Below are 108,314 nucleotides of genomic sequence, written 5' to 3'. Positions count from 1 at the left end.
TATTTTTGTAGAAAATTCACAGACGTTTGTAAAGAGATTTTTGTTATGTTTAGCATTGGATCAACGCAAGGGTACATTATCCTTAAAAATCTATTTAAAAGTATTTGAAGCTAACGTTTGCTTTGTTAATTGTGCATTTCAAAATTCCCCAAGGGTTACTAGGAAATAGAATTATGGTCAGGGTGCACTTGTTTCTAGTAAGCCGGTCATTCGCCGGTCATGTGAACGGCGTACGCCTATTCGTGCGAGAAACAAGTGGAACGGCTAATCATATACCGGCAAATCTAACATGGCTGCCCAAGGACCATAACTACCAACTATAATAGGTTATGGCCTATTCCAGCTGTTTCAGGACGATGAAGAAGGAAAATTGCAACTATATCTTTCACAGACTGAATTGTGATATTTTCATTAAACGTTCACAACAAAAACGTTCGCAAGAGCGAGAAAGCATTTATACGTTGAAAAATTATTAAAAATTAACAACAGGATAAATATGATAATAATAATAATAAACAATTTTTTTTATAAAGGGTGACTACAATTAGTTACGAAATACGAAATATTTTATTAAAGAAAGCTCAAATGCGCATCTGGTGCAAGGAAATTGGTACCGTTAATTTTATTATGAACAAATACTTATCTTCCCTGAAACCTCGGCAATTCTAGTACAGTATATAAATACAAATGTTAGTTTGTTTAGTTAGGTTTTTTAAAAGCCGTTTTTACCGCATTTTGGCTATTTCGCGATGATTTTCAATAGTTTTAAATGCACAAATTCGGTTCTTGCAACAGTCGGCCATGTTTTTCGCCGCTTAGCCGGTCAAATCAAACCGGCTCGAGCGGCGTAAGCCGGGCATGCGCAGTGCCGAATATTTTTACAAACAAGTGACATGCCGTTTTGCCGACGGTTAATGGCGTAAGCCGTTTGCTAGAAACAAGTCCCACCTTGGTCTTCTCCTGACCGGCAGTAAAACGCTTGCCGAAGTGGGGCGTCCGTTTGGCTGTGCGGGATGTATCAAGTTCGCAGTCGCGTCCGGTCAGAATGGGGACGTTAAATCCGATGTCTCGTGTAAAGAGAGTGCCAAGCTCTTTGCACGTTAATAACCCTTGCAGCAACTCTTTGAGGGGTCCGTAGGTGGCCTGCTGCTAGGCAAAAAATCCGATACATACTCATTTTCCAGTGGCAGTCCAAAATTCCACGACTATTGGCCTCTTTTATGACAAGACCTACCTTTTGTATTTATTGTGAACTTGTTCTCGTCCTGAATATGCATGAAATATTTGCCACTGGACGTTAAGCAACCAACAATCAATCAATCAATAGCTTCATACTTCCAATTGAGTTTAAACAAGAAATTCTTAGATTAAACACCTACATTTAACTTTAAAAGGTCATAACAGTTTAAAACAATACAAATCTACACACACACACAAACTGGCTTAATTTCAAATGGTTATCAACCTGAATCGCTATAAGATCACATATAAGCTCACCTGTGTCGAGGGGTCGTGTGAGGTTCATGTATTGTCTTGGCGTCCGCAATTACAAAAAGATCTTTTTTGAAATTACTTGACCAAATGTTACCAAATGATTTTACAAGAGTGAATCTAGGAAAAACAATATACATCAACAAACATGACCACTGTCTAATAAAATGTATTCGAGTTTTTAGTTACAGCCGATTCCATCGAGTATATAGGCAAACATAATATCTTTGGTTAGCTTGCTTGTAAGCTAAACCGTACTCTCCTTTCGAAGTAGCCTGGTCCTACAGACAGAAAGATGTGTCATTTGTCGGACTAGTATACTCTTAAAGTAGGGTAGTTTACATAACCTAACAATGACTTTTCTGTTCATCAAGCAATATAACCAAAGTTGTCTTCACACTCATTGAAATCGACTTTCATATTGCAAAAGTTCAAGCAATTAGGGCAAAACTTTCCGAGTAAAAAAAATCAAAATGTCTTTCCACCTTGCACATTTCAGAACATTCAGATCAGAAAACGAAACTGGGTCCAGCAACATTTATAAGCAATTTAAGATTTTGACCCCCAGTTTCCATTCACCTTCCATTCATGATCATTAAATTGAACTGTAAAACATTTCTTGGTACCTTCTTAATTCCTTTATAAGTCTTATGTAAACATAATTATGACAATAACTGTTGTGAGCAAAAGATTCACTGCACGCTTTGAAAGTTCTGCTTCATCAAACATTAAAATGTGAACTTAAGTTTTGAGAATTTTAATCGACACGATTGAGATTTTTGTATATGAGAACATGGTTTATCTATTAGTTGAAAATGCGGCTTTGAACTAGCTTTCAGTACCTTCGAGCATTCGTTGTTCAATAATGTGTGTCTTTGTGTAATTATTTAATGTGATAAATTGTTGTGTTGGTACACCAATGTAACAATGAAGGAGGAAATGAGGAGGGTTGGTTGGGTGGAAGTGTGGAGGGAGGGGTATGCGGAGCGCTGACAAACATGTCTATGCGGCATGGGCTTTGATCATTGTTGAGGCATCAATGTAAGTGGCATTTAATATCTTAATAAAACTATTCTTATTTTAGATACTATATATTGTTCTCTGATATTGGACGAAAGATGTTGCCCTTTTATGTAATTATGTTATACAAGTTACGATCATTTGAAAACACATATTAAACAGCCAAATGGATGCACAAGAGCTAAATAGGAGTAATAGATCCTATTGACAACAATTAGCTGCTCAATTTTATTGATTTTGTAACATTTGTTTCAAATATGACCAACTTCTAATCCAAAATCACCAGCACCGTATCAGGACCCACCAGCACAATGACAGGACCCACCAGCACAGTATCAGGACATGAGTAAATTGAGAAAATGGGTTTGTTTTTTCTAAAAAACTAGTAATTACGATGCGAAATATGTTCTAGTTACCCCCCTTTGGCCGATCATTTGATATTCTCGCATAACTGATTTTGAATTGTGTTCACTCCACCTTTAGTTTTAAAGTGAATTCCTTTTCCTAGTCATTACATTAGAATACGTTAGAGTAATCAGATCGAAAACAGTTTTGTCGTATGGATTGCGGTATAGAAAGCGGACTCTATGAGCATTTTTGTTTTATTTTTTCAGTTAGAGATTTTCTAAAAATGAGCATTTTTGTGATACGCTTACTGAAACAGTTTAGAGGGTCAACTTTTCAATGGTTTATATATGAACCCATAAGAAACAAAATTGAAAAATCTCAACTGTTTTCTTTCATTTTTTATTAGTGAAAACGTAAAAAATCATCATTTTCGTCTTTGTTTACATTTTTTCATTGATCACCAGCACCCGTAAGGACCGAATCACCAGCACAGTACGTTCTCTCGCAGGACAACCATACCCACCGTGATATTGTTTTAAGTACACTTATAGGTGATTATTGACTTTGATCATCGCTGACAAGGTCAAACATGTTTCTGTTCAGGATTGAGTTAGTGAGATTGGAGCTAATTGTTTCATAGTATAATTTTTTTTTTAAATGATGATTTGAGCAGGAACAAACAAACAAAATGAAAAAAAAATATAACACTTTTGTATATGTTACAGTAAATAGGTGAAATTAGGAATTGCACGTAGTTACTAATCAATTCAGTAAATACCTGTAATTACTAGCCAATTTAGTAATTACATGTATTTACTAGTTGATTTAGTGTTCTAAAATTAAAGATATAATTCAAGAAACTAAGTAAAAAAGTAAAAGGGTAGGGATTTTAGGGCTTACTTAATTAAGGATTAAGGAATATAATGCACATCATAGGTGCATACTCCTTAATGTTGTGAATTGATGCTGGAAAATCGTTGTTTATAAGTTTTGAAACTCCCAAAAATTCATTTTCAGCTGGCTCCAATGATATCAAAATTGAGAAAAAACACTTGTAAGACGTTTATAGGCAATTTCGTCAGCTCATTTTGATGATAGACATTAGATAATGCCAAATTTGGTTATATAATCTTGATAAGTCTTAAATCTCATAACTTTAAATTAAAATATACACCCAGACATATTTTGCATATAAACTTGGCCAATGATATAAGTTAAATTCCTTTTACGAAATAGACCACTTTTGTCAGACTGTAGCGATGAAGCTGACATTCTTCACCGGAAACCTATTTTATCATCGTTAAATTTTATAAAAATCATCTTTTTGTTTATTGGAGAAGTCGACTAAATGGTCCACGCATTTTTATTTTACTTTCAATGTTGTCTTTCTGTTTCTTTTTGTCAAGCCTGCGACTTTTGTCACAAAAGCAAGACATAGCAAACCATTCTGCCGTCAACAGCGTCCACAAATATTCACTCTGTGGTTAAAGGGTCTTTAAAAATTGATAACTTTCTTAAATTATTCTTGGTTTCTACCAAACTTGAACAGAAACTTGTTTATGATGGTAAATAAAATTGTTTCTCAGCTTTTTTGAGCAAAATATTACCTGATTGACTGCTAAAAGTGAATTATAATTTCACTTAATAATTTTCATGAATGATTTACCAACAAAATAATCATATTTAATTTTTCTACATCGCTTAGTTAATGCTCCGATAACAAAAAGGTACATTTTAGGCTGATAACTTTTTTTTAGAGTATTCATTGATCTTCTATAGTAAGTTTACCATAACTTTTAATCATATGACCAAATCGTTTTAACAGTCAGCAAATAGGTGTAAGGATTCATTTTAAAATTAGTAATTACTGGTAATAACTGGGCCGTTTCAGGAATTACTTGTATTTACTAAGTGCATCGGGGATTACATGTAATTCCTAAATTTTAGCAATAACATGTAAATCCTAATTTCACCTATTTACTGTAACATATACATAAATTGAAGAATCTATTTCTTTAGCTGCATACACAACTGTAGAATTGGAACACTGGTAAATTTTTCAATCTGCCATAGGTATATTGTCTGGTTTTTTTTTATGTTATATAAAACTTCAACATATTATAAACTGAAGTTTTATGTTGTTTTCAGCTGTGTGTTTGTTTTGATAAATAAATGCATGCATTTACTAAGGGATAGCGTACTGTCTTTTATTATGGTGACCATCTTGATTTGTAGCATTAAAATAAAATACATGCTGGTCCTTTTGTAGTATTTAAGAATGATATTTGTAAAACAAAAAGCGCAAAAAAAATGTTCAACTTTATTGCCTGATGGTACTGTATCAAATGTTCAATTGTTAACAGATGCAATTTAAAAATGCTTTGTCCTGATTTTTTGAAAGGAAATGTTGTAATATCTGGTTGAAGCACTTTGTTACTCGGACAAAATTATGATTGCACACTTTTTTCGTTCACAATTTTCTTTGGCTGTGCGCCATATCTTGTTAGTTTCTTCATTCATTATCCCCGACATGATCCGCGATGGTACTTAATCCCGAATTTGACAGGAAAATCGGAGATTTGCTGTGAGACTGTTACAAATTATTTCGTAAAATATCCTTACACAATAATTTCCTATGACTATCAAAACTTTGAAATTCTCTTCAATGACATTAACGGTATCAATATATTTATCATCATTGCATTATACTATCATTACCATTTCATTGGAACGCATGTTCTATTGTACTAATGTTGTTGAGTTTTGAATCTTAAACATATAGTTTATGTTTTTATGATGAACAATTGTATCAAGTTATGTAGAGGGTTTGGCGCATGCAAACAATATTTAATCCTCTAACATGTTGTATGTGCTTGCAATTACAGTGGTTGTCGTTTCTTTCTTACATAATTTTTTTTTCATTTAGTTTGGTGGTTGTTATTTTTTTTTTATAAATCAGTACGTTGTTGTCTTGTATGAATTATTTTACATTTTGTAAGTTGGGGTCATTTACAGCTTGAAATGCTGTAAGGACTTTGCGCATTGTTGAAGGCCATACGATCACTAATAGTTTCTAACATCTATGTGTACATCATTTTGTCTCTGGCGGATAGTTTTGTCATTATCTTTATCAAAATATTGAAAATGCCTGTTATAAGTGAGGATCATGAAAGTTGTTGTCCATCACTGTCCATGTGTTTGATGTGCTTTATCATTTGATTTTTCCATTTGATTAGGCTCTTTTCGTTTAAAATTTTCCTCAGAGTTTTTTTTGTGTTTTGACTTTTTATGTAATAATGAATTTTACACATTTGTAGCAACAATAATAGTCATTCATTTTTGTTTACTGATCCTGATTTGATAGCAGCTTTGTCCCGTGCTACGGCAGGACTTATTGGTGCACTTTCGGAAATTATTTTTTATAAAGAAAGCAAAAGTAAATAAGCAAACACCGACATGTGTAAACATTATTTACTGTTATTAAACTCAACGGTTACTTATTACTATACATGCAAGTAATTCGGCTTAAAATATGCCTCATATATGATAGCCATATTCAAATTCACGTTCTAAAACATGCAGCAATATTGTCAGATATTTTCTATAGATTTTTAAATGTTCATTTTTGGCATATAGTTTCGTGCATTTTATCATATTATACAATTGTAAATCATTTATACAGTTATAAAATCCATGGAAGAAAGGGGAATAATAAAATAACTCATAGGGCTGTATGTTGGCATTTTCTGTTTCGGGAAACGAATAAATTATCTTCAAAGTTCTTTTAACTAGCAATTCAAGTTCTATGACTAGAGATTTAAATTTGTTTTTATCGGGCGCTTGTAAGTCTGCAATAAATTTCAAAGTGGTATTAATGATATGCGATAACATTTTCATGGTAGGTGGTGAAATATAATTGCACTCTGGTATATATCGCATGGCATTTCTATTCAATTGCTCGTATGTTCTTATGTTGGATAATTCCTGAATCAAACTCCTAGTAAAGCACATTGCATGCGAATGCCTGCAATCATAGCAATTTTTATTTGCTTTGTTGGTTAATATCAATTCAGCATCACTTACTTCCGTTTGATTTTTTAGAATTCTATTAAGGTTTTCAACTTCATAATTCTTGTACATGACGTTGTTCAAATCATCTTTCAGTTCAGTATGTATTTCATAAGTTAACCAGCTCCTATGTAAATCATTTGCCATCTTTAATTTTCTAAGATGTTTGTATTGGTTACTTGATATTGAATCGAAAAGTGTTTTAACTGTTGAATCAGACACAGGATCAAAACGTGTTCCTCTTGCAGAAGTACGCAAAATGAATAGAAGATGAAATATATAACGTCTGTCGTTAGAACCAAATAAAAGAAGTGGTCTATATAAGTTATAAACTTGATTGTGTGTCTTTGTTGTCAGATGATATTGTAAAAGAAAACTATAGAAGTTTTCATTTTTTAACCACTCCCAATTATTTTTGCAAAAATCAGCTGACATTTTTGCGTACAGCATGTTGTATACAATATTTTTAGTCGGGTTTTGAAACATTATTGGTAAACGCACATCTGTACCTATGCATTTGAATATCTGATTTCGTATTAACGCTTTATACGCTTGTTTATAATTTATGAAACATCTTTTGTCATATAGCAAGTGTGTTTCATAGTTTTCCATTAAATTAAAAATTATCATAACTTCACTCGCTTTATCAGGGCGATAAAGAGCACAATTGCTTTTTTCAAGCCACCGTACAATGTTAGTTTGCCGATACATATCAGCAAGATACATTGGTGTAACACCATACTTATTACGACATTTCAAAATCTCATCACCGAAAAATTCCTTTGATGATTTCAAAAAAGACAACATTCCCTTCGCTGACGCAATATGAATCAACCCCAATTCGCCAATATGATATGAACAAATAACAATTTGAAGACTTTTGCGATTGAACTGTACATTTACTAAATGCGTTAGAAGTATCGAGGCTATATCATCAAAATTGACTGTTCCATTATGATCAAATAAAATGTCAGCAGTTTCCGTTTGGTAAACTAATCTATACGAAAGAAATCTAGAACTGTTTGTATAGTACGATGGAATTGATCCGTTCCTGGTATAAGGTGCCAACAAAATAGACAGAGTTAAAGCGCTTTGATTAGCTTTTGATTTCTGTAATACATTCATTCCTTTTTCTAGTAAATACTTTACCGCCGTTGGGTGTCCACCGATGACAGATCTGTGAAGTAAATTGTATCCGTCTTTGTCGTAACAGTTATCCAAATAAATACTAGAAAACTTGACAAATAAACGGTCTAGAAACGTATATGAAGAAAACGTCCATTGTCTGTTTCTTTCATTCTGTACTATTTTATGTAAAGGACTCTCACTTCCATTACAAAATAAGGAACTGTAAATATCCAACATGTGTTCAGCAAGATATGGTGTAGGCGATTCTGAAATCATACTTGAAAGAACAGGATTTGATACTGCGGTACGGAATTCGTCACTGGCATACACCTTTAAAGTTAGAATAGGATAAATCCTCGACTTTTTGATAGACGTAATTAATAAATTTGTTATATTGACACGAGAAAATTCGTTTTGAGAATGAAAATACTGTGCTAAATATAAAATAACGTATTCGTGTGGTGAAAGTATAATAGAAAGGTTTGTTTTACAAGAAGATGAAAACATTTCATTCAAACTGCAATTATTAGGCATTTTAAAAGGTTCGAACAAATTATGTTCAGGCATGGCTTCAAATGCATTTTCGAAAGAAGTTCTTTCATATATATCTTTTTGTTGCAGGAGGTCGTCAAATATCAGTCCAATAACTTTTGAATTTCTTGCTTGTACAAATGCAAAATAGTTTCCACTTGAGCTGGCGTAATGTAAAAAGTTTCTGCCATAAATATCCCTGTGTAGCACATTATGCTTTGAAAGTCCAAGCACATGTAACAGCGATGATGTAAACGCATCATGGCCTATATAATCTATTTTCACTAGGTCCTCCGCGTGTAACGGTTGTAAAAAAGCATATTGAAGAATCGAACGATTTTCGTTATCAATTACGTCTGGAATGAAGTTGTATTTATTGTTTTTGTTTGGATCAAAGAAGTAAAATAGTGCGATAGATTTACAAATAGCTGCAGAATGGAATGGCGTAGAGCCATTATTTGATCTTAAATTCGAAAGCGGAGATGGAAATCTATTTCCCAATACAATATAGTTCAAGAAGTTAATGCTATTGTGGCAGAAAGCATAGTGAATTGGTGTCAATCCGTCAATGTCTTCAGAAGACCAAGAATGGTATCCTTTCTCATGTATAAGATGCATAATAGCCAAATTATCATAAATAGCAACTAAATGATCAATACCTCCAAATGGAGGACAAGACTGCTTAAAAAATGTAATATTTATATCATAAAAAGTTTGGTCTGCCATTAAATAACGGTAAGTTAAACTAAAATTCTGCATGTTGTTACATCTTTGTAATTTATTTGCACCTGCTTCATACAATAATTTGAATATCTCTGTTTGGTTGTACATTACCGCTGTCATTAACGGGAAAGATCCATCAATTGAAGGACAATTCAATGTTTTATTGACATTTTTTAGTAGAAGTTTCACAATCTTAATGTGTCCATTTCTGATTGCTGCATTTAAAGCAGTTTCACACATAAACAAATTATCTTGATTTGCAATCCAACGATTCACAAAGTGATGTACCATTTGATACGTGATGCGACTTGTCTTTGATGTTACATTATATTGTAACAATGATCTATATGTATTTAACAGAATAGGATATACTGTACATGGCATGCAAACATCGTCAACATAACCTAACTGCAATTTCACAGCTTTATATTCTCCTTGAAGTGCTGATTGGTACAGGGAATAAAAGTCCACTAAGGAGTTGTTATATTGAAGAAACAATTTCATTATAGATATATGGCCATGTTCAGCAGCCAATTGAAAAGCATTTTGTCCCAAGGAGTTGTTTAGGTATAATAATGAAATCTGTTTTTCTAGCAGAGCTTCTGCAATTTTCAGGTATCCCTTTTGAGCTGTTAAATGTAAAAGACTATATTCACAAAAATATATGTACTTGCAAATATATGTTAAGTCACCAGTTCTTGGCCAAACTATTGGATCATGAATATAACTGATGTTAGCGCCTTTTTCCAAGCACGCTCTGAATGATTCTTTGTGTTCATTTGCTATTGCTATAAAGGCAGCAATCGACAGTACCTCTTCGTCGACATTTGAAGAATTAAGTTTTATCAGTTTTATCGTTAACTGTACCGTGTCATACGAATCATACTTTCTCACCACATTAAATAAAAGCTCTGAACGTATTACATGCTGTCCGTGATTTAATGGTTTTGCATGATTTATTAGCAACACTTCAAAATCAACATCTTTAGACAAAGCTACATGATGAACTACCTCCAATAAACTGTTGCTTTCTGTTAGATTTAAGGATTGTAACAAGAATTTAGCAAACAGTTTGTGGCCTCTCTTGATGTCAATATAAAAATTCAAATGTTTTCTGGAAGAATTTGTAAGAAAGTCAACTAGTGATTTGTGTTGAAACGAAAGCCTACCATCAGAAATTTTCAAAAAGTGCCCAAGCTCGTTGCCTACAATTTGACGAGCTCGCACCTTTGTGTTTGTTTTCATTCCTGATACTTCTAGCAATTTATCTTCATCAATGGGATGTTGTAATGAACATAACACTGCAAACATATCCATAAACTCCTCAAACAGTCCCTTTTCCCTAAACACTCTTTCAAAATTTAGCACATATATTCTCTCTAAAGTGTCTGGCATGTAATCGTAATTACAGGAACCTTTCTGTATGCAATAGTGCAAGAATAGTTTTACATGAAGAAAGTTTCCACCTGAAACTTTTGTCAGTTTTGAAACTTCTTTATCGGTAAGTTTTCGTGTTTTATCAATGTATGAACGTATATCTTTTAGGTTCTCCTGTGTATGGTTATCAAGACTGACTATGTCAAGATTTTTGAACTTGTTTGTTATTTGCTCAATATTTCGACTTGTTATAAAAAATTTGACGTTGTTAGGAAAACAATGCATTTTTTTGTACAATAGATCTTGGAGACTATGGCCTTCTGCTGTTTGGCATTCGTCAATCGCATCAATGATTATGATATAACTTCGTTCTTTCCAAGCATTTTTCAGTGGGTTTAGTAGAGAAAATTCTAGACAGCCAACAGGGTCTTCTCTGCATCTTGCGCTATAAAGAAAATCTAATGCTCGGTCATCTGATAAAATAGAATTTCCAAGCTCTGGTATTTTTTTTACAATTATGCCAACTAAATTTTTAATAAATATTTCAGGCTTTGAAGAACTTATAACATCATACCGGCACATATGATAAGCTAACACACGTTTCTTCAGTTTATGCCATACACTGTCGTGATTTGCACAAATAATATTAGATACAATCGAAGATTTTCCAAAACCCATGTCAGCTGTTAGAAAAATTCCAGTGTTTGGCTGGTTTAATTTTGACTCTAATATTGGCAGTAGCCACTGCCTCCCGACCATACTTTGATTTTTTAGCTCTTCAATATATAAATCGAAATCTAAATCACTTTTCCAGTGTTCTTCAAACCGCATACTTAAGCATTCTGGAAAAAACAATGACAGTTCTTTATTGGATTGCTATATTGATTATCAATACAGAAGCGTCACAAAGTTGCTTCTGGTTTAGTCTTGTCAAAGTAGAAAGTGCTGTTGGCTGTCATTGTCACAAGGATTTTTTCTGCCTTGTTTGTATTTAATCTACTACTTTTCTCAGGGAAATGCGTACAATTTGTCAAGTTTAATCCCAATTTGTGAGATTACCTTTGAGTTCGATATTTTGTTAATATGTTTTTGACAGAGAAGGAGGGTGAACAATCACTGTTCAAATAAAACACATTAAAAATCACGTCACCATTTAAAAAAGGTACTAAAAAAAAGACGAAAAGACAAAAAGTACACAAAACAATACACAGAAAAAAACAAAATGACGGAGTAGAACAAAACACACCAAAAACCGATAATGGAACTCAGGTTTTAGGGACTGACAGTTGCTGTTATGTTTCGTTGATTGGTATAGGCAGCCATTCGATTTTTCAGGTGTAATGGACTTCCTCGTGTATGAATTTACCTTTGAATTCGATATTTTGTTTATACGTTTTGTTAAAACAGAGGAACAGCGACTAAAATTAGTGACCAAATAATACACTTTAAAAAAACACTTTTTAAAAAAATAAAAAAAGACAAATAGTCTCTGATGGATGATTTTTTACTATTAATTGGTTTTGGCTTTTAACTAGCTGTCAGTAACTGCGAGTACTCTCAAATCGTATTTTCTTGTTAATTCGACCTGTTGATACTGTTTATAATGCTTTTTTGTTATTTTTTATTTATATGGATTTTGTCTGTACACCAGCTTTGATTATTTGTAATATCTTCAATTTTTCACTTATTCTTACAACATAACTTCAAGATTATAAAAAACCGTTTTTTTTTTCTAAAGTGAACATTGATTGGTTAAATATTTCTCAGTGATGTCCTGTGCTTGAATTTGTTTGTTAGCTTTTTGGTCATGAATGTTTGTCTCTAATATTTGATTAACTGTGCATTTGTATTCAGATATCGAATATCAAATTTATTCGTTCATTGTGTAGTCATACGTTTTTTGATTGAGTTAAGTCTGCCAATTGATATTTTATCGTATGTTTTTCTATATTGTGATGTTATGCTATTGTTTCAGAAAAAGGGAGAAGGTTTGGATCCATTAAAACGTTTAATCCCGCTGCAAATGTTTGCACCTGTCCTAAGTAAGGAATCTGATGTACAGTAGTTGTCGTTTGTTTATGTAATATATACGAGTTTCTGGTTTCTCGTTTTGTTTATATAGATTAGACTGTTAGTTTTCCCGTTTTAATGGTTTTTCACTAGTAATTTTGGGGCCCTTTATAGCTTGTTGTTCGGTGTGAGCCAAGGCTCCGTGTTGAAGGCCGTACTTTAACCTATAATGGTTTACTTTTTAAATTGTTATTTGGATGGAGAGTTGTCTCATTGGCACTCACACCACATCTTCCTATATCTAAATAGCCCACAAACGAGAACGCAGAATATAAAAGAAGTAAGTAAAATAATCAACTCCAAAAACTAATTAGTGAACTAAGGTTTTTGTATAGATATATTACATTCAATGTAATTTGGCGTTTCAGTTATACGAAACTTTTTTTTATAGGTTTAGTTAATCATTTGTAATTATGGAATATTGTATTTACATGTATTTTTTGGTCAAGAGACTTTGTGGTTTTTAATTTTATTTTTCAGAAGATGATGGTCAAGAAAGCTGAGCTAGACCATTACTTCTACATCTGGTTTACCTTTGAACCTACTATATTAGTCTGCAGGATTCAAGTAGTTGTTGTTTGTATTATCAGGTATGTTAATATTATAATGTAGTTTTTCTTTAACACTGAACACTTTATAGTGGCCGTTGGTTTGGTGCATTTATATATTTGGAAATTGATATTTATCAATAATATGGACTTTAAATGAGAAATTATTTATGACATATGTATAGTTGTAAATGTTTATTTATAAGGTTCCTATTACAATAGAAAACTCAGCTGTATTGCACCTATTGAAATACTATGAAAAATTATATCCAGTGTTCAATATGCTTAATAGAAAAAGCAAAATGGTAAAAAAATAGTGTTTTGCACATGAACTTATTTATTTTGTTAGGTCTTTCAACTACGTGAAGAAAGACCTTAATGTTTTTCTTTAAAAAAAAATCCAACATTGTTTTGACATATCCTATCCTCGTTTCAATTGGAGTTATCAGGACAAGAATTGGACCATCGATAGACCTCATCATGAAGTATTATAAGATGACTCAGAGTAGGAATTCATTATCCCCTTTATAAGTTATCTCCCTTTTTTCGACATGTTCCCCTTGTTGCATTTAAAGAGTTCATGATCTTATATGGTCAATAGGTAGATCTCATCATGAGGTATTACTACATACGTATGCGAATAAACTCATCATAGATACCAGGATAAAAAAAATATATTTACGTCAGACGCGCGTTTCGTCTACAAAAGACTAATCAGTGACGCTCAAATCAAAAAATGTTTAAAAGCCCAAATAGAGTACGAAGTTGAAGAGTTGATGACCAAAAATTCATAAAAATTTAGCCAAATACAGCTAAGGTAATCTTTTCCTGAGGTAGAAAAGCCTTAGTTTTTCAAAAATTCCAAGTTTTGTTAACAGTTAATTTATAATTATGAACATATCAATGATAACTCAAGTAAAGGTAATCTATTCCTGAGATAGAAAAGCCTTAGTTTTTCAAAATTCAAAGTTTTGTTAACAGTTAATTTATAATTATGAACATATCAATGATAACTCAAGTAAACACAGTAGTGCTGACTACTGTGCTGGTGATACCCTCGGGGAAACAAACGAATGATGTTCTTTAAAATTATTACTGAAAGAATAGGTTTGAAAATGGGAACATGTACAGTTGATAAACATAAAAAAAATTATCAACCCTAAAATGAATTATACAACATTTTTGAAAAATATTTATTTCGAGGAACTAGTAGTCGTGAAGACAAAACCCTTTAACACGGGTCTTTTGTTCGAGGGACCTTTAATTTAAACCTAAGGTCAAAGGTCACCGAGTACAAAAACAATATACGCTGCAACTTTAAGCTTACAAATCTAGAAAACAATAAGAGATTGCTGCATTAAATTTAGTGTATAAAATGTTCCTCTCGAGTATCTCTGCATTTCATACATACAACTCAAAACCGTCCGACAATCTGTTTAAAGGTTATGACTAGATAGTTCATAAAATTATAATATTTTGAGTATATCATTTCGATGGGTTTGTCATGTTTGTGTTGCTTAGTTTTTAGTGTTCTATGTTATGTCTTATGTACTGTCATTTGTCTATTTGTCTTTTTCCTTTTTAATCATGGCGTTGATAATTTGCTTATGTTATTACAAAACCGGTAAATAGTAATATTCGGTAGATCACATTCGAGAAAAGGGAACGGGTTGCAGTAACGACATAAGGAGCATATCCGATATCATTTGTGAAACGGATATTCCAAAAAACTCGTGATGACGTCCGTAAAATTTACGAAGGGATGATGTCAACTTCACAATTCGGAACTTTTGTAAGCAGAAACCGTCTATCAAGGAAATCATGATAGGAAGGACACGTTTGGGAATATCGTATAACATGGGAGATATGCAGATGCTGCTTGGATTTTGCTACATCGAAAGTTCACAATTGAGAAGCTGAAATTATATCTTTTGTCGTAAAGTTTTGTTTTCAACCAACCCTCATTGCCAGTTTCTAGATGTTAGTCAAGATTCGGGCAGACTTTACTGTATCTGTTGTATCCATTATCTCTTGTTCGATTTGATAGATGCGTTCAACAAAGTCACAAATTTTGAATTGTCTAGCGGAAAACATCATATATAAGCGGAAAGTAAAGTTAAAGACTATTGTAATAATCGTAATCGCTATAAAATCAAACACGGAATGGCATTATAGACACAACACATTAGTAAAAATAAACTAAAAAACTAAAGACAAGAATACAAGAACTTACCATGGCGTTATAACGCAATGACGGAATGTATAAGTACAGAGCCACGTCATCGTTAACAAAGGAAACACAAAAAGGCATATAGACAGAGCACTTTAGCAGAAATGAAAAACAAGAATACAAAAATTTACCATGGCACAATTACAAAATGACAGGATGTATGAGTACTGTTGGAAATCACGCACAGAAGAGAACGTTAACGTAACACGGCATTATTGTATATCCAACGTCGTTTTTTATGACGTTAACTTGTACTTCAGTCATCAATACAAATTCATACAGTTTAGACGTCTCAGTTGGAAAGCAAGACCTTGGAAACGTCCGTTGTCTTTAAGCTTTATCAGCAACAAAATCAGGGGTAATTAATTAGGTGGCGCTACAGTCATCCGTAGCGTCAAAAAGTCCGTCAAAAATCGGCTAAAAGATTGACTTTTTAAGTATTTTTTGCAACTTGTCATGCTTTTATTATAATTAAATTTTTAAATTTGTCGGTTTTGTGACCAATATTATTTCTTTGCGACATAGATACGTTACAAAAAATAGCTTGTTATTGATATTCCTTTATTCTGTCCGTTCTAGAAAAAATAGCCATCTTTATTGTACGCCAAAAAAAAATCGATGTTTCCTAATTTGACGTTTGCGTATCCAAATACAGAAAAGAACGGTTATAATCTTAAATGAAACCGGGAACCCTATTTCAAATTTCTACACTTTTTTGAAGCCATCATTTTTTAGTTTTATACATTAATTTTAGTGACCACCAGCCATGTCAATTTGTATCTGGTTTTAGCTGCGTTTCTACTTCAAAACAGTGAAATTTAGCTTCTTTTCATATTATCTGCTTCAAAGTGCTCAAAATACTGATTTTATAAAAGACATGAATGAAATTTTGATTAAAAGTTGTGGATTTTCACAATTCAATACGTTACCTGCATTTTAAAGTATCTAAAACCCCACTTGATCCCCTACACAAATTGACGGTGACTTTGTTTTCTTTTTTCAACATACGTCATGTCACGTTTATAACAAAATATGTGTCAGGGTCATGTACATGGTAAAAATTTACACATTGGAAAAGTGAAACAACAAACAAAGATCTTCTTTAATGCGTTTGAAACTAAACGTCTTGGAAAATTCTGACAGATCTGACAAATTATTGATAGCCTACTGTATGGATAGACATTAAAAGATAAAAAAAATAGCAATAGAAAATGCATTGCAAAGAAAATTCTGTGGGAAAAATAATATGAAAAAAGGAAATGAAGGTCAGTTAATATTATATTTATCTTTTATAAAATATAATTTTGCTTATATTATTATCTCTTTACTAAGTAGGCTACAGTAATAAGAGCATAAACTAGCTTATCAAGCCAAACAAGAAGTTAATTCATAGAGATGTTTTCTTACAAAATTGAATTTATTCTAATGGCAAATTCTTGTCAAATTTAATCATCATTTATCATTATTAAAGTAAAATGCACAAGATTTGTCCCACCAATTTCATTTCATTTCTGAGATTAATATCCAATTATTCAGGAAAATATACAATACTTTGTTTATAAATATGTAAAGCAGCTGCTCAAAGCCCCATTTTTCTCTCAAAAAGTTTACTTTCAACATAAATAAAATACACTGAGAAAGTGCTATTAGCTGTGCTAGCTTTCATAATAATTGAATTTTATTATAATAATTATGATTTTAAAATTCAAAATTATGTCACTTTCAATTAAAGTATTATTTCTGATAGATCTAGAAATTTCTGTCAAAATCTTTGGTAAACTTATCCCTTTTCTGTACTATTAGGATATTTTATAGGCATTACTGTAACTAAGAAACAAAGGATTGAGTTAAATGCTTTTTTACTTTGAAGAAACGTATTGTCTGACTCTTGGTCCCACTTTAGAATATAAAATATTAAAGATCAGTTTTATTTATTATTTTCATTTTCAGAAAGATAATTTAAATTGTAAATAAGATTGTTTATTGCATTATTAGAAGTGGTTTAAAAGAAATTCTACAAGAAGTGATCCCATATATAAACATTTATAAAAATTGCAAAGTAAATTTCATCAGCCAAAGCTTATTTAAAGCAAAAAAGCTTTAACAAAAATTATGAATATATGTTAAAATTTATAATTTTTGTCTTTTAATTTTTACATTTAATTCTTCTCTGAAAAGCAGGAAAGTACTTCTTCTTTATATCATAATAACAATGTTGTAAATCGAATTTCATTTATTTTCCCAGGTTTTTTTTGATAAAGTTAACACAACTTTATTCATTCTGCTGGGTTTTTATTTTTGACTTGTAATATCATGGGGAGGTAATTTCTTGCACAAATCGACAGAAAACCACCGCTAATTCGTGTCGAACATAACTTGACGTTTGCGTATCCATAATTCAATTGGCTAGATATTCATATTGAGTGTTTGTCTTAATGAGATGCTTTTTTAAATTTAAATTCAGCCCATCATTTTTAGATTCCTCGAAGATATCTAGATTTTTCTATCAGGAGACTTGACAATTTTCAAACAAACTTCAAGTTTGAAGATAAAATAAAGAATGAAGGACTTTGATTTGATGTGTATGTTTTGACGAGTTGAATTTATGAATATTCAAGATTATTTGGATCAATAAGTTTTTTATTACAACAGTGGTATTTAGTGAGTTACAATGAGGTTTGTCTCATCCGTAGTTTTACTAAATTTTCACGGTCAAGTGACTCTATTGTTGCTGATAAACTTGGGGTCAACCGTGACCTGCTTTCCGTCTGCTATCTTATTACATATGCAGTTTTAGTAAAACCACTTTACGACATTGGTACCGTGACCAGAAGAAGATAACTTCAAAGCTGACATCTATACGAGCGGGACACAGAAGCGCAGTTTCTAGGATTTTAAGAAGATTTGAGGAGAGAAGTGAAACAGAAGATAAACCGGAAGAGGACGAGTTAGAAACAATTTTGGATACATTACAGGAAAAGCAAGATATTCTGAAGGATTTGGATAAGAACATTTAAGTTAGTGTACAAGAGGAGGATATAGAGCAAGAGATACTTGACACAGATGAGCATAAATTTAATTTAGAGACGAAAATACGTAAAATTCGTAAATTTATTCACGTTCAAACATCTAATTTAAATGCAGACGCTACAAGTTTTTCGCCGCACAATGAGACACTGCAAAATGTTGGCCCCGTATATAGCATAAGAGATGACTCACAAAATACTGGCCTTAATATCACATCTTTACGTTCAAATTGAAGCGTCAATAGCAGCAACTTTCATAAACTACCGAAATTGAATTTACCTACATTTGATGGAAACGTACTTGTGGGATTCTTTTGATTCTGCAATTCACAACAACAACACACTAACCGAAGTTCAAAAGTTCAACTACCTAAAATCTTTACTAGAAGGAGACGCGTCATATACCATTGCCGGATTTGCTCTTACGCACACAAACTACAACAAAGCTATTGAACTCATACATGAAAGATTCGGACCAAGCATAAGATAATTCAATCGTACATGCAAGCACTACTAGACATACCCGTGCCAAAGAATACGCTTTCACAACTTAGAAGTTACTATGACAGAACAGAGACATACATAAGAGGTCTAGAATCTCTTGGACAAGCACAAGACTCGTACAGCTCGTTATTAGTACCAGTCATACTCAACAAAATGCCCAGTGAAATAATCAAAAACTTAACACGTGAGCACGGTTCAACAGATTGGTATCTTGGTGATCTTAGGAGATCTATTTTTTAGGACTAATTTTAGAGTCTGATAGAAGTACAGAAACATATGAAAATCCTACAGCTACCTTCTACACAAACACAAAATCTCGCGAAAACTGGCAAAAAACCAAATCACCACAGAAATCTTATCAAATTAGCTGCGCATACTGCAAGGGACCCCACTTTTCGTAAGAATGTACGAAATATACAGACCAGAATGACCGGATTTGCTCTTACGCACACAAACTACAACAAAGCTATTGAACTCATACATGAAAGATTCGGACCAAGCATAAGATAATTCAATCGTACATGCAAGCACTACTAGACATACCCGTGCCAAAGAATACGCTTTCACAACTTAGAAGTTACTATGACAGAACAGAGACATACATAAGAGGTCTAGAATCTCTTGGACAAGCACAAGACTCGTACAGCTCGTTATTAGTACCAGTCATACTCAACAAAATGCCCAGTGAAATAATCAAAAACTTAACACGTGAGCACGGTTCAACAGATTGGTATCTTGGTGATCTTAGGAGATCTATTTTTTAGGACTAATTTAAGAGTCTGATAGAAGTACAGAAACATATGAAAATACTACAGCTACCTTCTACACAAACACAAAATCTCGCGAAAACTGGCAAAAAACCAAATCACCACAGAAATCTTATCAAATTAGCTGCGCATACTGCAAGGGACCCCACTTTTCGTCAGAATGTACGAAATATACAGACCAGAATGACCTCATGAAAATTGTTAAAGAAGATAGATTGTGCTTTAATTGCTTAGAGCGACACCGGGTAGTAGATTGCAAATCTAAATCAAACTGCAAGAAATGTGAAAGACGTCATTACACAAGCCTATGCAACAACGACCATGATAAAGAAACAACAACACAACGCGGAGGAATCTGAGACTTCTATTTTATATTCATCTTTAAATTGTGATCGCCCAAATGTTTTATTAAAGACCGCAGTAGCACCACTAAGCTACAAAGAATGAACGATTGATGCAAAGATCCTTTTTGACGAAGGCGCCACAAGGTCATTTATTACAAGACATTTAGCAGAGAAATTGGAGTTAAAAACCACAGGAAGTGTAGCAATTACGCTATCTAGATTTGGAGACGATAATGAGAACAACTCTATTGAACAGCTAAACATAGCAAAAGTGAAGATTACAAACTATCTATGGCCAAGAAATACCAGTCGATGTTTTGATTGTACCTAAAATCGCCCTACCATTTAAGGGTAATATTGAAACTGCAACTGCCAAGAAATATGCCGTATTTGCAAAACTTAAGATTACCACACGCCGTAACTGAGGATACATCATTTGAAATTGGACTGCTTGTTGGAGCTGACCAATACTGGGATATTGTCGAGGATGATATCATTAGGGGGCGAGAGACCAACAGCAGTAAAGTTAAAACTAGGATACCTACTCTCAGGACCACTCAAAAGAACCAGTTCAATCAACGAAACACACTTTCGTACTACATATTTAAGAGAAACAGAAGAGACGCACACTACCGAGGATAAAACAGAGAGGAATACTATTAACATTGAACATATTTCTACAATTGTGGACACTTCAAGGACAAAACAAAGAACCACTGGTCCGTTGACAGAAAAGGAAACAGACAAATCAGCTTTAATGTGAACAAGAGACACAAACCAAGACAAACAGTTTTACGATGATTTACAAGGAATGGAAAAATCTAAATCTCAGTTCAAACAGCTTAAATTATATCAGGAATTGGATTACAGGGAGAAACTTACCAGAAAAAAAGAACGTGAAATAAATGTGACACCGTACTATAACAAACTGGTAACAGTTTTAATTTTATGGATGGACTTTAAAGTTAATTTTATTTTATATTTTCACTTTTTGTGGGCCGGAGAATGTTGAAAATCACACACAGAAGAGAACGTTAACGTAACGCGGCATTATTGTATATCCAACGTCGTTTACTTATGACTTTAACTTGTACTTCAGTCATCAATACAAATTCATACAGTTAGGCGTCTTTCTTATTACATATGCAGTTTTAGTAAAACCACTTTACGATAGGTACAGAGCCATCTCCAATTGAAATCACAAAAAACAGACTAGACAGTTAATGTAATATTAATACAGAAAATCAAAAAGAATACTATAACATGGTAGCTGAAGGACGCCTCCGGGTGCGGGAATCTTTCGCTACATTGAAGACCTGTTGGTGACCTTCTGCTGTTGTTTTTTTATTTGGTCGGGTTGTTGTCTCTTTGACACATTCCTCATTTCCATTTTCAATTTTATCAAGATTTAACCCAGAATATATACTTTCTAGACCATCGTGTATTGTTTATGAAGTTGATATGGAATATTTATCAACAAGGTCTTGGTATCTTTCGATGATTTTTTAAGCAAAAGGACGAGAGTATCTTTGACATACAACTGGTTAATCAACAATGTGGAAAGACCTTTTGTTTTTCTTCTGATAAGATCTTCCCACCTTTCCGTTGAAAGACATATTGCTTTTGTTCTGATTTTTTTTTTTTTACTTCCGCCAAATTTTGTTCCTTCGCCGTTTTTTGGTTTCGCAAGATGTCGCTTATTTATTTGAAATATGATATCGAACAGTTTATTTGCTTTTGAAACTGGCCCTTCTTAACCGAATACTTTCCCATATAAGAGTTATCTCCCCAAACACCGTTTTTCTTGTTATCGCTTAATCTTTGCAACTGTATAAGAAACCGACTTTTTTTACCAAATTGCTCGTTACATTCTCAGGATGAGTTAATTTATTTTGACCGAAGCAATCGGGAGACTCTATATAAGAGTAATCCCCCCTTTTGCATTTAATATAACTCATTTGCATTTCTAACTGGTAAACGATAAGTGATATAGGCCTAGGGTCTTTTGATTTGAGGTCCTTGGCCAAAAAGAAAGAAAATTATGTCAAGGTCAAAGGTCAAGGTCATATTCTAAATTCTACTTTCACTAATTTCATAATTCGTACAAGATACTGACAAAATATTTTTGAAAAATTGTCAATTGCGACATGTCATGACTTGTAAAATTTGGGTAACAGGGCTCGTAGACATAATATGGTAGTTTTTGCCCCTCCTATATTAAGAATCAAACGTAAAGTGATATAACTCATTCACTATACATATTACAGACCTAGGATATTTTGATTTGGGGTCCTTTGTTTATGACCTTATATGTCAAGGTCATCAGTAAATTTGACGTTCTAGATTTTGACCTTTGCTTAAAATTCATATTTATACATCATAAAGCCATAGGAACTGACATTTTCAACTTTGAATTTTAATATTTTCATATCAAAATAGGTCCTTATTGGTAGAAAGACCTTTTTAATTTGAAAAAAGTTCTTCTGCCGTCTGAGATGCTTTTTTGTCTTACAACATATCGAATGGATTTTTGTCCAATGATGTTCTACAGTAATAGGGGTTTCAAATTCACCCTGTGTGACCGAACACTTATTCTTATAGGAGTTAAATCCCCACGTCCCTTTTTCCTATTATCGCTTTATCTCTTAAACCGTAAAAGATGTCAACAAACTGTTTTAACTGGATTGGTCGTCTACTCTTAAGAATGATATGGTTAATTGTTTGGAGATATGAATTTTGTCTTCACGAAAATGAATTGAATTTTTTCATCACAAAATAGAAGTTCTCATAAAACAAGTCTGTATCACATAAATTTCAAAGACAAAAATGGTTTTGTTATGACAGAATTGAATTTTGTACAAATCCACAAGAGTCCCATTTGGCGCCTCGTAGTCCTTGCATCGAAAACAAACACATTTATTCAAAACCAGTAGTTGGCATGATATTAGCTATTTTATCTCATAAATTTAAGGATGGTATGATATTAAACGCCTATCGCTAGACATTGTGCTTGATTTTCGTATGATAAAGTGGAGATCCAAGGGTTCCGGGGGTATTTTTTTGTTTTGACGATCAATGCATTTGAATAGGGACATGTGGTTGGGACCCCCTTTTTTGACCTGGGTTAGGAACCTCCCCTTTTTAAAATGGCTGATTTCGCCACTGGAAGACATAATCTTTCAATCAGTTTAATTGAGGTATGAAACAGACATGTCAGTAACTGCTAGTAGTCCTTTGTTATATTGTCTTTTATTGTCGTTTTTTAAATTGAGTTTTACTGTGCGTATTGCTGTTTATTTATTTATTCTATATTGGCTAGAGGTAAAGGGGGATAGCACCAATCCAGTGGTCAACAGTTATGTGTCTAATTTATTATTTAACAGATAACGAAGTAAAATTGTACTAATGTTCCGTCAGCATGCCGGATATAAGATACACTCGAGTCCAAAACTTTTTTTGTCGGTATAGTTTAGACACAGTGCGGTTATATGAACACGAAATTCTGATATATATATATTTACAATACTTAGTATATAAAGGAGTTAATGCAGGAACTTTTATATTTTAGACTTATTTTAATTTGGATAAACGTTTAAGTATGCTATAAATCAGATATGAGAATTGGATTTAAATCGGTGAAAATGATTTTAAGAGTAAATGGCCCTTTTAATACAAAAAAATCGAAATCGAAAATACAGATCTGCATCCAAAAACAGGATATACAGACTACTCGAAGTTTGAACGAAAAAAGATTGAGAGAACCTATATACTGAAAATAAAACCAAACGGTATCAATCCGAAGTCTTTAGATACTAAAAATTGCAAAAATTGCACAATAGAATTAATTAGAACTAATCAAAATGAAGCTCTTCTATCATGAAAATTTGATGTGTCAGCATTAATTTACCTTCATCAAAAAGATCGTCATCAAAGGTTGGAAACTGTCCAGTAATCACAATGCTGATCAATTTTACAATACAACTTAGTAGTAAAATGTATATCACCAGTTTAAGATTCAACAGACTCCAGTTCCTACTTTTGATTCGCTTATCTAATATGCTGTTCTCTTTTTTATCATTCCTTAAGGACAATATATTTCCAAATCTCTGTTGAAAAAAAACTCCGGCAATTTCATGAGATGATCCCATTCGTTTCTGAATTGAGGTGACTACCTCTTCAGCTGAAGACTGCTGGAGTAATCGCTCAGGTATTCTTTGATTCAGTTTTAAATCTTCTAAATCAACTAGAGCCTTTTTAGAACTTTCAGTTCTTCTAATTTCGGGCACTTTGAGGAGAGTTATAAGGCTATTGATACTTTGTGTTTTTTCCACATCATGTAATGTAATAGAATAATTATGAGCAAAATTTTGATTTCTTGTTCTTTGTACGTTAGCAATGGTTTGATCATTAATCAAAATATTGAATGCTTTCATGTTCTTAAATAGTGACATTAAAGCTCCTAAATCCTGAAGGAGTCCATGTCTGATAGATTTGAAATCCTGAACAAAAACTTGTGCCATCACTTCAAAGGAAACTGGAAAGTCACCTGTATCGATCTCCTTCCAGTTAATTCTATCCCAATGATTCCTGAAGCGGTTTAGTTTATGAAGCTCATTTTTCCAAGTCAAACACACTACACACCATCTTCTAAACGCATGTCCAAACTTACGACTGCAGTCAATATTACAGTTTCCTAACGAACATTTCACATAAATGTCTCTATGCGTTGCCTTCAAAAAGTCAGTTACAAAATCTTGTAATCCTTCAACTGTTATTTTTAATCCAAAAGCTACAGACATAAAATTATCAAATTGTTGAATATCTGACATATTGTTCTTTGTTTACTCAACGAATGATAATTACAGTTTATGATATTGTCTAAAAACGTTCGAGTATTGACATTTTAACTTTCGTTTTTAATGACTTACTTCCAAAGATTAGATAGAGCATATATACATAGTTTATAACAACTGTATATACATATTGATTAATTGATGACATTCCAGTTGTGCTATGTAATTACGAAAGGGGCACATAACTGTGCATGAACATTTATAAAATGTATTCACTGTTAAATGTTTTACAAATATCATTCGATTAAAAAGTTCTTTTTATTACTTTTTCTTATAGAAATTATATATACACATTTACATTCAGACATGATCATCTATTTGGAAGTAAGATAACATTAAGTAAGACGACATGGTTCCTTTATCAGGCGACAGATTATAAGCTGGCTTCAAGCCAATTTGTGTTATACAACATCATCTAATATTTTAATGTGTAGCTGCGTCATCAGTAACTATATTTACTCAAGTAACTCAAGTAAATCGCGTAAGTAGGGTTCAATTAATCGTACAGAGTTTCTCTAAACCGTCACCAAATAAACATTTTGACCCGAGTTGATTTCTATCTACCTCGTGGGCAGAATAAGTCGAGTATAAGGGCAAGATGGTAAAACAAGTGAAGTAAGTTAAAACTAAAAAAAAAATCTTTAAATATAATCTAGCCTACTAACATTTTACACTGGATAGCAAATGACAAATAATATATTTATAAGACTAAGATATCAAAAAGAGACAGCTTAGTTATTGATTCAATACAAGATAAAATGTTTCCATCGATTTAGAACGATTTGATAAAGCAATGTCAATTTTTTCGCCGACGGCAAAGGAGTAGGTTCGGTAATGACCGATTTTGGCCTCAAATTTCAGGTTCATCTGACGAAAGATTTTGACCACTTTTTAAACACTTAATTTTCTATTTCATTTGATTCAATTAGTTAATGTGAAAGATTTTAACTGATTTAGTCATTCAAAACGATCCGATTCGAGCTCAAATATGAAAAATCTACCAAATATGCAGAAAAATATCACTTTTCAGATGGTTTTTGTCAAAATGAAAGTGGTCGCATCCGTGTTCATCCTCACCCTTTATATATGTTATGTAATGTCAAAAAGTACAACATGCGTTTCAATACTGAGGATGAACACGAATGCGGCCACTTCCGTTTTACACGAAAACTGTATAAAATTTAACTAAAATGCTAGAATTGTGAAGATTTCAGTACTTTAGCATGACTTAATGGTTCAAGTACCCGATATATGTGAATTGTTTTGTCAAAAAAATTCCATATTTATGGAGCAGAAGCATTCAATACTGTCAAATAAATAACCAAAAGTTTACATTTTAACAATTTTGTAAAACTGCTATATTTTGGGGCCAAAAAGGGGTCTTACGGGACCTACTCCTTAATATTATATATATAATATTTTGCCGGCTATGATTAAAATATCCTTGATAAAAGCCGGCAAAATAGCACTTATTTATAGAGCAATGACTAATTTAATTGCTTCCGTTATCGTGGATTTGTTATTTTGACGATGATATTTTATTGTTTTTTGGCGGTACTATTAAAAAATATAAACGGCGGCAAAAATATAAAAGTTAGCTTAAAAGTTAGTTTAAAAAACTTAATTAAATCCGGCAGAAATGACTTGGACTTCTCTTGAACTGAATTTTAATGTGCGTATTGTTATGCGTTTACTTTTCTACATTGGTTAGAGGTATAGGGGGAGGGTTGAGATCTCACAAACATGTTTAACCCCGCCGCATGTTTGCGCCTGTCCCAAGTCAGGAGCCTCTGGCCTTTGTTAGTCTTGTATTATTTTAATTTTAGTTTCTTGTGTACAATTTGGAAATTAGTATGGCGTTCATTATCACTGGTCTAGTATATATTTGTTTAGGGGCCAGCTGAAGGACGCCTCCGGGTGCGTGAATTTCTCGCTACATTGAAGACCTGTTGGTGACCTTCTGCTGTTGTTTTTTATTTGGTCGGGTGGTTGTCTCTTTGATACATTCCCCATTTCCATTCTCAATTTTATTCCATAGCAATGTCAATTTAACCGGCACTGGCAATATCGCGAATTTGTTTGTTTTTTTCTTTATAAGAAGGTAATCTTGATATTACTTTCAAAATGAACATTATCAAAACAAAAAAAATCAGGTCATTACTTTTATAGTTAAATAAGAAAAAACTGTGTGTTTAAGCTTTTGATTTTTGCCATTTGATTAGGGCCTTTCCGTTTTGAATTTTCCTCAGAGTTAAGTATTTCTGTGATTTTACTGTTTAGACATGTAATTTTACCTAAGTCGGAATTCAACATATGAAATCTAATTGTTCTACTTAAAATTGAAATTTAAGCTAGAAATTGGAAATATGACTTTTAAATCTTGAGACTTCCTTAAAACTGAAAATTTGAAATGTATTATATTCGACATTGTTAGTTCCATTAAAAAGGATTTTTTGCATAATAATCAACACTTTGCACTTCAACTTAAATTTCAATATTCTTATTCACAATGTATTGTTAGAAAATGACTTCAAAGTAAATTTTAAATAATGGGACCGTGGTGCTATAATTCATTCAGAAAGGACACAAATTATTTCGTGATAACTCTGTAATTCTCCTTAACAAATTAAACAAATCGTGAGGAATAAGGCGAAACCCTGTGCAATGCCTCCGATTGGCGGTTTTTGCTGCTGTCAGTGTTATTATTACCCTCGATTATGAAGAAGTGTATTTATAAGTTTTGTAAAAGTCAATTAAGATGTGACAAAGCTATAAAAGTTTTTTGCTCCTTAAACACAAACTGAGGTTTACTATAAGTAAGAAATGTACAAAATTATACACTTCGTGTAAATAATACTTTAATATGAGTTATATAAATACAAGTACATGTTATATACACATTCACAATTAGGATTCAGAAACAAGCAACAAGTACTCATATTAATCTGTCTCTATGAAAATATTCACGTAGACAAATTATAGGAGAGGATCCTAATTTAACTCTATATCATCTTACTAGTTGTCCAGCATTAAAAAAATGATACGGAGATATTTTTCAAGGAGATAAACTGTATTTGTCCTAATTTATACATTTTTCAAATGAGGCAAATTTTGTTTGGTTATTTACGAATCAAAATTTGTCTGTAGTTACATATTTAGGGAGCTATATTATTACATGTCTAGATGTTAGACGAAATGTTAATTAATGTATGTAATAACAATGATAATTATAATGATTTTATGGTTCTGATCCTGCCTGGAATTAAATGTATATGATTTTTATAGAATGAAGATAATAACATCTGTCTGAACTTTTTTTTAATGTTTATTATATAAAAATGTTTTTTTCTGTTACAAATCATGATGTATTGTTTTATGTGTACATCTTATGCTGCCCATCAATGGTCCTTGATTGCAATAATAAATTTTCTTATTCTTATTCTATTCTATATATTCTTATTCTATATTCTTATTTTGAAAAAGCATCTTGAGATTCCACGAAAGTGCGAAAGCGATTATCGGACATGATTTGCTGGAAAAAGAATACAGTACAAAAATGAAGAAAGAAATAAATGTGCCAAAAAATAAAGGAGAAATAATAATAATTATAATTTTCTTGCAAAAAAATGAAGAATGTAGAATAATGGGCTACTAAATAGAGCAAAAGAGAACCCTCGCCTCAGAATTTCAAGAATATAGAAATAAGGACCTCTGCCACCATCATCTTCACTCTTCTATATTTAATATATTTTCGGCAAAGAAATAACGAAAACGGGTTCAAATCGTTATTTAAGGGCAATTACTCCGATAGGATATCAATTGATAATTTTGGACTTGTAACTAATTTTTCTGCATAGTCATTTTTACAATATGTAGTTTAATTCTCTCTCTCTACTTTTAAAAGTTCTGTGAAATTTGCCAAAGAAATAGAAATTTATAGGGAATGACTCTGAATTAGGATATCGGATTTTTTTAATATTGCTAGGTATATATACATTACACTGCTCATTATTTTATCATGTCAGTTTTGCTGTTAAGCATTTGGATATAAGTGTAAACGTATATGACATTGTCCTTATATTCACACCATCAGCGGCTACGGTTGTTGATAAATCAAGCCCCTGGATTTTTTTTTTAAATAATGCCCCTGATGAAAAGTTACATTAAGTGTGATTTCAATCGTCTCATTATTTTCAGAGGAGAAGATTTGTTTTAGAGTTTCAAATCAGATGACGACAATGGGTGCTACTAGAATATTATAACAAAGACTCGTATGGTCTTTTAGATAGGGTGAGCTAAAAAGAAATTATATCTGCTCATATTTGGTAATGTTACTACTTCTACAGAATAGTTATTCTGTATGAATCTTTTGAATATGTTTTCGACCTCTCCGTAATATTTAAACAATTGTATAATCGTTATTCATTTACCAGTACGTTTTATTTACAAGGAAATGCAAAATTTGCAGGTGAAGGCAATTTTTGCTTACATGCGGAATCAAGACGTTGAAACATTTGGTTGAATAAAAAAGGAAAGATGTAGAAGAGTACAATTAGTATTTTGCCTTAGAAACAAAATACAGGATACAAAGGCCGCATATATTGGATTGCCTTCAGTTTTGTAAATTGTGTAATACTTTTTTAACGTACTAGTCCCCATTGAAGCTGTTATCAAATTCCAATGTAAAGTCGGTACTTTTCTTTAATTCATGTGTTTGTCAATTTGTGGTAAAAACAATAATATACAGAACCTTCAAAAGTAACACATATTGTCAGCAATACAGAATATATTTTGTGCCAAATGACACCGATTGCAATTACCTCACTATTTTGAATTCTTGATTTCATATGAATATTCATATCAAAATAACACATAAGAAGTAATAAATCGAAAAACAATTTGGGAAAACTGAAATACTTTTTTCGTTGCCAAATTATTTCAATGTATTTAATATGGATTGCTCAATTCAGATTTTCTATTTCAATGTTATCATAAACATTTCCATTGATATAGTCACTATCATAAAAGGGCCTGAATCACTCACTTGGTAGGGATACAATATTCATTATGCATAGCTTTATTACAGTCAGTTAATTTTTGTATTGTAGATCTGGAATTGCTGATCAGTTTTGTAGTGCACACTAAACACTTTCTGTCATCCAAAAATTGATCAAATAGTCATTAATAAGCGCAATAATTCCTAAAGAGAACTCATCCAATAGTTTCAGCATTTTTGTGTATAGCAGATCATTTTAGAAATAACATTTTTTACATATCTTTTAAAGTTGCCAAGATAATTTGCAATCATAAAACAAAATTACAATGATTTCAGTAATTCGACAATTTTATTGTTTTGTTGGTCGTTTTGCCTGTAACATGTTCTACTTAATTGTTTATCTAATATAGTAATTTGAGGCAAATAAACATGAGGGAACTTCTGATAGGAAAGACAAGCACTAAAATATCGTATCATACGGGAAATATAAACTTCATATGTGACATAGAAATGGAAAGTTCACAATTGGGGAGCTGAAATTATCTCTTTAGTCGTAATTTTTTGTTCTCGATTGACCTTCATCATTGTCAATTTCTACATGTAAGTCAATATATGAATAGTTATCAAAGGTAACAGTTTTATAATTAGATATGGCAGACATGACTGTAACTATTGTATCCTTTATTTCAAGTTCGATGGGATAGATGGGTTCAACAAAACCAACAAACTTTTAATTATCTTCACATGTATAGCGAAACGTGAAGTTAAATAATAATATACTAGCTTCTTCTTATTCTTCCTTATAGGCACCTGACGTATATGAATTCATCCTCATATGAATAAACGAAGGAACAAGTAGGCAGGATGCGGAGATTTACTAAGCGGAATATGAAGAACAACAATAGCTTCTTTTTTTATTCTTCCTATACTCAAACACATCCAATTGAAAACAACTGTCATTCATCTGACTTGGTACAGCGTTTTCCTTGTGTAGAAAATGCTTGATAAAACCTTGTTTGGTCGTTAGCTAAATCTCTCACTTGTATGGCAGTAGCATAAAGTTCCATTACATTGACAGCAATGTATAAACAAGGACAACCCATGCATGATAGGTAAAAATGACAAAAATAGGGATACAGCAGTCAACATTTGGTTATAACTTAATCACTTTTGAAAGAAAAAAAATACAAAAAGAAAAACAAAATAGCATAAAAAAGATACACATAGGCAACAATGAAATACAAAAATACAAAGAAATGAACATAACATAATTTCAAAATGGCGGGATTTTTAAGTAACGATTTACGCCAAAAGGACATTGCATAAAATGGATAAAAAAAAAATAACGGTTAGTAATTTATTCAGGTAAAGAACAAATAACACGTTATGTTTAAAGATGATAAACAACGTCAGTACATGACGGAATTTGTATCAACAAGGGTTGGTATCTTTTTTTCAGAAAAATAACAAGACAATCTTTGACATAAACCTGTTATATCAAATTTCTGCTCAAGGATTGGTGACGCTTTATAGAGTCTGAGTAAGCTGCAAGATCTTCAATATCGAATGTGCTAGGAACAGTATATCCTGTATGAGGGTGAAGTTGATAGGTGAAGAAGCATCGTATGAATATAGTTATCAAAGGTACCAGGATTATAATTTAATACGCCAGACGTGGGTTTCGTCTTCATAAGACTCATCACTGACGCTCATATCCAAATAATAATAAAGCTTTACAAGTACAAAGTTGAAGAGCATTGAGGACCCAAAATTCCAAAAAGTTGTGCCAAATACGGCTACGGTAATCTATTCCTTGGATAAGAAGTACTTAGTTTTACGAAACGGTTTAAGTTTTGTCAAAAGAAAATTTGCTAAAATGACAATATAATTGATATTCATGTCAACACAGAAGAGCTGAATACTGAGCTGGTTATATCCTCGGGGACGAAACATACATCAGCAGTGGCATCGACTCAGTGGTTTAAAAGTTATCAAAGGTACCTTAATTATAATGAAATCACTTCATATAAATAAACAAGTAGGAAAGAAGATGAGCGCAGCTGGTTTCCATTATAATGCCGATTGTTTGTCGAAATACACGTTCTATAAACTTATAAATATGTTGTCAATCAAGAAGGTAAGCATCCTAATAAAGTCAGATTCAGAATATTGTTTGTTCGAATCATAGTAACGTTTTACAAAGTACGATATATCCCTTCCGTAGACAAGATACTTGTTTGTACGTTAGTAATTCTTTTTTATCATAAAACCAAGCAGGACCAATTCTTCTATTTTTTCTTTTATGCCGGCGTCACACATTATCATCTAGAACAGCGTTCATCAGACGTACAGAATTGACAAAGTCGGAATACGTTAACTGCACGCCAGAGGAACGCTAAGCAATCGTTAATCGCGCGTTGTATAAGTTTGATAAATGCAAAGGTTTACGCTTTGTGAACGCTATCACTTCAGGAAATTTTTATCCAGCTCAAGCGTTTGTCTAGCGTATACCTGTACGCTACACGTTATACATACGCTACAAGCGCGTTGAAAACGCTATAGATCTGTTTGAGACACATTTAGGGCACGTTGTATACGCTTCAAGATCGTTCGACTTTAACTAAAACGTATGCGGGTGCGCAAGTCACAAACATCCCATAATGAAACGTTGCAGACACGCCGAAAACACGGATGATCGTCCCTGATACTACCCGAACGGGTCTCAAATACGTTCAAGAGACTTGACTCCTTCGTAGCGTGCATTCCATCTACGTAAGACAAACGCCCGGCATACGCCAACATCCGTTGTTACTTGAACGCCCGATAAACGCTTAGGTACGCTACTCGTACGCCAAATACACGTTCAAAGTTAATTGTGCACACGAGACGGATATGATTGACAGGTTGAATGCATTCAAAATTACTAGTGTATTGGCAGCGTACACTATGTTTTACTGCGTCCTGCGTATGTCAGAGCTTTGCGCTAATGTGTGACGCAGGTACGTATTAGTTTGAGATTGGGGATACTTGTGTAAAAAGTAAAAAATGATTTAATACTATATTTTATACATGAAATAAACTTCAATTGTGTGTTCTTCAATAGATCTTTAAAATTCATAATATCCAATAAGATTCAGGTTAACCCTGACTTTGGTATTTTCACAGTAATCACTTTAAGGCCAGCTTTGATTGCTGATAATTTTGATGTAATAATTTAGAAAAAGGTGTCGTGAAGCATAATTAGGTCTATTTTGTAAATTTCTAGTTTTGTAATGTTAAAATAACATATAACTGATAGGTGCATTCCCCCTCCCCTTAAAAAAAAGAAGAAAAACGTGTAAAAAACAATATGCCTATGCCTGCTGGTAAATATTAAGCTTATGAAAATATTAATTCTTTAACTCAATATTTGACTCAACATACATTATATGACCTAGTCATCGAATATCATAGAGTATTTATCTGGTTAAATGTAGCCATTCAAAAGCAAGGTAATGACTATAAATTGGAATGTGATGTGATGTTATTAACCCGGATTTGTTTTCGCTTTATCGATTTATGACCATTGAACAACGGTTATCTAATGTTGCCATTATTGATATGGGGTCCAGTATTATTTTAAAAGTTAAACTCTATATAAAATGAAGGCAAAAAAAATGGATGCAGGCTGGATCTCGTTTGTTGACAAAAGAATAATTGCATTTGTTCATCATTTCCTTTTTATTCAACCAAATTATTTCAATGTCTTATTTCCGGGCAGAAGCAAAACGTGACTTCTGTTGCAAAATTCGAATTACCTTGTAAAATGTGTTGATAAATGAAGGAACGATCATAAGATGGTTTAACTATAACGTAACGGTCGAAAACATCTTTAAGTATATTCATTTAGCATTTAGATTCTCCCGCAAATATGAACAGAAACCTATTTAGCTTGCCCTTTACAAAAGGCCAAACGAGCATCCATCGTCGTCATCCAGTTTGAACCTTTAAAACATTTTCTGAAACTATTGAATATCCAAGTTTTCTTATTCTTATTTTTTTGGTCAACCATTACATATTCTGTAAATCCATTACATACCCTTTCATAGAAGTTTTTGTTCTTGGGTGACTGTTTTATTCATTCGCAGGTCATATCTGTGGAAACTATAGAAGATGCAGAGAAATTTTATAGCAAAAATAATCATCAAAATATGATCTATTAGTAAGTTAACATGCCCAAAATCGATAGGTGATTCCTTGTAGGTTTTTTTGCCCCTGGTTGACTATTTTTCCCATTTTGTGTTCTAATCTATATAATATATCTTATCCCGTTCCGTTTTCACGAGTGTGACATCCCGAATAAGACTATTAACCGGGTTTGTACTAACATGAGCAACACGACGGTTGTTACACGTGGAGCAGGATCTACTTACCCTTCTGGGGCATCTGAGATCATTTTCATTTTTTTGGTGGGCTTCGTGTTGCATATACTTTAAGTTTCTATGGTGTGTCGTGTGTACTATTATTTGTCTGTTTATCTGTTTCTTTTTTAGCTATGGAGTTGTTAGATTTTTTTTATCTATGATTTTGAATCTTTCTCTGGTAAATTTTGCCCCTCCTTAAAACCTTTATAAATTGAACAGCAAAAAATTTAATTTTGAGATCTTCAGATGAGTCAATATGGTCCGAAATCACATTCTTTATGCATCTTCGAATTTTTGCTTTTTATCTTTCTAACTGAAATGGTTCTACGGAACTTTCCCCGACTAAAAACGATCAGCAACACAAAATATTGGTTAACAAAATGTCCATGCAAAAAAATATTACTGTTGCTTCTTATCATTTAAACGCAAAAGTGACAGTTGAGTAATTCAGCTCTATGATGCCTTTACTATGTTTTTGTAATCCGAATACTTTTTACCCTTTTCCGAAATTTCCTAATATAGGGAAGTCTTTTTAAAAAGCAATAAGAAAAAGCCTAGGGTGGCACTTTTTAAGTTAAACATAACTTTTTCGCACTTTCATTAAAGGAGTAGGTTTTTTTTTTCTATTTGGCTCCAAAATATAGCAATTTTACGAAATTGTGAAATGGTAATATTTTAGCTGCTTATTGGAAAGTAGAATGCTTCTGCTACATAAATATAGTCTGTTTTTGACAATACAATGGACATATATCCCGTACTAGCATCATGAAGTCATGCTAAGTTACTGAAATCTTCACAATTTTAGCATTTTAGTTAAATTTTAGACGGTTTCCGTCTGAAATGAAAGTGCCCACATTCGTGTTCATTCATAATATAGGAATGTAAGTTGTATTCGATGATAATACATAACATATATAAAGGTTGTAGATGAACATGGATGCGGCCACTTTCAATTTTGACAAAAAACATATGAAAAGTGACTTTTTTTGGCATGTTAAATAGATTTTTCATATCAAAGCTTGAATCCGAGCCTTTAAAATGACTTAATCAGTTAAAATCGTTCACAAAAACTAATCAAATCAATTGAAATAGACACTTAAGTGTTTAAAAAGTGTCCAAAATCTTTCGTTAGATAAAGCTGAAATTTGAGGCCACAATTGGCCCTCACATGACCTACTCGGAGTCTCCTTTCAAGAAGCCTTTACGAAATAGCATCTTGGTCAAAATAATGATCCCCCCTCATAAATGGACTTATGGTATATTTTTTTTCTTTTTTTCCTTATAGTCAACCTATGTTGAAGGCCGTACGGTGACCTATATATACTAAATGTTTGGCTAAGGTTCTTTCAACTTGAATAGCTTTGTCATAACTTCATGTACTTTTCAAAATAGGGTCCAGCCTAAACATGCAAGAGTTTCTTGTTCAAGTAGAATCACGGAGTTGTCACGGAATGTTTACATTCTTTTTTTAGATGATTCATTACACCACGGCTATATTTTCTAATGTTTACTTTAAAATTGAATTTATTTTTTATTTGAATTGAATTCTTTTATAAATTACAGAGTTGACTAAAATGTCAACATTTCTTTTTTAACTAAGTAACAATGTCGAATGAAATACATATCTCATTTTCAATACAAAAAAACTAGATTTTTTAAGTCAAATTTTCGATTCTTATTTAAAGATTTGAAAGCAGAAACTTTTGATTTTAAATATTGATCAAGTCTGAAAGTACATGTCTAATAGAATATTTTTACGTCACTAACACGCTTTTTGGGAAAACACAGTGTTTTAAAATCATTCCAGAAACAGTATATAGCTAATATATACGTATAGTTACCGGTGACGCAGCTATAAGTAAATATATTACATTATACAACATTAAAAAATTACTTGCATTGGCTTAAAGCCAGATTGTATACTGTCGAATGATAAACGAACCGTGACTTCTATCATTCTATCGTTGTCGTTCTGCTCTATAGAATAAATGCTCAAAGTAAATGTATGTACATGATTTTAATATGAAAAAGAAATAAATGGGACATTTAAACTGAATGGTATTTGAATAAACTAATATTCAATACATTTATAAATGAGTATATATGTTCCTTTTGTATGTAATTCAGCTGCGCTGTCATTAACTTTAACTAATCGAAAGGTATCTTTCAAAGTATCCATGACTTCGAAAACCATTTAAACAAGAAAGTTAAAATGTCATGACCAATATGACAAATATTCAACAATTTGATAATTTTATGTCTGTAGCTTTTGGACTAAAAATAACAGTTGAAGGATTACATGATTTTGTCTCCGATTCATTGAAGACAACACATAGAGACATTTATGTGAAATGTTCGTTGGGAAACTGTAATGTTGACTGTAGTCGAAAGTTTGGACGTGAGTTTGGAAGATGGTGTTCAGTGTGTTTGGACTGGAAAAATGAGCTTCACAAACTAAACAACTTCAAGACTCACTGGGAAAGAATCAACTGGAAGGATATAGATACAGTTGACATCCCACTTTCATTTGAAGAAATGGCAAAAGTTTTTGTGCAGGATTTTAAATCTGTCCGACAAGGAATCCTACAAGATTTGGGAGCCTTAATGTCACTTTTCAAGAATTTAAAAAAATACAAAAGTACAATTTCTGTTCAAACCATTACTAACGTTCAAAGAATACGAAATCAAAATTTTGCTCACAATTATACTGTTTTCTTACATGATCTGGAAAAGACACACAGTATCGATAGCCTTATAACTCTCCTCAGAGTGCCGGAAATTAGAACTACTGAAAGTTCGAAAAAGGCCATTGCTGATTTAGAAGATTTAAAACTGCATCAGAGAATTCCAGAGCGATTACTCCTGCAGTCTTCAGCAGATGAAATCGTTTCATCAGTTCAACTACTAACAGATTCGTCATCCAATGAAATAGTCAAAGTATTTTTCCAAAAGAGATTTGGAAATATGCTTACATTAAGGCATGATGGTACTAAAAACAACAATATAATTAAAACCAAAAGTAACAATAAGAGCTGCAATCTTGCAGTTCAACTGGGGATATATATTTTTTTACTGATTGGTTTTTTAACACTGATTGCACTTGTGCTTAATGGACATTTTTCAACTTTTGAAGAACAATATTTAGATGAAGGTAACTGTTTGCATTTTGTAATTCATTCGAACATAATATAAGATATGCATTTTAATCATTTCTAAATTCATAATTTATGCATTTTTTTATTAATATTCCTCAAACATAACAAAAAGATCATTTGCTACTAGCTTCAGCTTCCATTTCATAGTTCTCTTACAATATTTAAAAATCCTTAGGTCGTTCAAATTTCAATCACTCCTGGGAATTTTTAAATTAATAAAACTCAACCTTTGGGCGCAGGTCTATAATACGATTAGTTAAGTTATATCCAATAGGCAATTATACATTTATAGAGGTATTTTTTGAGGTTTTTTTTACACGTAAATCATATGAAAGCAAACAAATATCGCAATATACATAAAAAACAAATCGCATGTTAACAATAAATGACAATATCGTCCATTAAAGTGTAAAATGATACAAATAAATATGGGAAACAAGTCAATAGCAGCTTGGTACGATTAATATATATTCTATAGAGGATATTCTTTGGTTAACATCGAACATCGAACATCCGAGAAAATAGTGAAAGGCATCCTCGTACGGTGGTTCATATTTCAGTTTTCTTTTGATTATTATCAACAAGCCAATCTTTAGCCACGCTCTCTGTTGCACTTATATTGTCTATTCCATGTTCAATTAAGGGAAGACATCAAAAGTTCAATGTAAAACTTAATTAACATAGTTTTTTTCTCTGACCCCCCCCCCCTTTCCCCCTCTTAACTTAATCTGGGGGAAATGAAAATTGATTGACCAATATTGGCATATGTTAGAGTATTCTTTTTGTGTCATAGGTTCTTTTTTTCTAAACAATGTATGCTTGTTCTGTATATTGACTTAGACATCACTTTTAAAAAATATTGTGAAAAGTCATGTGTATTCTTAGTATGCTTCAAACAATTCACTGTACAATTGTTATTTTATAAACACTACAGTCTTCTGCATGAATTCTGCATATTACATCCGCCCACTATCGACAAGGATAAATAGTGGGTTTTTGTTTCTTTTCTCAAATCAATCATAACAGTTCATTGTTTCATATAAAAATAGCTTTAAACTAAATAGTGGTCCATTGACATGTATGGTGATGACACGGCAGCGTTTTTGTGCCAACTGTGGAGAAAGGAAAAAGCACAATCCCGAATGAATGTGGGGAATCTGATATGATATAGTATGTAATTTCTATTCAATGTATATTGTCTAGTGTTGGCCACTGTCATGTTTTTCAACTGTCTCAAAAAAAATCTGTAGAACTCTCAATTATTTTTTTTTTATTTATAGTTCAGTTTGCAATTTACTAAAAATAATTTTAACAATTCAAAGATATAAAATTGAGAATAGAATTTAAATTCAGATTTTTAATCTGAAAGTCGATGTAGGATGAACAAAACTTGCAGCTATTTACACCCCTCTCCCAAAACTATTTGAATTAAGTTTTTTATCCTACATTGATCCTTTGATGTCGTCTCTAATTGTTAGTTGTCCCTAACTAGAGTACTAAAGCTAAGTGTCGTCTGCAAAATCAATTATAGAGCTTGATTATTAAGCTATGAATTATATCATTGCAAAAGTACACCCTGGGGTACCCCATCTCTAACATATCTGTGTAAATCAATATAAGAGTACACCGACTTGCTTTTAACGACTTAATGAAGTTAGTATTTATGAACAAAGGATGCACACGTTTGTGGATACTTGAAGCGTATATTACAAAAAGAGACATAGAAAAATAAATAGCCCAACCAATGTAATGTTACCTTTTTCTGACAAAGTTGAAATAAAAAGGCAAAAGATACTCATAAGTGGAAAACTACAAAAAATAAAGTCTACATACCACAGCATAGACGGTTAAAGACTGGGTAGATTGAATCCCACATAAAACTAGGAATGATCTCAGGTGCTCCAAAGTGGTAATCAGATCCTGCTCCAAATGTTGAACCAGGTCGTACGACGTTGCTTATATAAGTACAGACCCAGTGATAGTTCTAATTCGATAGGTAAAAACGCATGTTTTCTAGTAATTTAAATTTAAGAAAGATATGTTTTATAAAACGGGTCATTACAGAAGCACTGACTATTGGGATAATGATACCCTCGTGGAAAAGCTGGCACAAGCAGCATATCGACACCTTGTGAGATAGGGTAACATTTTTGTCTATTGTCTTGAAAAAAGACATTTTTTTTTTATTTAAGTTTTTTATATTTTTTTTACGTGTTTGATGCTTTTGAAAAAATTGTTTTTTCACCATTTCACTTATGCGTATGTATTCTAGTACTTTGATTAATCTTGATAAATGTCTCATAACAAGAGTATCACTGCGGGTGTTATTAATACAGCAGAAAACTGATTCATCATACCTATCAATTTTTTTTCCAGAATGCTTAAGTATGCGGTTTGACAAAGTTATTTGGATTTCGATTTATATGTTGAAGAGCTGAAAAACCAAAGTATGATCGATAGAAAGTGGTTACTGCCAATATTAAAATCAAAACTAGACCAGCCAAACCAGGGAATTCTTCTAGCAGCTGACATGGGTTTTGGTAAATCTTCGATTGTATCTAATATTGTTTGTGCACAACCAAACAGTGTCTGGCATCAACTGAAGAAACATGTTTTAGCTTACCATATGTGTAGGTATGATGTAATAAGTTCATCAAAGCCTGATATATTCATTAAAAATTTAGTTGGCACAATAGTTAAACAAATACCAGAACTTGGGAATTCTATTTTGTCAGATGACCGAGCCTTAGATTTTCTTTATGGTGTAAGATGTAGAGAAGACCCTGTTGGCTGTCTCGAATTTTCTCTACTCAACCCACTGAAGAACGCTTGGAAAGAACGAAGTTTTATCATAATTATTGATGCAATTGACGAATGTCAAACAACAGATGGCCACAGTCTTCAGGATTTACTGTACAAAAGATTGCAATTTTTTCCTAACAACGTCAAATTTTTTATAACAAGTCGAAATATTGAGCAAATTACAAACAAATTCAAAACTCTTGAAACCGTCTTTCTTGATAACCATACACTGGAGAACCATGAAGATGTACGTTCATACATTGATAAAACACGAAAACTTAGTGATAAAGAAGTTGCAAAACTGACAAAAGTTTCAGGTGGAAACTTTCTTCACGTCAAACTATTCTTGAACTATTGCATACAGAAAGGTTCATGTGATTACGATCAAATTCCAGACACTTTAGAAAGAATATATGTGCTAAATTTTGAAAGAGTATTTGGGAAAAAGGGACTGTTTGATAATTTTGTGGATATGTTTGCAGTGTTATGTTCATTACAACATCCTATTGATGAAGATAAATTACTAGAAGTATCAGGAATGAAAACAAACACAAGAGTGCGAGCTCGTCAAATTTTAGGCAACGAGCTTGGACACTTTTTGAAGGTTTCTGACGGTAGGCTTTCGTTTCAACACAAATCACTAGCTGACTTTCTTACAAATTCTTCCAGAAAACATTTGAATTTTTATATTGACATCAAGAGAGGCCACAAACTTTTTGCTAAATTCTTGTTACAATCCTTAAATCTGACAGAAAGCAACAGTTTATTAGAGGTAGTTCATCATGTAGCCTTGTCTAAAGATGTTGATTTTGAAGTGTTGCTCATAAATCAGGTAAGAGAATTAAACCTCGGCCACAATGTAATAGGTACAGAGCTTTTATTTAACGCAGTGAGAGAGTATGATTCGTACGACACGGTACAGTTAATGATAAAATTGATCAGACTTAACGCCTCAAACATCAATGAAGAGCAGTTGTCGCATTCAGCTTTTATAGCAATAGCAAATGAACACGAAGAATCATTCAGAGCGTGTTTGGAAAATGGTGCAAACATCAGTTATATTTATGAACCAATATTTCGGTCAGCAACTGGTGACTATACATATATTTGCAAGTACGTATATTTTTGTAAATACAGTCTTTTACATTTAACCGCTCAAAAGGGATATCTGAAAATTGCAGAATCTTTGCTGGAAAAACAGATTTCATTATTATATCTATACAACTCTTTAGGACTAAATGCTTTTCAGTTGGCTGCTGAACATGGCCATACATCTATAATGGAATTGTTTCTAAATTACAACAGCTCTTTAGTGGACTTTTATTCTCTGTATCTATCAGCACAGCACGGGGAATATAGAGCTGTAAAACTGCAGTTAGGTTATGTTGGCGATGTGTGCAGGCCATGTGTATTATACCCTTATATGCTTAATATGTATAGATCGTGGGTACAATACCATAGTGATGTAACATCAAAGACCAGTGGTATCAAGTATCAAGTGACACTTCACTTCGAGAGTTGGTATGCAAACTTAGATAATTTGTTTAGGTGTGAATCCGCATTAAATGCAGCAACCAGAAATGGACACGTTAATATTATGAAACTTCTTATAAGTAAAAGCAATGATACATTGAATTGTCCTTCATTAGATGGTTCTTTCCCGTTAATATCAGCGGTAGCAAACAACCGAACGGAGCTGTTCAAGATATTGTATGAAACAGGAGCAAATAAATTACAAAGATGTCACAACATGCAGAATCTAACTTACCGTTACTTGATGGAAGATCAAACTTATTTTAATATATCTATGACATATCTTAAACAGCCCTGTCCGCATTTTGGAGGTGTTGAACATTTAGTAGCTATTTATGATAATTTGGATATCATACATCTCACACATGAGAAAGGATATCATTCTTGGTCTTCTAGAGACATTGACGGAGTGACGCCAATTCACTATGCGTTCTGTCACAATAGCATTAACTTCTTGAACTATATTGTATTGGGAAATAGATCTCCATATCCGCTTTCAAATTTAAGATCAAATAATGGCTCTACGCCATTCCATTCTGCAGCTATTTGTAAATCTGTCGCACTATTTTACTTCTTTAGTCCTAGCAAAAACAGTAAGTACAACATAATCCCTGACGTTATGGATAACGAAAACCGGTCTATACTTCAGTATGCATTTTTGCAACCGTTACAGGCGGAGGACTTAGTGAAAATCGATTATATAGGCTATGATTCGTTTACATCATCGCTGTTACATGCTCTAGAAGTTTCGAACCATAATCTACTACGCAGGGATATTTATGGCAGAAACTTTTTACATTACGCAAGCTTAGGTGGAAATTACTTTGCATTTGTACATGCTAAAGATTCAAAAGTTATTCGGTCCATGTTTGGAGACCTGCTTCAACAAAAAGATATATATGGTAAAACTACTTTCGAACTTGCATTTGAAGCCATGTCAGAGCATGATTTGTTTGAACCATTTAAAATGCCTAATAATTGCAGTTTGAATGATATATTTTCATCTTCTTGAGAGTCCTATACACAAAGTCGTGCAGAATGAAAGAAATAGACAATGGACCTTTTCTTCATATTCGTTCCTGGACGGTTTATTTATAAATTATTCTAGCATTTATTTAGATAACTGTTACGACAAAGATGGGTACAATTTACTTCACAGATCTGTCATTGGAGGTCACCCAAAAGCGGTAAAGTATTTACTAGAAAAAGGAATGAACATATTACAAAAAACAAAAGCAAAACGAAGCGCTTTAGTTCTCTCTATACTTTTGGCGCCTTACACCAGTAATGGATCGATTCCGTCGTACTATACAAACCGTTCTAGATTTCGTTCATATAAGTTAATAAACCAAACAGAAACTGAAGACATTCCATTTGATCATAACGGAACTGTAAACTTCGACGATATAGCATCGATACTTCTAATGCATTTAGGAAATTTACAGTTCAATCGTACAAAACTTAAACTTGACATTTGTCCCTATAACAGTGACGATTTGGGATTAATTCATATTGCGTCAGCAAAAGGGATGTTGTCTTTCTTGAAATCATCAAAAGAATTGTTCGGTGATGAGATTTTGAAATGTCGTAATAAGTATGGAGTTACACCAATATATCTTGCTGATATGTATCGTCAAACTAACATTGTACAGTGGCTTGAAAAAATGAATTGTGTTTTTTATCGCCCTGATAAACCCAGTGAGCTTGTTATCGTTTATAACTTAATTGAAAACTATGAATTATCATTGTTGTATGACAGGAGATGTTTCACAAAATTTGGACAATCGTTCAAAGAGTTAACGCGAAATCAGATTTTATTAAATGCACAGGAAAAGATCCTCGTTTACCTATTATGTTTCAAAATCCGATAAAAAGTGATGTTTATCACTATTTGTACTTAGAAATGTTAAAGGATTTTGGCGACCAGGATTTGCAGAGGAGGGCACAATATGAAGATTACTACAGGTTTCTTTTTCAATATGTCTTTAAAAAAAAGTGGCACAATCAAGTGAATTACTTATATAGACTTCTTCTCTTATTTGGTTCGGATGACAGACGTTATATATTTCAACTCTTATTTCACCGGCGTACATCTGCAAAAGGAACACATTATTATCCAATATCTGATTCAACAGTTAAAATTATTCTAGATTCAACATTTAGTAAAAAATACGGAAAACTTAAGAAATTAAAGATGATTTCAGATTTACATAAAAGCTGGTTATCTAATGAAGTAAATTCTGATCTTAAAGATGATTTTAGTCTAATTTTGTACCAGAAATATGAAGATGATCATTTCATTAGAATTCTGAAACAGCATCTCGAGGAAAGTGATGCTGAAAAAATACTAACGGCCATAGTAAAAAGGAATTCCTATACTTGCCAGCATACAACAGCTATGCACTTGATTAACAGCTCAATTCAGAAACTATCCAACATAAAAACAAACGAACAATTAAATAGAGAAGCCATGACATTCATACCAGAGTGCAGTAATGTTTTACCACCTAGCATGAAAATATCATATAATCACATCAATGACACTTTAAGGTTTATTGCAGACTTAAAAGTGCCCGATAAACACAAATTTAAAGCACTGGTAATAGAGTTTGAATTTGAATAGCTGATAACCGTTTAAAATGGAAGAGAGACTTTTGAAACAAACATAATTTAAAGAGCCATATGCAATGAAGTGTTATCTGGAAACACATCAAAACACAAAGAATGAACAATAAAGAAAATGCCTGACTTCACCATTAAAGGTAACCTTTCCTGAAACAACTGTTGGAATTAGGAAAATACAGGCTTCATTTTCGATTGTTGTTTTGTTGCATTTCGTTAACGAAACTGTTTGCGATATCTTCTATTTGTTAACAACAGCTTTGCAATTATAGTGTTATTAGTTCATTTTTTATTTTTTGTTTAGTATGTTATGATCAGATATGAGAATGCCCTTAAAATCTACAATATATACTCAAATGAAATTAAACATTCACACAAATAGAAATATTAAAAAAAATATATCACTAGTATACATTAAACATTTGGCGTTTAAATAAAACAAAAACAAAAAGTAGTTTAAAAATATGGTTCTATACCAGAATATTTATCTATTGTAAAAAAAAATAAAAAAATATTAAATCATACAAGATCATATGTTTTTGATTATTTTTCGTTGTGTTTCTATCGAAGCCATTTTTGATATTTCATCATTAAAAAAATTCTTATAGAAGTTTCATATTGATGGAATTAACTCTTTCAAATGCAATTATCTTAGCTACAGTGTTCTGATGATCCAAATTCTGGTTTCAAAAATATGAACTCGAAGTGACGTCTCTGGTATTAATCAAGACGATATTTTCGTCACTGAAAAATTTAACATCAGGAATATTCATTTATTTTCATCTATGGTTCTATTTTATAATTTAATCACAAATAAAAATATAATTCTGTTATAGATAATGCATATTCAAAGGTGTTTCTTGTTTAGATTACCAAAAACAAAGCAATCTGGACACCACGAGGTGTGTGACAAGAAACACCTTAAAATATGCATTATCTGACTTAAATACCGTCAAAATGAAGAAAATCCTGAACAAATTTCCAGGACTTTCATCCTATTTTACCGATCATTGAAGTGGGATATTTTCTCATACAGACAGTTTGGATAGTTGTTAACTTATCTATTCGTTTGATGTGTTTGTTGTTATTTGATAAGGGACTTTCCGTTTTGAATTTTCTTCAGAGTTCAGTATTTTTGTGATTTTACTTTTTAGGTATAACCACACCCTACGGCTCATTTTCAACATGATTTAAAACTCACTTATCAAACTAAGACATAAACGTTAGGAATCACTGTCCAGTTACACTATTAATGCAAAGAAGCAACTAAATTGTAACGATATACGAAACCAGCTTTATACGACCGCAGAGGTCAAACCCTGAACGGTAATAAGAATTATATACACATTTCATTGAATTTAGTTAAGACAAACTTAAGTTAAGAGAACAAAAACTAAAAAAAAAATCTTCAATTTTTTTATTTGTAGAGGGGTATAACTCTAGAATGGTAATCAAGGTGCTTGTAATCGCCGAATTGTAAAGATTGCTTTAATTTATCAGTTGGTAGTGAAGTGAATATTGCATTGTATATTGTATATAGCATTAATTTAAGTTGATTCAACTACTATTCTGAACCAATAAAGATAACTCCAATTTTCAAAGATTTCATAAGGTATTGGTTTTAGGTGATTCAACAACCATTCTGGACAAAGAAAATAACTCCAATTTATTGTCTTGAAACTATAAAAAAAAAGCTTGTTTTGGGGCCCTTTATTCCTAGACTGTTTGCCTCATAACCCACACAATATATCCCAACCTTCTACTTATCAGCATATGGTATCTTTCGTCCCTCTTTTATGGTATTAAACATTGTGGTACAATTTCAGAACAATTGAGATACTTATACACAAATGTTTGTACTGACGCTAGATAAATGCTCGTTTTGAAAGGGGCACCTAATTCCGAAACCTTAAGAATGATAACCCCCCAAAACCATTCCCAAGCTTCCTTTTGTGGTTATAAACATTGTGTTAAAATTTTATTGATTTTATTCACTAATACTAAAGTTATTATCCGACAACCATCCGTCTTCGGAGGATTCCGATGAAGAACACGACGAAGAAGATGTTATACCAATATACCACCGCAAAGATTTTGCGGTCGTATAAAAACAAGTTCCTCTGTTATCATACAAAGTTACTTTGTAAATAATTTATGCATACAATCTTTATATTTTAAAAGGGATAAGATTTGTTTTCTCTTGTTTCATGAAATTATTAACGCAGGAAGCAGAATATTTGTTCACCAATTTTTCAAGATTTTTTCAAAATATAGTTTTCTCTCTTTCGTCTGGCATTACCTTTATTTTTTGTTCAAAAATTGAAAATTGGGATCTAAAGAACGTGGCTGTTCCTCTGTACAAAATAGCAACATTTTGTTGTTTAATAGAGCAAGTGATATTTCTTTCAGCCTAACACATGAAGAATTGTGTTTGCTGAAATGTTTCATTGAAAGTTTGTATCGTCCAGGTTGTTTCTTTAAAAGAATGACCTGTCGTTCTGAAAGGAAATAAAACCAAAGCATCATGGAAGTTGTGATTCAGCCAATTTTGTAGATTCTCACATTTTTTCCTACCATACTTTCAAGAATTATTATGATACTTCATTTCATTGGAATTTGACATGACTGTGATACAAGTGAGAAGTTTAGCTAGCTATAAAACCTGGTTTAATCCACCATTTTTTACATAAGAAAATGTCTGTACCAAGTCAGGAATATGACAGTTGTTATTTATACGTTTGATTTGTATGATCTTTTGAATTTTTGAATTTTCCTCGGAGTAGTGTTTTTGTGATTTTACTTTTTTCCATAGTTTGATATAAAATTTCTATGCTATTGCCATACGATGGAGAATATTGCAATATTGAAATACCAAAATCATTTGCACCATTATTTTTTTTTTTTTTTTTTTTTTTTTAGAAACATTGGAAATTCAATAGAATGAAATTCAAAACAGTGTGGCTGTGGCTATTGATTGACAGATTAAATTCATCCATTGACTGGGACAATTTACGTGAACGTTTGTCTGAAACGACCACTGTTCACGACGTACCTACGATAGACATTTAAACTGTTGGGTCACCAAAGGTTACTAAACGCCTTTAATTATAAAATAATTCGAAAAATTAATCAGGAATAATATTTATGTTTTGATTTATATAATTGATATAAATCAAAACATCGTGTTATTTCTGATTAATTTTTCTAATTACTTTATTTAGGTGTTGAGAACCTTTGGTGAGCCCATAGTTTAAGAGTCTTTTAAAAGTGCAAAGTGAGCAGTGGTCGTTACATACAAACGTTAATCTAAATTGTCTTAGTCAATGGATGAATTTAATGTGTCAATCAGTGGCCACAGCCACACTGTTTTGAATTTCATTCCAATGTCATAAATAATATTTCCAGAAGACAAGGAGGGGGGAAATGTAGAGTCCTGGTAAGATTGTGGTGGTTGTTGTAAAATTTAGGACATTCCAAGTCTGCGTGATTGTGGAGATCCACGACCAACTTTGAAAATCCTCAAAATATATGTAGTGCAGATGTGACCAGAACTATTTGTAGTAAAATGGTAGGAAGGTCGTAGTGAGGACGTAGTTAGATCACGATGGGCGTAGAATGAAATATGGTGCAATCTGGGAAGGCAATGCTAAATACTTTGCTGAGATCTTACTACGATACCACCGAGGCTATTCCGATTTTCCAATGTCCTTATTGATGATGGAAGTTTTTAACAACCATGACTGATCTTGAAATACTGGGGTCCCAGATTTAATGAAATTTAAATCTAGACTCCTGACCCACCCTCATTCTCTTGATACCCCTACTTTTGGCCGGCACCATGACCTCTTAGTGTTTTTGATACCTTTAGTGGCATGTTTTCTCAATGAAACTGGAGTGTATAATGGGAAAGTCATGATATTTAAAGGAACAAAGACTGTAGTGAAACTTAACGTAGAATGTGGTGTGAAATATTCTTGTTAAAAGAATCATTTTGTATCTCCTCTCTCCAAAAAGACAACATGCTAAGTCACCCACTGGTGTTCTATTTTTTTTTTTAGATAAGAGTTAGTTTTCAGGCTGAAGTTCAAATGCAAATGTGAAGAAATTTAATCATTTAGTCATACTTGTTTTTTGTAGCCAGTTTGGAAATAGTTTAAAATTCTTAGCTGCATTTGATTATTCCAAACTAAAACAATTTTTATATATATACAAGTCTAAATTGAAAACAACATTCAAACGTATGATTGTGTTGGATAAAAACTGCAATTTTTAAACCTATATATGTATAATTCGTCTAAACATCAGCCCAACAATGTTAGATCTGTGAATTTGCTTTTGCAAATTTGTTGTTCTTCCCTCGACGGGATTTGAACTCATGCTACTGAGGTGACACCAAATTGCCTGCACTGTATCTGACGCGCTAGACCACACGGCCACCTGGCCTTCACAAAATATAAAGCTTTCGGTGGCGGGGTGTTACTATTTCTCGTCAGTTTTAATCTAGCATCGCAATACAGTACATGATATATAAGCCATGAAGAAGGAATTGTTTCAGATTATTTGAAATATCTGTTAAAGATCCTACAAATCAAAAGAGTCAGTCACAGAAATAATTATATTTATAGATTATCGTTGATTATCTCAACGAGCTTGATTTTCTCGCTTGAGCTGGTACAGCGAAAGTGAGAAAGCAATCGAGTTGAGATGACCAATGATAATCTGTTTATCGCTATTTTACCTATGAAGACGTTGTCAATTTCAATGTCAATTTCGTTAGTAACACCACGTGTCCTCCTTAGTTTCTAGCGATAATTTTTCCATCTCAAGCGAGAAGCATGATATGAAAATTATCACAAAAAAAGATCAAAGGAAAAATGCACAAAATAGCAATAATTATAGATTATCGTTGATCATCTCAACGAGATTGATTTTCTCGCTTGAGCTGGTACAGCGAAAATGAGAAAGGCAATCGAGTTGAGATGACCAATGATAATCTGTTTATCGCTATTTTACCTATGACGACGTTGTCAATTTCAATGTCAATTTCGTTAGTAACGCCACATGTCCTCCTTAGTTTCTAGCGATAATTTTTCCATCTCAAGCAAGAAGCATGATATGAAAATTATCACATAAAAAGATCAAAGGAAAAATGCACAAAACAGCGATAATTATATACACGTCTGAACCAGTGACAACACTACAATAGATTTATTCATCGAATCACCACCAGTGGTGGTAATACTATTAGTTACACAGTGTGCAATTGTCCTAATACCAGAATTTATTGGGTCAATAAAATGAGGCTAAGCCAAACCTTATATGAATTTTATTGACCCGATAAATTCTGCATTAGGACAATTGAACACTGTGTAACAATTCATCCTGATTTTGTTATATTACATATTGTTGTTTTCAAATTCAATATTAGGACAATATCAACCAAATATATTTTAGATATTTAATCTAAAACTGTGGAAAATTTAAAATATTAAAACTATTATATACACTGACAACAACGACGACGTGATACCAATATATGACCAAATTTATTTCAATTTTTGCGGTCGTATATAAGCAATCAATGTATGACAGGTGTGTGATATAATTTTAAGAAGAGTAGTATTCACAATGTTCTTAATGCTACATTAGGCCAAAAATTGTCAATTTGAAAGGGCCAATTAAAACAATAAACTACAGTCAACAATCTTAACAAACATTTTCAGGCAAACAGTCTCAGAGAGAAGTGTCCACAGAGTGATATAGACAGACTGATAGATGGAAGTGATGGGAAATACTCTCTATTACAACTTACTTCTATCACAGTGAGGTAGGGTTCAAAGAGAAATAACACTATAAAGACGTATATTGAATTTTATCTCATTTTTCAAGACAGGCTAGTAATATACAAATCTTATTATTCCTTTCCATTCACATCATTGTTTCATACATCATATTTCAAAACATTGTTCTCAATGTGTGTACAATACTTAATATTATATTTAGTTTGCTTAGTATAATGTTTGATGAAGGTTATCATATCTGGCTCTAATATTCATTGGGATGAACTCTTCTTTCTGCTTTTTCTCAAGATTACTGCTTAGAATTCTGGAAGTTTGCCTTCATTTTCTACATGATATATAATATCAGCTAGAGCATATTCTATCATTGTCTGGGAGGCTGCATCTGACATCTGTAATCATAACATATAAATATTTAAATATCAATATAAAAATAAGGATATGTAGTCTTATTGTCAACACTGTTTCAAAAGTATTGTTGTTTTTCTCTTCTCTTTTTCTTTGGTAAAACTGAATAAAGGATAAGTAAAATGTTGAGTCTTTTTCTCAGAAGGAAACATGATTTGGTGGATAGTTGTCCGATACCACATCTTCTTATAATTGAAGGAATGTACAGTAAATTTTTAAAAAGTGTTATAGCATAAGCAAGAACAAGCGTTTTTGAGTTATTGTTCGACATGTTGATGACAGACGGACTGACAGACAACAGTATACCATAATATTGTAAATAGTGTATAAAAACTTATGGTGACCCAAATGTTTTTAAATAAATTCTTCAGCGTTTCATAAGAGCTTTTTTCTAGTATTCTATATCAAAGTTCTGACACTTATAGAAATAAGACCATGTGGTATGAGCGCCAATGAGACAAATTTTCTGTATATAAAAAAGAAGATGTGTTATGATTGCCAATGAGACAACTATCCACAAAAGACCAAAATGACAGACATTAACAACTATAGGTCACTGTACGGCCTTCAGCAATGAGCAAAGCCCATACCGCATAGTCAGCTATAAAAGGCTCCGATAAGACAATGTAAAACAATTCAAACGAGAACTATAACCCATAAAAAGTTGGTCAACTATTCACAGCTTGTAGCCTGAAAACATACATGGTGACCTATCATTTTCATTATATTTTTTTTATTTAAATGTTGATAGTTACTAAAGAATTGACTTAGCTCATAATCTGGGAAAATCCGAAAAAAAAATCCTGAAACAATTCAATAATAGAAGGGGTAAAACTTCAGTACCTGTATGTGTGCTTTCTTTCTGTGGAGGTTAAGGAATCTTTTTAAGGGCGAGTTCATAACAAAACGTTTTTTTTTCTTTCTGTTTACAAATGACTGAGTTTCAAAGATCAGCAAAATAGCACAATATCTCAAATAATGTATACCGTACTAATAACAGGTATCTGTGCAACCTTTCTGTGCAGTTTCAATTTGTGTTGTATACTGTTTGAAATGTTGATTGTAGAAAATGGGAATTCTCTTTTGTAAATTTAGCTGAAAAATTACTATGTTCATATGTCTTTATAAATGCAAAACATTTCCTTAAACAAAAGCAAGTGTACAACTTCAATATGCACACTAGCCTTCTGTCAAGTCTCAAATATCTGTGTTAAAATGGTTGCGTAATTAAATAACACAAAAAAGTGCACATCCACTATGCCAAACTGTCCCTCGTCATTGTAATATAAAAAGAAGATGGGGTGATTGCAAATGAGACAACTCTTCACAAGAGACCAAAATGACACAGAAATTAACAACTATAGGTCACAATACGGCCTTCAACAATGAGCAAAGCCCATACCACAAAGTCAGCTATAAAAGGCCCCAAAATGACAATGAAAAACAATTAAACGAGAAAATAAACGACAACCACTGAATTACAGGCTCCTGACTTGAGACAGGCACATACATACATAATGTGGCGGGGTTAAACATGTAAGCGGGATCCCAACCCTCTCCTAACCAGGGACAGTGAGAAAGACTCAAAACTGAATATTATTCTATATTGATCTGTTATCTTTGCTAAGTATTAATCAATTTTCCCAAATAAGTTTCTTACTGGTCTGTAATCCTTCAGTCCTTGTGGTTTACATTTGAAATCTGGCCCAAAGTTCATTCTTACCTACAATAGAGGTAAAAAATAAGTACATATAATTTTCAGGTTTCAAAAACTAAATTGCAATACTATAGTTGAATGTCCCCTGCCTATATACAGCTTTGGAATATGTTTACAAGTTACAGGTATGCTGCAATAGTTCAAAGATAGTCAAAGTTCAAAATATCCAGCTTGAAGTATAACCCTTATCATATTGACTTAAGCTACGATTTACATTTTTCCTATATGAAACAGAACTAGGAACAGTGGCATTATACTGTTAGATGTGCTTTACTGTCTATCTATATAATCATTTGGCCTGTCTTTTTATATCTCCAGTTTCTTATGCCCATTGAGCCATTTGATGATTAATTAGATGGCTTACAGTATCAAATATGTTAGAAATGTTGATACATTATAACTGTTTCATGATTTTTTTATTGTCTCCTGTGGAACTTATGTATTGTTTAGATTTAGAATGCTAATCAAAATCAAAATTTTTAAATTTGAGTTATTTGTGGGGTATTAATTTGGCAGCTAATCTATATATGACAAAACTAAAGCAATATTTGTTATGTATATGAAATCAGATCTATTATTTATTTTATTTGAAGACATAACAGTAATATCAGGCCAATTATCTCCTTAAACGCAGATTCTCCTCTGAATAATAATCTGTTTTTCCCCGTAAAATTGATTTGATATTTCCTCTTGATTTGTTTAAAACCCATGGTGCATGAACATATCCCTATTTTATTTTTTTTTATTTTTAAAGGGTGCTCTATAAGTTTTCTTTATTATATCATATTATTATATTATACATCATATATCGTATTGTGGTTGTTAAATAAACTTACCCTACAGTTTCTATACAGTGACAATGCTGGATAATACATTCCATCAAACACATCTTCAAATGCAACACCTTGAGATACTCCATTTTTATACATAATCATCTAAAATAAATCAAAATAAAGATTTGAGTTATCTCCCTTTAACTGTAAAGAATTAAAAGAATGCATTATTCTTATTTTTGCATACAATAAAATGTATTTATTTTTTACATTACTGTGTTGCTTAAAATTAAAAGTGTCACAGTAAAATTTTGGTTTGCTTGCTTGTTTTGTTTGTATACATGTTTACTCAAGCTTTGTTATTAAGATTGACATCTCCAACAATATACATGGTTAAAACTGTATATATTATATCAAAATTTGATTGGGCCTTATCCCAATTACAATTGTACAATATACAAATATAACACGCAAGCTAACCAAAGTCTTGCTCTACATGCATATGAAATTAGTTCTTTTTTCATTGATTGTTTATAGGTCTCATAAACATAAACTTTGATGGGTCATTGTAAATCTGTTTACAACTAGTAAAACATTACAAATGAGAAAACTAACGGCCTAGTTTATGTATAAAATAATGAACAGCAATCAAATATGTAACATAAGTATTTATTCTAAAATAGACCTAATCATAAACTTCACTAAATGATGTCAATAATGCTTTTAGTTTAGCAGTAAAGCCGTACATACATATATCACTTCAATGCAACACAAACAACAACACTACTGTATTATTTCTTATATTATGGATTCATTATTATTCGTTGGATGCCAATTTTCAGGGATTTCCTGGGAACAGATAAACCCCGAGATTAAAAAATCAACGAATAACAAAATGTCTATAGGCTTGTATGCCGACTTTGACAAAACCACGAAATTGAAAATCCAAGAACATGTACTTTTTCCTTAATCCACGAAAATTGGAACACACGAATATAAATGAATCCACAATATTATCCACTCGCCCTTTACACTGCAACTTTTCTTTTATGACATGGCTTTTATTCTTGTACTCTAAATAAGGTTTTCTTTTTATTTACTCTTGAATATGTAGAAAGATGTATGTAAATTAAATAAATGTAGAATAAGACCATGGGAGTATGATGGGACACAGATGATACCACAACTTACTTGTTACGTTATAAAGGGGCATAACTCTAGAATGATAAAAATGACTACACCAAAATTTGTTTTGTGTTTTGTGTAAAAATTTCATAAAATTTGGTTGGGGCAAATTTAAGTTTTTTCAGTAATCCCTTGGTTTGGCAGGTTTATTGAAAAAATAGCTTTTTGTACCTTCTGTTTGAGTAAATAACATGTACTTATATTGTGACTGTAATTATTTTTTTGTGTTGTGTGTATAATTTATATTGTGTAGATCTGTACGTTTTTGAGATGCTGATCCAATCTAAGAGCGAAACCAATTTTGTAAAGTATTGACAGACAGAAGGACAAGGGTTACATGTATGTACCTTTAGCAGCAGCATTAAAATTTAAATGACACGGAAAATTTAAAATCTTATTACAACTCCCATACTTGTATACAGGAAATTGTGTATGTGATAATATTCGATTATCTACAGGAAATTGACAGTCTTACTCCTGTGTTTATAACCTTGTAAGAGACTTATCAAAATAATGAATCCTGTTTACTAGGATAAATTTTTAAATAGGATATCAGTAACATTAAAAACAATAATGTGAAAAATATTACTTTCATCATTAAAAAATATTTTTTTATGAAAACAGGATCAGGTTCGCATTTTCTGTAACTGTATGAAATTATTTCAGAAATCCAGAATTCATTCAGCTTAAAGAAAGTCTGCTCTTTTAGAAATCTGTCATATGTCTGAGGGTAAATCAATTTCACTGTAATTCAGTGGGTGTCGTTTGTTTGTGTGTTACATATTTGTTTTTTCATTCATTTTATTTTATAAATAAGGCCATTATTTTTCTCGTTTGAATTATTTTACATTGCCATTTCATGCCTTTTATAGCTGACTATGAGGTATGGGCCTTACACATTGTTGAAGGTCGTACAATGACCAATAGTTGTCAATTTCTGTGTCATTTTGGTATCTTGTGGAGAGGTGTCTCATTGACAATCATACCACATCTTCTTTTTTATATCTATCAGCACCAAACAACAATATGTGTAGAATATCTCCAACTTCTTTACATTAATAGACAAAAGTTGGTACATGTATTATAAAAGAAGAAAACTGAATAAAGAATTCCAAAAACAGGAATTGTACCTATAAACATGGTTAACCTAGGAAATGACTGATAAGTTTCAGAATATGATGATGTGTAAAATTTTGAAATACAAGGAATGGATTATAGATGTGCTTAGTGCTAACACTGGTCCTTATGACTGGTTATTTGAGCTGACAGATCTTAAAAATCATGTGTATATCAACATTTACACCCCCTGAGTGGTTCTCATACATAAGTCTTAAAACAAGCTACATTTGGATGTCCCTCTGGTATCTTTTGACCCTCTTTAGTGATTATTGTAATACAGTTTATGGCATTGCCTGTCTGATGAAGACCATTTTTCAATTTAATTGCTTCATACCTCCTGGTGATTGTTGGACCACAAATTCTCAAACTAAATCTCAAAGTGTTTAGTGCTGAATAAGATAAAATTAAAATAGAAAAAGGGGACTTTGTCAAAGTGAAAACAACCAGACCAAAGAGCAGAGAACAGCTGAGGTAACCAATGTGTCTTCAACGCAAGAAAATCCTGCATCTAGACATGGTCCTCGGACTTGGGACAGAGGCAAAGTTGTCAGAATAGGTAACAAAAGAAACTTTAAGGTGTACAGTTTGTGAATTAGAGGCCCAATTAACACATTAATAACCTACAGAAAAAATGTAACTATTAAAATATTTGATACTTTTTTTCTTTTAATTTTGTCTTTCTTGAAACCCAATCATTCATGATTATATCATATTGGAATCTTCAAAGTGTTTATACAAGTAAACAAAAATAGTTTAGGCAAAATGATCTCTAAGAGTAAACCAAGGAATTTATACTAATGGAACAATCATATTAAGTATTTGTAGATGTGCAAATCATATAAGAATGCTTGTGTTTTAATGATTGGTTGCTGTCTCATTGACATACACATAAAGTTCTTTATTATTCATGATAGACATAAGACTACAAACCATCCTGACAGGACTAATGCAAGTATGCACATTAGCTATGACAATGAATATAAGTTCTGTGTCAAAAAATGTCATCATTTATTAACATCTTACCTGACTTCCTCTACTTGGTTTTAATTTCTTCTCTGTTTCCGATACATGATCTTTCTCCTCATAATACAGATGGCTTTTAAACTTCACAAGAGGCTGAAAGTAATAGAAAAGAAATTATACTTCCTAAAAATTAGCAGTGATAACTGATAAGATCTGAAAAGTATAAGTGATACTTCCTACTATGGTAAAAAAGTAAAATAACAGAAACACTGAATGCCAAGGAAAATTCAAAAAGGGAAGTCATTTATCAAATGACAAAATCAAAAACCTCAAACACATCAAACGAATGGAAAACAACTGTCATATTCCCAACTCAGTACAGGCATTTCCATAAACCATAGGAAATCAAGTCATTTCCTGACTTGGGACAAGTATTGGTGACATCAAAAAGCTATTTTCTGATTACAATCAATTTTTACCATTAGAATAAATGTAAACCTTATAGACAATATTTAACAGGAGGCTCCATGAAAACTGTTATAGCCACTGAAATCTATGCAATATAGAAGAACAATTTTGCAAGTTTTCAAAAGAACCTTAGTAAATTGGCAAATGAATTATAAAAAGAAATCTGTTTGACTCTACGTACAGAGTAAATTTATGTTAATCTTGACTCTGTTCTATAAATATAAATGAAAGATTGTCCATCTGATGTTCCTGGTTGCATACAACATTATAAAGAGGCATAACTCTAGAATTGGTAAAAGTGACTCCACCCTAATAAACCTCATTTACCAGATAGAGGGGGTTGCCTGAGGGGGTTGCCTGTATCCCTGCACTATTAATGTTCATCAAGCGTCTTAGTGATTGTCATTGTGCAGGATAAACTAGAAATGATGGTTGTTATGTAGGTACTTAATGACAATTCCCTAATGACAGCAGTGCTGATTGTCAATTTTGATAATTCAATTTGCCGAATAATTCGTACAACGCACAAATGACATTCACTAAAACCAGAGTTTTTGACGGAAATGCATTGAACTCAAAAGTTGTCTATTGGAACTGATCTGTACTTTGAGGTAATAAGCCTTTTGTATTAGTTTATAATATTTGGTAGAGGCAAACTAAAGTAAGAGAATGGAAATTGATTTTGGAACATACATACTGACAAGGGTAACCCCCCTCCCCCTTGGCATCGAAATTGTGCTTTACTAGAAATTCCATCAAACAGTTGTAATTTGTTTAATAAGTCAACTGAAACAAAAGTCTATTTTTTTTCTGTTATCAATACTATTTCACAAATGAATACAGAAGAATTGTATAAGATGTACTAGAAAAGTAGCAAAATACAGAACAAAATATTGTAAATTATATGACACTTTGTCACACAACTGTAATGAGGCCGAATAGAGTCAATCCAAAATAAAAATACATGATTATAATGCAAATATTTTTTATACATATATATTCTGTAAATTCAGAAATTATTGCGTGCATTTATTATTGCGATTTTGTCATTACAGACTTAATTGCAATTTTATTTTTTACAATTTGGAGAAAAATCGTGTTTAATTCAAATAAAATATTTCAAAATGCGAGTTTAAATTATTGTGCTTACAACTCTGTCAAATATTTCACAATATTAAAAACCTGGCAAAGATTTCTGAATTTACAGTACTCGAATCAGGTATTCTCTGCAAAATAGATTCATGAAGAAAAGGTTTATTTAATGAAATAAAAATAAGATACTTCATATCCGAATATACCTTAGGATGGCTGGGGAATTTTTTATAATTGGCCACAATAAGATCACATATAGGTCATATGAAACAAAACTTACATAAAACTATGTAACAAATTACATCATATCACACAATCTCATACAAACCAATTACTTTCAAGGAGTTATAACAGAGGAGGAAACTGTCCAATTGTTGTAATTAGGTCAATACTCAACAGTAGGTCGTCCAATCAATATCAATATCTACATATAGTTACATGCATCTTTCCTGTATTTTTAGACAGCAGTTGGTGGACATCTTCTACATGTTGTCTACTAGTGGGTCAGTTGGAAAAATTATATTTTATCTCTAAAAAAAGTGTCTAGTTCTGTTCATTTCTATTCTCAAAGGGCAAAAGCCTTATAACTGTTGGGAGCTATCATGAATGGAATAACATGATTGAATGATTATTGATAAAGTGTAAAAATAAACACATCTACAATGTTGTGGTCTGAATTATTCATAAACCATATGGGAATCAATCAATGTTACCTGTAGCTCAGGTAGGGTTTTACCTGTCATCAAAATCATGTGAAATGCTATAACAAAACTATTAACAAGTTATTGCATAGTCATAAATACTTCAAAAAGAACTTTCTGAAGAAGATTTTAACTTTAAAAGATAGTATTTAAATGCAGTTTTAAATCCTTAGATTCTATGATTGTATACTTGTATACTTGTTAAAAGAATAATTTAGTTTACACAGCAGATTAGTTCTTGATACAAACTGACGTAATTATAAACATTTATTCAAGTTAAAATAATTTTTATACAAAATATCATTCAAAATACCTCTGTTAAAAGAGAAAATATTAGCCTTGATGATTTCTAAGTGAAGAAAAAATGTCAATTCTTTTCTGTTATCAATGTCAAAACTAATGCATATTTTATAACTCTGTAAGAAGTAAAAACAAATATTGTTTATCTAAAGATTGTATTAACGGGGTATGTGGAATGTGAGTCAGGGAGATATTTCTTCCAGTGTTTCTACATGGCACAGATGACTAATGGAGAGACATTATAATTTTACTTGGTGCAGTATTGATCTTTCAACAATCAAATCTTTCTTGTCACAAAGGATTCAATTACATCTCCCAATGTTTATGTCTCAAATTCATAATTCTGGATTTTTTTAATTTCTGGATATTTGCTGATTAAAGGGAATTCCCACTAAACCACAGGTTAGAAATTTTTATTTAAATGTATCAATTGACTGTCTATATTGATCAAGTGTTTTCCTTTTTTATACTATAGTGAGATTCCCATGACCTGGTAATAACAATAGACTGTGTTTTATTTGATGATCTTCTTAGTGTAGCCAGATGAAGAAGATCAGCTGGTCAGATTATAACACAAGGAATGTAAACTAAGTACTTATGTATACACACACGGATTACTAATTACCTTGTTTTTCCTTTCAAACTTTTATAATTGATCTATGTACAAAGAGTACCTGCAGGGTAATTGCACTTATATACACATATACACAAGGATGTACAACACTAGGATAGAATTGGTGTGTAACAGTTCACAATGAATTTGCACCTCTGGATTTATTTATTTCCTGCTCAATAGAAAATGAAGTTGTATTCATTTTTAGGACGTTTGTATTTTTTAATATTAATTTATATACCATCGACAACATGGTCATTTCCATATGAAAAGAGATCATATTCCCATGTGGATACCATATTCAACAAAAGAAAGCACATCAAAGAAGATACATATGTAAATAATAAGTTAAAACTGCAATTTAATATCAAGGATCCTGCCAGAAATGTTATATTTAAACCAACAGATGTACATAATGTACAACTGCCTCAGGAAGTTAAGTACGTTACAACCGGTACACACAAATATTCAGGAAATGTTAGAGAATATAAAAATAGTGATAGTGAAGATGTGAGTCTTGCGGAGGCACTGACTCAGGAATCAGAGGAGAATAAGTCATCATTTAGTATGGTTCTACCTATAGCAGGGACTTTAACTGTCTTATTTAGTATGTCAATATTAGTGGCTATATTCCAATGTTGTTGTCGGAAAAAACGACAGACTTCACAATCTGAAGAAGTGAAGACACGAAATGATAAACAAGTGGATTCTGGAAAAGATTCTGGAGATGAACTTCTAAAAGATGAAGAGAAAATTCATACTGAAAATAAGGGGTAGGTTGTCTGGAAATAACACTAAACATGCATAATCTAACCAGGGCTTGTCTTTCAATCTGGTTTATCTATTAACAAGCATATCTTTTTTGCATCATTGTCAAATATTTAGAGAATGTTCTGTTTTATGCAATTGATTACTTTCTGTTATGTATTTCACAAATTCTTTAGATTCATTAGAATTTTAAAAGAGGGGATAGTTTGTACTCTTTGAATCTTGGAAAGTGGAAAAGAAACATAGACACAGACCCCTCAAACTCCAGCTCTAAATGTTTTTGAATAGGGTTTCAGTGAACTGTCGTCCTTTCCGTTATTCAAAATGTGTAGGTGTTGTTATATCATATGATAAATTTATCATGTTTATCTAAGAAAGTGATTTCACAAAATATTATGCATACATGGCATATGTGTGTCTTAACCTAATTGGTTTGTACACTTTACAAATATTTGGAGTAGAAAAGGAAGTTTACACTTGCACTTAACACATAACAATGACCTCACACATAAAAATAACCCCACACATCTATCATACATAATAGTCTACATTGTTACATGTTTATTCCTGGGGAATGACAAGCTTTTATTCTTGTCAGCTAAAAATATGTACCTGTAATGATTGAGTCATGTACATAATATTAGTAATTAATAAAAAATATCCAAAGAATTACTTCTCAAAAAGGGCTAGTGACTCTGTATTAAAGATGGAATGTAAAAAAAAATCTTGTTGAAATATAAAGTTGCTTGTAAATAATATACAGGAAATCATTCGATAAGATCTTGACCTTATCTTAGATATCAATCTTATATTGAAATACAATATGGTGTGTATATATTTATTAAGGAAATAGTACATCTCAATTTAAACTTTGAATATCAAATGATGGTTTTATAACAGTAAAAAACAAAAAGTGACAGCAGAGGATTTTCAGGTTTTAAATTGTTTTGAGAGCATGGCTCATCAGGACAATTTTGTACACTTTTTTGAGCTTCACTGGCTTCATGGGTATTCATTACCTGATGTCATATATAACAATAACTTCAGTAGTGAAAAACTCTCTTGGCAGGTCACCTTCTACTCTTTACACTGCTGTAGTACTTATGTATTTTGAAACTCAGTTCAAAGGTCAACTTTCTTTCAAGGTCAATTTTATCTTACCTTGAAAATGACCTTTATATACAGGACTTTACAGGTCTGACTGTATGTTCTGTTCTAGGTAAGTGACTTAATTCAAATATCAAGCATTGGTTCACTTACAACAATCATTAAAAGGTCAAATTCATCTTGTTTCTGTGTTTTTGAGCCCCTCACTACATGTGTTCTATACAGTGTTCCAAACACAAACTTAAAAACTGCTAATGTAGTAATGACCATTGATAAGGAGTAATCTTACCATCTGGTTTTACATGTGTAGATGTTGATTGCTAGTAATCACATTAGTAAGGTGTCAGAAGTAAAATAGGATAATAACCACAAGAAATGCCAAAAAGTGGTTATATAGCAATTTGCTCCTCACTTGGTAACTGGCTATACCCTCAATCTAAGAGGATTAATTGATGATTTTTAGTTGCTCTATGTCCAGTGGCAAGTATTTCATGTAATTTCAGACCAGAACAAAAAATCAAAAATACAATACAGAGGTCCTGTAACAGAGGTCATCTGGGATGAAAAATGAGGGTATACATTTGTACATGTATTGGATAAGGACTTGTAATCTACTAACCCCTCAAAAAGACTTTGTAAGGGTTTTTAAAGTGAATACTAAGAGGTGATTTAGTACATTATTAGATATAGTATTCAAAGAATAGGTTTGAGATAACTTTGCATTGTCAATTGGTAACTGATAAATGTAGCTCACATTATTATAACAATGATATAGACTACAGCAATTCAAAGTGAACTGCTTGTTTCTATTGCATATATATCTAAAGGTGCAAATACTTCATTGATATTAAGTATTAATCATAAAAATGAAAATCTTCTGCTCATATAACACAGTAAGACCAAACCTCATTATAATAATTATAATGCAAGTTCATTGATTCATCTATAATAGTCAAGGATATAAATAAGATATTGGTGGTCTAATTCCTTTGTTTTGTTATCACATGATAATTTTATACAAAAACATATTCTTTATTAAACACACATTTCCTGGTTAACATCCTCTTAAAGTTTTAATTGTAAAAAACTTTCTCATACTTTTATATCTTGACTTTTGTCCTCTCCTTATCTTATATTATTTAGTAAGATATTCATAAAACACTTGGTTAAGTTGTTTGATATATTATTCATTTGAAATTATGGAACACCAAAGTATATATAATAGTTGAAAGCATTCATATTAGGGACCACATCAAAAGTTCAATGTAGGATAAAAAAACTTAATTCAGATAGATTTTTTAATGACCCCCCTACCCACCTCTTAACTTAACTCTGGAAAAATTTATTGACCCAAATGGATATCTGTAAAATCGATGTAGGATAAACAAAACTTGCAGCAAGTTTAACCCCCACCCCCAGACTATTTGAATTAAGTTTTTTTATCCTTCATTGATCTTTTGATGTCGTCCCTAATGTATGATATGTATTTTACAGATCAGAAAAAGAAGAAAAGGAAATAACATCTATAAAATCAAAGATCAAAGCCTTCGAAGGAGTGATACCAACCCAACCATCTCCAGGGCCAATTAGACATGTAAGGAAAAGGCCAGAAAGTAATGCTTTTAAAGCTTTGGAGAACCAGGGAATTGTATATGGCATGGTAGGTATAACCCTATTTATAGACCCACCCAACCATCTCCTGGTCCAATAAGACATGTGAGGAAAAGGCCAGAAAGTAATGCTTTCAAAGCTTTGGAGAACCAGGGAATTGTATATGGCATGGTAGGTATAACCCTAATTATAGACCCACCCAACCATCTCCAGGTCCAATAAGACATGTGAGGAAACGGCCAGAAAGTAATGCTTTTAAAGCTTTGGAGAACCAAGGAATTGTATATGGCATGGTAGGTATAACCCTATTTATAGACCCACCCAACCATCTCCTGGTCCAATAAGACATGTGAGGAAACGGCCAGAAAGTAATGCTTTTAAAGCTTTGGAGAACCAAGGAATTGTATATGGCATGGTAGGTATAACCCTATTTATAGACCCACCCAAATATCTCCAGGTACAATCAGACATGTGAGGAAACGGCCAGAAAGTAATGCTTTTAAAGCTTTGGAGAACCAAGGAATTGTATATGGCATGGTAGGTATAACCCTATTTATAGACCCACCCAAATATCTCCAGGTCCAATAAGACATGTGAGGAAACGGCCAGAAAGTAATGCTTTCAAAGCTTTGGAGAACCAAGGAATTGTATATGGCATGGTAGGTATAACCCTAATTATAGACCCACCCAAATATCTCCAGGTCCAATAAGACATGTAAGGAAACATCCAGAAAGTAATGCTTTTAAAGCTTTGGAGAACCAAGGAATTGTATATGGCATGGTAGGTATAACCCTATTTATAGACCCACCCAAATATCTCCAGGTCCAATAAGACATGTGAGGAAACGGCCAGAAAGTAATGCTTTTAAAGCTTTGGAGAACCAAGGAATTGTATATGGCATGGTAGGTATAACCCTATTTATAGACCCACCCAAATATCTCCAGGTCCAATAAGACATGTGAGGAAACGGCCAGAAAGTAATGCTTTTAAAGCTTTGCAGAACCAAGGAATTGTATATGGCATGGTAGGTACCGTATAGCGGGTTATTTTCGCGGGGTGCAAATTTTCGCTTATTTTCGCGGACAGAACTAAATCACCAAAATAAATTCCGCCAAATCAAAGGTGTACATATAAAGGTATTAATAAAAGTTTTTAATCCGCCAAAATAATAACCGCCAAAATATTTCGTATACCGGTACCTTGTTCAATGAAAATCGCAAAATTTTACATCGGCGAATATAACCCGCTATACAGTATAACCCTATTTATAGACCCACCCAAATATCTCCAGGTCCAATCAGACATGTGAGGAAACGGCCAGAAAGTAATGCTTTTAAAGCTTTGGAGAACCAAGGAATTGTATATGGCATGGTAGGTATAACCCTATTTATAGACCCACCCAAATATCTCCAGGTCCAATAAGACATGTGAGGAAAAGGCCAGAAAGTAATGCTTTCAAAGCTTTGGAGAACCAGGGAATTGTATATGGCATGGTAGGTATAACCCTATTTATAGACCCACCCAACCATCTCCAGGTCCAATAAGACATGTGAGGAAACGGCCAGAAAGTAATGCTTTCAAAGCTTTGGAGAACCAGGGAATTGTATATGGCATGGTAGGTATAACCCTATTTATAGACCCACCCAACCATCTCCTGGTCCAATAAGACATGTGAGGAAACGGCCAGAAAGTAATGCTTTCAAAGCTTTGGAGAACCAAGGAATTGTATATGGCATGGTAGGTATAACCCTAATGATAAGACCCATCTCCTTCATGCTAAGTCTTCAGAATATAACATCTTGGCATTATTCATGAAATCGTAGATAAAGCCCAAATAGTCCTCTCACAATCATGTAAAAGTCCTCAGAATATATTAACCTTGGCATTGGGTATGAAATGAAAGTTTAACAAATATTTAAGTCTCATTTATAACAAATCTAGTCTAAGGTGAATGATAACCAAGGCATTATGTATGCCACATGAGCTATAGGATGAGGTTATTAAACTGCAGGGTAAAAATAAAAATTTAAGATAATTACACTATTATATATAAAATTAGAATTCAAAGAAAGTAAATAAATTTTAATAATTGCCAGTATTTTCAACATGTTCGATTGCATCAAGTTCTAAATTTGTTTACATCTTAATCCATAAAATGTAAACAGACATGTACAAAAATGTTTCTAAAAGAAATTCCTTTTTTTTTTAAATCAAAGAATTTTCAAACACACTATGACCTTGGGTCACAATGACATAACAACATGACAGCTGCTCAGTCTGATTTATCAATGATGCCCACTCTCTTCAAAGATGATCTACTATTAACATACGACAGCTTATACATATAAACATCTGAATCTAAATAATCCTACAGATAATAAAACATAAAACACATTAGATACCTAAGGATCAAAGTACTGATGATGATGATAGCAGACAAAGAGGGAAAATTCTTGGCAATTTACATTGGGTGTGTGTTTACATCGGTTTATATTATTATTGCTATGGAAACTTTATCAACATATTTGTATTTTTGTTTACTTTAATAAAAAGTATCTAAATTAAAGTGAATACTGCAGAATCTGCAAATCTTCAAGCACGACAATGCAACAAATCTTAACCAGAACAGATTTTTTTGTGCATACTAGTAGTCAATAATTAAGTTTATGTGTAACACTTTGTAGCAAGTTGCATTTCTTTTGACATCAAAAGATTTTTCCTGAATGCAGTTTTTTACACTGAGTACCACTTAAATAACCAACGCCCTTTACTGAAAAGTATGATCAGTCCAAATCCTCGATCATTCTGGCAGATTGGCACAGCATCAAATTGTTCCCAATATATAACCTGTGTGGTTCATCAGATTCAAAATAATGACAATTAGGATATAATTATAGATTTCTCCTAGCATGCCATATCACTAAAGCCTTGCAGCTGATCTATCATAATTTGTTACAAATCACTTATTTCCTAAAGGCATGAAGGGTATAATCTATAGATATAAACAAATATAAAATTGCATATTTTGTGCCACATTTATTTATAAAACTACATTTCATCAAATCAAATCAAAACATAAAGCAGAATAATTAACTAAAATAGAATCAGAGGTCAACATCCTGGTAATGAACTCTGAACAATAGCACTTGAAGAAAACATTAACCTAAAGAAATATTTTAAGCATTACAAAGCTATTATGAAATAGACAACTGTTTGATTTAGAGTTTATGCACAAGTTAATACATCACAGGGGGTATTCAAAAACATATACTGGTTCATTTACAACTAAATAAAATACACCTTTGCTAAAATGACATTTCATAATTTATAAAGTATGGCAGTATGAGTATTAACTAAATATTAAAGTCAAGTTCTTAATGCATGCAGAGTAAGAGTTGGTTGGCCATCTATGGTTGGCCTGCTTGCCTAGGAATAATGAAATGTACTCTAATAAAAGATTTCTACCATCTGACTTATAAAGAGAGATCAAGGTCATCTATATATTTGTATGCCTAAAATATCTTACTGAAACTACAAAGTCAGGTATGCATTTAATAAATAAAGTTTTTTTATTTTATTTCAAAGGGTAAAAGTCCTTCTAGGCTTTCAAAGACACCTGAGGATGAGAACCAGAATGCAACTGTCTCAGAGGAAGTTACCAGAACAGAAAGGGAGACAACTCCTGATGATGATTTAGGGTAATTACAAAAGTAATGATGGCGCTAACTTACAATATGTATCGAAGACTTTTAATGTATATCAAATTAAGTATGAGAGGTCCCTGTTTGATTTGTGATGTCACTGACAGATGAATATTCTTGCTGATAAATGCAGAACAATTAAGCTTTCATAGAAAAAAAATCCCTTCAATGCAGCATTATGCAGTATTTCAAAACCTCCCGTAATTACCTATGCTAAAATGTTTTGGCCTTTTAACACTGTCTCTTAACATTCCTGATAAAAAATATTAATGAGAAGATGTAATCTTAATAAAATTGAGAATGGAAATGGGAAATGTGTCAAAGAGTCAACAACCTGACCTTAGAGCAGACAACAGCAGAAGGCCACCAATGGGTCTTCAATGTAGCTAGAAACTCTTGCTCCTGGAGGAGACCTTTAGCAAGCCCCTAAACATACATGTTACTAGTTCAGTGATAGTAAACTCTGAATTACAATTCAGATTTTTTACTTTGATTCATATAATTATTTTATTGTAAGTTAGAACAATTGATTTCTATAAAATAGTACTCTTCAAACAAAAAAATAATGTTAAGGGGGTTACTTTTCTATTATCCCTTTCACAAATTACATGCTGCCATATCTATAAAGGAGTTGAATGATACTATTATCTTTTATACCTACAGAGGATACAAACAGGCAGAGAACCCAGATGTAGTTATAGCTGATGTAGACGAGAACGATGAATTTGGTGTTATAGTCAGAGACACTTCAGTATTGAGATCTGTACGTTCAATTTCTCAGATTGTATTTCATTTTCTAACAGGGATATATTTTTGTGTCCCACAAACAAAAATTTGTTTTTAGATAAGAAATTCAATTTCCAAAGTAAAACTTTCATAAAGGGATTTCCGATTAATATTACTCCATCTGCACACACAATTTTCTATACAGCTGTTCTTGAAATACTAAATGATACAAAATAGATAAAGACATATTCTTTTTTTTTAATTACAAAGACCTTGAAATATTTTTGCTACTCAGGCTTCAAGCCTATCTTAACGGATTCAATATTCCTACATGGAATATTGCTTTCAAGATAAGACTCCATGTTCTTGAATTGTCATTTTCAAAATGTCATGCCAGGCTTCATGTTAAATTAGTCAGTATGTCTTGTTGAACATTGAAAAATATGCCTATAAAATTGAAAATAAATTAATTTTCCTTCCAAACAGCACAAAAGAGCGCCACCTCCAAAGAACAGAAACAGATCATCAGCTGCTGTCAGAAGAAAACGAGCAAGGGAGACAAATCCAGATGTTGTATGTATTTTATTCTCAACTTCAGGAATGCTTAATAATGACAAAATAATTCAAATTCACCAGATTTTATCATCTATACAAGTGAAGGACTTGTTAACAATGAAATCTGCAAAATACAATGTATTGCATCATTGTGAGGAAAAGTTTTTGGAAAAAAAATGAAATTACTTGTGTGTTTTAATAAATAGCTAATGAATAAACCTTGATGTGATATATAAAAACTGTTGGAACACCTTGAAAACCAATTCCCCGTTTCACAATTTAATGCATTCTGGGTTTTCAAGGTGTGCCAACAGTTTTAATTTATCACATCAAGGTTTTTTCAGTATTCTAGATATTTTTTTAGCCAAGTTAGTATTAAGTTATCATTGCAAACTGCACATTGAAAATCCGTAATTAACTGCTAATTTTTTTTTAGTGAAAGCAGATTTGGTTTGGCAAAGTACTTTTCAACAGAAACTTAAATTTTTTTAAACAATCTGAAAGGATCTAAAATAGTTCTGATAAAACAAAAAAAAATCTTCATTGCAAAAGGCTAAAATAGTAAAAAGGGGTGCAGGTTCATTATGAGGACCTCTCAGGGTTTTCTATTATATAAAGGATATGGCTCTAGAAAAATATTTTTTCCCATTGCAAATTTAACAATACAATTTACTTATTTGTAGATGAGTTTGGTACTGTATCTGTCATTTGTATTGACAACGACATATAAGACATAATCTAGATATACAAACATACATTAAATATTAATAATATATATTCTAGAATCTAGATATACAATTATGTATTTGAAAATAGATGCATTTTCTAGATATTACAGTAGTACAAATATGCATATCAAAAAAGATATATATTTTAGATAAACATATTCCCCTACCATTTACATAGTTTGGTCTGTGGTAAATTGCTGTCTCCTTGGCAATAAACCCCATCTTCTTATTTTTTTAAATAAATATATATTTGAAAATAGGTAAATCTTTCTTGTGTTTCCACGAATCTACATTGTATATACTTTTCAAGCAACTGACACATTTAAGAAAAAAATGGAAACTAAAAATTAAGTCAGATCTAAAGATATTTTAAATAAGATTGCATTTAAAATCATAGCATGTGAAAGAATATTCACAGAAACTTTTACAAAATAGAACCAGATTTAATAGATATGTTTTTATCTAGTTTTGTGTAAGAGATCAAAACTTGACCTTTTTTTTTCAAACTGAAATTTAAACTGCTGATTCAACATAATAACAGCAACTAAAGTATTCATTTATTACCTAGTTTAACATGTATGAATTTATTGTTAAATGCATTTGACAGTATACTTAATCATATGCACGTACATGTAAATTTGATCTTTTTGTATATTTATTACTTTTTTATTGCACTGTATTTCATTATAGACGTCTGACAAAGACATAAAATCCTATAACAAAGATTTTTATACTATGAAATTATATTTTTACCTACATTTATAAAATAGTAAATGTAAAACACACAGAGAAAACAGACAAGAAACATTTTAAGAAGAAAGTTATTTCGTTTTTCAAACCTATCAAGGTTAAGAATTACTCTAACAAATGACAGGAAGTTAAACGGATGACACTTTATGTGACACATTAAAATAAATTGAAAATTGAAAATTGAAAACTCAACTTTGAACCACAATTTTCATTTATATTGACACATTAACATATGTGAATTAGTCCATTATGCTTTGTAAATAGATTAGTTGTATAAATCAATTTTACAGCAACACCACAAAACAAGTTTTAAAAACAATAGACTTTATTCAACATGGCCATTAACAATTGACAAAAGAAAATAAAGCAAACCGAAAAATATTTTGTTTCCAGACAAATAAAAAAACAAAAAATTTATTTAATTCTTTTACAGCTTTTTAATGACAGTTCAAACAACTCATCTTTAGCTTTGCCAGATGACCTTGAACTTGTGTACTCAGACAAAGTTAGTGTTAAAAGTGATACAAGTGATTCAAAAGACAGGAAAAAAGACAAAACAGATTCGTCTGAAAGGAATAAAAATAAAACTGATTCTGCTGAAAAAAGTAAACAAAAGAAAGACAAAATTAAAATTCTGAACGACAAGGATTTAATTGAGAAAAAAAGGGAAGAAACTCCGACTATAGTGACTTCTGATCATAGTGATGACAATATAATAGATATATCTAAACAAGAAGTGCCACCAGAAGTGTTCTCAGGAGGAAATATATTTATGCACATTGATCCTACTGTGAAGAAAAATGCTGTTAAAGTAGAAAAGAAACCAGCTACACCTCCTCCTACCCCACGAGTACGGACCAGTCAACTTAGTAAGTATAGTCCTACAACTCCAGGCTTTAAATTTGGAGGGGTCAATTTATTTCTTAAAGCACTCAAATCTGAATGAAAAAGGGGACTAAGACATGTATGAAGAACAAACAGATAAAATAACATCAAAATGCTAGAATATTTAATAACCGACAAGCAACGTTACGTAATTAACTGCATTATAAATTGTTTCCAGTTAATGAAAGCATTCTTAAAAGTATTTTTGTAGTTAAGTAATAAACTAAAATACAATATTTGGTTTCATTGTATGTATTGTTGAATTGCTGTCTTACTGAGTGTTTACACCACACCTCTTCATACCTATATCAATGAATATTTTATTCTTTTCTATCCCTTTTCCCAGTTTGTTTTGTTATACTTCTCTGTATGGCTATCATTGTAATGTGGTGTGTGCAAAAGACTTTAAATATATTTTGCTGATAATTTAAAAGATAAAATTGGTAACTCTCACTCTTTATAATAAACAAAAAAAAAGTTCTTTAAAAGTTTTAATGTTTACAATGTTTCAAATGATGACCAAGTATAAAAATGTGGAAACTATTAACAGATCAACCAAGAAATACTGTGTACTAACTGTATCCTCAGAATTGTATGTTATACAACTTTTAAGTGTAAAATATATTTTTAGGTGTAGAGGAAAGAAAAGAAAAAGCCAAATCTACGCCATTATTAACTAGTCATGAAGATCTTGCAAAAGGTACACACTTTATTTTGTGTTTCCAGTATGAATTTATCACTCTGTTAGAGACGATTATAAGAGAACATAATGTTTTAAAGAAATTTATTATATTGTGACTACTGCAACATGTGTGATTTTAGTTTTAAAGAGAAACACAGGCTCACAGTATACAACTTTAGAAACAAAAAAGAAAATATATTTAAAAGGAGAAAGACAAATAAAATAAATTACAGTAATTGGAATTCTTAAATAATATTACACATTTTCAGATCAAATAACATCATGTTTATTCGTCAAAACATTTGTAATTATCAGAAAAGCCTGACTACATGTACATGTACAATTCTGAACATTTTTATGTCATAACCACACAAAAAGGACATGTTATGCAATGGGAAATGAGAGATATAGGTATTAAATACCACAGAGATAAAAAGACAACCTTCATAAGGTTTGACTTTCAACAATGACCCTTTGAAGCAATTCTCTTGTATATCGTGTATAGCCCTATTAAATTACATGTAAATGAAACATTTCAGGCAGAAGCAATTAACGTGATATTTAATTGATTTTCAAACAAAAACACAAAAAAGGCAGGAAATTCATAAAATAAACTCATTGAAATGATCGTGATTAAAATTTTGTACATCAGACATGTATTTCATCTGGGAAAGCATATCAGACACCTAAATCAAAAAAGTTAAAAAGGCCAAATAAAGAATGAAGTTGAAGATCATCAAGGACCCAAAATTCTGAAATGGTTTGTCAAATACAACTCAGGTAATCTATTCATAGGGATAGAACATCCCCCTAAGTTATCCTCTTATAAGCTAAATCTAATATATACTTCTTTTACAGCTCTTGGTAAACTCAAGTCTCCAAGCAAAGAGGTAAATACTTTATTATTTTTACAACAAAGTTTATAAAACCTTTTATATCTCCATAAGAATATTGCTGTTTAAGTTAACTTTGAACAATTATCAGTGTTTGATTCACTATAGAATCTGAAATACTCTGTCTTTCAAAAATTTCAATGAAGGATAACTCAGCATAGAGTCTTAGATTACACAGATAAAACTAATTGTTCCTTGTTCTAGTGATAATATGTATATAAACAAAAAATTGCTTATTCACAATATTCGTAAGCACTTGTAATAAATTTCTATAGGCAATTTTTTAATTAACTTTTTTTTATCTAATTTCAGAATAACAGTGCTAAGACTGCTGGAAAGAATCGTTCATCCACCGATCTCTCATCTAACACAAAAATGTGATAATTGTTATTGTAAACATTGTGTGATTTACTATGGAACTCTTTATTTATAGTGGTGGTAATCCACTTTAATATACTTGATTAATCATTTAAAACTTGCTAAAACTTTTTATAATTGTATGTTATATGATAGTATTACCATTAATAATTTGAACTTCAGCTTATTTTCTAATCAAACCATTAGTTTTAATTCCATACTTATTTTTGAAACTTATAGCAATAATGTGGTGCTTATATTGTGAATCTAAGTATTTCTACACTCCTGTGTAGAAATTCAGAAAGGGAAAGACTTTTATGTAATTTACTTATTGGCTGTCAAAGTTTTTTTCATGACAGTCAAAATATATTTAAACACATGTATTATTATTATTCCAAATGACATATGGCAATGAACTGATCTTGTAATTAAATAGGATATTTGTAGTACAAAAAAAATGGTTAAAATGGAAATCAGCCATATAAAATTTATACCTTGTATTGTAATACAACATGAGATGTTTTTTCCTATAACTGATCAAATCAGTCTGGATAGATTTAAGATTTTTTAACACAGTTCTTTGAATAACCTATACCAAATATTCTGCTGGAGAAATTTATATATGCTAAGCGTCAAAAATCTATTTCTTCAAAGTTCTTATAAGTTTAAATCACTATTCCTGATACAGACAGTAACTCTAGGATATATCGCTTTATGCAAGTGTTGCAAAAGCAGGAAACCCAAACATTAATCTGATTAAAACTTATAAAAAAGGTTCAAAGCTACATCAGGTATAAATATATAGTAATACTGATTTGGGAGACCCGAACCATCTTTATGCTGCTTTATGTATGAATTATGCATCAACAAACTCAGTTACATGCAAGGTATATTTCTATCTCCCTTTTTTTATTACACAAATTAAATGTCCCTTCTGACAGGTTTATTTTACAAATTCAGCACTATTCGAGTGTTACTAGCTGTTGCATATAAAATGTGTTCCATTTTTATTTCTTCCATTCCATCAATAGTGCCAATATCACATTTTAGCAATTTCAATTAGCTGTATATAACATTGCACAAATATTTCATACATTTTTGCATTCTGTGCTTTGACTGTGAACAATATATTGAATAATAATCTTTTATGATCAATCTACCATGTCTACTATAAAGTATTAGTTTTTTTTATTTTATTTAAATGACACTTTTTGTCTCTTCACTGCAGATCAGGTTTAATATTTGTACAACAGTGTATAGCCATCATACATTTTGCAATTCATTGAGAAGTTTTATTTAATTTATTAAAGGATTTATCAGAAGGGAATTATAATCTTACTGTCATATGCTGGTGAAAACTGTCATCGGAAATAGTTCTTAACATGACTTATCTCTGGAGACCACAATATCAGTTCTTTAATATCTTTTGCAATGTTATTTATAAAAAAAAAAAAATTTTTGTCTCTCTTAGTCTATACATTTAGGTATTTCTTTATATCAGACATTTTAAGGCATACATTATATCTATATGAATTTTTTTTGCCAGACTTCAAAAGATTTATGAAAACTAATGAAAATAAACTAATAACAAATACAAATTAATCAAATATTCTCCATATTTCTTTTTTATTCATTAACTAGTCTAATATAATCATGTGTGTCAAGCAATAATCATTAGCTCACTGATTTATTTTATTAATTTTTATTTTAATTCAAATTTAACTGTTGTCAGTTAGAGATAGTATTAGCTAGAAAAATGTCATTAATTTTCATACACTGTTTATCCATCAGCTACGATCGTTGGTTCCTTTATACAGGAGATAATCTTAATACGTGTTGGAGAAAATACTGCATGTTATGTGTTAGGATTGGTGAGGTCCCACAACAGGCCAATCTTTATTGAAAGAGGATCAATCAGCATCAATTTGTCAAATAATTTTTATTCAAGTATAAATTTTTGGGTTTTTTTTTTCAGGCAGAAAGACATAGAGGAAAAATTACTCGTCAGTTAGCTTCCAACATTTTTTTTATAAATCAATAATACATTTCTTTTGATGGAACCTTAGCTTAAGTCCTGGAGTTGTTTTCCCAAAAAACTTACAGACTAAGATTGATCATAAGAATATTGAATTTTCATGACTTACGAACTATCTTGAGTCGTAAGTTATGTTGTGAAACCAATTCCTGTTGTATGAGAGATAAGTTTTAATAAAGTTAATGGTTCCTCATCAAATCAATACTGAACATGTGGTATTTTCTAGTGGCTCAAATCCAACAGTATTTACATCAGAAACACAACTTGCCGTCCTGTATGCAGCTTTTTGTCAGAGATCAGTTCTTCCACTGTTTACTCACATTTTTATATTGTTAAGAGGTATTTTTGTATCTTGTTAAATAAACAAAGTGCTTAGAGTCTAAAAAGTGTTGTTGTTTTTGTTTGTTTCTGCCTTTCTGTTAAAAAGACAATCCAAACAATTGGAGGATGACTTTAAAAAGAGAACTTTTATATGCCAATTCAATATCAGAACTTGTGGATATCTATGTGGAATTTAATACTCTGAAAACACCATCAGCTATATAGAAAAAAACTCTTTTACCAGACCAATTGATTTTGCAATTATATTGACTAAATGACAACCCTGATGGCCCTGCAATCCAAATTAGTAATATCAAAAAGCCATGTACTTTGTGCCATCCATATCGAAGAGGATCTTGAAGACTGATTGTGTACACTATATACAGACAGACAGGTAGACTTTAGAAAGACAAATAGATGAAAGGAAACATGGACAGACAGTCAGGCATGCAGTTGCAATCTAATAAACCATGAGTATTTTCTTCAAAGAGAATTGTGTCTAAAGTATTATAACTCAAGCACCACCAATTCCATTTTTTTTGCATGTGATACCAATTTTTATTGATTTCATGGATAAAAGGCAACATTTTCCATCTACAGGCTTATAACTTAACTTTGACAAAACTACAAAATCAAACATCCCCAATAAAAGTTCTTCCATCCACAATGAATCAACAGTATATGCTAAACAGCTTATAACTCAAAAAGTTTAACTTAGAAAATGAAAGCTTTGGATTTTTTCTGCATCATATTTCCAAATCAACTCGAGGCATACTGTATTAAGATTTCACAGACAGCAGCACTATAATGCATCATAAAATTTCTGTGAGGAAAGAAAAAGATGACTTACTCTGTCTTTGAATGTATCAGGTATTAATTTCTTCACTGCATGTGGTTCTGGAAGATGTATCATAAAGCCTAGGACATCACCCTCCCCATATCCTGTTTCAGCATAATGTTTACCGCGACTCTGATGGAATTTGGTACCTTTTCTTGATCGCCAGGAAAAACTGAATTTGTCATAACCACATGGAGCTTGCAAGTTACCTAAAATTTATATCAAAAACTAAAATAACAAAAATACTGAACTCTGAGGAAAATTCAAAATCAAATGACAAAACACATGAAACGAATGGACAACAACTGTCATATTCCTGACTTGGTACAGTTATTTTCAAATGTAGAAAATTGTGGATTAAACCTGGTTACATAGCGATAAACCTCTCACTTGTACAACAGCCGTGTCAAATTCCATTATATTGACATCAATGCGTGAACAAAATGTCACAAATAGGGGTAAAACAACAACACGAACCCTGCTTCACATTTGGCTACTATTGTGTTGCTCATGGAATTTCAAAGCCAGTAAATAGTTTTATTGGGTTAAGGGAAGGGGATTGTAGTTATGAATTAAGGAATGTATCCAAATTCATCTGTATGAAGGATATTCCATAACAGTCAAACTACTCGTGATGGCATCCATCAAATTTACGAAGTGATGATTTCAACATCACCATTTGGAACTCTTGGTTTAAATATAAAAAGGTCATAATTGGGAAGCTGAAATCATCTCTTTGGTTGTAAAGTTTAGTTTTTAACCAACCCTCATAGTCAATTTTTAGATACAAGTCCTTATCAAATGGCAAAATCAATAGCTCAAACACATCAAATGAATGGATAACAACTGTCATATTCCTGACTTGGTGAAGGCATTGTCTTATGTAGAAAATAGTGGATTAAACCTGGTTTAATAGCGCTAAACATCTCACTTAAATAACAATCAAATTAAAAAAAAGAAGTGTATGACTATAATTATAAAAAGGTTTTCCTTAAATAATCATACAATCAGGAGCCTTCAATAGAGGAATAGTGGATTAAAATAATTTTGTGCTTTCAAATTTTAATGGATTGGTATTTTCTTGGATACTCAGGGATTCAAACAAAGTCTGAATACAACATTAGCAAATCTGTATTTTGTTAAACACTTCATTTTGTGGGAAGCACATTACTGAATAAATTCTTAATATATGAATGATTTCCTCCTAACAAAACTGTATGAAATATTAATTTCAAAATGCTTGTACACCCACATAAAACATATCATTGACCTATTACTAGTGTTTTATCTTAAACTGACCTTATCACACACAAATTCATTTAAACTAAACAAAAGTTTTAAAGTCAAAAGGCCATGACTGAGGGGGAGAGTCAAATAATCTCCATGGAAATGAGATTAGCCAATACCAATATATCTGCATACCAAATATCATTAATGGTTTCACATAAACTAACAAAATCAAACTTATTCTTTGTTTCTGCTGCCAGATATCCACACCTGAGTCGAGGCAAAAAAAAAATATGTAAAACTATGGTAATTCGCCCTTACCTTACAATTGTTACTGTGCAAAAGTATCAGTCTATAGACCATGACTGAAAAGGCAGGTCAAAATAATATCCATGGAAATGTATGTACAAATACTCATACATTTGATTCACAAATATCCTTGACTTACCATTAGGAGTTCCCCACTAACCTAATCATAAATTTACCATTATTCACCCCTCTACCAATGATGCTGAAACAGCACAATCTTTGACTTGCAAAAGGCAAGCCAAAATCAGCTTCAGGATGAATATTTTTTTCTACAGAATTCAAAATAATAATGAACTATCAGAATTATTGTCCCTTCACAAAACACCATTATGAAAATTTTGACTTGAACAAATTATTCAAACCAAGATCCAATTTAACTTTTTCTCTCTATATTTACCTAATTCTAGTGACCACCCTACTCTACAAGCTGTGTCAGCAGGCATTTCATCTATAATAACTTCATAATACCAAGACCCTCTTCTTACACCTGAAAAATATGTTATACATGGTTTTAGAGCCATTTCTTCTTTACATATAACTTTGTATTTCTTACATCTCTATTTGTCCATAGCTTGATATTAACTGCTTCACTGATGGTTATTGAGTTTATGTTCAAAGACTATAAGATAAAGATTTTACTACAAGTTTCAAATAAACTTTATACTTCTAACAATTCATGTAAAGGAGGTCAAGGTAAAAATAAATCCTGTCAGACTAATATGTTCACCTCACAATCACCCAATACAAATATAGTTGACCTATTGCTTATAGTATCTAAGAAACAGAATTGACCATAACAACTTAACATTCACACATGAACCACATGTCAAGATAAGATGAACAATGCCAGACAGGCATGTGCAATTAAAAATATGTTCAAACACCAAATACTGAGGATGCATTCATTTTCTTGGGCACCAATTTTCGTGGATAATGGAAAAAATGTATGTTAGTGGACATTTAATTTTGTGATTTTGCCAAAGTATTTTATATAAGCCTCTAAAAAACATGTCCTTCATTGAACAATTACTAATGAATCCACAGTATGGTTGACCTTTTTGGTAAGAGGCTTGACTGGAAATTGCTGAGCACAATCAGCCATCTTATTTATTGGCATAAACCAATCAAACATTTCTAAGTTCACATCTACTGTACATTGACAAATCCTTAATACTATTCATTTTACAATGATCTATTAATTAATTCTAATATGACGTGCTTCTTTCGTTTGTAAACAACACTGTGATAAAATTCTCAATATATCTATACTTAGCGCAGACTCCGTGGTGTACATAATAATGGCTGTTACAATATACTTCCCACGTAAATCCACTTGTATTGAAATCTATTTGCAAACCCTTTGCCGATTTTATAGTTTTGAAAATTGCAATTAACAAAAGACAAAATCACTTTTATTCTTATTGGGATGCATAATAAAAAGAAGTAATGCACAAGACCTAATAGCTTGGAGAAACCAACAAAATAAAAATAAAAATAAAATTCCGCGAAAGTCTATTAATGTTTTTGGCACATTTAAGTCATTTAAAAAAAATAACGTCATGCAAATGAAAACGCTAGAGTTGAAAGTTTTCTGCTACGTGAACCATTGAAATGTTATTTACTAATGTATTCAAATTGATTATCAAGGTAGGTTTTGTTTGATTTTCTATTCTATTGTATTATTCGCATATTTACTGATTTCAGCAAGTCAACATGGCGGCTCCTTAGTTAACAAAGGTCAACTTTGGATTTGACGGTAGCTTACGAGAAAAACATGTAAATCAAAATGACAATTGTTGGTTTTGAGAATGAAACAGATTTTTATTTTAGCGGTTGTTCTATCGGTTGTTCACGAAATAATCCATGCAAACTACTGATTAATTAGAATGTTTGAGCTTTATCTAACAGGGAGTAAAAAAGAAAAGCCACACACACAGCTTTACTCACCCTCGCTTCAGTTTTTTTAATGATCGTATTTGTCCTATTAGAATCGAAATAATTCATAGAAGCCATAGATTATTGGAAATTTACACATGGCCTGGGCCGTGATATTCGTTAATTTTATCCTGAGCGTTAGCGAGGGATAAAATTCAAATATCACGGCCCAGGCCATGTGTAAATTTCCAATTATCTATCCCTTCCATGAATTATTTCTTAATTCTCATATATTTAGGTTTTTTATCCTTTTTTTATCGAAAAGTTCTAACTATCTAAAGAAGAGATACTAACCATGTGTAGCTCTAATCATACTGTAACCTTTCTCTCCTGTCACACTTAGTCTGTCATCAGATATCTTTAACTGTGTTGCTATTAATAAAAGATTTCTGTTCAGTAAAAGAGCCAATTCTGACTACTTAAAAGGATAGTTTCTATAACGAATAGAAACATATCAATACTTTTCAAGATATGTTGTTTTTTTCTTTCTTGTATCAAATATATTATTTCAGTTAGAAATTCTAGAAACTTTTGTTTTACATTGTCTCAAAATAGACAATTTCTTAAATACAATTTTCCTCCAGCACGTCAAAACTTTCAAATTGATAGTTTGCTGCTTTCCCACTAAGCATGCAACATTAAGGAGTAAGGGCAAAGACTGGTAGACGCCAAGTTAGTATAACATATCGAGGTCAGGTGACATGTCTTTCTGCTGACTGTTGTTACCTTTTAAACTAGCAGGTTTAAAATATTGATAAATATGTGGGTCTAGAACAAAGCAGAGTTAATATTCATATAACATTAACATTTACTCATCATGAATAAGCATTTAATTTGTCACTGTTTAAACAGACATTTTCATGATATATATAATTTTCAGCATTGAGCCTTGGACCTGTATATATGTGATCACTATACAAGTATGACAGAACTCATAACTAGGCTGTGTATCCTATTCTATTTACCTATTCATTGCATACTCAAAATATTTCATTGACTTATTACAAAATGAATTAACACAATACTGTTGTGTATCGTTAGTATTGTTTTTTTTATTTTATTTTGGTTCATTTGTGTGTCCATTTCGCTGAACTAGTATACATTATGGAGGCCAGTAATTTTGCTCGCGCTCATCATTTTTTTATTTTACGAAAAGGTTTTTGAAATGACGAAAATATTTCATATCAATTTCGTCACTTAAATTTGGAAAGTGTAAAAGTATTTACACATCAAATTACTTGAATTCTACCTGTCTTTATGTTTCTGACAAGTTTATGACCCTCAGGTAATTAACGTTTACCAAAGATGTTATAAGTTGTCATGACAAGTAATCCACCTATCGCCAATCAGATGGGTCACTAATCCCTTAATTATTATCAAACCTCATAATTAACCATCATAAAAATCCATTTCAGTTATTACTCGATTTATTTCACTTAACTGGGCAGAGTTTAACCGATTCGCTCACAATAAACCAGTTCATCGATATATAGGTGTTTTAGGATAAACTCATCAATGAAGTGTCCAGTCATTGTTTTGTAAATTCCTTTGATGACAATGATAGGTGATTTGAAATCAGTTATAATTATAACGGTAATCATCCTTATCACACACATCTTTAAATAGACTGTCCTTATGCAAATTAAAACGGAAGCTCCGCCCGATCAGTTGAATTAACATTGGTAATAAATCAGTCAGTCAGTCAGTCAACATTTCATTTTAATCATTTTTCACAATTCTGTCGTATTTTCGTCATTTGAACAAAATTGATAATCTTCCCGGACAGTTCACCTTTATTTTAATTTCAATATTTCCCTTACGATCATAATTTGCAGTTTGTTTGTCATAGTTTCGTCATTTGAACGTATTTTCGTCATACTTGATGTCAATATTCATTAAAAGAGTAGGCTAATGCCGCTACAAGGCAGCACTCGCACCCGCAAAGTGGAGAGGGATTAATATAAGTTGCAAAACTTGTTTCCCAATCCACTATAAATAAATATGTTTAAACTAAATATTCATTAAAAACTTTCGACAACTTCGATTAAAGAGAATGAACTTTATTCAAATTGTTCGTTTAGAAATATTTTCACTTGCAAACAGGTGCCTCCTGTTTTATGTATTGCGCATGCGTGAAAGTTCGTAGATGAATCCGGTTTTATTCTGAAATTATTATTCAATTGTCACTTCCCGTTTTCATTTCATTTCGTTTAAGTCTACAGTCATTAGAATCGTCACAATAAGTATAGATACAGATCCTTCTATCCAATATTAAAGAAATTGATGCCAAATATCGATGTAAATGTATTTTCAAGGATATAAATGATTGTGAAGTGGAAAAGTCGTTACAAGTTCATTTGTGCAGTGGTTTAAAAAATTGAGGCACCCAACTTTTGTTGATCAGGGCCAGGGGTGTCCCCTGAAAATAACTGAAGTGAAGTTGTGAACCATATTACCAGATCCCTGTTCTTATCTTCATATCTTAGCATCACATCAGTCAATTCATGCAATATTGCCAATAACTGCCTACATAAGCAATCCTAAAGTCTTCCAAAGATCCTAGACTAGTCCTTGAAGGACTTAGACATATATGTATAGCTAGTTTAATATACATCCTAGACCCCTTGCTGTTATGAAAAATAAGGCTTATTTTTATCACACGCAAAAGTGACTAAAGCCCTCAAAATCCTAGCTGAAACCCTGAATTGGAGGCCACTAACTAGGTGCAAAATTATCTCTTTGTGTTGAAGACCAAAGGGGCCCTAGGATGTTTCTGAAATTATAAAAGAACAATTAAGCTATACCTCTGTCGTTTAGTGAAAGGAAAACTTCTGTCCCTAAATACATTCTGTATAAATAACCAGGGATAGGTTTGCCTGCCCAGTCAACACTTTCATCAAACGCCTGTCTGTTAGGTGCATGAGGGTCAGACTCGGCTAAAATATATCTGTAGCCATCTTTGTTATAAGGATGTTCCAATGGATAACCATGCACAGCAACTTTTGTACTTGGTCCTATGTCACTAAAAAAGAAAATACGTAATTTTGGAACAGTGTAACTTAGATCTTCATAATCAATTTTTAATGGTAATCAAACTGTCATATTTGAAGGTTAACTTCAAATAACAATACATAAAATCAATTAAACAGTACACAGTTCTTTCATAAAAGTCCAAAATTTCATTTTATGTCAAAGTTAATTTTTGTTTACTTTTGACATTTTTTTTTTATTTCAAATAACTAACATATTTTTATCTGAACTTTGATAACCGACTGACAGGTGAACATAATACGTCCATTTCCATTGTAGATGACACTCAATTTGAAAGCACATTTGTATGAACACTAACAAACCTTCATTTCTATTGCATACTTCTACATCATACATACTATGAAAAGAACATCTTTAAAATAAATTTATAAATAATACATACCTTCTTTTCAATTTATATCCTGGCTGTGAACTTTCTAATGGGGCTTTTCTTTTAGCACCTCTACCCTTTCCTGAAAACAAAATATATTGTTGGTAGTCTGCTACTCAATAACTCAACTAGATGTTCTTTCAAGAGTATGATTTCAATAAACTGTTCTGTTTAACACTGATCATTTTCCTTTTGGCCTATCTATACTATTAAACGAGAAGACCTCAATTTTGGTGTCGCTTCTCCTCCTTCTGCAAAAAATTGATCATTGTGACTGTATGTCCTATAGGTACCATGCATAGTTGCATTTGTCATCCATTCTTATGACTATTCAGTTTCGGTTATTTTGGGAGAAAAACGGAAAAAAATAATTCCAGATATGTGTCCGTCATCACCCCGGCTTTAATTCATAGACAATTTCCTCTTCCGTTTATATTTCCAGAAGTATCTATAGGGAAAACGGTACTATTTATTCTGCCATAGGCGACAATACTAACATTTTCTAAATTTACCAGTTTTTACAATAAAAACTTGGATAAAACAGTTATGTGTGGTGTTTGTACTTTATTACTGCATTCTAAAAATTGAAGCCAAATAGTATCATGACCAATTTCCAACAGAGAAGGTTTAGGTTATCCATGCCCACCGTCATTTTGCACCAAATTTATGAAATTTTGGAAGCAATTTCGAATAATTCTCTAGAAAATATTTCAATAGGTTTTAAAATTTATATTGTAAATATACAAACTGCAGTTATTCATAGATAAATAAAAAAATATATTGTACCCTTACATCCAATCACAGCGCTCATAAGTTGACTTCCTTCACCTGTCTTGGGTACACAAAAGGCCAACCTAATGATGGGAAAATGTAATACTACCGTTTTCCCTATACTATTAATTAAACGAGAAGACCTAGTTTTGTGTGTCGCTTCTCTTCCTTCCACAATAAATCGCCTCTGTGTCCTATAGGTAACATGCATAGTCGCATTTGTCATCTATTCTTATGATTATTCAGATTGCCCATAATTGGGGCATACACATTTATTGTTAAAAGGGAAAATAGTGATTTGGCAAAAAATGAAAGTAAGGTAGAGATTAGAGGGTGGCAGGACCTTATTCGGGGCGTCGGGATCGGAGGTTTTTAAGCTCGGGATTCGGGGATTGATCCTTACGAGATCCAGGAATATAGAACCACAACTATTATACCTCCTTAGAGAGGACAATTATTTTTCGCGTTTACCTACATGTAAACTACGATTATACTACTTTAATATATAGAGACTCTCTGTATTCTCTCTACTGTTTTTTTTTAAATGTTCTCTATTTAAGGGGTCATACCAGTTGCATTTATATAAAAAAAAAGTAAAACATGTGACACAAGTACAACCAATCGTAGAGCGTTCTCCATATCATGGTGTTTAGATTGCAAAAATCACAACTCTTATACTTCTTTAGAGAGGACAACTATTTTTCGCGTTTATCTACATGTAAACTACGATTATACTACTTTAATATATAGAGACTCTCTGTATTCTGTCAGGAAATTTCTATGTTAGTATAGAAAGTCCCTGATTCTGTTTACGGTTTTCTTTGAAATGTTTACTATTTAAGGGGTCATACCACTTGCATATATATTAAAATAAATAAAACATGCTCAACTTCATCTAAACCTACCTTGACCAAAAACTTTTACCTGAAGTGGGAGAGACGGACGGACGGACGACCGAACAAACGAAAACGAACGCACGAATGCACAGACTAGAAAACATAATGCCCATAATTGGGGCATAAAAATCTATTGTTAAAAGAGAAAATAGTGATTTGGCAAAAATGAAAGTAAGGTAGAGATTAGAGGGTGGCAGGACCTTTTTTGGGGCGTCGGGATCGGGTGTTTTTAAGCTCGGGATTTGGGGATTGATCCTTACGAGATCCGGGAATATATTTTTCGATTTCGGGATATTAATTTCTTTAAATTCTGAATCTCGGGATTTCGTGGTTTTAAGCCGGTGATTTCGGGATCAGGACCCCTCCGATCGACAACCCCTCAAATTACCCTTAGTCGGTATTAGTCATTTATACATGATTCAAATTCTACCATTGGCATGTTAATAAGGCTCTCAAAAAAAAAGTACTGATGGATTGTCTTAGAAGCATTTTTTAGACTAAGAAGGGTATATATATAAAAAGTTACATTTAATTCATGTTTGAAACGTTGTAAATTTTTTAATTTATGAATTTTACCAAATGAAGCATTTTTGCAAAGGAGAAGCATTGTGGTCGTAGGCCAGAAACACGAATATAATTGAATTTAACAGAAAGGAAACATATCGGACTTTGAAAAAAGGGAGATACCTTTTATGTAATTCTCCGTACATAATATCTTTTACAAAAAATCATCCTACAACAGTTCACAAGCTGTATATGCTCGCGATTTCGCGGGTTTGTTCTAGTGTTAAGTATAATAGCATATGTATTTTGTATCCTTTTTTGAGAGCCACTTCATCATTCTGTTCCTTTTCAGACTGTTTGTTGTATTAAAATGTTCTTTTTAGGCTGCATTGTTTCATCAAACATGTTTTAGTTTCTTTGTAGTAAAGCTGATATGTTTATTTAACTTCAATGTCCGGCTTGAGTGTGTTATCTTATTAATCTGTTTCATTTTTAGGTTGTTTATTGCACCATATTTCCATTTTCAGTTTTTTTGGTATACTTCCCCTCTCCTTTGAGGTTACCTATTGATGTTGATTCTTTCTTCAGCCTGTATCTAATGTGTTACTTACCAGTTCCTTCTGGTGCAATGTTAGTTTTGACAGCAGGTTGAAGAGCTTGAAATGATTTTAATGGCTCATAATTCGGTCCAATCTTTTCTAAGTCCTAAAACAGAAATTTCTTATAATTTTACCTCATATTTACTATTTTAATATTTTTCCAAGACAAAATGTTGACAAAAAGACATGAATGTTATTGATAGTAAAAAGATATGATGAAATTAAATGGCATAACTGTAATGTGTTTATTTTAAAAGTAAGAACATTCAGTCAATCAATCATGACTAAAGTGACAGGGCCAAATAAAACTCCCTAGAAACAGTAAAAGCTAATACAACTGTATATCATATACAATTCACTGATCAATAGTAACTTCTAGTTCCCTTTAAACTGACCTAATGACAAACTTAACAAAGTTGAAAATCATTAGACCATGACTGAAGGGGTAGGGAAAAATAATCTATATTGAAATAAAATGAGCCCATACTAATACAACTACATACTAAATATGTATCATTGACATAAAATTGAGGAAGGAAATGGGGAATATGTCAAAGAGACAACAACCCAACCAAAGCACAGACAACAGACAATGGCCACCAGTGGGTCTTTAACACAGCCACAAAATCCCACACTCAGAGGTGATCCTCAGCTGGCCACTAAATAAACACCATTTGTAGTTCCTCTTCAACTGACTTTATCACAAACTGATACATGTAAACTAAGACTAAACCATGTTTGATGGTGAGGGTCAAATAAAATGAGATCTGCAATGCTCAACCATTTGCATACCAAATATCATGATTGGCCTTAAACCTTAACTCATCTCAAACTATTAGATGTAGACGAAGCAAAGGTTTCAAAGTCAATAGACCATGGCTGTGGGAGAGGGCCAAATAAGGGGAAAAGAGATGTGCCAATTCATATACAACTGCATACCTAATATCGTTGACCTACCATCAGTGGTCCTCCTTAAAAGTATCTGATTATAAACTATTATTACATTGGTTGCAATAAATTACATTGATTTCCCAGTTAGATAAAAACCGATAATTTCACATGTGAAATAAACGTGGTTATTTCACTCTCTGACGTCATATAACAATAGGCGTTGTCAAGACGTCGTTAACGTCGGCTCAAAACAAATTGTGAATGCGTAGGAAAAACATATAGTTCCTTGCATTTTCTACATTAATTTCATAAAAAAAAGCCATTGGCCAATGTAATAAAAAGTATAACTAATCGCCGTATTTGAATATAAACTAGAGGCTCTAAAGAGCCTGTGTCGCTCACCTTGGTCTATGTGAATATTAAACAGAGGAAGCAGATGGATTCATGACAAAATTGTGTTTTGGTGATGGTGACATGTTTGTTCATCTTACTTTACTGAACATTCTTGCTGCTTACAATTATCACTATCTATAATGAACTTGGCCCAGTAGTTTCTCTGGAAAATGTTACTGGTAGTAAAAATTTACAAATTTTATGAAAAATGGTTAAAAATTGACTATATAAGGACAATAACTCCTTAGGGGTCATCTGACTATTTTGGTCACGTTGACTTATTTGTAAATCTTACTTTGATGAACATTATTGATGTTTACAGTTTATCTCTATCTATAATAATATTCAAGATAATAACCCAAAAAAACAGCAAAATTTCCTTAATATTAACAATTCAGGGGCAGCAACCTAACAACGGGTTGTCCGATTCATCTGAAAATTTCAGGGCAGATAGATCTTGACCTGATAAACAATTTGACCCCATGTCAGATTTGCTCTAAATGCTTTGGTTTTTGAGTTATAAGCCAAAAACTGCATTTTACCCCTATGTTCTATTTTTAGTCATGGCCGCCATCTTGTTTGGTTTGGCGGGTCACGCCACACATTTTTCAAACTAGATACACCAAAGATGATTGTGGCCAAGTTAGGATTAATTTGGCCCAGCAGTTTCAGAGGAGAAGATTTTTGTAAAAGATATATAAAATTTACGAAAAATGGTTAAAAATTGACTTTAAAGGGCAATAACTCCTAAAGGGGTCAACTGACCATTTTGGTCATGTTGACTTATTTGTAAATCTTACTTTAATGAACATTATTGCTGTTTACAGTTTATCTCTATGTATAATAATATTCAAGATAATAACCAAAAACAGCAAAATTTCCTTAAAATTACCAATTCAGGGGCAGCAACCCAACAATGGGTTGTCTGATTCATCTGAAAATTTTACAGCAGATAGATCTTGACCTGATTAACAATTTTACCCCATGTCAGATTTGCTCTAAATGCTTTGGTTTTTGAGTTATAAGCCGAAAACTGCATTTTACCCCTATGTTCTATTTTTAGCCATGGTGGCCATCTTGGTTGGTTTGGCGGGTCACGCCACACATTTTTTAAACTAGATACCCCAATGATGATTGTGGCCAAGTTTGGTTTAATTTGGCCCAGGTGAGCTAAAAATAAGACAACGCGTGACCAAACGACGCATGGATTAAAAGAGTGCGCAGCACGAGTTTAACCCATAGCGGCGTTCGGTCATTTGTTATTCAAAATACGGCGATTAGTTATACTATAAATACTTTGCTTTCACCTCTTACACCAGAAATAGAAAACCTAAGTCTCTCTTTCTGGACTTTGCTGAAGCACAACATTAATATGTTCAGAACTGCCAGAATTTTTCTACCAATACTACTTTTATAATTCATTAGAGAGACTACTGTGGATTCATTTATTTCATTGATACCAATTTCTACGGTTAAAGGAAAACTTGCATTTTCAAGGATTTTTGATTTCATGGTTTTCCAAAAGTCTGCATTTTTATCATACAGCAAATTTGAACTTCGTTGAAAATTTTAATTTGTGGTTTCCCTCTATCCACGAAATCCACGATACTTGGTATCTAACGAATAATAATGAGTCCACAGTAGTGAATAATTTGTTTTTCTAACTTACAGGTGTAATTAAACTGAAATACTGTTCTGATAAATTATCATCTGTACATACAAATAAGCTATCTTCTTTAGACTGAAAATAAAAGGACAAAAAGTTAAATTAAAAATGTAATATAAAAGCCTGCTTTTCATAACATTAATATATGTTTAAATCTTCTCTCAAGTTGATTAAACTAACAAAATATTAAATGAAAAATAACACATTACATCATAACATGGATAGAAATGTTTCCAAATATCTATTCTTTTAAGGGCATATGATACAGTTTTGATCCTGTATTTACAAGTTCATGAAAATTTGCATATAAGCTATTTCTTACCTGACTATATCAAATATGTAATAAAAAATATACCTTCATGTGCTACTTTTTGAGTAAAATGAGGTCTAAATTTTGTATATTTTCTCAAAATTCAGATTTGTGGCCGTAGTTTCTTTTTCGAAAGAAAGACATAACTTTTTTGTTATAAAAGATAAACAAAACCTGGTTTTTGTTAAATAATTGGTAGTTTTTTCAATTTTATAAATATCCTAAAAAAAAATGCAATTTTTTTTCCAGAAATAACTCATATTTATCAAATGTTCATGAATTGAGGAAAAAACTTCATTTTTGACTGCATGTTTATCAAAATTAAAAAAAAAACTCTAATTACAGTTTTATAAAATTTGGGTCACATAATCTCTCTGCAAAATGAAACAAAATGCCGTTTTAAAAAATAGGGGTCCATGAACTCGTTTTCAAATTAAATCAGTTTGAATGATAAAAATCAGTTGAAAAATGCATCTTTTCCCGATATGTCACAGTGTGATGTCGCGAAAATAACAAATAACGTTAGCAACGTCATTGATTTCCCTGTAACTGTATTGTATGCCCTTAAGGGGATTCACAAATATTGTGGATTTTTTTGTGCCATCACTGGCATGATTGTTTTTCTTGTAATTCCAGAACATATGATTGCTGCTCTAAACCATAATAAACTGTAATCAATGATGGCAATTGATTGAGAACAAATAAATCCATGAAGATTTTACAAAACCAACAAGGATGTTCCCTATTTAAAATACAAATGAAGTACGATGGAATTTGTTACTGATTGCAAAGGTTATGCAGGATTTTCTAGTTAAAATTTATCTTTTTTAAGAAAGGTGAGAAATTGAAACAAATGGATTTCATACCTGTCAACCTCTGAAAATGAAAAGTCAGGTCATGACCTGCATTGAGAAAAAAAATCTCAGGTCATAACGCGTACGACATTTTGCGGGCTCAATTGAAGAAAAAAAATATGTTTACATATAATTTATATAGTCAATATGTATATGAAACAGTTAGAACATGTATACAAGTTTATTTCAGACTATTGTTATATTCCATAGTAGCAGACTTGGCATTCTTTAAAAGAACTGCACTTGGTTTCAGTTCATAGCAATGCAAATGTGTATTCATTTTACAAGAAAGAAGAGCACACAGTGTATCCTTATTAAGATCAGCCCTAAACTCTGTAGCTATTTTCTTTACTAAAGAAAATGCCCTCTCACTGTCTGCATTGCTGTTTGGCAAAACCAGTAATGTTTTAGCAAGTTTTGACAAAACAAAAAATCTTGGCTTGTTAAGAAAAATGTCATGCAACTTGGACATTTCTCCCCAAAATGTACCAATGTCAGTTTCAGGGGAAGTGCAAAGTGGAAGTTCATCTAATGGGGTCAACTGATAGTCACTGAACTCATCTTGTAGCTTGTTGAAAATATCGTTACGTAGCTCAGGTAAACAAGTCCTACATTTTGACTTTTGGTTACATTGAAAAAGACCGATAAAACCGAAGGTCGTATTACTTCTAAATACCGGAAACAATTCCGGTCAGAAATCCGGGTGAAACGGGTAATGTTAGAAATTCCCGGGACCCGCCGGGTAAAGAAAAACTCCCGGGTGAGAGGTGAAAATAACGGGTGTCACCCGCAAAAAACGGGTGAGTTGACAGGTATGGGATTTGTTTGATTTTTTCCATACTATTCGGTTTTTTTGTGCTGTTGTGTGGTCTGGTGTCTTTGGTTAAATATATTGAATGCAAAGCCTTTTTTTTAATTATCTTACCAAAGTTTTAGCTACAGTTGTATGGTCTGGTGTCTTAAGTTCAATATAAAGCCTTTTTTTAATTATCTTACCAAAGTTTTAGCTACAGTTGTATGGTCTGGTGTCTTAAGTTCAATAAAAAGCCTTTTTTTAATTATCTTACCAAAGTTTTAGCTACAGTTGTATGGTCTGGTGTCTTAAGTTCAATATAAAGCCTTTTTTTAATTATCTTACCAAAGTTTTAGCTACAGTTGTATGGTCTGGTGTCTTAAGTTCAATATAAAGCCTTTTTTTTAATTATCTTACCAAAGTTTTAGCTACAGTTGTATGGTCTGGTGTCTTAAGTTCAATATAAAGCCTTTCTTTAATTATCTTACCAAAGTTTTAGCTACAGTTGTATGGTCTGGTGTCTTAAGTTCAATATAAAGCCTTTTTTTTAATTATCTTACCAAAGTTTTAGCTACAGTTGTATGGTCTGGTGTCTTAAGTTCAATATAAAGCCTTTTTTTAATAATCTTACCAAAGTTTTAGCTACAGTTGTATAGTCTGGTGTCTTAAGTTCAATATAAAGCCTTTTTTTAATTATCTTACCAAAGTTTTAGCTACAGTTGTATGGTCTGGTGTCTTAAGTTCAATATAAAGCCTTTTTTTTAATTATCTTACCAAAGTTTTAGCTACAGTTGTATGGTCTGGTGTCTTAAGTTCAATATAAAGCCTTTTTTTAATTATCTTACCAAAGTTTTAGCTACAGTTGTATGGTCTGGTGTCTTAAGTTCAATATAAAGCCTTTTTTTTAATTATCTTACCAAAGTTTTAGCTACAGTTGTATGGTCTGGTGTCTTAAGTTCAATATAAAGCCTTTTTTTAATTATCTTACCAAAGTTTTAGCTACAGTTGTATGGTCTGGTGTCTTAAGTTCAACATAAAGCCTTTTTTTAATTATCTTACCAAAGTTTTAGCTACAGTTGTATGGTCTGGTGTCTTAAGTTCAACATAAAGCCTTTTTTTAATTATCTTACCAAAGTTTTAGCTACAGTTGTATGGTCTGGTGTCTTAAGTTCAATATAAAGCCTTTTTTTAATTATCTTGCCAAAGTTTTAGCTACAGTTGTATGGTCTGGTGTCTTAAGTTCAATATAAAGCCTTTTTTTAGTTATCTTGCCAAAGTTTTAGCTACAGTTGTATGGTCTGGTGTCTTAAGTTCAATATAAAGCCTTTTTTTAATTATCTTACCAAAGTTTTAGCTACAGTTGTATGGTCTGGTGTCTTAAGTTCAATATAAAGCCTTTTTTTAATTATCTTGCCAAAGTTTTAGCTACAGTTGTATGGTCTGGTGTCTTAAGTTCAATATAAAGCCTTTTTTTTAATTATCTTACCAAAGTTTTAGCTACAGTTGTATGGTCTGGTGTCTTAAGTTCAATATAAAGCCTTTTTTTAATTATCTTGCCAAAGTTTTAGCTACAGTTGTATGGTCTGGTGTCTTAAGTTCAATATAAAGCCTTTTTTTTAATTATCTTGCCAAAGTTTTAGCTACAGTTGTATGGTTTGGTGTCTTAAGTTCAATATAAAGCCATTTTTTAATTATCTTACCAAAGTTTTAGCTACAGTTGTATGCCATGTGAGCTTTATTCTTCTTGGCATTGTTGTTAGGTTTTCCCACTGTTTATCTATGTAAGGAATAATGTCCTAAAAAAAATTATAGTTACATTGTATGAGCCTTATATGAACAAAATATTGTGGAGAACACCCTGATATGAAGGCCAGAATTCTCCAGAAAGCAAGAGAAAATACCTCATAAAATAAATATCTTCATTAACTGACATTCTTAAAATCAACCCAAAATAAAGTTTCGTCATAACAATGGCAACCAGGGTACTCTTTACATGCGGTTATTTGCTACACAGAGAGACCTGCTTAGCAAATTTGGTGGTATTTTATGAGATTCATTTCATTTAAATGGCAAGTAAAACTTTTAGATACTACTATAAACTACTTTGAAGTTAAACAACATACTTAAATTTCTCTGTCTACGCTGATCATTGTTTTGAGAATTCCAAAGTTACTAAAACTTTTGAGACAACATTTATAAGATTAGGAGTATATAAATGCTGTGAATTCATTTTGAAAGACATTTGTTTCTTTTATGTAGAGAAGGATATCTACATTTGTTAATAAGAGAGGTATACATTACTATCTAAAATTTCTTCAAATTTTTCTAGATGATATATTATTTAATCCATAGTTTTAAGTCATGTGTGTGTAGTTGTCAATCATTTTAAGATACAGTGGATTCATTATTGTATGTGGTATATGAAAATTTTAGGAGTTCCCATTATAATTAAAATTAAATTTAAATGTTCCATGTAGTTCAAATTTTCTATAAGCCTGTATGCAGACTTTGACAAGACCACAAAATCAAAATCAATAGATATACAAATTGATCTATGTCCAAAAACTGATATCCAAGAAAATAAATGACTTTACAATAGGTTAGAAATTAACCACATTATTTATACCTTATCTTTACAGAAACTACCATCATTGTCTCCCCTTGCTCTAGCTTGACACATTAAATTAGCTATTGCTGTGCAACAAATCTGTGGAAAACCTACAAAATAAATGATATACAACAAACTTGTTTCACATTAATAATTTACTCTGTGTTATTTGTTTCCTTATATTCTTATATTATATTCTTTTTAAATTTTTTTTTTTTAAAGAAATCATATTTCCATAAGGTTATGAGCATCTGTTATACTGTATCCCTATATATTTCCATAAGGTTATGAGCATCTGTTATACTGTATCCCTATATATTTCCATAAGGTTATGAGCATCTGTTATACTGTATCCCTATATATTTCCATAAGGTTATGAGCATCTGTTATACTGTATCCCTATATCTTTCCATAAGGTTATGAGCATCTGTTATACTGTATCCCTATATCTTTCCATAAGGTTATGAGCATCTGTTATACTGTATCCCTATATATTTCCATAAGGTTATGAGCATCTGTTATACTGTATCCCTATATATTTCCATAAGGTTATGAGCATCTGTTATACTGTATCCCTATATATTTCCATAAGGTTATGAGCATCTGTTATACTGTATCCCTATATATTTCCATAAGGTTATGAGCATCTGTTATACTGTATCCCTATATATTTCCATAAGGTTATGAGCATCTGTTATACTGTATCCCTATATATTTCCATAAGGTTATGAGCATCTGTTATACTGTATCCCTATATATTTCCATAAGGTTATGAGCATCTGTTATACTGTATCCCTATATATTTCCATAAGGTTATGAGCATCTGTTATACTGTATCCCTATATATTTCCATAAGGTTATGAGCATCTGTTATACTGTATCCCTATATATTTCCATAAGGTTATGAGCATCTGTTATACTGTATCCCTATATATTTCCATAAGGTTATGAGCATCTGTTATACTGTATCCCTATATATTTCCATCATCAGTATTAAATTATATTCAATCCAGAATTTTATCATTTGAAAATATTAATATAAAATTTTACAATTTTGCTACTTTCTTTGACAGTTATCTTACCTGATTGTTTTCTTACAAAAGATTCCACACCATTTTGTCCACAATTCTTACATGAAAACTGATAATTTGTCATAAAAGGTATACATTGCCTGAAATTGATAATATATTAACTAGAGAGTCTAAAGAGCTTATGTCACTCACTCAACTTTATGTGCATCATGAACAATAGACACTCTACAACATAGTTGATTAGAATAGAATGTCAAAAAAATCTTTTTTGTTGATCGTGTATTGCTGATCATTTTTGCTCTAGTTTTTCTGGATCTTCTTTAAGTTTTACAATCATTGGTTATCATTTTCATTAAAGGGCAATAATTCCAATAAGAAGTAGCCTGGTGATTTTTGCAATGTTTACATATTTATAAATCCTGCCTTGATTATCAATTTTAATATGAATAGTTTTTCTCCTCCTATTTTACTTTTCAAGAATAGAGTCAAAATTTATGTATAAAAAAAATGTCATTAAAGGGCAATAACTCCTATAAGACATTGTCACAACAGTTATTTCGGAACAAATGAAAAATAGGTAGATCACAAAATTCTGAACACTTCCTGCACCAGTGAGATTTTCTCTATTTATAAATAGTGGTTTTCAGGATAATAGATAAAACTTGCATTTCATCCCTTTAATCCCCATGTTCTCTTTTTGGTCATGTTGGTTGACTGGCAGGGTCATCAGATACATTTTTAAACTAGACACTCCAATGTGGCCATGTTTGTTTAGATTGGCCCAGTAGTTTCAGAGGATATTGAATGATTGTTGCTTGGTTCATGTCCAGTGGCATATATTTCATGCATGTTCAGAATGATTTTTAGAGGGGAAAAATACAATGACAACAGATGCACAGTGATATGAAAAGCTCACTTGGTCCTTTGTATCCTTTAGGCCAGACATGAAGCTCAACAGAACATGTACAGATGAAAATAAAAATGTGTTCATAATACACTGATACCCCACTCACACTTTTATTTTCTATGTTCAGTGGATTGGACTTAAACTTCATTAAAAACTACCATGACCACAAACTTCTACCTGAATCGGGAGAGACATGCAAACAGACAAACGAACAAAGGAACAAACAAAAGGATGGAAAAATGGACACAGACCAGAAAACATGATTCCCCTAGGTGGTGCATGAAATATGGGTCAATTACATATTCTTCAGGACTTGGTTGCTTAAATCATATGAATACTATTGGTTAGTTGTTCAAAATTGATAAGAAATACTCGTCATTTTAAAATAATTTAAAAAAATCTTTTTTGAAATGGTAAAATTGGATAGTGCTTGCAAAATCACAGACTTAAATATTTTCGTGTTCAGTGAACATACCTGCCAACTTTTACGATTTAGGCGTGTACTAAATCATATAAAAAAAATATAAAATTTGGCTACAAAGTAACAACACTTGGTCAGCACCTCATTAAGAAAGGAACATTTATGCTATGTTTGGTTTGATTCAATTCAGTGGTTCTCTAAAAGAAGACATTTGTATGTATTTCTCATAAGGTCCTATGTTAAACTAAGTCCCCCGCTGGCAGCCATCTTGGATGATGGATTGGCTACAAAGTAACAACACTTGGTTTTATTCTATTCAGTGGTTCTCTAGAAGAAGTTCAAAATGTTAAAATGTTAATGACGACGGACGACGACGACAGACGCCAAGTGATGAAAAAAGCTCACTTGGCCCTTCAGGCCAGGTGAGCTAAAAATGAGAAATTCTGACATTGATTTGGAACAGCTTTTTTAAATGAAGGGTCCAATTATTTTGAATAATAAAGAAGATATAAGGCCAAGAACATATCAAAATTCTTGGACATATATTGACCATAAAATACCAGATAGATCATAAGATGTATAGTTCTACGGGAAAATTTTCTTCAAATAATATGAATGTGTGCTCATTTGTACTTAAAAAGTGGTTTTTAATGTCCTAACATTGAGGGGGTATCCCTAGGTGTTATTCCCAACCTGATAAAGGTCCTTCTTTCTTTACAATTTTAAATTGGAAAAGTCAACAACTATTTAGTATCCTTACACATGAAAATAATTCCTGGTCTTACAACTACATATTCATATTTTCTGCTGATTTAATAACTAGAATCATGCAAACAAACTTAAGAAAAAGGCATGTAAGCTCATCTAACAAATATGACACTATAGTGTTTCCTGCAGCTTTTAAAAAGGGCAGGGTAATTGTTAGCTCAGAGGGCACATTAAGCGTGATGGACAACAATTTTAGGGCACTAACTATAAACAGGCAATTTCTATAAAATGGATTCATTTAAAACATACTAGTTTAATGCTATAAAAAGGACATATACATCTGTAATCAATCATTAAAACAAATGTTAAACAAGAAAAAGTGTATATATGAAATATTTAAAACAATAAACACAATTTAGCTAGCTAGCTCAAGCTAGAAATCAAAAGGGGCAGGGTGCCAGTTTTTACTGTATAGGTTGTTGTTTTTTTAAATAAAATTATGTCATTGTTTGTGTAGTTATGTATAGTACATCGTCATCAACATACAATTTTTATTATGTTTTTATAGTTTAACTTCACTCTACCCATTATCAAAGAATATGGTTTGATTATATCTATATAAGAATTACATCTTTTATTACAACAATAAGAAGTTTTTAGGTATCTGGATGATTCGTTCCAACTCCGATTCGTCCCAACAAATTCGTCCCAAGTTGCTTGGACAATTCGTTCCAACTTTTTCCAAAACTTGTCAGTTCGTTCCAACTTATTCAAGAACAGTATTTAACAATAATAACCATTTGCATAGCCTTATTATTTCAATTTATAATGCTGTTCTTATATATATGATGTAAATAAATACTTAGCTTTAAAAGAAATCTATGATTTATTAATTGGGAAGAAAGGTATGTTGGGTATGATATATTGGTAATAATTAATTATTAAGTATTTCATGACAATTTAATATTTAAAAAATGAACAAAGTACTAACTAGTGTTATTTTCAAAGAATTCGTTATCATTATAATTGATTATTGTATTCCAATGGTGTGCGCATAATAGTTTATACTTGGTTTTAGAATTCAATATGAAAATATATAATTTGAATTAACAAACTGTTTTTGAAATTGATAATTGATAGTCATATCCTTTGTGAAAAAACTAAAAAAATTATAGTCATTTATTATAATCTAATTTAATTTTTATTTATATTTTAACCTTACCTGTAAAATGAATGCGCGCAATTGTAATCAAAAGCTGCGCGCAAACGTAAAACATTTTAATCCCCAAATGCGCGCAAACGTAGTGCGCCCGTTTTTCTTACGTGCATCGTTACTACTCATTAGCACCAGTTGTGTATGTTTTACAATATAAAATTTTACTCAGTTTCCTGTACGAAACCGAAAAAGTAACTTCAAAGAAATATAAAAAACAAAAGAAACAAAATTGTGGGCTTGGACGTGTGGAAAATAGAATACATATTTTTGTTAGGTCAACTTCTTTCAAACCAATAAAAAACATATGAAACATAGATGCTGTAAAAGATTCCTAATTCCATATATTATTTTTACATTCCATCATGGAATCTTCGCGTGTTGTTTGTCATCGTTTTGTTCGTGTTCGCCAACATGCTTTGTCTTGATGACAGATGACAATATGTTATTGATTATAATAAATGATACATGCAATATTAAACAATTAACATGTATGAAGTGTATGCCTATGGTAGAATACATTTTTTCCAAAAAATTGCAGCTTAATTTAAAATCTGACTATTCTAAATTAACAGTGGGTAGGTAAATTTTCCAAAAAAAATAAATTACAAAAATATGATTTTTTTTTTCTGCTTAGAATAAAACAATCCCCATTATTTAATGTGAAAATAGCATCAAAATTAAAGAAGTGAACATCTTCAACTTCCACTTACAACAATATTGTATTTTAAACATTTTTTTTTAAAGTGGGAAAAAAGCCGTAAAATTTACTATCTCAACATATATGCAGCTTGATTGATTATATATTTATATCTGGGCTATTCAGAGCTTGTTGGGTGTGGGTTCCAGATTTGTTGTGACCTTTGAATGAATATTCCAATCATTTCTTTTGGTAGTATGCTTCTGTATTTGTTAAATTTCCACAAACATTCTTTTTCTACAGCCAGTATGTATTATAAAAAATTCTACAATGTCTGTTGAATTTGCATAATCATGATAATAACATTTATGATTAAGGTAGTTCAGGGGGTCATCACTGAACATCATTTCTGAGCATGTTAGATTTTTGTTTTATTTAAGGAATTATGGTCTACATGTACAAAATAAAACAGAAACATTAAAACAATTCATTTTGTTTAATTATAGTTGAAGTAGCACTTTTAATTGCATGGCTATTTTCAAAATTTCTGTTTCAATCCAAGGGAGATAATTTGTATAGAAAGTACATGGAAATCACACATTTTGTCAATTTTCTTAAAAGTATGGCTGGTTTATACACCACATTTCTTTTTCTGTGACATGGCATAAGATTTGTCGTTCTGGTGGGATCATTAGTGGGATAATTAATAAATTAGTAAAAAATAAAAGTGATGTTTAATAGAAAAATACCTTCTGTCAGGAAAGACAACTCTGCTTTATGGGAGGACATATTTATAGTTGATAAACACTATCCATGAATTCAGGTTTTTTTTTACATTTGTTAAACAGTTATACATGTAAAATATCTAATCAAATTTCTACATATTTTTTAAATTTTATATCAAAGTATTTTTTCATGTTTATTCTGTTTCAAAATTTTTTTTTGTTGCCTTCACTGTTCTTTAAATCTTGAAAATGAATTTGCTATGTTGTAACTGTTAAATTCACATTGCTAGATGTTCATGATGTTATTTTTGTTTGTTATAGATTTATCAAAATATTTTTTTTTTCATATACAGACATTGTTTCAAAAAGTTCATGTCCCATCCTTGCCAATAATGAAAAAAACATTGAGTCCCATTCCTGTAAACACTGCAAAAAGTGCTTGTCCCATTACAGTTTGCACCGGTCCCATGCATCAAGAAATTTTGACCGGTCCCTAAACAGCGAAAGAAAGTTGGAACAAATTGTTTAGACTGATTGTAAAACGATCTATTATATGAAATATACATAAAAAAATGACAAGAAATTGACAATTTTTGCCATGAACAGTGGGTTGATTTACACAAATACAGTGATTTACGGACACCATTATTATAATAAAGTTGGAACAAATTGTTAACTCTGATTAATAATAAAATAAATCAGAGGGTACGAATTGACAATTGACTTGGTACGAATTGTCCAAATCTCACTGTGTCTAAACCACACCGGCAGAATTTGATCGGACTCGATGGTATCTAACGTCCGGCACAATGACGGAACATCAATAGACAGAAGAAAGATAGGTTTCTCCTTATTTTCTTATTTTTTTAATGATATCGAAGAATATATATACATATACAACTATTTTCTATTGTGAGATGCAATATTTTCTACAACCGTTCTATATTAACGGAGAAATAAGTCAAAATGCATGTCAAAATGACGAATTGAGTGAACCTTGCCTCAAAATTGTTTAAATTCTCTTTAAATTGTTCACGTTGTACGGAAAGAAAAGTACGGGAAGATAGATACTGACACAGAGATTGCAAAACTAGTCATTATGAGCATCTCAATACTTGTATTTATGTGTATGGAACGAAAGAAATGGGTCATGTCAAATAAAAATACACCGGTTTCGTCATTGTTGTTTACTACACAACACCCGGTTTCGTCTATATATATCACCCGGTTTTTTATATTTTTTTAAAACCAACAATTTATGAAAAGCAACGTTAACACGGATCTGAACATTGTCTTTCGAAAGAATTTTAATATATATGTATTATAAAGTAAACTTGGCGTGTTTACATTATTTACATAGGTAATTATAGTACTACACATTTTCCTAATGAAAGTCGTATCCGTTATTTCACTGATCTTCAAACTAATTTTAAATGGAATATAAATACTTAATAGCAAACACTGATATCTAATTATTTTTTTAACATAAACATTATGATATTTTTTTTATATAGGTTTTGAGATACATCGCAGTATGTGACCCCCCCTTTTTTTTTACAAAGAAAACCTAATTAACGCTTAAAAAACAAAAACATCACCTTAAAGTATGCAGAAGTTAAGATTTATATTACTAAGAAGTGTGTAAAGTTTGATGCAATAATGATAAACCATTTTGAGATATGGCGCGACATGTTAAAAAAAAACACACTCCTGTTTTACTTACAAAGTTCTGTAACTCAAAAAGATTTAATTTGATTTTCACTAAAAGGTTTACAAATCGTTTGACCATTTCAAGAAATAACTTTGTTAAGTTTCATGAAAACTAGATAAGCTGTTCTCAAGTTACGGTGCGACATGTTTACGCTGGACAGAAAGATAGACGGATAGCTAGACGGACGGACGGACGGATGGAAGGACGGATGGACAGACGGGTGTATACAATAATACGTCCTGTCAAAATTGGGATGGACGTGTAAAAACGCAAAGAAATGAAAAAAAAAATCGTAATTAAAGGTCAATAAGTTTTATTAAGATATCGGCCAAGTCGATTTATTTGTATATTTGTCTGCCTTATCATTTTCCTATATAAATTTTATATATATTTGAGAAAAATGTATAGAAATCGATAAAAAGAACTTGATATTCGGCATTTATTATAATAAACATAATCCAACTCACATAATCCGATTTCCCGGGTGTCCCTGTTTTTCTCATTTCTTACAATATTTTAATTCGTTATACACTTTATAAGATAAGTGGCGAATCTAGATGACGTATAGGTTGCACGCCCCGACCCCACCTTCGGTTGCCAAAACTATATTGATTCCTGTATTTAACGATTTTGTAAAGCAAAAAAATAATCAAAATATTGTTTGACTCGCTACGCTCGGCGGTATGTACAAGTTTTTCGAAATACGCCCACTTTGAAATAAACTGAATCCGTCTGTCCGTATATATTGTCAAAATATATTGACCAACGTCAGTGTACGATCATCATAACACAATGGCGACAGTACAGACTCGTTTCTTTTAATAATGTTAACAAAATTATTATTATTGAATTTTATCGATGACCTGAGACTATTATACTAATTTGTACATAGCAGTATAGTTACAATTAGTGATAAATAAATTTTATTTTAATGCATGGTAGTTGTAATCCTACATTCTATGTCGATTATGCATGCATATACATTTGTCTTATCATCAACGTTTATCCTTAAGAAGATTTATTTTTAACGATGGTAGAAAAGATTACATACATGGAATGATTAGATTACTTATAAAGGTGTCCATTCTTTTGTGCGAGAAAATCACATATCAATTGTGTATTTCGATTTTTAAGACCGTAAACTTTAATTTCAAGTTTAAACATGTTCAACATATTTTCCCATAACTCATATAGAAAACGCATATTTAAAGAGCTTTAATCTCAATATGCTGTTAAAAAAGTTCGGAATGCAAAGTAAAATTAAAATATTTGAGTTCTATAAGAGTAGGAATTTGCTTATTATTTATTTGAATCTGAGACTCATATAAATAATAAGCCGCTGTCCGGTGAACGAACGACCCACAAAACTCCTTTTGAACTCTGAAATTAAATAATCAATTATAATGTAATGCGATTATGATTTTTTTTATTTGACCAAACCGGGTTATGCATTTTGAAATCTATGACGAAACCGGGTTGTATACATTGACGAAACCGGCCAGTTCCATTTTGACATGACCCATTTCTTTCGTTCCATACACAGAGTTACAATTATTGAGATGCTCATAATAACTAAATTTGCAATCTCCGAATCAATATCTATCTTCCCGTACCTTTCTTTCCGTACAATGTGAACAATTTAAAGAGAAATTAAACAATTTCGAGGCAAGGTTCACTCAATTCGTCATTTTGACATGCATTTTGACTTATTTCTCCGTTAATATAGAACGGTTGTAGAAAATATTGCATCTCACAATAGAAAATAGTTGTATATGTATATATATTCTTCGATATCATTAAAAAAAATAAGAAAATAAGGAGAAAGCTATCTTTCTTCTGTCTATTGATGTTCCGTCATTGTGCCGGACGTTAGATACCATCGAGTCCGATCAAATTCTGCCGGTGTGGTTTAGACACAGTGAATCTGGAACGAACTGGTTTGGAACGAATCGGACTTGGAACGAATTGACTAGCATTCAGTTTTTAACATCATTTACTGACTATACAGCCATTGCATGGTTGGAATGTAAGAAAAACCATTCTAATTTGATAATCTTTAGAACATGGATTGCTAATAAAAAGTATAATTATCAAGTAGAAATTGCAATATTTTTTCCCCAATATGTTCAAAGACAGTTAATATCTTTAAGGTATCATTATTATGTTATTATATATTCAATTGGTAATTTATTCCTTATTTTGGTTCTAGATAATATTTTTAGAGCACAAATTTGTAATAGGCTAAAACAGGGGAAGTAACTCCAAAATCAATTTCCACCACGTCTGCCTTAACTGTGTTGAGATGGAAGGCATTTCTGTAACGGCATAGTTTTATTTTGATGACTTAAATTCAATTCTAAAGTCATGAAAGTCTTCATTTATACACTCCTCCATTGTGACTTGGAGATCGAAAATGCCGACTCAAGCTAAATACACTCAAGCTAAATACACTCGCTGACACATTCATCAAAAGTATGACAAAAAAAAAACATTGTCCTAATTAAATTACTTAGTTATTAACACCTTTGAAGTCTTTATCATTGTAATTGATTGTAATGACATGATTAACCTGGGGGCAATCACACAGGTATCATATGTAATTAACTTGTAGATCAGAAATCGATAAAACAAAATTTCACCAAAACGGCACAAGAGATTTTTGGAAAAAGACGCCAGGGCAGAAGGGCGCTGATAAAGGCACACAGACGATAAAGGCATGGCGTCTAGAATTTTGACAGAATTAGGGCAGGGCGCCAAATTTTTTTCTCAAAAAGGGCAGGGCGTCGAGAAATCGCGGCAGGGCGCCATTACACGCCAAAACCACCTGTAGGAAACACTACACTTTTTCTAGACCACAAAACAGCACACGCAAAATAGTTGTTGCAAAGAATTGTAACCTTTGAAATTGTTATCACGCTAAAACCCCCATGGGCATTTTCAAAAGTTTGCAAGTATGAGTGAACCATGAAATCATAGTCAAAGCTGTAATTTGGCATATAATTTTTAATCAAAGTACTTAAGTTCTGAACATCGGATGACTGCAAGTTCTGGTAGATGGTCACAACCAATTGAAAAAAAAATATCACATCTCTCTACTTGAAAGTGAGGTTAAGGTACATAAATATATTTTTTTCTGAGACATAGCAGTTTACTTTAGTTTGTTGTTATATTTCAATTAATATTTCCCATGACAAAACATTATCATATCATTTATCTATGTTCTTAAAAGTTATTTTCAGCAATAAAGAATGTTATTTTGCATTCGCTATTGTCAAAAACGAAATTCAAGTGCGTAGAAATTTATGTGGCAACAATACAACAGAATGCCAGCATGGTCATCTGATGTATGAAGCATGTTGTTATGAACAAGCCTACTTAATTTCCAGTCATTGTGATAAAAAAAATTCATGAGAAAGTACCTCAACCCAAAACGTTAACCTGATAGTGAATGGAAAGGTACACATACTAGAAAACATAATGCCACTTTTTCAAAAAGCAGGACATCAATATTTCATATAGTAAGCATAGTAGTATGATACCACAATAGGTCAACACTTCACTGTAGCATTTTAATATTGAAAATAATTATCTTTATTGTTTAGAGAGAAGCTTTTAGAGACAGCATGCTACCTACTCATATGAACCATAAAATTATAGTTCTAAACTGATTGATTGATTAATGTTTAATGCCACTTTCAGCACTATTATTGGCAATCAGATTTTATTGGTGGAGGAAGCCACAGTGTAAGGCAAAAACCAACACCCTTTATTAGGAAAACTAACCATTCTATTTTATTAATGGTTGAGTGTTATAGTTCTATACAAAATAATTACCCTAAATAGCAACCTATACAGTCAGCATGATACCACTTCATACAAACACTACACTGTAGTTCAACAGCTCCTAAATTTCTTCCTTTACCACTGAAATATAGAAATTAATAATATGAAAAAAAGAGTTCCAATGTCCCCCGCCCCCCAGCTGCATTGCACATATTTTATCTGCTCAAGAGCAATAACTAAAATATAAATTTCAAACTTATTAATATAAATGTATTTCTCACAAGATTGAAGAAAAGTGAGAATGAAATTACTAGCAATGTTATTTTTCCATATATTGCTAAGTTAAAAAGACATAATTTGCCATCATTCTTCCAAGACCATGCTGATATATATAACTTTCATAAAAATTTGACAAAAATGTATGTGTGAGTGTGCTTCCTATGCAATACTTAATATAAATTGGCACAACTCCTGTAAAAATCAAAGATCAGCACTGGTTTTAGAACCATCACAGATATTGCTGTTATAAACCTATGATTAGCAATCCTGCAAGAAATGTAAGTTTGAGAGTGTTAACATAGCAATTTTCAAAATAATTAATACATGTATTTGAAAGGGACATAACTCTTTTTTTCAAAGTTGATGGGCACTGATTTTTCGAAATTGTAGTGAAATAGCTGATATAAAGCTTTGTTATAAATATCATTAATAGTTGGCAAAAATTAATTAAATTGATATAAACCTTTGAATTTCACAATAATCTAAACTATAAATGTGAGAGTGTTTACTATGCTAGACTTGTTGACTCCTGGTATTTCTATGTCCCCCTAAAGGTGTCATGTATAGACGAAAATCTTATAACTTGTAAGTAGATGAGTAGCATCATAAGATAATCATAGGAACTAAATGTACAACCAACCCTCTCCTCACAAATAACTTAAAGCACTGTGGATTCATTTATTTTCGTGGGTATCAATTTTCCTGGATTAAGGAAAACTTGCATTTTCCTGGGCATTTGATTTCGTGGTTTAGAAAATCTCTGCATACTAAACCTTTAGAAAATTTGTGATTTGTTGAACATTTGAATTCATGGTTCGTCTGTAACCCTGAAAACCACGAAATTTGGTATCCAAGGAATAGTAATGAATCCACAGTATTTGAAATATTAGCGTCAGTTTTACCATTAATTTTATAAACAAATTATTCATGTAATAATCATACCAATAACACACAGAGTCTGTATCCATAGCTTCTTCAGTTTGTCTAGATTCACCTACAAATAAAAACAACTACACATTTAAGGTAGAATGCTATAAACTACATGCAGTATAAACAAAATATGAGTTTTAAACTTTGCCAAAGTCCAAAATATACATGTACCACATTAAACACATTTCCATAAATATCACATTGCTTAATTTTATAGAGCAACAGGTTCAAAAAAACTGTTCCCGATAACTAGATTTATATGGATTGACTGATGGTGTGCAATGCCTCTTTCAGCACACATTGTTATAGTTTTAGAGTGCTGGATTTGCTGGATGAAGGAGATCAAGAGAGAACAACCAACCTAGCGGCAGAATAACTGGCAATCCAATTATGCAGAGGAAAACCACACTAGGAAATCTGTGGTTGATTTAATGTAATTACAAGGTCAATGAAACAATCTAGTGTAATTTTGACCATTTCAGATGAATTATTTACTTTTATAATATCTAGATTTCATTAAATGAAGTCATTCTTATAAATAGAGATTACTTCTTACCTTTTTCTAAACTTCCTTCAACCATTTCTGATTCATTACTTCTACAAAACAGTTCAAAATGTTTATCATAAACATATTCTGATTAAAAAAGTGTTTTTTTCCAGGAGCATATTACATCAAGAAGGAGTCAGTTGACAATTTCAACCTGTAGACTTATTTGTAGATGCTGTCAGGGTTAAATCTTTGCTTATTACAATTTCTCTCTTAGATTTCTTTAAAAGTTTCTGCATCCATCTTTCAAGGGCAATAACTCCCAAAAGTGATAATTAGTATTAAGTTCAGTTGACTTATTTATAAATCTTATATTGCTGTCAGAACACATTTGCTTATTGCAATTTCAAGGGCAATAACTCTTGTAAGAGTTAATTTGAAGAAATTTTGAATAATATAAAGATCTTATTGTTTTGGTCATTTTTGCTGTTTATAATTTATCTATAAGTACATTCAAGATTGTATCCAAAAACTCAAGAATTTACAAAAAATTCTCATTACAGGTGCAAAAACTCAAAAATATATTCAATTTTTCAAAATTCTGCAGAATGACCTTTACCTTCTGATCCTTTTGAAACTCTGTCAAATCCTGATAATAAGCTCACATTCATGTACAATAAGACTAAGAACATGTAGATGAGCAAAAACTTAACAAAACTTAAAAATTATGCTGAGATCAAGAACAGTGCTTAAAATTATTGGTCTGTGGTGTTCCCTGCTGTTCATATCTAGAGTTAAATTACATAGATTTTGACACAGTGCATTGGTTTTTTTTAAATAGTATTAATCACTTGTGACATTTTTAGTGTTAATATGTTTTAACATTGTTGGGGAGTCTTTTCTTGTTATGGATTGGATTGTTATGACATTTTGGTACCTGTAGAAGTGGTCATGTTTATTTAGTTATATTTTTGGTGAATAGTACATGTAAGTATTATTTTATGGACTAGATTTGCTAAATATTTCAACCAACTATATTTATTAGAAATATTCATATCATAAGAAAACAAAAACAACCAAAGAAACTATTGTAACCTTATACACATTATCTACTTCAGACAATTCTGCATACTTCCAACCCCTGGTTTATTAGAATCAATCATAAAATGCCTTCAAAATATTTATTTGGATACATATATATTATTCATGCATATTTACATCATTGCAAAATTAATTTATATGGCAAAATATTGCAGGTTATGAATACCTGTATATATCTATCTAACAAATCAGTATGTATCAAATTGCAAGTGTTGTTTGTTTGGGTTTTTGTATGTTGTGATTGTCTGTTGATATTGTCATTGATATTAAAATATCTGTCATTACATATAACTTTTGATGTTTGATTCTATTTCTGCAGCGTATATAAGGTCGTGACACTACGTAAGAACAGTAATTATGATTAAGGGTGACTTTTCGTGAATGTCATTGTTTTAAAGTGAATAAACAATCTAGAAAACCTATTTTGTTCCATTGAATGTGTCCCGATTGCCGCTTTGTCGTCCATATTGGAAATGTTGAAAAGGCTAAAACGTGGTTTGACCCGAGCCAAGACCGTACATTATTAAAGTGCCCTTTACGGTTAATCAATTAAAAACAAGAAAATAACAGAATAGTATTATTTGAGGACTAACTGAAAAAAAGAGGGAGGCGGTCTCATGGTATTGTTTTGATAAAAAAAAAACAGTAAATGAGTAAAAAGAAAATAGCACAAAATCAAAATTTAGATGTTTTGCAAACCGGGGGCCACCCACTACACAGTCCCTACACACAGTATACATTTTTTTAAGTTACAATACATAGTTCTTTAGCTGATATATTAGTTTTCTTGCTTGGAAGGGGAGAAGTAAACCCAAGATACACAATTGCCTATGCGGTTTCAGTAAATGTACCTGCTTATTTATAGTTTTCAATGATGAAATTGTTACTAAAGGTTCAAATTTGAAAGGTAAAGTCTTCACACTACAATCAATGAAAAGAGAGGCAGAAAGATACAACAAAGATACAACAAAATGCATTGGCAAAAAAAAGAAAAATTGAAATACCGTGAGCACAGAAATCCATCATGACTGTGTATGAAACTAAAAACTGAGGGTGATTTCATGTGCTCGGCCAATGTGACTACCGTGCAGTTGGTCATGTAAGCACAGAGGCTTGTTACAATTGCCGGGTTTACTATCCATACGAACCCCTAAAATTTTAGGGGGTTCGTATGGATAGTAAACCCGGCAATTGTAACATTATATAGGGGTTCGTATGGATAGTAAACCGGCAATTGTAACATTAGGGGTTCGTATGGATAGTAAATCCGGCAATTGTAACAAGCTCCTGTGCTTGAAGGCAACAACTCAGTCCCTATGAGAAAAGTAAAGATTGTAAATGCAAACTCTGGACTATCGTATCAACTGGGAGATGTTATACTATATATACAGGTGCTATCGGATTGTTGCTACATAGAAATTGAAAGTTCACAATTCAGAGGCTAAAATCATGTCTTTAGTCGTAATGTTTTTATTCCGATGAGCCATACTTAATTGTATCTAATGTATCCTTTATATGGCAAGTTCGATGGGATAAATGCACTCATAACTTTGAATTACTTAGTGAA

General features: G+C 31.9%; 4 protein-coding genes across 5 annotated transcripts; 2 read left to right on the top strand and 2 right to left on the bottom strand.

The window, feature by feature from the left end:
• Window positions 1–6,316: 6,316 nt before the first annotated feature.
• Window positions 6,317–25,097, bottom strand: LOC134725259 (uncharacterized). Its single transcript, XM_063588932.1, has 2 exons — window positions 24,083–25,097; window positions 6,317–11,528 (listed from the first exon to the last, which is right to left on the bottom strand). The coding sequence occupies exons 1-2, from the start codon at window positions 25,002–25,004 to the stop codon at window positions 6,397–6,399; spliced, it is 6,054 nt and encodes a 2,017-aa protein (XP_063445002.1). The 5' UTR covers window positions 25,005–25,097; the 3' UTR covers window positions 6,317–6,396.
• A 14,885-nt stretch (window positions 25,098–39,982) lies between these two features.
• LOC134726509 (protein TANC2-like) lies at window positions 39,983–42,929 on the top strand. The gene has a single exon (XM_063590914.1). The coding sequence runs from the start codon at window positions 40,032–40,034 to the stop codon at window positions 42,927–42,929; it is 2,898 nt and encodes a 965-aa protein (XP_063446984.1). The 5' UTR covers window positions 39,983–40,031.
• Window positions 42,930–50,396: 7,467 nt separating this feature from the next.
• On the bottom strand, window positions 50,397–107,226 carry LOC134725257 (set1/Ash2 histone methyltransferase complex subunit ASH2-like). The gene is made up of 18 exons (XM_063588928.1): window positions 107,167–107,226; window positions 105,716–105,756; window positions 105,172–105,223; window positions 104,002–104,091; window positions 93,894–93,982; window positions 92,830–92,921; window positions 91,904–91,999; window positions 88,250–88,321; window positions 85,309–85,402; window positions 82,539–82,608; window positions 81,910–82,127; window positions 79,400–79,477; window positions 77,568–77,657; window positions 75,647–75,843; window positions 56,563–56,655; window positions 53,299–53,397; window positions 52,406–52,468; window positions 50,397–50,729 (listed from the first exon to the last, which is right to left on the bottom strand). Exons 1-18 carry the CDS (start codon window positions 107,211–107,213, stop codon window positions 50,637–50,639), a joined length of 1,674 nt encoding a protein of 557 aa, XP_063444998.1. The 5' UTR covers window positions 107,214–107,226; the 3' UTR covers window positions 50,397–50,636.
• Window positions 58,666–73,333, top strand: LOC134725258 (MATH and LRR domain-containing protein PFE0570w-like). 2 transcript variants are annotated; one of them, XM_063588931.1, is made up of 10 exons: window positions 58,666–58,786; window positions 59,539–60,449; window positions 63,046–63,211; window positions 66,749–66,861; window positions 67,528–67,627; window positions 68,077–68,163; window positions 70,057–70,492; window positions 71,140–71,208; window positions 72,049–72,080; window positions 72,396–73,333. In XM_063588931.1, exons 2-10 carry the CDS (start codon window positions 59,863–59,865, stop codon window positions 72,462–72,464), a joined length of 1,659 nt encoding a protein of 552 aa, XP_063445001.1. In that variant the 5' UTR covers window positions 58,666–58,786; window positions 59,539–59,862; the 3' UTR covers window positions 72,465–73,333. The 2 variants fall into 2 exon arrangements, with proteins under 2 accessions (XP_063445001.1, XP_063445000.1); XM_063588930.1 differs by lacking the exon at window positions 58,666–58,786 and having other exon boundaries at window positions 59,261–60,449.
• Window positions 107,227–108,314: the final 1,088 nt, after the last annotated feature.

This window comes from Mytilus trossulus, chromosome 7 (assembly GCF_036588685.1).
Source record: "Mytilus trossulus isolate FHL-02 chromosome 7, PNRI_Mtr1.1.1.hap1, whole genome shotgun sequence".
NCBI classification, from domain to species: domain Eukaryota; kingdom Metazoa; phylum Mollusca; class Bivalvia; order Mytilida; family Mytilidae; genus Mytilus; species Mytilus trossulus.
Note: the sequence above shows the minus strand (reverse complement) of the source record. Positions and strands in the feature narration are given on the sequence as shown.

Excerpts from the sequence above, each read along its gene's own strand:
- LOC134725259 (XM_063588932.1), bottom strand. The coding sequence starts at position 25,004 with ATGTCAGATATTCAACAATTTGATAATTTTATGTCTGTAGCTTTTGGA. Across the intron at positions 11,529-24,082 it reads TGACGATCTTTTTGATGAAG|AATGCTTAAGTATGCGGTTT; the intron begins GTAAATTAATGC and ends TGTTTTTTCCAG.
- LOC134726509 (XM_063590914.1), top strand. The coding sequence starts at position 40,032 with ATGATCGATAGAAAGTGGTTACTGCCAATATTAAAATCAAAACTAGAC.
- LOC134725258 (XM_063588931.1), top strand. The coding sequence starts at position 59,863 with ATGAAGTTGTATTCATTTTTAGGACGTTTGTATTTTTTAATATTAATT. Across the intron at positions 60,450-63,045 it reads ATTCATACTGAAAATAAGGG|ATCAGAAAAAGAAGAAAAGG; the intron begins GTAGGTTGTCTG and ends TGTATTTTACAG. Across the intron at positions 70,493-71,139 it reads AGTACGGACCAGTCAACTTA|GTGTAGAGGAAAGAAAAGAA; the intron begins GTAAGTATAGTC and ends ATATATTTTTAG.
- LOC134725257 (XM_063588928.1), bottom strand. The coding sequence starts at position 107,213 with ATGGACGACAAAGCGGCAATCGGGACACATTCAATGGAACAAAATAG. Across the intron at positions 104,092-105,171 it reads ACAGACTCTGTGTGTTATTG|TGGTAAAGGAAGAAATTTAG; the intron begins GTATGATTATTA and ends TCTATATTTCAG. Across the intron at positions 53,398-56,562 it reads AACCAAGTAGAGGAAGTCAG|ATGATTATGTATAAAAATGG; the intron begins GTAAGATGTTAA and ends GATTTATTTTAG.